Genomic DNA, 136,974 nt, shown 5'->3' with positions numbered 1-136,974 from the left:
GATGTTTCAGCCATGCTTTCACCTCGTGCATTTCCCTGCTTTGATGATCACATCTGCATGTATTAATATACATGTCCTCCTAGTTTATTTAACACACTGGAATAAAAACAGAGCATATAATATATGCTTTCAGCAGGTAGAGCAAAGGTGTCTATAGTCCGCTGGTGATGGCCCTTGGGCTTTCATGACGTCAATGGCCTGCACTGCTCCAGCGTTGCTATGACATGTCAAAGACAGAGAAAAACAGAGAAAGGCAGGCAGTGCTAATAGATGCTGCTGGAGAGGAAAAGATGTGGATTGCGTAAACAGATCAATAACTCAGCCACATCTCGTTTCTGACATATTTGTTTATAATTGGGCAAATAACAAAGTGTGCCAGACTGCTGTTGATGTGATGGGTCACCGTCTCTGGATTGCTGTATCTTTGTCAACATGGGGTTGATGGGAGGTGTTAATAGACTGAAACTGAGCAGTGGACACACAGGTAAGAGTTTAGCCAAATATTGCCCTGACTATTGTTGGGTATTGGGGAAAGTATTTTTCCCCCTCCACAATTAATAAATAAAATCCTCTTTCATAGAAAGGGGTGGAGCTAGATGTTGTCGTGGCTCAGCTCAAACCTAGGAGGGTCTGTGGGCATTTATTTCCCGTTTACGGCAGCTATTTGCACTATTTTTTCAAGCCATTTGAAAACAGAATGCCTAAAAATCTGTACATCCTTTGGGAAAATCATGATAACTGCAGAGTAAAAACTGCATGGGATTATCATACAGTGGGTATGTCTGTAAGGAGGAGACTCATAGGTAGCCATAGAACCCTTTTCTTTCAGATATCTGGAGGTGGGAGGTCAAGGGAACCCTTTGAAAATGACAATGCCAGTTTTTCCCTCAACATAATTTAGCCTAACTTTGGAGCGTTATTTAGCCCCCTTCCCAACAAGCTAGCATGACATGGTTGGTACTAATGGATACCTTAGATTGTCTAGTTTCATATGATACCAATATCTTCTTTGTCTTCTTTCTAGCTTTAAAACTGACCCGCTACAGCTTCTGAAAGACAGTATAGGTGTAAAAGATTCAGGGCTTTTTAAGTAAACATTCTGTGTTGGAGCCCGAGAAGCCTAACGCTCCGCCCTTGCTCATAGAGTCTGGTCACTGGCTAAATGTCATCCTTAATTGTTCAGCCAGAAGTGTTTATGATTGTCACTCATTCTCCATTTTGTTGGAAGCCCACATGCAGTAAGAAAATGCCTCATACAATGAACCAGATAAATACACACATAGCATGCAGATATGTTTAATAGACTCACAGCCTCTCACATAAATAAGCCGACGTGTGCAGATAAATAATGGTTAGCTGGCTAGTTCCTTCTGATTGGTTGAAACACAAGCATGTGAAATGATTCATGTAAAATGTAAGTTTATTTGGAAAGCTTGAGGAGGCTGGTGCTGCCTCCCAGTTACATTAATTAAGGCAGAGTTGTGTTTCCCAAGTTTCCTAAAGAGTATTGTGAGTTTATAGTTAACATGCATAGTCAGAATGGCCATATTTATAAGAATGAGACCCAAAAAATCCTGGAGTGTTGTCAATACTGTGAGGTTGCTGGGCAATTTGACTTCAGGGAGTAATAACTCCATGTAAAACCACAATGTGTCGTTTTAACATTTCTGTTTTTGTACAGATTAAACAAAGAAGATGTATCTTTCAAGTCAGTAAACTTAAGTGGAGCTGCTAGGTGGATATTGTTACTTTTGGACAGAGCCAGGCTAGCTGTTTCCCCCTGCATCCAGTCTTTGTGCTAAGCTAAGCTAACCAGCTGCTGGCTGTAGCTTCATGTTTAACATACAGACATGGAAGTGGTATCAATCTTTTCATTTTAGTCTGTGGAAGAAAGCAAATTAGCTTATTTCCCAAAATCTTGAACTTTTTCTTTAAACTGCAGCAGTGTCCAGTGACTTCATGAGCTTTTAGAAAAACTCAAACAAACAATAAACCTATGGCCTCTAGAGTGCAACAGTGCAGCTTTACCAAATCTCAACTACAAGTGCATCAACATTTTCTTCCCTATCTTACCCGCTGGATTGCATTTTATTTTCAAAAAAGACCGATTGATCCAGCGAGACATGAACCCTAATGCAAACTGTAAAAAGAAAGCTTTGAAAGAATATCTTTGTATTCAGCCAAAAGAAAAAAATTAAGAAATAACAGGCATTTCAAATAGCCTCTTAGGGTAAAAGTGGGGTATGTGACCTGGAGGTGTCCGCTCCCTTCCAGGACTGTCACTGCAAGTCTGCATGAACACAGTGCTTTAGGTGAGAAATCAGCCAGAATTAACAGGACACTGTCTTTGATGACAGAGCCTGTCTCAGTGGGTGAGCACACTGGCCGGAAGAGTACACTCAAAGGGCAATTTTCACACTTGAAACGAATAATTTGATGGCTTTTCTAAAATGTTATCTAACAATTAGTCTGTGATGAGTCATGTATTTGGCCCATTTTTGATTAGAAAAAGGCAGTGAAGAGAGGGCCATCAGCCTTTTGACAGAACCACAGCAGAGAAAAACCCTTTTTTACATATTTTTGTATTTGTGGTTGATTTCTATACATTTGTAGCCCACAGATCACTGGGTTATATATAAAAAAAAAGAAAAAAAAGAAAGAAAAAGAAAACCTCTCCATTGCTATTCAGTCTTTCACCTTGAACTCCAGACAACTTTCATCAAAGAGCATCAGATGTGTTTTATGTATGGAAGAGATACAGCACTAAGCGTAAAAGTCTTGCTATATGCACTTATAGCTCGAGCCATGGTGTACTCCAGGTGAATTTGCCTTTAATATGGGCTATATGAAGGGTCTTTTTGGTCCTTCTTTTAATATATACAGCTTGAACAATGTCTAAGAGAGCATAAGTGTGGTATAAATTGTGTTATTGCTCTTTATGAGAGCCTAAATCATGCATACTGCGAGATATATAAGAATTATCAGCATTAAGATAACTTAACACATGTAAAAGTGTGTTTTGCTACTCGTCCTGACTATGCATGTTAACTATAAACTCACAATACTCTTTAGGAAACTTGGGAAACACAACTCTGCCATAATAAATGTAACTGGGAGGCAGCACCAGCCTCCTCAAGCTTTCCAAATAAACTTACATTTTACATGAATCATTTCACATGCTTGTGTTTCAACCAATCAGAAGGAACTAGCCAGCTAACCATATAACTTCTGTTATATTGGCGTTTGGCTTAACAACTTTTTGCATGACTGCCACCAACGGTTGGCCGTAGCCTAGAGTATCAGGTGTGTGAAAACATGGAGGCCACATTAACAAAAGATTTTCTGCTGTTTTCTTATGCGAGCATCCAAACAGCACATTGCCAGGTGTTTGTTTGTGTTATCTGCAGGACAATGAACAGGAAAGGACACGGATAAGGTGTTTTTTTATTTTTTATAAATGTGCCTATTTATGAATAAATTTAAACATGTCTTTTGGCAGAGGCATTTGTCCACAATAAACAGTTTATTGTCATTGAAATATGTTCAGTGAACTAAAGTCGCCTCCATCAAATGTCAGTTGTCAACAATGCGTCACCAACTGGGAAACTCGGTTAGCAAAATCCAGCCCGAGTTTCCCACCTCTGATTCCCACAGGACGTTACGTGAATGGTGACGTTTTCACTCGGAAAAACGTTTTTCCGATGTCCATGAACGCACGGTCAATCAACTTCAGTATGGCTGACTTGGTACACAGTTGTACCATAAATTATCGGAAACCAATTTACAATAGTGGCTTTAAAGTGTCTATACTCAATGTATTTCTATTAACAATAGATCACATACTTGTATGTGAAAGGGTGGCTTGCAGTGACAAACCCACAGAGAATTATCATTCTGCAATTTCCCTCAGCTTTATAGCTTCTTTCTTTCATCGTTTTGGTGTTAAGGCCCGCAGCTCTACTGTTTTTGTTCACTCTCACCAATAACATGGTGCCATCTTCAAACGCAGTAAGCAGAAAAGTTCTGCTGTTAAGCAGCAAACAGCAGACAGTTAGAGACTAGCTGATAGTGGAGCATTTAGTCAAGAGATAATTCCTACAGAAGTTGGTGAAGACCAGAAGCTAAAAGAGAGAGAATATTGGTTTACATTTATCAGGTGGACACAAACACGACTCCAAAGGAATGATCACGTTGCTCTGTAACTGCTGGATGTGTTTGCTGTATCAACTTAAAAGGTGATAACGTCTCAGTGTCGTCTTCACAATGTTTCTGCTGGCCAAAACATCAGTTATTACAAGTTTAACCGAGCCTGTGTCATGTTTATTTTCTATTCTTGCATTGATGTAAAAAAGAACCCAACATACCCTGTAAATAGATGAGTCAAGGTCAAAAAGGGTGCACTTCTTTTCACTCAAGGCCTGATTATGTCTCTGTATTGGTACGTTTTCAATAAAAAAATGAACATCTGTTATTGAAAGAGCAATAAATTATGCCTTTTACTCTTCAATTCTTTTTTGGTATATGAATGAGATTTAGGTTTAGAATGAGGTAGAAGGTAGTTACCAAGATTTGTTTTAGCTGAATGGCTGACCAAGGCTCTGTTCAGACCTGGCACCTCAGGTAATCACACCTGGCAGTAGAATGCGTCTACACATGCCTCTTGAGCATTTGTGATCAGATCTCACTTCCCTGCTCTTTATGCAAAGAAACAGGTACATCATTTCCATTTGCAAAGACCAAATGAGTTGTTGTTTTTAACCAGTGGGACGCAGCAATGCACCTCCCCTGCCTGGTCTGCCAAAAAATGAAAAGAAGAAGAAATCAAAACAATATGGACTGCTTCTATTCCTTGAGGTGTTCCACGCAAACCAAATCACCCAAGATGTCTGACACACTCATAATATATCTCTATGGTCTTTTCGAAATGTTAAGGCGTTGTGGACAAAGCCAGCTTATGTGATTTGAGAATTCTACGACTTACACAGTCGGTCCCTCAATGTGGCCCAGGACACATTTGCATACACACGGCTAAAAGAATGTGACCATATGTGGCCCAGAACATCTCTGAATGTGGTCTGAGCCATCGGATCTCAATGCGTGCTAAATACGTACTGGGTGCATTCACACCTATACTTGCTATACTTACAAGCTGTCCACTTGTGATAAGATCACCCAAGACGCATGTTAATGCCAGGTCTGAACAGGGCCAAAGACAAAGTAGACGGAGCAGATACAGGAACAAGCGCCACCCACATCAAATCAAATTTCATCAAGAGAAAATTATGACAATTATGTCACAGGTATGGACAGTAATTGATTCAGAGGTGTCCTCTATGAACTGGAGGGAGCCACCTAAAGTCTATATAAAGAATTGGATGTTGTTGATGTTGTGTGTCAGAAATAAAAAAGGGAATGGCAGCTGACAGGTGAACCTGTGCTGTGAATATCAGATTTTCAAGATGTCATCTAAGATCATGTCAGTTTTTAAAGGTGTGAAAGTTCATTCTCTATCAGCTAGGAGGGATAATGTTATTCAGATGTTTTCCAGGTGACAGCCATCGCTCACTACAGAAGATTATTGATTAAACACAAGTAAAGAGAAAGAAAAGGAAAGAAACTCCAGTCCATGAACAAAGTTTCAGAAACACCTATGTGATTAACCAATGTTTGTTGTCTAAAAAACATCCAGCGGGCCATCTTCAGTTCTGTGATCCTCTTAGAAGCAATAAAACTCTAATGATGTCAGCTCTGAAACAAGAGCTTTTGGTCGAGGTTACAAACCAAGTGAAGCAATATACAGAGAGTTATGACTCTGCTTCACAAGAGAGACTGACATCTAATTTCAGATATCAAGAGGGGCCTGGCTTCCTGAACCATGGCAAATAAGAGCAATCTAGCCAGGGTCAAAGGGATAAAGGCATTTTAGCCGCACCACTATTCCTGCCTGTGTATATGACTCAGATTTCACAACCAGTACTCCATAATGCAGAGGTTTCCATGGCGACCAGGCTTTACAGCTGCAGTTTTTGGTACAGCCTGCCTTTGCTAAAGCACAGAACTCTCAGGTCAAGGCTTAGACATCACCTTTGATGGAGAAACCCTGCGGTCGATGTTATTTCACAGTTGTAGCTGAAGTTCCTTTTGAAATGCTAATTCCCCTCAGAGCAGTGGGGGCCAATCAATGATATTGATCCACATGGCCATCAGCAGAGAGAAGAAGATCCTGCAGTCATAAAACTAAGGATGTTACATCCTCGCAGACCTCCATATTTCGTGTGTATGAAAACTCAACACAACTCACGCTCAATGACGCTTTGATGGCCAGGGCTGTACAGATGTTCAAGCCTAATCAAGATAAATGGGAGCCCTTTGTTACATGTTGCACAAGTCAATATGGTGGTCCCACTGAGTTACCTGGAGAAACTCCCTGTGGAGCTCAGAGGCCAGGCAGACTTTAGATGACTCAGAGGAAACTGTTCAGGACTTTCACAATGAACAAGCAATTAGCAAGTTTCCCTCTCCTGTACTCTAAACTCTGCAGTTTCAGCTTAAAGGGGTGATAGAATGCAAAACCGATTTTACCCTGTCATAGTTGAATGAGGACAGTTCAGTGGGTAAATAGGACATACATAGAAGCTCAGAATCCCATTGACACCCCTTTACTATGAAAATCTCATATTTTGAAACTGCCGCTGAAAACGGGCGAATCCCAACAAAGCTGGAAGTTGACGTCAACCTCCCAAAAACCGGAACCTTTGTCAGCCCTTGGGTGTATTAAGAGAACGGTCACGCCCCAACATTTACATAGGCTACTCAACTGACCTGAGATCAGGTAGTCTTCTGAATCTAGCTAGGTCACGCAGATCTCTGCTATTCCATTACAAAATTCACTTCTGAAACTTTTTTACGCGAGAAATCAACCATATAAAGCTCAAATATGGGCCGCTTTACGAAAATGGATGGCTAATTGCAAATTTTCTCCGACTGTGTGTCGGAGTTTAGTGCCGGTGTTGGTGCTGCCTGGGTTGCTACATCGCTGCCCTGACCGCAGTGTCAGCGAGCTTGTTACGCCCGCAATCTTTTACCGCAGCCCGCAGGTTCCAGTTAATCTTATAATGGGTATGTGTGTTGAGTTATTTAAACAAACAATCGGGGAAATAAACGCCTCTTGTCCGCGAGTCTCATTGATAGAGCCGCGGTGAGATGGAGTCCATCAATGAGAGCCTCCTCCTAACTCCGACATTCACAAAAATACATTCAATTGAAATCCGAAATCGGACAAGTGTTAGCTAAGCTTTGTAAGACCTTGAGGAACCTGTAATATTAAATTACTGTAATATAAAACTGTAAATATACTTTAGTTATGCGAAAGTGAGCAAGCTGCGATATTTCCCCATTGTAATGAATGGGACATATAGCAAGCAGCTGCTCGTCCTACAAAGACGCCTCGCGTTCATAAAAATGCCTTAAAATCAAATCGGACACAACGGTTAGCTTTATAAGACATTGGGGAATGATGTTATATAAGTGGCGTGACGAAATTCAAACTGTAAATATAATTTAGTTATGGCGACAGTGTAGCTAGCTAGCTGCGGTATTTCCCCATTGTAATGAATGGGACATATAGCAAGCAGCTGCTCGTCCTACAAAGACGCCTCGCGTCCGTAAAAATGCCTTAAAATCAAATCGGACACAACGGTTAGCTTTATAAGACATTGGGGAATGATGTTATATAAGTGGCGTGACGAAATTCAAACCGTAAATATATTCGAGTTATGCCGGCAGCTGGCTGCGGAGCCCCGTAGTGCAGTATCCACAAAGGGTGACTTTGCGCTGGGTATGGAGCCCAGCAGGCTGCCGCTTTCTCGTCAGACTGTGTGGAGCTCCTAAAGTCCGACACGTCTTACCAAATTTGCAATTAGCCATCAATTTTTGTAAAACGGCCCATATTTCAGCTTTATATAGTTGATTTCTCGCTTAAAAAGTCTCAGAAGTGAATTTGGTAATGAAACATTGCAGTGTCTGGAATATGAGATTCTGTCGCTTCTCTAATGTATGTGTATTGGGATTTCGCTCAACCAATCAGCGGCGTCTCTAATGTCTCGCGCCATGGCAAGTCGCTCAACCAATCAGCGCGCAGCTCATCTAAATATTCATGACCATACCATATTTGGAAGAAAAGCTCTTGTTACAAATAGGGCCAAAACACAGGGATGCATAAGGGCCAGTAAAATGTCAACCAGGCCATTTTCAGCCCAACCAATGTTACATACCCCATTAGGAGACCATAAGGAACAGTGTGAAATACCCTATTTAATCATTCTATCACCCCTTTAAAGCCCAAGAATTTAGGACACAATTCAACATTTATAACAATTTATAAGTAATGTGAAGTAAATGTGCATTTGTTCATGTTTGCCCTTTGAGAACTGCATACAGTATTTCACACAAGATCAGTTCTCATGTAGTCTATATCCACGACGTTCCACTTCCGTTCCACCTTTGAACGTAATGTTCCACCAAAACAAGTTCCTTCCTGAGGCTATTTTGCAGCGGCACTGTGGCTCCAGTTGCTAAGATAATTGTGATTGGTTTAAAGAAATGACAATAAACCAGAGCAAGTTTTTCTCCCATTCTGGAGTGCTGCGTGGACTAGCCAGACCCTCCTCCGCAGCGCTGGGGAGGAAGGTCTGGCAATGCGAGACTAGTTCTCATGTAGCAGACCTGCAAACCAAGTGGGATGAAAAGGGTGACAGTTTCAAAACTGAACTCCTTAGTTTGGGCCTGGGGGCAGGGATACTTTTTTTTTTTCAACTTTCAAATTTGAATGAAGCATTTTGATTCACTCTAAGATGAAAATAGACAAAGAAATTCAAGTTCAGTGGCACCCGGTCTTCAACAGGGGTTTCGTAGGTGTTTGGTGTTTTAAGGCCCCAACGTTGTCTTCCAGGCAGCGCTGCCTGTCGACGGTCGCACCGCTGCCTTGAAGTCGACGTTGGGGGCTTAAAACACCATCGAGCGGTTCCGTAACCCCTAGAGCAATGGTTCCCAACCTTTTGTCCTTGGCGCCCCCCCCTACTCATGTCTAAGAAAAGCTGAGACCCCCCTCCCCGCAAAACCGAAGTTGAGGTAACTCTCGACATAGAGCCTTACTTTCTTTTTTGATACAGAGGAGTTATCAGCACTGTTACGTTTCTCCGCCATGTTTCATTCATAAAATAGTGATGCCATGGCGGCAGGAAAAATGAGGATACAACAAAATATATAGTTTTCATACAGACTTTTGTATACATTATATATTTGTCATAATTTGTTTAACATGTGCAAATATTTTTTTTTTTACCTCAACCTCAAACCAGATAAAGACTTGTGCCCCCCCTGTGATCTTTGCGGCCCCCCCTGGGGGTGCCCAGACCCCAGGTTGGAAACCACTGCCCTAGAGGGTCCTCAAAGTTAATGCAGGGTGGCCGCCAAATTATTGTTTGATATTTATTTGAAAGTTTGTTTTCAAAAATGTCTGAAAATATACATTAACGTGAATCCAACATACAAATTGCAAAGATAAATCGGCTTATTAGTGAAAAAAACACTTATCATACGCTTAGTAAGCAGTCCCTCCAGAAAAATGCGATTATGCGATCAAATAATTCAATGCATAATCAGCCAAAGTCCGCATATTCATGCGGGGGGCGCATTTTTTCAAATATGCCGCACTTTCGCTGCATAAATTGCCGATTTCCGCGCAAAATATGTGGTGCTTGCATGATTTCATAATCCCCGCATTTTCATTGCAAAAAAGTCACATATCTTAGCAGAAAGTTGAAAAAATGTTGCGTTTACTTCACACAAGAGCAGCTATTTTCCCCTGTTGCCATGGGAACGTTATGAAGTGACGTAATTACGCGACTTGAACATCATCGAAAAGCAGGTGTTGGAGGTTGAATTTGACATGTACTTTGAGTCTCTTAAGTTGGTATCCAATAAGAAAGCTATCTTAATATCTGATGTCTACTCAAATGTCTTTGTTTAAGTGCTCCTGCTGTCTATATTATTAACGATTTTTGAAAGTCTGTCTCTTTTGTATCTTTTATTTCCCTCTGTTTAGACTATTACTTTTATTTTTACTTTAATATTATATTATTTGTATATATTTTTGTATCTTATTTGTTTACTTATTGCAATGACTGAATATCTGTAAACTATTTTTGGAAATTAAGTTTAAAAAAAGCAGGGTGTTGGGGGAATCACTTTTTCTTCTCTTTTTCATCAAACATTTTTGCAAGTTCCCGCATTTTTTTGCAAGTTCATCGCATAAAATTGCATAAATATCCTGCATATTCCATCGGACTGACTAAGTAAGGTAAAGTAGCCACCTTACATCCACAGATACTGTTAAGCTTAGGGACTCACTTTGCCATCCACATGTATGTTTAACATTAAAACATGATGTATAATAATATATGAATATCCATCCATCTGTTTTCATCCATCTGGCCCAGTGCAACTACATTTTTACACAATATATTTAGTAGGGGGTCCCTACTCTGTCTCTCTTTCAGCTAAGGGGTCCTTGGCCTAAAAAAAACTGAAAACCATGTGCTATGTACAAAACATGTAGTTCATCTACATAATGTTTAAGGCTTAAAACAGGAAACCAGGGCTTTGAGTCCTTATTGTCTCTGCTGCACTTTAGAATAGCTGGCAAGGAAACTCCATCCATTTAGTGCAACCTCTCACCACCAAGAAATAGAAATAAAAACATTTTTTTTATGTTATTATTTATTCCAAACTGCACATTTTGCTGAAAGGGGATGGGTGTGCAGGTCAGATTTAGTTGCATGTGGTTTTCAGATATTTGACATGTGAAATGTAGCCTAAAACATCTCACATGTAAAAACATACTATTCACATGTGCCTTCTAGTAAGTTACAAATATAATTAATAGGAATTACACATGTAAGTGATAACTTCAAACAAAGCTGGGCATTATATGTGAATTCAGATTAGAAAAGTGTTGAAAACATTATGATGATTTCACATTTGAAATGTCTGTAAACAGAAAGAAAATTAAAGTTTGTATCATTTCCCCTTTGTTAAAAAAAGCCCATCACTATTCCACTATTTGAAAAGACTGTGGAATAAGCTTCTATTTTCAATTAGGATCAGCTGAGAAACCTAGACATGAACATTGCTTTATAAGTTTGATGCAAAACATTCCTGTGATTTACTACAGATTGCACCTCAAACAAACCTTTGACATGGACTATGCAGCCTACGACTACAACTACAGTGATATGCACAATGTACATAGTATGTAAAACTGTGTTCTTAAAAGGAATACAAAAGCCCGGTTTAGTTTTATAAACATCTTAGCGCCCAAGATGGACATTTCCTTGGTGAAAGATAATGTTCTGTTGTTGCTGTTTATCACTGAGGGTTTATCTTATACTGTACATATCAGGGATCACATTATCCTAATTTTTCAAAGCCATGACATAAAATCCCCATTTGTTGGTGCGACCACAGGGACGAGCTCTCACAAACACTCAGCATGACGAGCTGCTCCGGCCTCTTGTGCCTTTATGAGGCCATTTCATTACTTTCTCCCTCAGCGTGGAGATGGCACAGTGTTAGATGAAGTTAGACCTCCTGTTCAACTCGGTCCATTCATGTGTCAGTCTGAGGAATGCATGAATTGCTTTTATGCACGTTTGCTGATTGTGTTGTTATTTCTGTATTGCTTGTTATGCAGGGTAACATTTGGACGAAGCAAGGAGAAATGTTTGTGAGTTTGTGTAACCCTCTCTTTTCCAGAAAGATTGTAAAACAGAAAACCATCTCATTCACTATAAACTGTTAATCAGGCAGACTATCAGAATCTAATTATAATACCTGTCATGGACCATAAAGGGACGTGTTTATGAGATTTATGTGAGCAGAGGTTAGCATTTAATGTTAGTAAAGGACAAATGTATGGATATAACGTTATGATGGCTTCTGAATGTTCATTCTTGTCCTTAGACAGTTTGGCAAAAGAATTCTCAACTAAAGTCCCACTAACACTACAATGTTTTATCATTTTTTTTTATGTAAAAAAACAACCTTTTAAAAAAAATAAACACTCTTCAAAAATTCAGTTTCACTTTAGTTTCCAACAGAATAGTGAAACATAAAACTAATTAAAGAGTAAATTATAGACTATTTAGAAAGACATCTGCTGTTTTTATCCTGTGAAATCCAAAAGGCTTTTCAGCTTAATAGTTGTCTAATAATGTGAATGGCTTGTTACAAATGACACAGAGGAAGAAGATATACCAGGCTATTTGTTAGTCGGATCAACTCATTGTTGGTTTGGGATCTGTAGACAATAATAACAATAAGGAATAACAGTTGACTTTAACATTTGTGTCCTGACGTTTAAATGGCTTAATAAGAAAGCTTCATTTGATTTTTTTCTTAACCAACCAGAGCATGTGTTAAATCTTTGAACATGAAGTTGGAAAGTGACATCACTGTCAAGCTGTTTGGTTACCACTGTGACCATTTCATCAGTTTGGATGATGCAATTTGTTGATGGAATTCCCCTCTGATGATAGAAATCTCACTTCCTCTTCGATGTTTGAGCTTTAAAGATTTCGTTCAGGTTTTAAGATTTCATTCAGCTCTTCTCTGACAAGCCGAAGAACACTAACTCCCTCAGATTATGTCCAAACAATTGATTTCTCCCCTTTCATTTTCATCTCTATCGAGACAGCCATTGATTTCTTTTACTTCATTTCAAAAGAGGAAGAGGAAAAATAATTACAGCAGCTCCTCAGTGTCTGACGTTTGAAAACAAACCATTTTTTCCCCTGAAATGGTTGCTTGTCTGAAAACTTTTATCATGCCAAGTTACTCAAAGCGTATATGCGATTGTATTTGTCACCACGTTCACACTTGACATTGTCAGCATCAACACGTTCATGGCAGATTTATTTACTTATACTCATAATTCTTTATAAAGTGGTGTTTGCTGAGAGACTATATAACACTTTGAATTATTCATGAGTGTTTGTGAGTCTTTTTCTCCCGAATCTGTTTTTGTTTACTCCAAACTGTCATGCTGCATTTTAATTATTCCGCTGCCTCCCCAGACTTACAGTATAGAAGGAACACAATGAGGTTTGACCTTAACGGGGCAATCTTTTTACCATTTTAGATCAAAACATGTATGAGTTTCTTTATTTTGTCTTTAGCAGATTACTCGCAGTGGCAGGCAGGACAGTTTAAGGCCAGATAAATGGAATTCACAAAAATCGACTGCTCATTCTCTCACTGTTTCTTTCTCCCTGCAGTTAAGGTCAACAGTGTTTTTTATCAGGCTGGCCCATAAACCACTGAGAGACACACGTTTAAGAATTTCTTGATGTTATTCCTGCACTCTCGTACACTCAAATCAATACTTGTCACTGAAGGATTCTCCCAAAGCCAGAAACCAAAGACTCAAACTTGTGATAGCATCAGGTATAGTGAGCCTGGAGCCAGCCCACAGACATTGAAGACAGTGATTTAGAAAAGATAGTGGACTTGAGTGGTGGTGGAGCTTCCAGGGTTAGTTTCTGCTGATATAAGAGTACAGCTGACAATGCAACTTAAGAATGAAGCAGAAAAAGTAAAACCTGAACACACAAAACAATGGGGTCACAAAGTCTTACATTCATTTTCCATTTTATATGGATCTGATACTTTAAATGTAATTAAAGATGGGGCACATTAAATCACAATATATTGGGATAGTCTATGTTGTATCGTGTCGTTAAGCCTTCCTCTAATTGGAATTAAGGGGGATAACCCAAACCATGGAATGTGTCCACATACTTGACCTCAGACAGTCTCAATGTATGTAGATTAAGAATGTGTAGGATTGTTGTTCTGGCCTGGATTATATGCTACAGATGTTTCTGTTACTGTGTCTACCCCCTTGAAGCCAAATTATCTAAATTAAACCTCATACTACCAAAACTACTGCCTATGGGTCTCTGAAAGTCTTTGCACTCTGAACTGTATAAAGTTGAATGTCAAACAATCTTTTAAAGCCTCATGTGCTCATCAGATTTTTCCTGGATTTTAAAAAGCAAACTTTACACATAAAATGGACTCTTATCTCCAACTTGCTTCTTCTTAGAAAAAGCACTGGGCATCACTGGAGCATGTCAATAAACACAGCAGTTACTTGATATCAAGCTAAGACTTTTTCTATGCTTTAGGTAGCTTGTGCATTGCTGGGTGAAATTAGCACTCTCTGATTCGGCAAATCACAGGAGGGAAGCCACGTTAATTAGGTTAGCAGTTAGCCTGGTTTCCACATCCAAGGAATCGAATGTGGCACTTTTCATTTAGCAATTCATGGAGTGTGGTTGTGCCCCTCTCTGAATTGATTTAACACAGTTTTTATGGCACGTGACCTCATTTTTAGGTCCCAAAATTCTGATGACCCCAGCTGGAGAGATTTATAAAGGCGCCCAACGGCACAGCAGGGGAGTGTTGTGAAAAGCTCCACTTTATGCAAAAAACGCCATCGCAATTGGAGCAGATACAGCCTGGCCAGCTCGGGCACCATTATTGTTTTAAAACAGTTTCAATGACGTGTACCACGTTGCAGAAAAACTATTCTGTACATGAGAAACTAAAGCCTCTAAATAACTGGGATTACTTTGTTACTAGATCCCCTTTCTCACATGAACTGCAACCCTGAACTTATCTAGACATTACCCAGAGGAGCCGTATGTGAAAACGCAAATGTCCAAATCAGTTGGACCGGACATTAAACAGACTTTACCCTGCCGGCTCCTTAGTACAAAGTCAGTGTAATGTCCGATTGAGCCCATGGGTGAACAGAGCAGAGCAAAACCGGAAGACCCGGAAGAATACAAATATCCGAGGGTGTAGAAGAAGGGTGATGTACACAACGGCAACAAATAATTCAAATTTAAGAGACAATGAGATTCGAGAACTTCTGTTGGTAAGGGCCGGCGCCAAATCGTCAGATAAATTTGAAATGGCAAGAGACTCTGTTGTTTATGACTTAAAGCGCCCATATTATGCTCATTTTCAGGTTCATAACTGTATTTTAAGGTTGTACCAGAATAGGTTTACATGGTTTAATTTTCAAAAAACACCATATTTTTGTTGTACTGCACAGCTCTCTCTCACTGCTGTAGATCCTCTTTTCACCTGGTTTCTATTTTAGCTACAGAGTGAGACCTCTTTTCATCTTCTTCTTCTGTACTATCTTTGATTGCACTCGCACATGCGCAGTAGCTCAGATGTAGAGCATGTCAGCTAGCTAACTCTAGAGACAGTAAAAGAAAGCCTGTTTCTCCAACTTTGGTCAGTTACAAGGCAGGATTAGCTGGGAGACTTCTAAATGAGGGCGCACATGTAAGTAGTTCTTTTGTAGATTATGGTGAACTTGTGTGTGTTGTAGCAGTGCTTTGCTATTGAGAACGACGTAGCATGCTAGCGTTAGCGTTAGCCGGCTAACGCTAGCATTAGCCGGCTAACGCTAACGCTACGAGCTAACGGTTGTGGTTAGCCAGCTCATTTCGGACTGTGACCGATTTTGAACAGCTCACTAGGAGACTGAAAGCAGGACACATTCAGAAACCGTATCTCACTCAAAACAGCATGGATGGATTTTTTTCAAAGTTTGTATGTGTGTGGAAGCACCAGAGACACAAAAGAACACCCCAAATCCCAGAAAAAGTGTTTTTTTCATAATATGGGCACTTTAATTATGAACCAGCAATGTGACCGCGATGTAATTACTGTCAAGGTCTGCCTCTTGCACGCTAAATTTGGAATATTCCTGATTTGCCAGACATGGTCTGGCATTCAAAAAGAAAACGGTTTAGGTCTGGACTTGGAAAGATTGGTGGTAAAGAGTTCCCTGAATATCAATCCCAGCTCCCATTCACACATAACCCAATGCAGGAGATGTTAAGACTGCATGTGTGAAAGGGGCTTTACTGTACATTACAAGACATTTACTACGTCCGAACACAACTGTTCAGTCTGCAACGTAAGCGTTTTTACAGCTGAGATTCATTAGTATCCAGGCGGAACCCTTAGAGCCTTCATTTAATCTTACACATACCCACAGTGTTATTTCACTTTCAGAATCCAACATGTGTGCTGTCAAAATCACTCTTCCATCACCAGCCTCTTGAACTCGATCACACTGCTCAAACGCAAGGTGCAGCTTTTCCTTTAGGCTTAAGGAAATAAATCAGTGCTCTGTAGGTTTCTCTCCTGTAGAAATCAAGGTCATACATTGTCTTTTAAATCTAGGACAGTCCTCCTCATGAGACAAGTTGTTCATCTACCTCATATTACCGAGGTGGCACAGCAACCGGCTCTACGGAGGCACACACAACTGCACCACAAGAACAAATGTCAGTGAACAGCTGGGCCGGTTTATCGTAATTTAACTGTATAACTACCCCCAAAATAAGTCGATCTAATGATATATTTGAATCCTTTGTACTCATGCAAATGCACATGTATCTGCACTAACAGGACCTGGTGATCCATGGGCGTTCTGTTGTGCACTCTGCAGCATCAGTGCTGTTGATTGATGAATGTGTGATGTGAACAGCCAGCCTGCTAGAAGCCCCTCAGAGCTGTTTACTGCTGAGAAATGTATGGACCGTGGCAAGTATTTTCTTTTCTTCTGTGTGCTTACTCTTTGCCCCTCCAGTAAATTCCTCTGAGAGACTTCAGTCTAGTTGCCCAGATTAAATATCTCTGCCTTTAAATGGTCGGTTGGTTTGAGCCGGCATACAACTTTTAGCGAAGTAGAAAAGTGAGTTTGCCTCACTGCAACTAAAAATATTCAGGCAGTATAAACCCCTCACTTAAAGTCTGAAAACTTGAACAATAGGAAATTAATTGTGAAAAACACACCTTGACACACTCGTACAGACAAATGAGCACAGCAAACACATGCGCCCATACACACACAAATGTCTCTGTAAACCAGCGCTCGTCTCTGTTGGTGGCTCCCTCTGTCAGATAGTTCTCAGCAGGATGCAGTCTGATCAGCAGCATCTTGTTGACGGCTTGCGAACATCCTCGTTTCATCATGTTCGAACAGTAGGAAGCCTCACGCCTCACCTCAGCCTCCTCCTCACACAGAGGAAACAAGAGGTCCCACATCATATTCCTGTGTTGCCGCTAGAAACCAGACCTAGACCAGCATATGTAACATTAAGTCAGTGTAAAGATATACACCATGAAACGTGTGGTTTTACTTAAGTGTCATGAGGTTTCATTACATCCCTCATTATATATGCTGTTTAAACACAATGTCAATCCTGTCTCCTAAAAAATATCTTCATACCAAATATGTTTTTATAATGTAATTGCTGCCTGGATTTAGTTCACAGCTATGTTTTGTTTAGTCCTGGAAGTCTACATTCTTGCACCACACAGGTGGGTTTGGGGGAATGGTGGGTGAACCAAACCATAGGACTATTGAGGTTGTATATTTCTGCCCTTTAATACGACCCATAGGAGCGGTTAATAAATTAGCGCCCCCCCTAGTGGTAGCAAGAAATACGGCCTACAGTAACGTTTTCCATCCTCCTATCTAAACCAGAGAACGTAACAGTCGCGGTTTTGAATTATTCCAGTCCCAGTCCACCAGATGATTGGAAGTCCAATATTCACTCTCCTTTGTACCAGCTGGTGAGAAAATATTTGGCTCTTTAGCTGCTAGCTACCACTTTCTTCACCTGCTAGTTTCTAACTGCGTCTGTCTGCTGTTTACCTCCAGAGCTTGTCCTGCTGCGTCTGCAATTTGAGTGCTGAGACTGAACCAAACAGCAAAACTGTTGACTGTAAAAGTCAAAACAGTGCGCTAAAAGTGACTTAAAGGCCGCCGATTTGTGATAATAAGTTGTGAACATATTTTGTTCAGTTATGGCAGAGCAAAATTTCACGTTGCATTCCCTCATTGGAGAGGGTTGAGTGAAAACTCAACAAGTTGACAGTCTTGTGCGGTTATAACCTGAGAGGCAAGTTCAACTTTTAACCAACAAGTCTGCTTAACACAGAGCTCATGTTTTTACAGCATGTAAACTGTAAGAAGTTTGATAAACCCTGGAGCTTTTTCATATTGTGACGAGGTGCGAAAAGTGTTCTCTCAGATTTCTCTCTCACTCTCTCTCTCTCTCTCTCTCTCTCTCTATATATATATATATATATATATTCTGCTGGCATTTGATCAAATGAACATGAGGGTCTGATCTCTTGAACCTGTCCTGAACCTGTCTGAAGTCTGGAATCTCTGCTCGGCTTCATGACTTACAAGTCCAGACCTGGACTAAAAAAAACTGTGACATTGACCAGAAGATGGAAGAAAAAAGAAAACTCAAGATGATGAGAGTGAGGAAGGAGGCAGAGAATGACAGAGAGGAGAAAGAAACCAGTGTGTGGAGAATTTAGCTAACCGCTGCCATTGTTATCTTGGTAGCAGACGGAGACTGAATTGGGTGTATGTTCTGTGATTAATGAAGGTGCTTGTCAATAAGGCGATGCAGGCGGGATATTAATTCATCAGTCTGGCAGGAGGCTCGGACTATAATTGAAGAATGTTTTCTCTGGATGTCAAGCACAGAAATAGGACTTTTTTTTATAGCTGGATAATATCTGAGAGTTGTGTTCAATGTCATAATGTAACATAGAAAAATGTATTTGACATAGGAATCTCACCTCAAGGTCCATTTAGCAGCTTTCTGTCCTATATAGTGTTCAGCTGTAAGAGGTGTCCCAGTTGACATGGAAGTGTAGAGATTTTCATTTTCTGATCATCAACCTACAAACCCCAATTCCAATGAAGTTGGGACGTTGTGTAAAACGTGAATAAAAACAGAATACAATGATTTGCAAATCCTTTCAACATATATTCAATTGAATACACTACAAAGACAAGATATTTAATGTTCAAACTGATAAACTTTTGTTGTTTTTTGTTGTTGCAAATATTCACTCATTTTGAATTTGATGCCTGAAACATGTTCCATAAAAGCTGGGATGGTTAGGTCCCAGCTTCATTGGAATTGGGGTTTGTAATCAAAAGTCGGTCCTGGGCAGGTGTTTTTTTTTAAAGCCTTTTTTGTGTTAACAGCTGCTTGTGTTTAAATTGTGAAATGTGAAAAATATGAAATATAGGTCTTAGATAATTTAACGAGAATCTTGAAGTCGTTTATACATTGCATTCATTTGGAAAAATGCTTTTAGCATGGCAATGTCATGGCAAGTCGGACAATCCTAGGTGTCTATACAATATCTTCATTCATCTAACATTCATAGTTTCCACACAATGTATTCAACTGACGTTGGTGATACCTTGACTTTTACTCTAGCGTCAGCATGAGGTAGACATTTTTGGTTCGGAGTAAAATATTTAAGAAGTATTGGAATGATTGTCGTAAAATTTGGTATAAACATTCACATTACCCACAGCAGCCCTGTCTCCTAAGAATTAGGCTACGTTCCCATACAACAAAACTGCATTCTCAATTACGTTTTGAGGGAAACCTGATTACGTTTGTTTTAGACATCTTTTGTATCACAAATACTATTCTAATCAAAGTCCATGAAAGTCCGCATGGGAAAGTCAAACAAACGAAGGACTTTCTCCCAGGAGACCTTGGTTTGTGTCCCGTCAACGCTGACTTGTTTATGTACATCACGTATGTAAGGTACTAACATAACTGACGTCCATACATGAAACGCAGGCTACTTTGTTAACCCAAACCATGATCTTTTTCTAAACCTAACCAAGTAGTTTTGTTTCAATTCACAATGCTAACCACGTTTGCAGTCTCACAATCAATAAGAGAGTCCTCATCAAATCTCTAATGCAAAAAAATGGCTATTCACAACCCAAAGATGTCAACATTGATCCAACTGATATTTTTCATGTTAATTTTGTATGTCTGGTTTATAAAGGCTATAGATTTGTTTAATTATGTTGATGTTGTTTTTTAAACTACAATGAAATGTGATTTTAGGTGTTGTCAAGACAACAATGTAATGTGATTTTATCTAGTGTACATGTATTTATATATTTATTTTTAATGTTAGGGTTAGGGGTTCTCCTGTTAGGATGCCTATCATTGCTTTTTAGGGAGCCTATTGTAACATATGGCCAGGGACTGCAGATGAAAACTAGCCTTTTGGCTAATTCTGGCATATTTACATTTTTTTTTTATTAATATGCACTGTCCCATGTAAAATTAAAGATTAAAGTTAAAACAGCGACCGTTTCACAACGTGCGCCGGTCGCTGGAAAATACGTTGCCCTCGAAACTTAATTGAGAATGCAGTTTTGTTGTATGGGAATGTAATTTTGTAGGAGACAGGGTTGCCCACAGAATTAATTATTTTGGTGGAAATTCAAAACCAATAACATTCCCATCACCTTACATTGTACCTGCTAAAAATCAGCATGATAAATTGTCATTGTGAGCAAGTCTATATCCTTTGCGTTTCACTTCTGGGATTGCTCCGGTGCTGTAGGAAATTCCGCCAGATGCATGTATTTTCCGTTTCCTTCCGCTTTCTTTGTGTTGGAATTTTAAATTCGGTGGATTTATGACGACTATGGTTAACTGCTCCTCAGATCTCTGCATAGTAAATTGAGACAGCTAGCTAGACTATCTGTCCAATTTCTCTCGCACGACTATGGCTCTTTTTCACAGCACACATTTTGACTTGTAGGAAAAGCACAGCTGAAATTGATAACCTCAACGATGGCTCAGTTCCATCAAGTGTCCCAGTAAGCTATTTCAGTGAGTCAGCATGCACAACACCAGGGCCTCTCCTAAGTGGAATGCAGCCATCAGTAATGGTTTTGAATACACCTGTGCTTTTCCTACTATGACATGTCAACATGTCTGCCGTGAAAAAGGTCTGTTTTGCAGCGGCTCTGTGCAGAGTTTAGCACCGCCCATGACGATTCAGATTGGTTTAAAGAAATGCCATTAAACCATAGCACGTTTTCCTCCCATCCCTGACTGCTGTGTGGAGTAGCCAGACCCCTCATTCAGCGCACTTTGGAGGACGGTCTGGCAAAGCGAAACTATTGAGAGCATAATAGCATACTGAAAATAGCATTTAGCTCAAAGCACTGCTGTGTCTAAGTACAGTGTGACAGACCTGATGGTTTAGGGCGTACTCACACTTGGCCCAGCTGCCTTGAACCGTGCCCGAGCATGATTGTCCGATTCCAACCGAACCGTTTAGCATGCCGTGCCCGGGCACGTTACGGAGCAATCACACTAGTCAAACAAACCGGACTTTGGGGTCAAACCTGCTCGGCCATGGTTTATCTGGGCCAAGTGTGAGTACGCCCTTAGTCTTGTTCCTTTTTTTAACAAAATAAAACAGCTGAGGGAGTTTATTCCCAAAATTTTAATTTGCTTTTACTTTTTTACTTATTTGTTCACATCGCAAATACATTTTTCCAAGGAATTTTCTTCGCTTTCTTGGCTCCAGTGTAACAATTCACCTTATTCCGGACACTGAGACTTGCTCGACTGAATGTTCTTTCTTTCTTTCTTTCTTTCTTTCTTTCTTTCTTTCTTTCTTTCTTTCTTTCTTTCTATGCTCAACTTCTTTTGAACGCAGTGTCCATAATGGATATGGATATGTCCATGATATTTGAGGAGGGATTTAATAATGAATCCTATAATTGTTGTGATTGCAATTATGATGGTAATCATCATCATCATTTCCTGGACAGAGTCCTCGTCCCTGATGCTTTGCATGGCTCAGCGGGCAAGTAACTCCAATCGGTGGGTAAAACTGAGTTGATAGGACCAAGGTGATGAAGCCTGAGCCCATTCAGGGTATTCAGCCGATCATCTGTGCTCCGATGGTGCTTTGCCAAGCCTCATTAAGAAATTGCTCAAATCATATCCAAGTTATGGATTATTACCTACAGGTAGCCACTTCATCAATCATTAACATCCTAATTCGTAATGGATCTGGGTTATAAAAACAGTGTTAATGTGAGGACTCATGGCAATTAGCCATTTTAAAAGGAGTATACTGTGAATAATATACAGTATGTGAAGTTTTCCCCTCTATCAGTGATTGGTGTCCCCAAATATCCAGCATCTGGTGGGGTATTCACTGGTTTGGAAGTGGTGAGTTTAATGTTTCCAGTTTGAATAAAATACAGATCTGAATGGTAGCTCATCAAGACCGACAGCAAGAAAAGAAATAAAAGGCTTACTACAATTCCCACTTTATTTCTCAAAGTCAAGAGAACAACACCAAGTGCAATGTCTGATTAATTCCTTTGCCAGTGATGTAAAAAGATGTAGATGAATAGCATTTGGAGGTCACTGTTTTAAATTTTCCTTCAGAACACTAATAAAACTCCTAAAAGCTTGAGGCGCTCATAAAAAAAAAAAACTAAAACAAATCTCTTCCCAAAAAAAGCCAGTCAGTCATTAAGATTGTCAGTGTTTGCAGAATAGAAACAGCAATCAATGATTGTGGATTTTCCTCTTTAGGCTGTAGTTACACAATATTCCTCTTTAAAAATAAAAATCTTTCCTTCCACCCATTCAACAACTATCCATTCCACTGCAGACACCCAGGGCCATCTCAGAGACAGCTCTGCTATTGACTGCTCTCATTTAAGCAGTGGTGAAGCAGTAAGTTGGAAGGGTCGATACCAGCAGCCTATATATGTGTTTGTGTGTGTGTGTGTGTGTGTGTGTGTGTGTGTGTGTGTGTGTGAGAATTTTTTTTTTTTTATATATATATATATATATATATATATATATATATATATATATATATATATATATATATATGAGGGTGATTGGTTCAATGAGAACTGCCTCGGCCTGTTAGCTAAATTCATCATCACACTCCCATGGTGGTATGTATGGTCACCGGTGAATGCAGTGATGTTTACACACTCAGACTCCTTAAGCACCCCAGTCTATTAACTCTCTGCATTTACATGATGCCTGCATCCATTCAGTTCTCCCCAGAGGTGAGGAGCTCGAGCTGTGGACCATAAATACCATGAATTGTTCAATTTCTGCTCAGGTTGGACGCTGTTGGTATTATTTCAGCTCAGATAATGGTTTCTATTTCTATCCAGGTGGTTGGTCAGCAGTGGAAAGTACATTTACTATTTGACAATTTCCCTTTTTATGTGGAAATGTTATGCTATGTTCAGTCCACTGCATTTATCTGAAAACCATAGGTAATGTTATTACCCGGCTCTAGGTGACACACCATAGTAATTATGCTTCTGCCCAAAATCTACGCCGTGGCTACGTACGTAGGTATGTGGAGACATGGACCTATACCGAACCCTATGCCGTAGCCTGACCTCTTGAAAAATGTAACTAAATTTTGCTCGGCCGTGGCTTGATAGCGTTGCATTTCCCCCGACTCATTTCCTGGTTCTCCTTCTCCATAAACAACATGAAATCAAGGAGAGGGTTAACTTTCCCTGCTGCAGATTTCCCACCGTGGTCAGAAAGCACAGGGGAGACACTTTGTTTCTCTCACTATGCCTCTAGAGTCGGTACTAGCTCTGAAGCTAATCACCGTCACTCTCTCACTCGCACTACCACACACACCCTTCGCACACACACATGCCGGCCCTGCTATTCTCTTAAAGAGATCGACGCACACACCAACGCACAAGTAAAAACTTCAGGCACTTACATAGGCTATGGTGAAAGCTTTGCGTGGAGCCTGCGCACAACCACAAATCACGCTTTAGTGTGCATGTGTGAGTGTAATCTGGGAACACTCAGGTGTTCCAGGTTAACCTAACGAGCACCTGCAGAGTCAGCAGAGACACAGGTGAATCATATAAATACTGCAGGGGTTGTCGTTTAGGTTTTACATACAATATATGAGGTATGTTTAATATGATGCATTGTTGTAGATTCAACTTGCAGGGGTTTAGGAAATAATGAATGGGAATTAAATAAAAACATGAGAAGATGGATTTAAGTTTGAGAAAACTGCATGAAAGTTTGATAATATTGAATTAAAGAATCCCTTAAAAATTAAGCTATGTTGACAGAAATCTGGTATAGAGAATAAAAGTTTGGGAATATTGCATGAAAGTATGAGAATATGGGATGAAAATTATTTTAAATTAAACATATTATGAGTTTGTAGTAAAAATGTTGCAAAAAAATGGGAGAATGTACATACAGAGTCATTTTTTTCTATGTAAATGTGTGTATTTCAATGGTGTGTTAACCATAAAGTAACCAATAATGATAGATTATAAATAAGGATATTGATATTCGGCTGTATAATCAATGTATTTTATTTGCATAAAGTTGCATTAGGTGTTTGTTGGCCATATAGGGGAGAAGAACAAGTTGTAAACACAACATTGAACTATCGTCTCGTCGTAAATGGCTAACCTCTTATCTTGCTGGATAGCAGCAATTCTGTCTCCTAAAAAATATGTTCAACTAAACTGCATTCTCAATTACGTTTTGAGGGAAATCTATTTTCTCAATACCTCGGTACCAGCCGCAAGTGCACGTAGTCAAATGGTTGCAGTTTTCACGTGCTTAACGTTCATTGAATAAAAACTACTTGGTAAAGTTTACGAAAAGGTCATGGTTTGAGTTAAAATTAGTATGTTTGTTACGTAACAATAGTAAAGTATGTACATTATTTATGTGACACAAGTAAAATAAAGTATGTTGTACGGGACATAAATTAAGTACCTTTCGTAAATTGACCCATCCGTCCACCCCAACCTCCTTTCGACTTAGATTAGAAGCGTTTTTTTGATATGTCAAAAACAAACGCAATCCGTTTCCCATGGAACGTATTTGAGGAAGCGGTTTAGTTATATGGGAACATTTTTAGGAGACAGGACTGCTAGCAGACAGAGTACCATTAGAGTGCTCTGTTTTTGGTCTCTACCAACTCCTGAGGGAATTATCTGTCTCTTTAGCTGCTAAATGCTCCACTATGTTTACCAGCTAATCTCTAACTGTCTGTCTGTTGTTTTTCTGCTGAGCAGGTAGTGTACAGTGGGTTTCTTTTACCGAATAGCCTACTATGAGAGCGGTAAGAGTGAACCATAACTGCAAATGTGTTGGTTGTGATACCAAAATAATGAGCTGAAAGACACATAAATCTCCTGAGGGGAACTGCATAGTTGGGTGATATTTCTCTGTGTTCATTAAATGGGAAGTTAGGTTTAGGGTTTATACTTGAGACCATGCAGCGCATCCATACTTCCTGATGTTGGACGAATTGCGATGTTTCCTGACGTTTGCCTAGACGTCGTCACGCTTTAGGTTACACACTTGTGGACTTCGCGGGTCGTGGGGGTAACTCGCGCCGGGGAGGCTTGGACCCCCTCATTACTGCTTGCAGTTCTAGTTACAATTGACTCCTTTCACATTATCAACATAGTAATTTGAGCCTTTCTTAACATAACATTATTGGTTAGCGCAGCTTTAAATGATCTCAACAACCCCTGTTGGTCAGACATTTGTTTGTGTCGTATTGTGTACAGTTCTGTTCCCCCCGGCTTGCTTCTGTCCTGCTATCCTTTGTTAGGCACATCAATCACTCGGAGCAGAGCTTGTCCCTCATTGTGCTGATTGGATCAGGTCGGTGGTGATATATAAGGTCAACTGCAGCCTTTTGACAACCCTCACTCTTGCCAGTCAACTCGGCAAAACAATTTAAAAAATAATAAAATAAAGTGAAATAAAGGCAGTAAGTTCAGACTTCATCCTGGAAGCGGGCATTTGTTTTCTTCCATACAAAATGGAAAGGTCATCCCATCAGAGCAAGAGTTCAGTGATACACAATGACTGAGATTTATGGGCTAATGTGGATATTTTACATTGTTGGCAGTGGCATTTGGTTTGAATAGACAGTAGTTTTCCTATAGGCATAGACCAACTCATAATAATCTGAATACATGTTACAGTATAAACAACATCACCTTTTTGGATGGTGAATAGATGTCAATGGGCGTTTCTGATGATTCAGCGAACTGAATTAATTTACCTGATAAGGACACCAAGAGAACATAATTAAATTGTTTAATGGTCAAATTTTTGACCATTGCTCCTCCATTTGGGACAGTTGTCCAAATAACCTTGTTGCTTTTTCCATCTAAATGCTAATAGTAGGGTATTGAAGGAAGTGGGTAACCATTTCCATTAGCTATCTACCCGTTTTGTGTTGTAACCTTAAGGTTTTGTGTTCTGGTATTGTGAGAAATGCATTGCCCGCTCACTCCTCTATGAATTTCAAAAAGGTTTCAGACGGCCCAGGAAGTGATGGGAACAGTAGGTATTAATACATGTGTCAGAAACGTAATACGAGTCTCAATGCTTTTTGTTGATGGTGTCAGTGACCAGATGTACAACACACGTTTGAGTTTGTGTGGCAAAGGCAGGTTGGAACATGTTTTTGATGCAGTTTTTGTGCAGTTTAAAAAGTATTTTTGTATTTCTAGAAAACAAATGCATGTGGTGGTAGAAAAAAATAAATATTTTTTGTTATTTCCCACTAATTAAGGTCATCAAGAAATCAAGAAAATGTATCAAGCATCAAGAAAATTTATTGTATTTAAAATAAAAAATATCCTATAAAAGTGAGTGCAAATCTCCATCAGGTGTTTTTCCCTCTTCCCACCCAAAGAAGGGGAGGGGGTAACAAAAACTGGGATTTAATAATTTCGTATTGTGCCTACCTTTAGTGGATCATAATATATCGGGGAATTAATCTGCAGATGCTCTGGTTCAAAATGAGTCAGTTTCTGATCCACGAGAAAGGCCAAAATGTGGCCTTTAGGCTGATGGGTCCAGTAGTATGCAAAATTAACTGTGGACAGACAGAAACACACACACACACACACACACACACACACACACACACACACACACACACACAACACACACACACACACACACACACACACAGTCGGTCTAAAAACTGTTAGAAGCCGTTCTCTCCAAGGAAACTTGGGAAAGCTTTCTCCACAAAATCACAAGTATCGACTTGCATTTTTGGACATAATCACAGATGGAGGTGTGTGTGTGTGTGTGTGTGTGTGTGTGTGGGGGGAACAACAACATACCAAATGAAAATAGAAGTTGCCTTTTGACCACATATTTAACCTACTAGAAGATAAACTAGACTAGAGATAAAACCTTAGAAAGACTGCCATTAAGTAAATGGTTGTTCAATCACAGTCTGGGATTGCTTTGTCAGTCTTTTGATATTGTGAGAACTGAAAACACCACTTCTCAAGTGCCCCATTTGATTACATGTTTACGGATGCTTAAACCTGAGACAAACGCTAAAAACTATGCTATTCCATCTGTTGCTTTCTTTTTGTTCTGTGTTACTGGGCATGATTGTGAATAATTGACTGTGGTGCATCGTTACAGTAAAGTGCCTTTAAAAGGCAGATGGGTGGAACAACTGAAAAATAACTGCAAACATCTGTGCCTTCTTCAGTGGAAGGCAAAAGGGAATGTGGGATGGAAGAGGCAAAGCAACAGAGTTAAAAAAGACTTAGAATACAGGAAACTCAAGTCTCCTCTCCACAAGCCAAAGGAGTTAAAACCCTCATAAATTCATTTTAAAGGTTCAGTACCATGAACAAGTAGGAGAAGTGCAACTGGAACTTTAGGGTTCTGTTTCAGAGGTAAGAAAACCTCATTCAAGTTAAGTAGGGTAAATAGTAGAATATCATTGTGCAAGTGCTTGAGTACTTCTACCCAGTTTCATCTTTCAAATTCAGAAAGATATGTTGGGAGTAAGCAACATTTCTATCTTCCTTCAGCACATTGCAATTTTAACACATCAGTATTAAATGGAACAAAGATAATGAGTACATGCCAGCTGAGAAAATGAGGTCTTACCTCATGAAACTAGGTCTTTAGTCAGCTTGTTTAAAAAAAAAAAAAAAAAAACCTACAGGACCTCTTCTGGGTCATTAACTTTTCTATGTTTTAAGAACAATGTTAGTCTAATGTTACTATTAATTATGCTGTTAACATCAGTTTCTGATAGCTCTTAATCTAGTTTAATCTGATTTTACCTTTTCTTTCCTTGTTGCTCCAGAGGTGTGTGACCTCTGACATATATAGCAGTTGTAAGTCGCTTCCAAAGCGTCAGCTAAATAACATGTAATGTAATGTTGCCAGTTTGTAATTTCGTCATAAACAACAGAGTCTCTTCCTTGAATTTGTCTGACGATTCTGGCATCGTCCCTTAGCGACAGAAGTTTAAGTAATCTCATCGCCTCTCCAGTTAGACATTTTCTTTTGCCATCTTTGTGTTTAACTGACAATGAGCTGCTCTATTCACACATGGGCTCAATCGGACATTACACTGACTTTGTATGAGGGAGCTGGCAGTTTAAAGTCTGTTTACTGTCCAGTCTAACTGATTTGGACATTTGCGCTCTCACATAGAGCTGAAGTTAAAGGTGGCATTGCATGTGTGAAAGGGGCTTTAGCAAGCTAGTTATTTAGACTGACTTTTTAGGCAAACACACAAGTGTAAATGATTGTGAAAAGGTGTGTTGGCTGAGCCACAGGAATGGTAACAAATCTATATTCAAACCCGTAAAAACTGCCTCCTTAGCTTAGCTACGAATATCACCTGCTGTTAGCTTAACACATACCCCATAATGAGTTTCACAGTCACAATGATCACTATCATTAAAACATTTAAGTCATCGCATTCAAATTTGTGTGTCAATAGCTTAAAACAACCACTCATTTCATAGATATGAAAATGATTAAATCGATGTATACAACACACATGATGTGCTTTAATAGTTTGTAAACAAACAGAAAATGCACAAGAACAGTCATATTTTGTTGTTATGAAGCCTTTAAATTAGTCTCATGTTATTTGTGCAATTACAGACACCTGTTTCATTCATACCACATTTAGCTGTATGATAATAAAAAAAAAACTCAGCAACAGCCTGAGCTGAACAGCCCTAAATGAAATGGACAACAATGCATTCATGGCAGGAAATGAACCTCACAACATTTTAAAAGTGGCTATAGAGTTATGGTGCATGAATAGGAAATATTGCACATAGATAAAAGGCTCTTGGGATGACATCATTATTAATTAAGTGAAAAGAAGTTTGTGAAGATTAGTTGAGCATAGGGGAAGGTTACATATATCTGTCTGAAGCAGTCTACTGAACAATTAACAACCCCCCACCCATAGCTATCAAATTTTCTTCATTACCTGCAAGCACTCTCCAAGAAAAGGAAAAAAGAAAATCATATCATATGTACAAAGACAATTTTGCAAAAACAGTCTCTAATTGACATCCTTTAATACAGCACATACATTTTGAAATAAGTTAAATAAATTAATTTGTTGAATTAATTTGGCCATATTTCCACATCCCTACAAGGTAATCGATCATTAAAAAAACAAGACAGTCAACTTCAGAAAAAAATTTGTTTTTCAACATAATCATGGATTTACAATGAGACATTGCTTTCCTACCATTGAAAAAAGATATATATCACAAATAGCATCATATTCAAGCGTACATCTCAAATATCTGAACATAGAAACAACAATGTTCCTGATGTTTTACTTGTACAATAAGGTCAATTTGTAATCTGATTGTTACGTGTAAGAGATACCCACAAATATCATAATTCCATGCAGCATATACAAAGATTTTTATACTGCAGACACTCCAGCTGTTTGACAATAAACATACATATTGTCAAAGCCTCAGTAGAGGAGTCATCAGTAGACATCTTCATGGGTCAGTTTTGGACACAATTGGAAATGTGTCTATGTAAAATCTACCCAAACCAGAACACTATATATATATATATATATATATATATATATATATATATATATATATATATAAAATGGGTCTTCATTGTCTTAACTTGGGATATAATTGTCTGCACATGGGACTTTATTTCCATAATTTGGGACTTTGGGATATCGTCTTGATTTGGGACTTAAATCAGAACCTATAGCCAAGACTTGAGATTAACTTGTAACTTTCAAAACATTTGCACAATGTTTCACCAATTCACTCACAGTTGCGGTTAAGAAAGAGCAGTGATAGGCCTGTGTGTCATTTTTCCTGCACTTTATAATTCACACTATCCATCTGCCTTAAAAAATATGTTTTTCTCCTGCAATGATTATAAGCCACCGTTGGAGCAGAGCTGAGAGTGACCATTTGGATGCATTCCGGTGTTAGGCATTGTGACAAACAGGCCCGACGAGATCCAGCTGATTATACAGAATATAACTCCAGGACACACTCCAACTCTGGTCCTGGTTTGTGCCTTGATCTGTAGGAACCAAGTGAACCTTAGCCTGGCATTGCCAGACTGATTTGCAAATACGAATTAGTCTGGAACCTCTCAGTTCATTTTTCGATTTCCAAGGGGCATTCAACTGACTAAAATGCCTCTGGACTCAATTGAATAGACCTACATCCAATCCAAGCATCAAAATGTATTGATGTAGCACTGATTAACATCAAGCTAGGGTAGTGCGTGGTCCATTTTTAAGCAGGACAAAAATGGCAGCTGGGTTACAAACTTTCTCAAATGAGAGCTAAACAGTACACTAAAATGTACTATGTCATATTTGATCAGCACTCCCTAGTTTGACAGTTTGATCTGAGCTTCGTGAGCCTGGTGCATTCACTGTAAGGATGGTCACTTTCCTCTGTCATCTTCTTAAACCCGCCCCATATGAGATACACGTTTGTGATTGGTCTGCCCAGGGCCAGGCCAGCTGGAAATCTGTCTAAATAGGATGGAAGTCTGGCTCCCAGGCTAAGTGAACACATGAAGACCTCTATTCTCCAGTTCATCTAACTGAACAGCTGACAACAAAAGCCCAACTAATTCAGTTAATGGGATTAGTGTAACAAATTTTAGAAAAACCTTCCAGTATGTACTGATTTAGGTTTGAGACTCCTTTAATTGAATTTAGTCTTTTTGAGGTAACATACTGCATCATCTATTACTGTCCAAGTGTTTACTGCTGGTTCTGCTGGTAAACTATAATCAATAACATTGCACAAGAAAGCTAAGACAATGAGACGTGTGACAAAAGCATGATCATTCAATTAAGAGCACATGGGATTCCATACAATAAGGCATTGCTTTAATGAAAACATCTGGACAAACAGGTCACAGTTTTAATTAATGCTTGATTGACTAGCGACTATGACGTCCTCTTCGGTACTGATTGTTTCAGTCAAAACTATGACTCAACCTATGAGCTCCTCAGCTCCGCCACAACGAGTACCTGATATGTAGAGATGGAAGCAGCTGGCCAATCACAAACCCAGCAGAGTGGGCGGGGGAGGGTCAGCCTCATGGATGACAAAGCAAAGGAAATGATGTGTGAACAAAAATGAAGCCAATTCAAACAACCATCAGGCTCTGTTGTCACCTGTGGATTCACGTCTGCAGACTGAAGCTGCTTGTCGACCGTGGTAAAAGGTTGTTTCATACACAATCATTCTATCCTACAAGCACACCTACAAAAGAAATAAATACTCCCCATGTACATATTACATCCACATATTTTGCAGACATCTGTGGAAATAATATTCATTTGGGATCTTTGCCTTATCTAAAATTAAAATTATTAATTGGGAATATAGATTCCAGGTGGGAGAAAACCAAACCAAACAATAATGCCAAAGGGCCAGCTTTTCTTGTTTTAATGCTGCTAATATAGCCTATTTACAATCATCGTATGCAACAGAAATAGCCTCTGTTTTCACTAATAAGCTAATATGTCCTGGCCGTTTACCAAAGAAGAAGAGTAAAATAAACCAAACCAAAAAAAGGGAATTCATTAATTGTGCTTTTTAACCCACAAATCCACTTTGTTGAAGTGGGACAATTTTAAGAGGCACCACTTGAAGTGCTTCCATCAGTCAATGAGAATCTCTAAAGCTATAACAAGGACTGAAAATACAAATAGTAAATATCAGTATATTTATATATTTAGAAAGTTAATACAATTCCCTTTCCAGTCCCATGTCCAGTTTAAAAAATATTTTCTTCAGGCTGTCAAACATCCATCTGACATGAAGGATCCTTCTTTGTGTCAACGCGCAAAGCCCTTATGATGCTCTGAGAGAGAGAGATGTCTTTGCCGGGGTTGATTCTGGATGACACAGGAGGCTTGTGCTAAAAAGCAGGAAGAGTTTTTTTTTAATGGAGGAGGTTGTTTTAATAAGAAGACAGAACACCTCTGCTGAGGAGACTTGCTGATTTTCGAGATTTCTGTCGACGTCCGTGGCGTGTCTCAGGAATCCTTCAGCTGACCGCTCTGCGGCTAAACAGTTACCTCGTTCTTACTGGCAGTGCGGTATGTGTGGTGATGGCCCGGAATGTACTGTAGGTGGTCCACCGTGTGTGTTCGTCGGGAGGCAAACGCCTGCCTCTTAGATGTGCTCGCTTGGTTGTTGACCGTCAGCGTGTTGTAGGAGTCGTTAGAGGCAGTGGGTTGAGAGTGCATCTTGGTCATCTTGTGGCGGTCCATGACGGGCGTGATGGGCATTAGCATATCGGCGTGCGACATCGCCCGAGCCATCGCCTTCTCCCGGAACTTGTCACGCCTCATCGCCGGGGACAGCAAGGGATCCTGGGAGTGGAGGCGCTCTGCCGACAGCAGCTGCTCCTCTGAGAGGTGTCGGCTGCTGCTGTACGCGGCCGCCGCCATGACGCCGTACGAAGACAAGCCGTAGTCCCCGCGACGTGGTGTCCGGGGAGGAGACAGGACGTGGTCCTGGGACATGGCCCTCTGGACTCGGCGGGGACGCTGCCGCTGCTGGTGCTGCTGGTGCTGCTGGTGCTGGTGGTGCTGCTGGGGATCTGCGTTCAGCTTCACCATGTGGGTCGGGCCCCGGCCGCCGAAGTCAGGATGATGATGCTTTCTCGCATAGTAGTCATCTACGTCCTCACCTGAGAAGCAGAACACAAAGAGAAATAACAGTATCAAGACTACTGGCCTTTGCTTTGGAAAAAGACACCCTTGGATACCTGTACTTTTGTATTTAGCATATAAAATTTGTTATTTTGTAATGATGTTTTGTAATAATTAGCTGTAACAAATGTATTTTAGTGCATTTTACTCTACTGTAGTTAGTGATTCCCACATTTCCTAGAATGCCATCCAAGAACACTCACAGCCTCAGTGCATTCAAAACAAAACTATACTTACAGAATATATAAATTAGTATAGTACACACTTAGGGATTTTTTTTCTCACAGTGGGGCAGCAAGACCACAACATATTTGAACCGAACCACATTTACAACATGCAATTTGCAGTATAAGATAATTTCCTCTTGTTTATTTTGACACATTTCATTAAGCAAATAATAATAATTATTGCAACCCATGCATGAGCATGCAAGAGCCCTGTATGATTTGCCAAGTTATCTGCAATTTGCAAGCACCCATAATTTGTGATGCTGCCACTATTTGAAATCTGCATGCAAGGGGTGCTCACAAATCACTTTTGTGAAACGCGGCCCTAGGACTATAAGGGCCACGAGTGGTTGAAAAGCATTGACACATTAGTCTCCATTATATTTGTCATACACCAAATCTGTTCATGAATGAATATATGTTTGTGTCTCTACAGATTTAGAGAGTCTAAGCTGGTGTATGATAAGGGAATGTTGATTTTTTTCTTTTCTTTTGGAGGTCGATGGAAACAGGCTAAAGGACCTGACACACTTTAGCATACTTCCCAGAAAGAGATAGACTCAACTAGGTTTTAGGTGAGCATCTTTTGTTTTGGCGCCATCAATATCTTGGCATAACAAACTTGACAGCTGAGCGAGAGATATATGCATCTGGAGGAGACAGAGGGACCTCAGAGTGGTGGACGGCACTACGCGATAACACATCGTGGTTAAACTGTACGGTTTGCCTTCATTTCTCCTCAATCAAGTTCAGTAAATGATTCTGTATAAGTCATCAAAGTCTCTGGAACCTTCATGTATCCAGAAGTCAAGCTGCAAGTGTTTCTATACCAGAGGTGATAATGGTAACTGGTAACTGTAACTGTTTTGAATAGTTCTGTCCTTTTTCTTAATGAAAAACCGAACAGCGGACTCATTAGTGTAGTTGTCCTTCAGTGTGGAGAGGGCTCATCAGCATACCACAATACTCAACAGATCATAGGCTGGTCGTGCCTGAGCAGGCAGCCAGTTGTTCAATTCCACTACCAGAAAGCAGGTCGGTCTCTCCACTGAGGAGTCCTAATGGTAAAGTCATTTATGGCTGCATTAGGCTGCAATCAGCTCTCAGCAGACTTCTATCTACCTGTTTTTGGCAGTGATGGCACACAGGGGGACGCAACCACAGAAGCTCTCTGATTAACTGTAGCGGCTGAGGGGTCGTTACCTCTGCAGTAGGTAATTATCGCAGAACAGAGAGGTCGAATGGCCGTTTTAGGACCGTAGCACAGAGTCGTGGAGGAGAGGGATGATGGGAATTGTTTGTCTGGATGCTCGGCTGTCTGGGAGAGATGTCATGCCTGGATACAGAAGGTCACCTTATTGTCCCTCCATGAGGGGTTTCATGTCCACTGCTCTGTGCATTCCTAATGAAGGAGGCTCAACTTCGGCCTGTGGCGATGTGCTCCAGCATTTTTCCCTGAAGGCTTGGTTTAGATGTGACATTATGGCAGAAAATGTCAACCAAACTCAACCAGAGGCTACACGTATACAGACAATCGAAAAGCGGTGGCCCATAGCTCCATTAATAGGTCACACTCCAGTCACTGTGAGAGATCTGTAGCGATTATACACTCACTTGTTAATGTGGCAGGAATGTATTATGTCCTGCTATGACAAGAAAAAAGCATGAATTCTCAAATAAAAGGTGAGTCTCCGATAAAAGCCAGGGGCGTGGCTGACACCAAGCAATAAAGACCAAGTAAAAAACAACGGCCAGGTGGGTCATGTCATACTGATTGACACTTTGACTGTCTTTTTTTAAACTCAAATACTGTTTTCATTCACTAGGTATTTGCTTCGATTGTGATATTTTCCCCAAAGAATTTAAGTTAGCATCAATAAAAGTTGGGTAAAGTTGCAGGGCGAAAAGAATATTTATAAAAGAAAATGAGAGGCATGCTGCTTTTTGTTCACATGGGTTCTGTGCTGAAAAGTGTTAATGACCATTAAGACACAATAAAAAAAAAAAAAAATTCCACAGTCTTTATGGTGAACACTTAAAACCAGTCCGTAGTGTCAGGATCAATGCCTGTGCAATAACACTTACCAAGCATCCACCTTTTCAAGTAAATTCTATATTTTTGTACATTTACATAATGTAAATATCCGTGAAACATACACTGTAAACTGTCATATCCTCCTACCTTCTTATTTATCATTCTATATCTATTCCGGCACTCACCATTGCACTACTGTCTTACTGTTTACACAATATTCATAGGGCTGTTGTTGTTTACATTTACATGTATGTGCATACATATTTATATATCAAATGTGTAAGTTTACCTTTGTTCAGCTTGCTGCTCTTGTTTTAGCCGTATTCTGTGCAGGTACATTGAAGCCAACATAAAACCTGAGTCCAATTCCTTGTGTGTGTACACGTACACACATTAAAGCTGATTCTAATTCCCATCTGATTTTGATTAATAGCAACTTAACAGCGATTGAAAAGCAGAAGCAACTGTAATAATTAGTGAATGAAAAGGTATTTCTGTTAAAAAAGGAGCCAAAAAGGGGTGAGTAGGACATGATGTATCTTTGTACTGATAGAATTAGCTCTGTAGAAATATTCTGAATATACTATGACAACAAGTAAACATGGAGGCAGTGTTGATTTTGCAGTAATTAACAGCAAATGAAAACAGGGAGAATATAATAAAATAAACTTAAATCCGGAGGAATCCAACCTCTCTCTACCTTTTGAGGTAGATAAACAGTACACAAAACTATTTGAGAATTCACTGTAATATTAATTTCAGTAGAAGGTTTATTGGCTACCTCAAAATGGACAACTACAAATGCACGTCCTCTTCCTTTAAAGCTGCCTTTTCCGCCACTTAATTTAAGATTGATTGTACATGTTACACTGTTTACACTTTAAGTCAGTGAAATGATTTAAGTGGGTCGATGCCCATTGCGTCTTCTCATCTCTGCACTGTAGATAACATGCAGCACTTTACAATTAACATAATTGCGAGAGGCTAAAAGGGTGCCAAACGTGGGGCGGAGCTGCAAACACATGGAATAGCTAACAACGGCTAATTAAAGCCCAGCTCCCACTCTGCTAGATTAGATCCAATATAAGCAGTATATTTACGTTTCAGCTATTGATCACGAAGACTGTAATCGTATAATGCATCAACACTCGTGAAACTGGTGCAACATCAATTATAAAGTGATCTTTAGAGAGGTTTGGAGCAGGAACGGTAAAATCAAAGGAGGGAAATGCAGCAATTTCATTTCTTTTTCTCTTTTTGGGATAATTAAAGGCGGCTTTTTTTTGGTTTTGTTAAAATGTGTTTTAATCCATTTTAGGGTGATTAAGGTGATAAACAGAGCCAAACAAGATTTTGTTCCTCCTCTTTTCTGCAGCCCTCCTTGAAAGAGCTGATTGGGTTACTTTAGAGCAGCGTCCTCAATCTCTGCCTTGTTGACATCACTGAAGGACGGGCGAGATGGAAGAGTCACACACACACACACACACACACACACACACACACACACACACACACACACACACACACACACACACACACACACACACACACACACTGCACACACACACACACACTGCACACACCATTTAAAATAGCAAATAAACTGTACTAATTTAATTTAGTCATCATCATCTCTCCAGATGGTTTAATTAAAATTGCAACTAATTATATTATTTTTAAGCTTGTTTCCAAAGACCTCACTCATGCTTGAACCCACAAATAAATTTTTTCAGAGTGGAAGGGCTTTTCTTCAAGGGACGACTTTGTTTGCTCGTTTGACAAATTCCACAGGGTTCCTGTCTCAAATTTGAAAAGCCTGTTTGTAGTTCGACGTGATTCATCTCTGTGATTTTCTGTGTGTGTACAAGGCTCCGGCGAGATAAGAGCAAAGCCCACAGTTGATAAGGGGGAGAGAGAGAGAGAGAGAGAGAGAGAGAGAGAGAGAGAGAGAGAGAGAGAGAGAGAGAAGGCAAACGTATAAAAGACAAATGTTGAATGTGCTTAAAACGAGATTGTTCGGAAGCATGTTTTCATATCACACAACCAACGACACATTTAAATGGCTTTCTCTCCGTGTGTAATGTCTCTTAAGATTCAAGGTTGCTTGACGAGCTGCTTGCTTGGTCTCAAAGAGAGCAGCACTTTCTGTTACACACCAACCAGACGGCCAACCATCGGCAGAAAAGCCAGTCGGACTACAGTCTCCCGGAGTTGGTCCAAAAAGTGCCACAGAACACACCAAAGAGATGAGACGTAATACGTCTCCATAATCTGTATTTTTACCCCAAAAATGAAAACCGGAAGCTGATTGGACAAACACGTCACATGGGTTTGTTTTCTCCGGAAATTCAAAGCTAGACTGTCATGACGGCTTGTTCAGAATACGATCTCATATTGTACTAAAAAAGTTCACTGAAACATGTTTCTGCAAACATTTTAAGCGAGAAATAGGCCATGCAGTTGCTGATTCTGTCTTCATTTCAGATCAACAAAGGTCAGTTTAAAAGATTTTCGTCAGATTTTCGTCAGATTTTGAGAGACTAGTCACGCTCATTCCGCTCACCATTTCCGGGTCAGTCCTGACTGCCCTGCCTCCGACTGAACATGTCAGGTCGGCCAAAATAAAGGCCAACAGCCCCTCAGACGGATGACACTGAGAACACACTGAACAGACTACAGTCACTGACCTCGCCAGACTGTCCAACGGCCGATTATCACCCGATAGTGTGTGAGCGCCTTCAAACAACCTTTGAACGTACACATGTTCAATAAAAACAAGTTCCTTCCCGAGGCTTTTTTACAGAGGAACTGGGGCTCTGTCCGGCGTTTAGCGCCGCCCAAGTCGATTGTGATTGGTTTAGAGAAATGCCAATAAACCAGAGCACATTTTTCTCCCATCCCGGAATGCTATGTGGACTAGTCAGACCCTCCTCCGCAGCGCTGTATATATAAGAGTTTTAAGCCTGGAACCAAGCCAACCAGCTACAAGATGAATCGTGTCCATAAAACATTTGATTCATTTTGAAAACGGCAAAGGTACAACTGTGTACAGAAACAATCGTAGACTTCAATGGTAGCAGCTCGCTATAGCCGTTCATGGGTTCGCAGGTGCGGTAAACATTTCCTTGGTAACAGCAAGCTTTACAAAACAGAGACGCTGTGACGTTTAGGATTGTGGGTAGTGTAGTACTTCTCCATGATATCGCAAATTAAACAAGATTAATATCATATGGACTTATGGCTTCTACAGGAGTATAAATCTTCGTTTCACAATCTAATAATCAAAAGCCTTAAGCCGCCTACACATGATCCGTGGTATAACCGCTCTGTTCTGGTCGTTTCATTGTTTACCTATGGGGGAGCAGTGCCACCCAACTTGCCGCTACCCTTGGCGTCCTGCAGCGCTCGGAATTGCCGCCGATCACTGCGCTCAAAGTTCAAATTATTGTTGCCGCTGACCTTTCAAGGTGCAACCAATTCCAGAACGTTCCTGTGCTGCGCTTTGCCTCTCTGGCAGCCGGCTTCATGAAGAAAAAAAACATTCAAGTGTGTCTAGTACAACTGCATACGCAATTTGAATATCCGCTATGCATTGAATTCATTCCTGCAAATAATGCCTTAAAGAAAAAGTAAGACACGTAAGTAATGCTCTGCAGTGTTTTCACAGACAAATCACTGTGAACACAGAATAGCTCACTGAATCTAAAGGAAATGTTTGTAAGAAAAGATTTACTGACAACAAATTGGTTAAATGTGATAACTCACAACATAATACACTAGCTAGCATACAGTGTGTTTTCACAGTTGTGCTTGCATCAATGGACTGCCAAAAAGGAAACGTGATGACACACTTAGAGTAGAAGCACATATTCCATGTCTGTTTACTTGAGTGTATTAAAATAAGTCTGAAGGTAAAAGCTGTGAAAAGAAAATGTGCTGTTCCATGAGTTAAAAGGAGTTTTCACGCTCAGATGAGACCAGCTGCAACCGCATCATCCCCCTTCGATGACCTCATCGCTCTAATTCAAAATGTTTAGCTCATCTGAAAGCGGTTCATCCAAAAAAACTGACGCATGAAAAATAGATGGTCTCAAGTGGAGGATCTGATCAGTGTAAGTAGTCAACTCAAAATGGTAGACTTTATACAATATTTTTGTTCCTGGTGCTTTTCAAAGGTTCAGTTTGAACCACGTTTGCTAAATCCTCTAGAGCTCTGCATCAGTTTGAAACAGAAAAAAGATAAATGCATCCAGAATTCTGCTTTTTATGCACCTTGGTATTATCTAAACAGAACATACGGATTAAAGAAATGAGTTACGCTATCTGTATAACACATTTTCACTCCACTATATTGCAAACCAGGATACAACAGAACATCAGGCCCACTGCATTTGTTACCCATCTCCAAGCTGCCTTTTACAAACTTCAGTTAGCAATTAAATCTAACCTTGAATACCCCCAAAAACTAATTTACAACCAACTAAATCCCATTCCGTAGACCTGTCAAAAAATGGATACCTAATTTTTTAGTTTGATAGTTACTGTGTGGTCGCTACGCTCCACTCACTTTTTAATGAGGAACTTAACCTTAAGGCCATTATTGGTGAATGTACCATCTACTTCCGCAGAATGCTCAAACAGCTATCAGACCAAAAGTTAGACATTAATAATCTTTAATATCCCTGGAGTCTGTTCTGAAAACAGTTTTTTATTAAATACCACCCTGGGTTTGGAATCATTCACAAGATAAACTTATATTGGAAACTTCCTTCCAATCAGGCATTCAAAGGCCACATTCAAAACATGTTTCATGAAGAATGACAACAGTCAAGCCTTCTTTCATACCTTATGTCCTATCTTACTGTGTTCCCGTTGTGAAAAAGAAATGGGAAATTTGTTGTGCTATAATTGGTTAGGTTTGTTTTATAGAAGAGAAAATATATCTCAAGACACTCCCTGGTTTAATGAAAAGATAATAAGTAAAAGAAAATCTAGATCGACATAGGAAACATGCAACAAATGTAAGAATATTGGGCATGCACTGGTCATTAGGTTGCATCCACGTCATCATCCAGCTGAAGATAAATGAACTGTAGCATTGCTGGAACATTAAAGCGCCATCTTGTTGCCGTATAGATGCCATTCAGCTAAACAGCTAAAAAAAAAAAAAAACTTAATATGTCATCAAGAGACATTAGCAACATGACATGAGCTGCAGATGGAGCCAAATTACACACCAATTAGATGTCAGTGGATGGGCCGATAGATAGAGTCGATGGGAATGGTTATGGAGGCTGCAGAGCGATGCCATGCATTTTATTTCCCTAAAAGGTGAAAAAGTGAGCGGATTATCTGCATAATGAGCCACCAAACATCTGGAGATACTTATCATGATGCATGTCTCTGTAATGGACATTTTAGATGTTTCATCAGGCCAGACGCAGTGAATGTGGCAACCCTTTAATGCACAGGGCATAAGGGCGATGTCATTCCCTGTCTTTGCTTTAGTGCATCAGGTAATAAACACGGGGATGAAGGACGAATGAAGGACCACCTACTTAATCTGTGGAGAGAGGAGGAGTATTTACTTAAGTCAGACTTGAGGGCCACCTCGTAGGAGGGCGGCAGATGGCTGAGGTTCTGGAAGGATCTGGACAGGGACACGTCGTAGGGCTCCGTGGCTGAGGTCAGGATGTTGTTCATCCGCTGGGGTCTCTCTACAGGGGACAGGGGAGGAAGCGGTGCGGTGCAGTCAGAGAACAGTCAGTCAGAAAGACGGGTTATACACTGGGAGTCTTTACTGGAGAAGACAAAAGGGAGGCATGTAGATAGAGAGGGCAAGGTGTGATCTGGTAGGAAGTGTGGATTGAAGACTTGTGTTCGGAGGTCTTTAGCTTTTGCGAAAGAACGCGTGAAAAGGTCTGGTTGCATTTGAGATGTACAACAGTTTGATTTTGCTGGAGCTATTTCCTCCAGAATCAGTAATAGCTTGTTGGGTTATTAATTACGTTATATTATCAGGTGCATTCAGAAGAAATGTGTCACTTTATTTGAGCACTAGAATTTTCTTGCACTTTGTGTATATTATGTGCTATGACTAATTTAAATACTTGAAAGAAATCTTGTTTTTTTTCTGTTATTTTACTTCAAACACGGCCCTTTTACTATGGTTTGTACATTTATGAAATGGAGTCATTTGCGAAATGGAGTCATGCCATCAACAGCACTGGTATCCCAGCCTTACACTAGTCTATCCGTTCTATTGTCAAGGAAATTGTAAGCGAACTTTTGAAATGTGGCAAAAAAGAAATGCAAATTAGGTGTGTTTCCATAAACTAGTTTGGAGTGAATAAAATAGGCAACAGTGTAGTTTTATCAGAAGTTGGCGCTATAGTCTATGGATGGCTTTAATCCAACAGTAAACAGAGTAGAAGTAGAGGTTAGCAACTGGAAACAAAACGAGTGGCCCTCACCATCTAACCCATCTACGCTGTCCGGAGAAGAAGACACGTTACAGGAATATCTGGAAGGACATCAACAGCGGCAACAGTCTAATCACTCACTTCGCTATGTCAGAACCTATGCAGCAATGGTGTTTCCATATCCCATTTAGAGCATCGACTCTTTTTCCACAAAGGCAAAAACTATTATAATAGTTATTATAATAGCTATTATAATATAAATTATACCATTTCCATTCAGCTTTTCTAATGAAATACTTTAAAATGTGCATGAAAATATGTAAAAAGGAAACGGGGCTACTGATAGTTTTTTGGTGGGGGTACACTACTCTATGGACCTTTTACTAAAATGTAGAAAAACTGTTTAAAAAAAGAGGTAACATGCTTGTATGATGAACTGATGAAGTAGGTTGGAACAACCTAACAATTAAGAAGTGGTTATCAACAGCATTTTAGAAACTATAGTGTTTCCACTAGTAAGGCAAACTAAACTCCTTGATTTTTGAAGGGTGTCTGATGACTTTCCCTTTGAGCATTAAAAAGTTATTGTTTACTGAATGTTGATGAGTTGTAGCATCAATAAAGTGTACCAATCTGTGCTTCTTTGCCATCACACATTCTGAGCAAGCTGCAAATCTGTTTACTAAGCAGCTCAAGTGACGCTTGATTCATTGTGGAATGCCCTCAACAGTTCTGTTTTGGGTATCAGCGATATGTGCGGCAGCATGCAGGCTCCTTGCACTGCATGGAGCTCCTGTGGCTTCAGTATTTGGGACGCCAAGTCATGGGTCAGGAGGCGCAGCGCGTGGGGGTGGGGGATACGGGCAGGGACTCTGGTGCGGGATTTAAAAATAGGACTGAGTGACTACTGCAGCAAGGAGGACAGGGACGGACAATACCAAGGAACATATGGTGTAGAGGGGAGACATTCACTGAGTTGTGTGCAGGCTTTTTAGGGAAGATCGAGCCGGTTAGGTGAAGTGAAAGAGACGGTTAGGTGAAGTGAAAGAGTAAAGATAATGTGTGAAGAAGAGATTTTGAGATCCGATTAAAAGGTCATGGACTGTAATGCAGCGGGGTGACATTTTTGTGACTGCAAAAAATACACAAGCATTTAAAAAAAATGACCCCCAGTGTGCAGGTATACAAATTCTGATCTCTACATGATAAAGAAAAGGTGAAGAAAAAAATACACATAAACACCATGTGTATGTGTATTACTTACCGTATCTCATTTGTCTGTGGGCTAACAAGTGAGAAAGAAAGCATCAATAACATTGTAAAACAATATGTTTCAACCAAACCTCCCCAGAGGTTGCCCTTGGTCAAAGCCAATATTGTAAGAATGTTGCCAACACAAATAATTAGAATTATGCATAACAGCTCCCATGCCTCATCAGAAGCTAAATAGACTTCAAAAAGCGCTGTTTGAAGAGTTTTATTTGGTGCTGAAAGTACTTTTGCAACCCATTCTCCGAGCAAAAAAAAAAAAGGCTGCCCTGTTCAAGAGGCAGAAAAGCACCTGCAGAATGGGGACCACAGCGCTTCATTAATGGTGGAAAAGTTTGTATAATAACTCATCGACACTGACACAGAATGTCGGCCTCTGCAGTTTATAGAATATCATAGAGGGACATTTTTTTTAATAACTTGAAAGGCCGGATTCCCTCTTTAATTACACAGTGTTTCATTTTATTGCCGTTTAGATGCAGGATCATTCAGTAACTCCACACTAAAAGCTGCTCTCCTTTCACAGAAAATCACATTTAAAGAAATAGATAGGATGCAATAACAGTAATTGCGTTTTCAATAACTGCAGCAACTGCACAGATGATCCTTTGATTATCAAACACTTTATGCTTCTCATTTTCTTCAGAGGACTTCTTTATCACTTTCTCAGATTTTAATTTCCTTGTGAAAGATATACTTCTGTCCGTGAAATTGAAAAATAGTCCATCACAAGAATTGTTTGGCTTACTTTCCTTTAGAGACGGATAATAATGCATATCATTTGGGAAAGTCAAGTTGGGTCAATCACCACATTAAAAAGATACAGCATGATGAGATTTTGTGAGTGACATTTCTAGCATGCATTCCAAATGGACATTTTCATTATAGGTGCACACAGTGACGTTTTACACAACATGAAATAATGTCACATCATCCAGTTACAGTAAGGTCTTTTCTTACCCAGTTTAGGTGTTAGCGCAGTGAGATCCAGGTGGCTGTGCTGGTAGTCATGGTGGTGGTTTCCTATTGTGAGAAGAAGAGTTAACACTTAATTTCAACATTGTAGGTTCCAGTGACAAGAAGAAAATCAGGCATGTCATCAGACTTTGCCCTTAGTCCTTACTAGTGTTGTCATAAATATCATTTTTCGATACATATGGATTCTGAACATTTGAAACGGTTTCAATTCTCATTTTCCATAGCCCCTCATCTCTCCATCAGCGAGTTGAAACACACACACACACGCACACACACACACACACACACACACACACACACACACACACACACACACACACACACACACACACACACACACACTGCTGCAGTGCGCACATAGCAACTGGGTTTTGGTTGACAAAAAAAACAGCAGGAGTGCTGTTTTGAAATACTTTGCAAGGAAAGGTAAAGGATACAAGCCCATAAAGTATCCCCGTGGTATAGAAAATTATGAATGTATATCAATATTTTTCAAGGTAGTGTGTAGACGTTTTGAAATTCCAGTATCGTGACATCACAAGTCCTTACCCTTGATTCAACATCAGTTCAATCAAATTGAAAAAACCCCCCAAAAAAACACATATTTCCCCCTTGACCTTTGTGGTATGTAGCCATGTGTCTTTGAGATTTCTTTTGCAACCCCACTAATGGCGCTTTTCCATTACATGGTACCTACTCGCCTCACCTCGCCTCGCCTCTACTCGCCTTTTTTGGTTTTCCATTACGAAAAAAAGTACCTGGTACCTGCTAACAGGTAATTTGAAATACATGGCTGAGAGATTGACATTTGAAATGTCAGCTGTTGGAAGAAGAGGAGCTGTGTGATTTAGAGGAGAAGTGAGAGAGTGACGGCGATTAGCTCCGCAGCAAGTAGTGACTCTAGAGTCATATATATGTGAAAGAAACAAAGTGTCTGCCCTGTTCTTTCTGACCACGGTGGGAAATCTGGAGCAGTAAAAGTTGGAAAAACGCCATAAGAGTCTAGAGTCTACTTATTCAATACATTGGAATTGTTGGGTCTTTGTAAATTATAGTGTGGTCTAGACCTACTCTATCTGTAAAGTGTCTTGAGATAACTCTTGTTATGATTTGATATTATAAATAAAATTGAATTGAATTATGCAAACCCGTGGAATTGAACATGTGTAGATACTGTAGTGCGCTATATAAATAACATTGTCTCGCCTTAATAATCCTCACACCTTGTGGATGATCTAGATGCTGTGTAAGTGGGTGAAAATATGTTCTTGTGGTGGTGGCACTTAACGTGTTAAAAATGACAATGGAAAGTAAATAAGGATCTATTGTTGTGGTGTCACACATATGCCTGGTTCAAAGTAGCTCTGTGTCAAAGTCAGGTGAGGTATAAAGAGCAACAAAGTCCTGGTTGGGAGGATGTTGGGGTGGATCACCCAGGAGATGGCTGATCGCTGTTTGTGTAAAACGAAAAGTGACTGACCAAACCTCAACGTTGATTTTTTAAATACATAAGTTACATACATAAAATTAAAATAAATTTACCTAAATAAATACCTAACATACTTAACCCTAACCCTACTTACATCATATTGCCTGCGTAATGTACATTGTATGTAACTTACTTATTTTTTACTTTATTGTACCCACACCCAAACCCCAATCCTTTCCTAAACCTAACCTAACTAACTAGTCTTGTTGCCTAAACCTAAATTGTTTCTGTGCCACCGCCACGTAATGTGGTGTTAAGAGGTTGTGGTAATTTCACGTATTTCTGTGAGATCAGGTTGTTAAAGAATGTCTCTCCGTGAGTTCAGCACGACAGGCAGTCTGACAAATGTTATCCTCCTGGTCGAGAGAGTATCAGTGTGATCCAGTCTAGTCATATACTTTTCCCCCAGATACGAGAGCTTTGATTGGTTCAGTGTGTCTCAAAGGAAGTGGTAACTGTTACGGCTCGCTTATGGGAATGTGAGTGTTTCTTCCATTTGACGGAATCCATGCTCTTTGCCAAAATGATTGATTACAACCTCTTTATACAGGAACATGGAAGCAGCTGCACCTCATGGTGATCCATCTTCACTGTAAGTGAATCATTTGATGTTGCACTAATATTGTTATGTGTTGTTTGAGTGGTTAAAGAACAAAGCAACATCATCTGAGACCATCGTTGAGCGGCTATGGGAGTTTAAATAATTTCAGAAATATTGCCTTTATTCAATTATGCTTTGTGTTTCTGAACAGCAGAACAAACAAAACATGGATATGTAATAGTTGTACCCTATTTGCATTTAATTATGTTCATCTATCATTCTATAAGAGTGCTAAAGACAATAAAAACACCTCTGATAGCTTAAACCTACACATATGAGCTCTTTAGCAAGCTTGGAACTGATGACAGGGGGGTGGTGTTCGGCTTTTATTAAAGATCATTGCCTGTATTTCAATGATAATGCTTTTCCCAGCGGGTGCATGTGACATTGCTGACAAATGTTATTTGGCTTTTGCTAAGATCTAAGCCAGTGTTAAGATTCATCTTTCTTGTTTGAATGTGGTATTGGAATGTCTTGCTTATCTCAACTGAAATTGATATTCAGTTCAGGAAAAGAAGGAATATAAAGACTCCAGTTAAATGTTTATTAAGCTGTGTACCATAATCATAAAGAAAGTCTTTGGTCTGTTCTCCCTGCAGCTCGTACTCTGCTTTTCTAATCGCACAGGTTTGATCGAGGGACCAATTATAGCGGCCACAGAGAGCTCAGCTAAATTATCCTGCTATGAACTTAAAACGAAAGCAGTTTTGCACCAAATAAATAACAACCTCCTATTATCTGAGTAATTGCAGAAACAGTTTTTTTCTCACAGCAGAGAAAACCAAATGTCACATAAAATTCACACATTAAAATGTACAACGAGTGTTTAACTATGGTTCAAAAGTTTATCACCCAAAGGGGATGGTTTTTTTTGAGGTAATCTCCGGTTCCGCTTTATAGGGGGTATTTGACTTATTAATTTATTTATAGCTTTTGCTACTATTGTGCAGCAACTCTGCCGCAAAACTGAGCACACATTGTAAAAACTATTATATAATTTGTTTATGAAGAGGTTGGATTTCACGGAGAAGTCTGATTAGAGCACTCGATAGATGCAGCCGGGAATGAATCGGCCCTGGAGAAGTGAGCAATCACACGACACAGAACAGTCAGAGAAACACATTGACCCTAAATGCAGTCATTTCTGAGGCTAGAGTGTTTGATGCTTTAGTGCAGTTTGGTCAGTGGAGAACAATAGTTTAGGCACAGGTTCAGGGTCTTTTTAAGTCCCCAGAACTATTTCGAAGGAACTAGAAGGTTCTTTCAGTCCATTGCTGTGTATTTCCACGGCGGGCCAAAGACCCGTGAAGATTAGGAAAATTTGTCCGTTGACTATGACATGACGGGATGAGGGCTGCTGGTGGTCAGCAAGGTTGAACACACTCTGCAGCCTGAAGTTCAGTGTCCCCACTAGCTTGTGCAAATCTCTTTCTTTCTATGTCTTTTTTAAAATGAGTCGGGAGGCCGACAGCAAAGCCTAACTTTTACTGTGCTTTCAAACACAGAGAAATGTTCTCCCATCGTCCTACAATGGTCATAAATGGATACGAGAGTACTTCCTTGTTTCATTAATTAAGCGGTCAGCGAGTTAAGGCAACCATGCTGTGTGTGTTTGACCAATCAGTGACGGTCATCCCTGCAAACCCCACCACAAAGGTTCCTGAAAGTACTACCTTTCAATCAGGGTCTTTTTAAGGAGAGAAATAAATCCCCCCCCAAAAACCTAATTTTAAACCCTGGTCCCTACAGTTGAAACGCAATGAGTTGCTCAGAAGGTTCCCAGTGACCCAATGACCCCCAAATCTATCTGAAAACAGCAGCAAGATGCCTGAAAAGTGAGTCCGTGTCCTCAAGTAACCTGAACAACTAAACATCGTCTTCCCCCAAAAGTCAATGAAATTCAGTACACTGCTGTTGCAATAACCTACAGTCCGTTGCAACAGGCGCATTTGATGGTTTCTCTTTCCATTTGCACTTTCTACAAAGACTTGACACATGCAGATATTCTGATGTTTAGAGCACACAATATGTAACTTTACTGTTTACTTAATTGAAACAGTGAAGACATGAAAAATCCATGACATGAAAAGCTGGTATAGGAACATAATTGACTATAATATATGTAGAAAAGTATGTGACACTGGAAGATCATATGTGATTATTAAACATGTAGTTCCATAGGCAATAATGTGCTGCTTTAACAGCCTCCATTCTATTAGTTTCATTTTTTTTCACCAGATGTTTGAACCTGGCTGCAGGCATTTGCTCCCATTCAGCCACAAGAGAATGAGTGAAGTCCAACACTGATGGTGGGTGATATTGTCTGGCTCTCAGTCGGCGTTCCAGTTCATCTCAGAGGTGTTGGATGGGGTTGAGGTAAGGGCTCTGTACAGGCCAGTCATGTTCGAAGTTGGAAAACCATTTATTTTTCACTTCTTAAGAATATATTTTTGGACTTTCACCTTTTTGGGATAATTGACAGTAGAGAGGCAGACAGGAACAGGGGAGGGAGGACGGCATAACATGCAACAACCAGGGAAAAACACTTCTCTATGGACCTTTCTTTGCGCACAGGGGCATCACCAAAGGAAATGGTCTGCACCAAGTTTAAAGCACATTATTGTCAAAATAACATTGTATACTGTGACATTAAGATATGCCTTAAATGGAACCAAGGGGCCTATATAGTATAGTCCAAACCATTGAAAAGAGCTTCATCACTAACAATATTTCAAGACAATGTAAACATAGAATACATTACATGTTAACAGGAGGAAATGGAAGTACATTTCCAGGATAATTGCTTGAAACGTGCTGGATGGCAAGCTACACACTGAAATGGCAAGTTTTGAAGACAATTTGGACCATGCAATAAGACAGGCCTGCTTGGTTCTTTCGCGGAATTATTGTAAAGATTTACAAAGAATATGTTTACTGCATTTACTCTTTAACTGGGACGTTTAGGGACCGATTGGGGGGGGATTGCTGTGGACAAAGTACACACAGCGATACACATCTGAGAGGAAACTACATTAAACCATGTATCAAGCTAATTTACATAGCTCACGTTACTGTGTTGTGTGAACAGTTAACTTTATTTAATATTTTATGTGGCGTTTTCTTTGCGGGGTGCAAATGTTCCACAAAAACAAGTTCCTTCCAGAGACTATTTTGCAGAGCCACCGTTGCTGCGTCCGCAACCAAGACAATTGTGATTATTTTAAAGAAATACAAACAACTGAGAGTTTCTCCTGTCCCAGAATGTATGTGTGGTGTAGCCAGACCTTACTCCACAGCGCTGCGGAGATAGGTCTGACAATAAGAGAGTAGTTCTCCAGTGAGTATTTGGGGCAGCAGGACGTTGTACGTGGGCTGGAGTTGACAAATCTTCAAATGATCTCAATAGAAAACTGTGATTGCAATAATGAGCAGAATACTCTTACCATTGTGCAGCCCTGAATATGAATGTTATGTGTTGACACATCTGGAGCCAAAGCCCCTCATTTTCTTTACAGATTATGTTTAAACTGTTGCTGCAGCACTAACACCACAACTGACTGAGAAAGTGGAGCAAATGTAAGGGGATTTCTTTTAAATATATCGATTTTGTCATTCAAACTGAAACCAGCTGACAGAGCTCAGGACTATGTGAAGTGTATAGAAGAGAACATACCTGCTCAGTGTTAATACATAATGCAGCAGCTCTCGCTGCCAGTTAAGTGTGTCACATGGATTGGCTGTAGTAATTCAGGTGGCTCTGTCACAAATAAATTGAATGCTTCCAGGTTTCAGAGGGTGGACAGAGGGGATCCCACTGTGACCCAGATCCATTTTAAACGGCTCGCTCTGGGGAAGCTGATGGACAGACGCTGGCTGCAGAGAGAGCCCATGCTATGTCATTATGCTGGCAGAGTGTGGAGGACCATGTGGACCTGGTGGGACAGATCACCTCGTTTTGCCCTTGTGCATATGAATGTGTGTGTGTGTGATGGAGAGTCAGAGTGACACGAGAGAGAGAGCAAGATGGGAGCTTTCATCTCTAATGGGCCTATGATGGGCAACAAACCACAATGGAGAAATTTACGGAAATACCAAAATCTGAAGCTACAGTAGAATAATGAAAGAATATGCAGTTCATTCTGTCCAAATTCTGTCCTGTTGGCAACAGCTACAATTTATCATCATCACTTTCAAGTGAACCTTCAGCCAAAACCCCTTTTAGAAAGCCTACTTGAACAAATAGTCCCTGAAACCACCCCAGGGACTAACCAGTCAGGGCCTATTAGGGAAATTTAAGTTCCTTCGATGTATTTGTTTTTGAACTCCCACTGCTTCTGCACAACGGCGAATTTTAGACTGATCTGAACTGATTAAAATGTATTGTTTGAGGTCTCATTATCGCACATGACAAGACAAAACAGGCATTGTGTTGTTGTCTGATGTTGGAAAGAAGGAGGTTATAGTAGCTTGGTCCCACATTTTTATATTATTATGTATCATATTATGTATGTCTTCTAATAATTCTATGACTATTACAGTGAATTACACATCTGACAAATCAAAGTACTTCACCACATTGATATGGAAATTCTGTAAATCGAAGACTGCCATGTTTGTTTCATGTATTAATTTGGAGCGAAGAGAAATTGTTCCCTTCCTCACAGATCTGATGTTTCCGTCTCTTCGGTGGACGTTTACGTCATGTGTATTGTGTATGTCATCATTCGTCAAGTCTGTTTTGTCGCATTCTGTTTTTATCAATACAGAAACGTTTCCACGTTGGCCAATGGTGAAACCTTTTTTTGTGATATTTAATTTTGGCATTTCCAATCAGGTGTTTTTCTGCACAAATTGTAAAATTGCAAAATGTGCATTAAGCTGGACTGCGGAACTTTAGTCTTTGCCCTCTGGCAGTGAGAGAAACACTGTAAAAAAGTGACGTATGCCTGCAGGAGAGCCAGGAGCTTTTAAACTAAATAAACTCCAAGTTTATTTTTTATCAGGAGCATCCACTACAGAAACTTTGCTCCTGCCATACTCCTAGCTGCTGCTCAGTCGCTATGGTCTCTACCTCCTTCCTGCCTTTTTTAGTTTTGGCTGGGTGACGTTGAACGCATCACTTCTGGTGCGCAATAATATATATATTATTTTTAGATAAAATATTTGAAAGTTTGAAATGATAAACCTTCCGCAGTTTTCCTTTCCCTTTTTTTAAAAAAAAAAAAAAAAAAAAAAAAAAAAAAAAAAAAAAAAAAAAAAAAAAAAAAATTTAATTTTTTTTTTTTAAAAAAAAAAAATTGCATTTATTCATTGGGTCCACTATTTAAATTTTTTATCAGATATGTATGTGTTGATTGAACTTGGGTATGTAAGTTATCAGTTGAAAAAAAAGTATGTGTGTTGCCGCAAAAAAATGGTTGCCTTTCGATTTTAAAATAACCTGTCTTCACAGCATAGTTAAAGCATGGACAGAATAAATTGATTATACAACGTCGAATAAGTGATGTAGCCTATGCAAATTTCTACTAAAATATAACAAGTGTTGTGGCAAACAACAAAGCACTAGTGGGAGGAGGGAGTACCTGTCAAAGGCTTGTGAATTGTGAATTTGGCATTTCACTCTTCTCATATTGAAATGTACTTGAAAAGTACTTTTCAAAAGTCAAACAGCTCCGCCCACATTTAGCCCAACCCCAATCTACATACTGCAGTCAGGTGCAATTGGTTCATTGGCTGGTCAATTCCCATGATGCAAGGCGGTAAATAGAGTTGTGTTAAAATTTGCTGAAAAGTTTGCAATTTGTTCGGAATTGTTTGTTTGAATTCCGTTTATTAAACGTGTGCTTGAATGTAGTGTTTTGTTGCCTGGTAATTGTCATTGTTGTGCTGGTTTACATTTGTAACCATGAGTTAAGTGACTGTTATGTTTGATAAGAAGAGCTGGAGTATTGCAGCATTAGACTTTGAGCAGTAATAGGCTTCCTTCAGCTATTAATCTGCAGTGTGTCACTTCATTAGCCCAAGTGACGCAAGATCAGAGGCTTTAGAGGGACCCCTATTTTGCATGGGTCCCTGGGGCGGCTGCACCCAAGCACCCACACTATCTCCACTATAAATGTGGTATTGTTATTGTAACTTTAAACTGTGAGTTGTAATAAAGCAGAAAAGTATGTCTGTTATACTAGGCAAGGAAGGTTTCTTGCATTATTAAAGAAAGTAATTTATTTGTTTTAACTTAAAGTATGAAGTTAAACTAAGTAATTAAAAGTTAAATCAACTAAAATAACAACTTTAACAAAACTAGAACACTGTAGGCTGAAGGTGAACTTTCATTTCCAAGTTAAACTACCATGAAATGTATTACAGTGTGTGATCTTTTAGTAAAAACATTAGTCTGCTTAAGTTGAAAGTATAAGTTCAATTGCTGCCTTAAAAACATGAGTACACCTAACTTGAAAAGACAATTGGTATGAATACAGTTAGTTGAAATTAAATGTAAAATTGTATGTTTGTTTAACAAAAGGAAGCAAGTTTCCTTGAATATACAATGTAAGATAGATGGTTGTTTTAACTCACAGTATCAAGTTCTAACAATAAATTATTATTAATTAAACATCTTCTCTAACTTACCTTCGTGAGTTGAAATAGCATACAATTGTATTTTTGCTTGACAAGAGGGAAGCAAGTTTCCTTGAGTGGACAATGTAGTATTGATAGTTGTTTTAAATCACAGTATCAAGTTCAAACAATAAATGATCATTAATTAAACATATTCTATAATCTAACTTTGTGGGTTGAAACAACACTATTCTTAATGTTGGCTTTACTCACATTTTTAAGGCAGCAATTGAACTTAAATTTTTAAGTAGAACCACCCTGATAATTTTTACAGTGTAGGAACGCTCTCGCTCTCTGAAATGACCAAATAACTCCCGTCATGTCTAGATTTTCTAAAGCCTCGAAACAGAGCCAAGAGGAGGTGCACACGTCTAGTTTTCTGTCAGACCACTTGAATTACAATTTGCTCAAAGATTTCATGGAACTTTTGCCCAACAATGCCAAAACTAAAGTGCCTACCACAGCTTTAATCAGCATTGTGTGCGTTTGGCAAGGGCTTGAATGCAACAGACATTCATTTATATGTAAAAGCACTCCAGCTTCAAACAATATGTGTGTGGAATGGAAATGCACTTACTGATTAAAATAAAGTTTTCATCCAAATGGCTAATATTAAATACAAGCAACAAAAAGGCATAAGTGGCATTTGTTGTGGATTTCTTTTCTTTTAGAAATCAAGTGTCTTACTGCTGAAGCAAAGTGAAGCGAAATGAATGCATGTCGTGCATGCAGCTCATGCCTTAATTTATTGGCTGTAACTCATCTATGATGACATGTTGGCATCTTGTTTACACCACATCTGCCACCTTTTAATCAACGAAACACCCCACAGCCTTTTAATTGCACATCTGAGTATACTGGGTATATAAAATGTCAACTTTCCCACTAGCATTTTTTCTTTGTGCACTTAACTCAATTATGGTATTTTTTCTCTGCGCATGAATGAATCTTAATTCTGTCTTCAAGTGAACTTCTCAATATCATGACATCTTGTAAAGACTGGGCTTTTTTTTTTACAAGCAACACACTTTTGCTGACGACAAATCAATTCATTTTCCATCTCACAAGCAGCAGCTGTGAAAGAGACAGTGACTCTATCCTGCTTATTTCACTGCTGCCAAAGCATTTTCTTTCATTAACATAAACACAAAAGTCTCTCAGCCTTACCCACACAGCGTCACGAGCTGGACCGACGGCGTCTCAGGGAGTCTGTGAATTACTAACAAGGATAAGCACAGATTTATCTGATGTCTTCTCCGATATGTCAGAAGTAACATCATACAAAGCTGCCATTATTCTTGCCGTTGAATATAGGACTCCATGAAGTAAGAGGACGGGGACAAAAAGAGGCAACTGCAGGATCCACGTTGACAGCTGATGCTGGAATGATGTCTGGGTCTTGAGAGAAAAACCTGCAGATTCTAAAAAACATAACACTATATGGCAAAAGTATAGGGACACTGCATTAAGGGAAATGTTATGCTACAACATGCAATGCTAAATGTACTTGTAACTTTTGTCATGTTGAAATGGGAAAGGGACAAACACAAAGTCCCCCGTGCACAAAGCCAGTTACAGAAATAGTTTTCCTGGTGAGAAGTGGACTGGCCTACACAGGGTCCAACAGCTTTGGGATGAACTGGAACAGCGACTGTGAGCCACGCTTTTCTGGGCGCTCAGTCCAAAAGCAGCACTGCATTAAAGTCGAGGTGCTGTTGCCGGCATGTTGCTTCAGGAACCGGAAATTTATTGAAATGAAGGAGTGCTCATGTCAATCTGAACCAGCCCAGTATCCCTAAATCCAACAATATTTCTCCAACCTTAACCAAGTTTTTCTTCTTTAGTTGCCTAACCCTAACAATAGTTTCCTGTCTATAATAGTAATATTTCTTGAACTTCAACTGTCTAGTAATTGCCATGTGAAGATACTGTAAAAATAAATACAGTTTTGATCTGGTCTGGTGAACCAGTCGGTTGTTTCTAACTCTCCCAACACTGAATAACAAAATGTTCCACCTCATTTAAACTATAGGACATAAAAAGAAATCCACAGTTTCATTGAAGTTATTAAAGAGAACTTCTAGTTCCTTTTCTCTTTGTTGAACTCATTTGGCAAAGAGTGAAATTAGTTTTTAGCTTGCATCTGTACATAGAGAACATCTACGGAATGGAGCTCTTGTTGGAAAAAGTTTCATGTTGAAACTTTGATGACTCACAGCTAAATAAGCTGAATTAAATAAGACTCATGGCACAAAACACAAGACAATGTATTTCAGAAGTAATTAAGTGAAGACACACCGAGCATTTTCAGACTTTCTTATCAGGTTCGGTGGGAAGGAAAGGAAGCACAGTATTCAAAAAATGAATTATCCACTAAGTTATTTTCCATAATTACGCTCCATGTTTTCCTGTAATTAGGTTGGTAGTTTGGCACAAAGCAACTGTTGATAAGCAGGCTGATGAAATGATTAAATGAAGGAGGAAAGGCAGGCTTTGTGAAGACACCACAAACTGGAAAATTACAACAGAGATCTTTTAATGACTTTGCAATTATGAGCCGAGGATGGCTGCTCGCTGGCAGAAGAGTGCGCGGAATCCTAAATCTAAATGTTTACATCAATTTAGGAACGCGTTTCAGTTGAGACGCGGGTAATTTGGGTTGACGCGAGTTTACACTTTGATCAGACACGATTGTGCAGTCATGCACCATGTGAGTGAACTAGAAAGTCACCCTGAACAAATTACTGTTGTTTAGCTTTCGATGTGTACTTCAACTTTTCGATGTGTACTTCAACACCTCAGACCTGCAGGAGAGAGGAGGCGGTTTCCATTCCATGAGTTCCTACTTGAGTCTGTCACCATGTCTATTCAGTTCCATCTATAATTCTGACAGGTGTGTGTGTGTGCGTGTGTGCGTGCGTGCGTGCGTGTGTGTGTTTCAGCCCTCCCTCCTCTCCAAAAAGAACAGAGACAGGAGAACCGATTGCATTACGCAAGATGGCTTCCCACCATGGGCCACTGGGACCGAGGATCTTCGTTTCTCCGTTATTGATTAGGGATTGTGTGTCGCAGCTCCTGGGTGCATCATGCGCTCCTGACATGCTTTTTCCAGTCAAGAGAAGGCACATCCTGTTGTTTCCCTTCCCTCAGGCTGACCTTGTGTGACTCCTTAAAGGTCCCATGACACGGTGCTCTTTGGATGCTTTTATATAGGCCTTAGTGGTCTCCTAATACTGTATCTGAAGTCTCTTTCCCAAAATTCAGCCTTGATGCAGAATTACAGCCACTAGAGCCAGTCCCACAATCAGCTTTCCTTATTTTGTGCCATTTCTGTGTCTCTAGCTATTGAGGAGGAGAGGGGGGGGGGCAAGGTGGAGGGTGGGGGTGTGACCTTGACCAACTGCCACTTTGCTCGTTTTGAAAGCCGTGATGTCTCTCTCTTTCTCATGGGTGGGCCAAATTCTCTGGGTGGGCAAAGCAGAGAAAGGGGAGGTAACCTTGCTCCTTATGACCTCATAAGGAGCAAGATTCCAGATCGGCCCATCTGAGCTTTCATTTTCTCAAAGGCAGAGCAGGATACCCAAGGTTCGCCATTTCTAGCCACTGGGGGACCATTAGGCAGGCTGGGGGAACGCATAATAATGTTAAAAAAAAACTCATAAAGTGAATTCATGCCATGGGACCTTTAACAGAAGTACGAAATGCCTGCAGACAAACTCTTGAGCTCTACAGAGCCTGAAGGCCACAGGATGAGCAAGGAAAGAAAGCCAGGATGTGTTTTTCAAATACACACTGTGAAAAATCTCCATCTTATCCCAGCGTGAATCAATTTATTTTTACGTGAATTACAAAATAATTGGCCGGCCACCCAGCACTCTCTCGCGAGGCTGTAAATTGAGGAACACTGTTTTAGCACAACAAAATAATAGTAAAAAGGTTTCAGTATCTCTCTCCCAGCATTTTATTCCTGGCAGTTTGGAGAAGGTCTTACATATTGTGGTCAAGTTTTCTGAGAGGTGTCAGACACTGTGTTTAGAATTGAATCCTATAACTATTAATTGGGCAACAGAAAAAAAACATCTGCCAGAGTAGTAAGAATATGTTAAACTGTTTCCAATAGAAATCAACTTAATCCAATGTTGAAGCAGGATTGAATAACGAACCACAAAAAAACTAAACTTAAGACAAGTCGAAAAAAAACAGGACTGCAGAAATGCTCACGATTATTTTCTCTGTATATTTCATTTGTCTCACATTGGTTTACATGTTGTTTTTTTGACAAATGGAAATTCACACAAAATATTAAAGATACTTTCAAGCAATAACAAAATAAGTCTTAATAACACCAAATGTAATGTGTCTGCCAACTGGGTTTAAGAAAATTGATTCTAAAGGCCTCAAATTACAGACAAAAAGACTTGGTAGGGTGGTGTCTTTGCAGTGCATGAAGATCAGTGACATGGGTGGATGAGAAAAGAATGGAAACACGATATTAGAAGCTGCAGCCAAGTCTGTGAGTATTATGAAATCCTAGCAGGAGATTTTCTCTGCAGATGTGTTGGCTTTCTTTTTTCCAAAGCAGGCTTACCTAACCTTGATGATGCTGGAGGAAAACAGAAAAGAACTAGCATCTGTGGCTTGCTGTTTAGTGACTTCTCAGAGAATGCTTTACTGGGAGGCTTTTGAGTAAGTGGGTGTTTATTTTTTAGCCCTTTCCATCATTGGAGCATTTCTTTGCTCGGTGCTGAATGCCTTTGAGTGGCTTTGTCTCCTTCACACTTCTGCCATTTTCACAAAATCTAAGCAACAAGCGCCCTTCTCTACCCTGCCTCATGAGTAATGTGTGATGATTAGAACAGATAATTACATCTATTTACATATAAATGTGATTGATACTTGTCCTACAGAGTTAAGCTTCCTTAAGCCGCTGCAGGAGTTTGCCACTGATCTTGTGATAATACATCCATAATATTTGGATCCTCCATCTGAACTTCCCTAATTAAATGATCAGTCGCCACAAGTAAACATTCGGGGATAATGATGCTAATTAACGATGGCTGAACACTGTGAGGCGGTACGTGTTGAGAGACGCCACTAGTGCATTCTAATGGTGTTCATTATTCGTAGACTTAAGATTAACACAATTTCATAAAGAGACGGAGCAAGGCCATTTTTTTTACAGGAACAGAGATAGAGCGACAGCAGCGTCGCACAGTACTTGAAGGGCCGCGGGTGTAATTGATTAGCTGCTGTCATCCACAATACCCACAGCCTTCATAAGAATCTCAAATGAACACTCCAATGATAATGCCAGCACTTAAAATGGGAGCGCAGTGGGACTTTTTTGGAAATGTCAAGACAAACCCAAATGGTTTCCAAGACAGGAGGACCTTTTTAAATAGATGCCACAAATTCCATTTTCATAACAGCTAGCAACAAGATCTTGATTGTGTATTCATAAATTTAAGATACAGTAAGATAAGTGTCTGTTCCTTCTCCCTGCTGTGCTTTTTAATTTTTGTATTGGCCCTGCCTGCCTGAAGCCCCTTGGTGAAGGTTTTAAGAACATTTGCTCACCCTGTGTAGCCCGTTTCAAACATACCCTCTAGTCAGGTTGCGCCTCAACAAGTACACAGTCAGGCTGCTTATTAAAACGTTGGCTTCAAGCCCAAATAGCCTCAGGGTTCTTTTGAACTGGTAACAGGCCTGCAGCTTGCTGGTGGACTGCAGGTGCAAAGTGTTCACCAAAAGGTGTCTGGCTGGAGGTTTGACCCCCCCCAGGTCACACTGAGCCTCTATCTCCTCTGACATGCTGTAATAATCCTGACACACTTGGGGACTTTCACTCGTACTCCTTGTCTCAAGTGGCACTGTGACGTTTCAAGTAGTGCCACATGTAACGGTACGAAGGCTGAGTTCCAAATTGCATACTTTTTCTTTTCTTTTTACTTTTAGTATGCACTGCAGCTGCCCTTAAAAAGTACACAATGCAGCATGCATACAATTGCAATATGCAAAGGATTGTGGGTCAGCATAGCCGGAAAAGCATGCTGGCTTGCGTACTGCAAAATCAGACCAGATGCAGTAGGACATCCTAGTATTTCTACATTTGACATACTATTTATTGGGACATACTAAATATTTCTCTGGCATACTAAATAGTATGGTAGTATGGGTGTTGGAACACAGGGACCATCTCCTAGACATTATGGGTATATATTAAAATGTTTTCCCAAATATGATGTGTAAAGAAATGTAATCATCACCTGGATTTTGTTCAGAGACAATGTGATGCTGCTCGCCAATAAAATACATGTTTTAAGGTTTTAAACCAATGCTGTCATTTTTCTGAGGGCAAGCTAAACTTATTGGGACTAAACATCTGAAAAAAAGAGCAGACGCTGTCCTAGTTTAAGCAGTAATGACCTTCTCCTCACTTGTGATGAACTGGCTTGGATGTCATCCTCCATTGGTTCCAGTAACACTGCTCTAACAGGACGTGGACACCTGCTGTCCCCCAGAGGTCAGTCCTTCGCCCCATGCTGTTCTCAGTGTTCATATGCTTTCCCCTAGTCTAATTACCTTCCACAGTAGCGTCACTGCTGCACTGGTGACACCTTTTGTGTGCTTGTTTAGTCTATTTGTACTTGTTGAGGAGTGTCTGTTTGCTCACAGAGCCGATTATGTGTCCATCTTTTGTATTCCTGTCTGTTTTGATGGACAGAGACGTTCTGTCAGGCCAAAATATTTGGAACTGACATAAGATTCACTGTTGTCCTCACATGGTTAGGGTTAGGGCCAATGGAATCAAGACTTTGATGCTATCCCTGGAAACGTATAAAATTAATTCAAATGGGCACCGACAGCAACAAGAATCATTTTTTTCTTTCAGCAAAGAAAATCCATGTCAAATCAGTCTTATAAGCAAACTGCAAGTCAAGACGCATTCCCAGTACTAGACCATACAAAACTGTGTTGTTCTGTTCATTTATTTTCCTTTTGAAGCAGAAAAAGGACTACAACTTGCATTTTGTTGTGCACCTGTGTTGTAGAATGACAATACATGAACCTTGAGGTCTTTCAGGTCTGTGAATTTAGATCTTTGAAATTAAATGAGCAGTTTTCCTCCAAAGTGTGTTTACATTCCTTTCAAAGGCCAACTTATTAAATCCTCAAGGTAGCAAAGCAATGCAAGGCCTTTTTGTCACCGTGTTTAGTTGTTATTCATCTGGGATTGTAAGAGTCAAAACTTGACAAGACTTGTAAGTACATCCAGTTTCACCAATTCACATCTCAGGTCCACATTTTCGTGAGTTGAACCCAAACAAAACTTTCCACAAATTAAATGTTTTGTGGATCAATATAACAGCAGCCTTACAGCAACACACACCGGCAGCGTATGAATGGCGTAAACTCTCATTACGATGCCATTACCTACATGCCTTTTTTCCACCAGTGTTTGTACACCAGCACCTTGTTGTCTTCCCACTACTAAAGGTGACACATATACAGTATACAATTAACAACAACCAAACATTCGCAGTGAAAAGAAACAACACAGCAGTTCTTTTCAGAAGCATTGACTTGCTTCTCAGCGAGGTCTTTCTGCACTCGCTGTGTGGCCACAGTTTGGTTGTCTCCCCGGAGCTCCCATTGTCCTGACTGCGGACAGACCACTAATTATACAACAGCCGGGAAGAGTATTGTTAAAAGGCAACTTACCTGCTGCGACATGGAGAATTTACTGTTAAAAATGTTTTTTCTCCTGCACAATCTTCTGCTTGAAAACATTATGTTGACTTAAGGCAGGTGTGTGTTGAAGATATGAAAGAAATGAAGCCTGATCTGATGCTGTGTTGTTTAATGTAGTCTGGCGGTAAAGAAGTGAGGGGAGATCAGATTATCACGACAGGAGAGAAGGATTTATTTCGATAAAAAACAAGTGAGACAATATTTTGGGGACATTATGTATGTGAATGTATCTATGTGTATATGTATCTATGTGTGTATATATCTATGTATGAATGAATGCATGTATGTATGTATGTATGGATGGATGGATGGATGGATGTATGTATGTGTGTGTGTATGTATGTATCTATGTATGTATGTATGTATCTGTGTGTATGTATCTATGTATGTGTGTGTGTATGTTACTGTGTGTATGTATGTACAGTATGTATGCATGTATACATGTTTCTATGTATGTATATGAATTTGTCTGTTGTATTGCTTGTTTCATGTTGGACCCCCTTGAAAACGAGATGGTTCATCTCAAGGGGCCATCAATAAACTTTCAAACTTACAGAAGGAATACAAAAAAAAAATATCTGAATAGTTGCTTCCTAACTGATGGCAACCTTTCTGATTCAAAGGAAACAATGGGGAGATAAGGTGAGAGGCTGGACATGAAAGAGAGGACTGAAAGAGAATGAATGTGTATGAAACAGTGAAGGGATTGTGGGGCTTTTGTATGGCAGCTTTTGAAGAGGTGTCTGGTTTGTACAAAAAGAAGAGGTCAGTGAACAGATAAGGGTAGAATAGGTGGTGTGTCACACGCACAGGTGAATAAATCCCCCACTGCCAAACAAAGAGGAGAAACACAGGTGATAGTAGAGGATGGATGCAACCCTCCCAAGGGATGCAAGGCATTTTCTGACCTAAGCAACATCAAAGAGGGGATGATGATGAACGACAAGAAAGAGTGAAAACGCAAACCTGTTCCATGATAGAGAGGTTTTGAAAAGCCACATCTTATATCCTAAACCTACATGTTGACACTTAAACAATGGGCGCAGTGGGATAGGAGTTAAAGCCACTACATGTAGTTGTTATCTAAATATAGTATCTTTCTGGTTATTCGGATAGAATATGTTTGTTTTTGTAGAGACATTAGTGTTGCAGTCATGTTGCAGAAATTGTAAAAGTGGGCTTTGCTGTCTACCACAGTGTCTTTTTATGTATACTACCATTGTGGACACACAGAAACCTAAAAGTTATTCTAATTAAAGAAAAAGCAATATCATATTTTTTGTCAATAAATCCCATGAAAACCAACAATGTGTTTGTCTCTACTGTGTCTTTAACATTCAGGCCAAAGCCCATTGGTTCCTACTGAAGATGTAAATCACATGTTAAAAAAACAACACAAAAATCAAGTATTTTCCTAAAACAGCTGTTCACCGAAACATTACTCAAAAAGAAGAAAATTATGCATTTGTTGGGGACTATTTTCCATGGTGGAATAGTCCAAGTTTGGTGCTCTGGTGAGTAATTCTGGCAGCAGGATGGTGTATGTGGGATTGAGAAAAAATAAATTACATTGTGTTGCAGTGTTCTTTCATCATTAGGTAGCCTTTTCTTTTTCCTGATACACATGCTTTTTCAGAAATGCTGTACATTTCTTTAAATGTGTGAAGTCTCGTTTTAAGTATTTCCCCTCTTCCACCTCACAAACATACTACCTGGTGAATGGGAGCAGACTTAAAACAGGCTTGCACAGACCTCTAGTCACTGTGTCAGATAGCCAATTATATCAGTTCCACGTTGACATAGCTCAGAACCATTCAACCTCAGTCTTGGAGTTTGCAAAGTTGTCATGCAGATTGATGGAGAAGTTGAAAGCTAGTGAGTGGACGTTGAGATGAGACTGAGTCAAACTACTATTCACAAGATAAAAAATGAACTTTCATGCCTAATGATGTCAACAAATTATCATTGACAAATGTGTTAAGTATTATTTTTTTGGGATAATAGATTAGTCCAAAAAGTTGAGTCTTAGTGAAACAATGTGTCCCAGAGCACAATGAGACATTTTCAAATTGAATATCTGTCCTACCAACCGTCCAAAACTGAAAGATATTCAAAGAACATGAAAAAAAGAAAAGCAGCAAATACTCAAAGCTGAGAAGCTAGAGGCAATAAATGTTAAGCATTGTTTCGCGATGAATGAGATTAATTGATTATCAAACGTCCACTTTTTCACCTCAGAAGGAAGCATTACCTTAAGACCTGTAGACTGCTTTGGATTTTCTGGCCTTAGACAAAATTGCTAAAACATGAAAACAAAACTATGATTCCCATTTCCATTTTTAGCTCCAACATTTACACCTCCTGCTGTGCTGACATTTGTAAACACCATTACTAACCCCTATTTTCCACCGGGTGCGTCTGCGCAAGGTTCCGGAGGGTGCCGCGAACCCCCGCAAGCAATCGCTGCCATTTAAGTCAATGCTTGATATGGTTGATATTCCACCAGCCGCGCCACAGCTCGTCCCAGAAGCCCCTCAGCCGGGCAGGAAGTGAAACAGCGAGAGCATCCAGTCAGTTTACACCCCCAATATTGTTTATGTGTCCTCTACATCACCACGGACAATGGGAGATTCATCTCTGAGGTTGAAAAACCTAATACGACGATATAAGGACAACACCAGAAAAGAGAAGGAATGTAGGATTGTAGGAATAGATACTAGCTTAATAAATAATAATAATAATAGTAATAATAATAATAATAATAATAATAATAATAATGATTCTTCTGTAAAGTACTAGAGACTAGAGATTGTTCAGTAAAGTACTAGAGACAATCAAATCTGCGAGTCTGCAGGCAAGCCACTTCTGTGACGCTCCTGGTGTGGTATGGCGCGTGGCGGAGGACAGAACAAAACCGGAACGCAGCACAGAAGCGCCCAGTGGAGAATCAGAGGAAGTCATGCTACCTTTACTCCTCTAGCCTTAGAAATGCTGCTTTCTTTCTCTCATTGAAGCAAAGTTTCAGCCTTAAAAAGCCAGAGGAACACTCTTGATAGATCCTGCTATTAATGCCCGGGATCAGGCATCCTGCTGGTATCGAAAGAAACCTCACATCTTAACAAAAGCTTGCACAATAAAAGAGAGAAAAAAGTTAAAATAAAGAAAACAGCTACTTGTGATTTGCATTCCTCTGTATGTAGAGAATGTACACTGGGAGACCTTAGGGTGTTAATTTACAGTTGGAGATGAAGAGGAGAAATCAAACAACAACTTGTGAGATTGATTTGTTCAGAGACGCGTTGTGCCTTCAAGTGTCTCGCACGGTGGAGCAAATGAACTTCCTGCTACCTCGTGTCTTCCATCTAAAGACTCCTGCTGTCAGTGAGCCTCCACCAGTCCCATTTTGATTTTAGCTTTCATGTCTCTCACTCTTTTCTGCCCCTCTAACCAAACATCTCGCGTTTTAATTAGACCCAGGAAGAGGCTGCGTCACCTTTCATGTGCATCTTCTTTTTTAACCTATTATTCAGTGTGAAAGGAGATTGCATTAACTGAGGCACGGATGCACAGTGCTTACTGCAAATACGGGCCTGTGGCTAATACACCGTGACGATCACACAGACAGCACTTTATATATGTTGAAGTGACAAAAAAACAGGAAATTGCACTTCTAAGACCTGATAGATGAAAACTAAATAAATACTGAACCTAGCCAAAAGTGAGAGATGAAAATGCTGGAGGAACCGGGGTACAAGGGAGTTAAAAAACAAACACCTCTGCGACTACTGAAACAAAAAACATCCAGGCATTTCTCACAAGACAGAGTGATGCACTAACAAGCCCTCAGAGTGGCTCGTTTTTTCCACCTCTTGCTGTGTCTGTTCATTTTGGGTGCCAGACACATCTGTCTTTGGGTTTGCAGGGGTTATGACTGCTTGGAGATGAAATCCTAGGGGGCGTTGCATGACTGGAATACATGGAGTGATTCGGGGCTGCTGTCTGTGTCGGCTGTTGCTCCTGACCAGTGTTGGGCAAGTTACTTCCAAAATGTAATACATTATAGATTACTAGTTACTGTCATTTGAGAGTAATTCGTTATATTCCAATATTACTGTCTCTGAATTGTAGTGCTTTACACTACTTTTGTATTACTTTTGAGTTACTTTCACCAAAATAACAGCGGAAGTTTGACTTGGCAGGAAGCTTGTGAATTTCACCACGGGATCAACAAAGTCTCATCTTTATCCACTTCGATACATCATTAATTATTTATAATATTTTTTATAATTAATATGAATATGCAAATTAACTAAAGCTATACAAATAAAGAAGTAAAATGTATAATAGGCAAGTAGGAGAAAATTAAAATATTCAATAAAAGTACCTTACAGTATTGAAGTATGGCATAGGTACTTTCCACTGCTGATAAAATGCAATGATATTACGTGTAGCCAGCCTAAACATTAATTCCCGACATGTTTCTGTCAGCAGCTCGGACACACTGCTGTCCACGTTGACGTACCGTCACCTGTTGGGACACAGATGTTGTCCGTACCATCTCTTGGTTCTGGCTCTGACCACGGGAACAGTGACGGGACAGCTCGCTTCAACGCAGAGCAATAACTATAACTAAAAATAATGTCCATCTCGCAAATGTATCTGGCTCTGCAGTCATCTCAACCATCGAATACAGCAACCGGAAATTATACTCACACTTTTTTTTTTTTTCCTGTGAAGAAATGTTTCGCGGTGTTTGTGAATTCTTAAAAAACAAACCACCACTAAATGTTGCGTTAAAATGCGTTGTAACTCGCGTTACTGAGATTGTAACAGGTATAATATTACCGAAATTGAATTAGTAATACGTTATATTACTGTGTTACAGCAAAAAGGAATACATCACTGTAATTGCGTTACTCCCAACACTGCTCCTGACAAGGAAACATGATGTCAAAACAGGAGCTTTGGAGGATAGCAAAGAGCAGCTGAAGATAGTGTTTTGAAATTGGACAAGAGGTACCGATGTGCTGCACCACAAAACAAAATATATAGGCCGTAAATAAGTATCAAAACTAGTAATGAATCCCTGCCAAAGTCTTGCATTTTCAACTGCTCAGCAATGATGTGCAGTGCTATGAGTGAGAAGTACGGTGCTCTATTTCAGCCATAAAGATAAACTATACAACCAAAAGTATTAATAAAAAACCCTGTCCATATACTTTTGTATACTTTTGCCCTGGAGCTGTGTTTCGCTGTTTGTAGGCAGATTGCAAATGGTGGAAGTGTCACATTTCATACATGATTGTCCCTCACAAATTGCAGATACACTGGTAAATCCTACAGATCTTTTGCCCACCATGTCGCCTAAAAAAATATCATACAAAAATATTTGTTACAAAACATCCTCGTACCAGCGACACGTTGTGAAATGGTCGCAGTGTGGTTAACATTGTGAATTGAAACAAAATTACTTGGTTATGTTTAGCAAAAGATCATGGTTTTTGGATAAAATAAGTACGTTTGATATGTAACTATTACGTACGTAATTCAAGACATGAGTCAATGTCGAATTTTGGTTTGGAAAAGTAATTTTAAGGAGACAGGACTGCTCTTGCATGCTCATGCATGGTGTAAAAATGAGGGAATGATCTCATGTTGCAAGTCTTCTTCTTTGTAAAATTATTTATTTTCTTCGCTTGAAATTGTTGTTGGATCTGTTGCTGTGCAATAAACGGTTAATTAACTCTTCCACCCTGGTAAAATATTCATGTCAGTGGGCTCTGTCAGAGAAGTTGTAATTAGTATTGCAGAGGTTGATAGTGGTCATAGATTAACTTTAAAACGATCTGGTTGACAAATCATCAAGATCGAAGCTCTTCAAATAATTGAAGGAGGAGGACATTTAATTACAAAAGGTCTCCACCAACGTCCCAGAAATGCTGATCAGGAGTATGTGAAGTAATGAGCCTCCGTTATGAACTGCCGGGCGCCTCCTTTACTGCTGACACAGCTAGAAACCTATAATCACCTTGGCAGATTAAAACAATTGAGTGCAAACATTTCATATCAAATCCATGATTCATCTCCAGCGTGATGGATGAAGTCAGACTAGAGATCATCGTTTGAAAGAAGAAGCCTGTCTAAGAAAAGGAGCGTAAGTTAACACATCAGGTCATGGAGTGGAGCACAAATAACTCAGCGCAGCGGGAAAGACCATTTCAAATCAGATCCTGCTAATTAAGTTTCTGCAAAAAGTCACGCAAAAGCCATTTAAAAGACCCCAGTGCTGTTTGAGTGGAGCGTTATTGAAATTGCATTCATCTGAAGCACATCAAAAGATAAAAATGGTGATATGAGGAAAAACATTAACTGAGATGCTGCTGGGCCACATCATTAAATCAATGTTTCGCTGAAAGTATTAAATGTTAGTGTGAATAGGTGCCTATTCATAGTCTTCAAACATAACTTTACATAATCACAAACATATAGATAACAGAGTAAACCACATATATAAGGCCATGAACCACAATGTCTCCCTGTACCCTTCCAGTCTACAGGTTGTTATCTCTGTCTACTCTCATTCCCTGTCAATGGTCTACTCTCGCATTGCCAGAACTTCCTCCGCAGCGCTGCTGAGGAGGGTCTGGCTAGTCCACACAGCATTCCGGGATGGGAGAAAAACATGCTCTGATTTATTGTCATTTCTTTAAACCAAGACACAATCGTCTTGGGCGGCGTTAAGCACCAGATGGAGCCACGGTGCTGCTGCAAAATAGCCTGAGGAAGGAACTTGTTTTGGTGGAATGTGCTCGTTTAAAAGTTGTTTTAGTCGACTTTAGAGTTGTCACTTCTCGTGTGATGTGGTACAGAAGACACCATTTTGTAAACATAGCCGTACTGTGCAAAACAGAGACATTTGTTTGGAGCTGATAGGCTTAATTAGCTTTGTATCAACTCATTTGGCAATGGCTTTAATGTAACGAACGTTTATTAATATAAAATAGTTGCGCACTAGCTTTAACAAGAGTTCGTAAACTAAAATTATTCTCCTCCTAACTTTTGATGACAATAATTGAGTTACAGCATCACTCAGGTAAATGTAATTAATAAATAAAAAAAAAAACATACGTAATGGCAGTGTTCACAATTGGTTGTTCTGGCGCTGTTGGACAGCCTCACCAATGCGATCAGCCCATAGGGGCTCTAAGACATATGCTTTAAATTACTTTTTGGATGAGAGTTATCGCAGTATACCAAGAAACACATGTCATTAAATATTTGCCATGCACAGCTTTATTCACTGCAACAAGACAAAGGTGTAACAATAGTCTTGGGCTCCTCTCTCCGGTCTGATATTAAAGGATGCTTCAGGAGGAAAACAGGGTGAACTTGAGAAGGAGACGAGGGCAAATGAACCCGTGTGGGAACTCTTAAAATACCCCTTTAAGTAGGGCAGAACTCGAGGCTCGGGGTGTAGCACGCTGCACGGCGAACCTGTCCACGCAGACGGGACAGGAGTTACATAAAGCAGCATGAGACAGCGCAGGATCCCGCTAACTGGAGGTTCTGATTATAAAAAGGCGTGGTGAGGGCCTGCGTGTGATCAGGATTGGAATGGCATCATCTCACCTGCTGCATGGTGACTCAGATGACTGAGCAGACATGGGGGATTAACTCCCAGGCTTCTACTTTGAATTTTAGCACTGCCAGCAAAGCAACTTCTACAACTGGGGTGTTTTAAAACAACCGAATGGAGCGGGCGGTGGTTAAAGATTCATGGGTTGCATATTCCCAGCCATCCGTTTCACTGATGAGGTCTATAGCGAGGGATTAAGGGGAGCCATGCATATTGTTAAAAGTAAATTGGGGCATTTCAATTCTCGCAGCATTACCCTCTGTCTGTCCTGCACATATAATGAATTCCAGTAATGAACTGGCCTTATACAGGAGAGCACAATATAAACTATAAAGTGTTGCACAATGCAGACCACATTTGTCACCATTAAAGTCAATATTTGGTGACTGCCACAAGATGAATGCAGCCCTGGGGAAAAATGAAAGAAGCCTGTTGTAATCTAATGTGAGTCATGATAGTCTCTGTGGCTCCTGTAGGCCCAGGTAATGGTCTGCATTATACAATGCAACATCAGCTACTCTCTAGCACTTTACCTTGATGCTCTACTGTATGCATCACACTGTCAATATTACTTTGAGAAGAATAAAAATACAAGAATGAATGCAATAATACAACAAAAAGATTATTGGGCTCAAAGTGAGTTCTTGCCAATAGTTTAAGTTGTTAGTTTCATATTTAGTTTTATTTTCAGAGTCGAGGCATGACTGACCCAAATATTCAGGACAAAATTACCTCCTTTTCTATTTGTGACGGTTGCCTCTGGTTACTGAGCTTTACATGGAATCAATTTAACTAATTGGAGACTTTAAATGGAATTGTTTTTGCACAGCAACTGAATCGTTGCCAAAACTGCAGCCTTGTTCAACCAATGGAAAACAAATGATAGTGAACTGTCTATTAGCTCTGTCTTCGATTAACTTCTAAGTCTTGATTTTCTCTATAAATTTCTCCATAAATACTTTCTTTAAATTTCGGGGGAGGTGTGTGTGTGTGTGTGGGGGGGGGTGTTTACATTGTAACCTTAGTTCTCTGAGTAAAGACACCATCCTGCCAGCTTTTTAGCACACTCAGACATGCTTCTTCCTGCAAATCTGCCTGAGAATCATGCCGTTTTTAAGTTTACTTCAGTGTCAAAGTAATAAAGTAATAGTTGTCTGTAAATCCATGGGTACACCACAAACAGGAAATGCTAATAGCTAAATAGCATACTTTTAATAGTGCCAGAAGAAATGGAGCCACCAACGACTTTCAAAAGTTAACAAGGTCCATAAGTGTCACTTTTTGGAAGTTGTTGGTTATTATTTGGGCAAGTGTTGGGATCTCTGTCTTCTAAAATTGAACTTCTAGTCTGTAATTTGTTTTGCAGCAAACACTCCCAAACACTTAATGTTGACAATGCATAAATCCCAGATTACAGACACGTCAAAAGAGGGGGGTCAATGCCACATTTGGATGTGTCATTGAGGGTGCAGACTTGGGCCAGTTTGGGCTGAAAAGCAGATCCAACAAGCAACACTCGGGCCAGGTTTGGGCCAGTATCTGAACCCAGATTTAGATTAGATGGTCATATATCAATAGTCTTAATACCAAGTGCCAGATTCAGAGTTGTATTGAATCAAATTTAGTCAGGTCTTAAAAGTCAAGATCATTTAATGCCCCTTCATCCCAGATGTTATGAGAATGTTTTTCACATACTAAACCCTTTCAGCCAGCCCGACTCCTCTCGGAGAACAAGCTCTTGCTCAGCAATTCTTACTGTAAGCTTTGATCCCCCCCCCCTCCCCCCGACCAGGTAAATCCAGTCACAAACAACCTAAAACTATCCGACCATAAAGCATTTATTTTCTCCAGCAGTGTTCAGGGAACCGTCCTCACCTCCCCACCTTTTTATTTTACACTCTTGAGTCCTTGGCTTTACAAGAATCTGACAGCCACTCCTGACAGGAAGCTTGTCAACAGACGGAGGGAGAAAGTCTCAGGGTGGCTCAGCGTCTCCAGCCGAGGACAGACATTAGCATGCACAGGACATACAAGGCTTATGTCCACATCACTCCATGTGTGTGCATCATATCTAACCTCCCTCCAGCCCTACACACTACAGGCAACTTCATTAACAAAAGCTATGTTGCCATGGGTACCACATACAGGTCAGCATGCTTACCCTTCTCAAGACAGTAAAGATGCGTTTGATTTCCTACGAGCAAATATAGCCTACACACAAATGTGATAGATGATTTCAACCTGCACTAATCAATATTTGTATATCAACAAATAGATCTGAAGACTGTAATGTTGAAAGAATCGCTCATGGTGAGAAACTCAGAGAATTACCACCCGACTCTGCAGTTTCCCTCCGGTGTATGGAGCGACTTGGTTTTCCATTAGCAAAAGTTCTGGGTAGTACCTGGTACTTTTTTGGGTACCACCTCATTGTGGTTCCAAGTGAGCCAAGCCGATACTAGAAGGTGGAGATAAAACACTGCAGACCACTGATTGGTCAGAGAGAACCAACACTAGGGCAACATGGGACTTCCTGCACAAACCCGCCATTTTCCAGCGAGTGTCGCAATGTCTCATGATAAGCTGAGAATCTTGCCTACACTGAGGGGGTAGCCTACTATCTGTAGTGGATAAAAATAACATCAAGAAGAGCACCTGGTACCAAAAGTGAGTTGAGTCAAACCATGCCGTGGAAATGAGGCCTTATAGAGAATAGCTGGTGAACATAACAGAGCATTTAGCCACTTAAAAGCCAGATATTTCTTTCAGGAGTTAGTGAAGACCAAAACAGAGCTAAAAAGGAGAATTTAATGGAAGATTTCTAACATCACTGCATAACAATATAAAATATAATGTTTAATATAAAGTTTCAGATCGAAAACTTGTAAAACATAGTCCTAGTTTTTAAACCTTATTTTCTTAGCTTAGTTTCAGTTTTAACAATTGTGACTGATTATTTTTCATAAGCAAGGGAACAAATTTAACTAATGTTCATAGAATCAGTGAAGGGATGAAACTAGTTAAAATAAGTTTATAGTTTTGAATAAGAGTTGAGGCAACATTTAAGAAATAATCTTGGAAAAGAAAACCCGTAATATAGGAGAAAGCAGAGAGTAGAGATTTAATAAGTATGTGAGTTATTAATTCAGTGTCTGATCTTGACAGTGTGGATATCACAGCAGAAAGTAGGCCGTGAATACAAACTAAGGATCATGTAATTTTCTGAAATGAACATCGTCGGATCAAAGGCCAGCAAAGCAGAGACACACCTCTGTGCTCGCTCTCCATAATGGGGTCAAGTGTTAAATATGCCGCCTCTCGGAGTGAATTTCATTTCCTTTCTGCTCTCCATCGTACTGCCTGTCTGTGTTCTAAAGCCTTTTTTTCTCTCTTCCTGTGACATTTTAATTGCCACAATAACTGCAGAGTAAAAAATATTTCAAGTGCAACATCAGTTAGCAGATCATCACAATTCATGTTTATCATGACGCAAGAACATCAAAGTCATCTGCAAAGTAAAAAATGAATGAATAGTGACATTACAGCAGCAGAGGTTGTCATCTTCAAACAGTAAAAGGAGTGAGAGCCAATCAAAAGCTGCACTTAGAAGACATCTTTCTTTCTGTCAACTGCACACATGTGAGTCTCTAACGCACAGTGAAGTGTTTGGCTGATCTCGTAAAACCCAGCAGAGCATGTGTTAACCTCCTCTAATCCCTCTTCAAATATATATTTCATCACTCGGTGCCAGTGTTGTTTTGTTAAGCTGCATGTACGCCAGTTGTTTGCCGAAGGGTTCCTCAGTCATCGCACCACGTTCCCCTGAAATCTAATGAACTCATCAAAACTGGGATTTTTCATTCGAGATCCCCACTGACTGCTCGGCTAATTGCAATTCCCTCCATGAAAACATGTCTCCTACAAAAGGACTACTGTAAATCTCTTGGAGTGACGCGTCTGTGTGGGTTATGGAATCCCCTGAAAAAGATGTATTTCTTTAATGACTTAAATGTTCACAAAGAGTGAAATCACTTTGCATTTCATTGGAATGTTCAAAATGCACATCTCGCAGCAGGAAGGAGATTCAGAGAGGCTGGTGTACAGCAGAGAGCCTTAATGATAAAAGATCTGATTTAATTGTAAAACATGCACCATACTGTTTAATGAAATGCTCATGAACACTTTACTTATTCCTAATTATATGTAAAGAATGAATGCTCTTTGTTAGAGTGTCTATTTATGGAGCTGTGTGTCTGGATTGTCCTGATGGGTTTACAGTATATGGAGAACACTATTCAGGAGCTTTGCTCAGTGCATCATTTTACCTCATTTTAGTAGCTAAAATTTTCGTTAAGCCGAGGAGGAGTCTACACGAGAAATCTGAAAAACATTTAGGGTATTAATTACGTGGATGACACTTGGTGGAAAGTAACTAAAGTACATTTTATGCAAATACTGCACATACATTCAGTTTTGAAGTTTTGAGGTACTTGTACTCATATACCCACATTTCCATTTTATTTTACACAAAGTGACATGTATGACGAGTAGTGTTCCCTCAATAAATTATGAGAAAAAGAAAGCGTAAAACTAAGAATCAAGCAAAAATAAATGCTAAACTACAACTGAAGAAAAACAAATCCAATGGATTACCCAGTGCAATGTTTACAAATGCATACATTTAAATAACATATGCGATGATGGAGTACAGCAGCGAGTGTTCCTGTTCACATGGCTTCTGGGCACACAAAACCTTTATCACCTACATTGAGCCTTTTCTAAAAAAGTAATCACACTCTGAAAAGGTTGTGAGACCTTTAATAAAAAACTTAATTATTGTGCTGGCTTTTTCAACAATCTCACCTATTGCATTACTAGAAAGCATAATTTAACATAATAAGGGATAGAGAGACTCGGTCATTAGCTCATAAGGTGTAGACGTCTCACATTTAAAAGGTCCTATGTTATAAAACCTGAGATGTTCATGTCTATTGATTATAAAGCAGGTCAAGGTGCCATATAAACACAATCCACAGAGAAATGCACATAGCCCGTTTTCAGAAATTGTCTTTAAACGAGCCGCCAGCACTTCTTTTTGGTTGTGATGTCACAACTAATACATGTAGGTAGAATGTACTGCTACAGTGGCGTTACAATAATTCCCCGGCTGCAATGACGGTTCAGAGATGGCGAGAACGCAGATGTGGAAAACCCGTAAACCCTGACCAGTCAGAGTAAACTGGGCTTTTTCGGGAGTGGGGGTTTAAAGAGACAGGCGCTAAAACAGAGCGTTTCAGACAGAGAGTGAATACAGATATATTCAGAAAGACAGTATGAGCAATAATGTGTTTTTGAACATTAAAGCATATAAATGTGTTCTAATAGAAACCCAAATACAAGTATGAATCTGAAAAGTAGTACAATATGTCCATTTTAAAAGCTTTGGGCTTAAAAACTTTGGGAACAAAAATGTATAGTTCGTTCCAAACACTTCCAATCTATCACTGAGCAACATCTATTTTCTTAATCCAAAAATCCCCACTTTTAAATACAAATTGTCCATAATTTTCCAGAATCAAGTGTGATTTCCTCGATTCTAATGGAACCTGCCTGAACCGGACCCAAACAAATCTCGCTGTCTTTTAGAAAATACCTAAAGAAAGGAAATGTCCATAAGATTCGCTAGAATGATTGATTTCATTTTATTATTAATTATTATTATTATTGCAATTGTTTAGTTTTTTTTAAACTTGTTTTAAGACGATATTCTTTCACAAAATCGACTTGCTAAAATGGTTAATTTTTTTTCAGTGGACTGTGCTAGAAGCAACAGCAGCGTTCATACTCCAGTAGTTTCAACTTGTCACCTTGTAATGGCCGAGGTTAATAAAGGAGCCCGCGTGTTCATCTGCATTCAATGCGTCAGGTTGCAGCTGAAAGAGCAGGTGGAACTTGAATTTTCTACCATCACAAAGAACAAACACGTTTTTCAAGCCAACAAGGATCCCTGAAGTGTCACAGAGAGGAAACACCATCTGTGCACAGCAGTCAAGCCCGCCAGGACTGTTGCAGTGTTCAGGGAGATCGTGAGATCAGGACATTTAGATTCTTTAACCACAACAACAACAACGGATGTAACAGTGAAGGAAGAATCTGATTAACACAACGCCGTGGGGTAAACACTGTAAGATAAGCCTTTACTGGAGAAAAGTTGAAACACTCCTCTCTATATCTGCAGGTTGCACTTTTATTTATTTTAATTTGACATGAAAGAGACATTATCGTGCTCGTGCTTTGAATCTGCTGCGTTTTGATGGTGGCATCGAAAGTTCCCACGGCATTTCTAGTTTTAGCAAGTATTGAATAAATACATTTCCAAAACTAAAGTACTGCAGAAAACCAAAGCCGTTTAGGACCATACATTGTTTCAACTATTCGTTAAAACTTCTGAGTGTGTACATACTCACAAATACACAGAAAATAGAAAAGTATTTTTCAAAACAAATCAGATTTCATCTCACAGTTGAGATATTGAAAGATGTGATTTATGTTACGGAATAATATGAAAGATTTGAGCTTTCTGCATGAATTAAAGATTTTATAGGAAAAGCATCCGAAATCTGTCAGAAATGGTTCACCTCTTGGTTTAGGATTGATTATGTTGTCCCCCACTAATGATGCCATTTCTTTCTCGAAGCATAGAAATACACCGATATGAGGCATAATGACAAATTAAGCGTCATCAATGTTTGAGCAGCTGCCTCGAGTTTTGCGGCGAAAATATTTTTTTGCACTAAACAGAAATGCCAGCAAACAGCAATGACATATCACATCACTGTCTAAGATTTTTTTCTTGGGGGAATGAAAACATAGCAATGTGCTGCTTTTTCAAGAAAATTGTGAAGAATTTGATTGAAGTCAAAAGGACATTACAGGACTTAACAACTACAAGTAAGCCTCTTTGCTCTTTTGCTCACCATGTGACAAAAAGCCCCCAAATCACCTCCATGGATCCTGACCATGCTGGTGGCAAACAACCATTCTGAATGCAAACACGCTGTCACATTTTGGGCCACACTTATCCTGGGTCAATCTCTTGGTTGATTAAAAGGACTCTTATTTCTGCTGTGTGGAGCGAGCGGCAGCTCACTAATGATCTCAGTGGGAAACCTTGATGAGCTTTGAACGCGGTTGTCGACTCTGATGCTGCACCAGGTGCCACTGAGGTTATACCTCAAACTTCACTCCACATCCTGAATGTGCTAACAGGACTGGAATGTGCCAAAAACCTGTCCAAGGTGTCACGTTTCCCGCTGGTTGTCAATAAAGGCTGACATTGAAAACAGTATTCCTCCTTTAAACGTATGTTCAGTTTGAAACAAATAGCAGCATTTGTAGAGGAATTAAAATATCAGCTAATGGTTTAAGTGTTATTAAGATGAATGATTTTTCTCCAAATATTTTTCTGAAACATCTTAGTTTGGACTATTTGATTTTTGACTTTTCTCTGCATTTAGCTTATATGAAGAAGCATTACAACATACTCCGTGGCATGTTAGTTCTTAGTTGCATTAATTCATTTCGTGTGTGTATTCTTAGTACCCTGTAATTCTACATTGAGCTTCATGTCTGTTTCTCAGCATTGTATTTCTTTTACTGGTACTTTTCTTTCTACTCCACATTGCAAAAATCTTTGCACATTTTGTCCTGATTAACATTTGTATCAAGAATCAAAAGGCTAGAAGGTGTCACGATAAACTTGTCTTGACAAAAGGAGTCCTGGATCAAGTTAAACGAGCTTAGTCCTCGTTAGTGAGAGCGCCTGCACACGGCATTGTCCTGAGGCTGCTCCTCCAAGCTGGGCTGGATCACACGTTTCCCCTACGTCAGTTGTCTAAACTGAGTTGTCACAAGTGTCGATAACGTGGGAATGAAAAACGAAAACATGTTGACGATGAATAATTTTTGCACAAGTGTTTAATATGAGTTATTTGCAGATGTGTTCAGTATGAACATTTTGTCTGTAAATTGATATTAAACCATAATCGAGCAGGTGCCATTGAATTTCCCCCGAATATACATTATGTGGCTAATTTAACACGTGCATCTAAATGCCAAATGTCAAAAGAAAATATGGGATCATCATCTGATCAGAAAAACAGCTGCAAATCTCCAGCAGTGAAATGTCTTAATTGTTTTTTTTTTGTTTGACATGTGAAAGCGAGAAAACAACTCAATGACGGCGCGTTACGTCCTCATTTTAGTAGTTTTACGTGACTCATTATAAGCCAATCCCTGATGGATTTTCTAACCCTAACTATGTTATTTTTGTAGCCTAAACATAGCTAGTTCCACTTCACAATGTTAACTATGTGTTTAAAACAGTGCCTGTTACATTAAATAGAATGGTCACATGATTAAAGTTTGCACGTGTGGCTCGTGCATGTTACGGTCACATGTTTATAAAGGCCACCGTGTTGGCAGTAAATAACGTCGTTTTGGGAGTCATTGACAATCAACCTCTTCTGTCGTTTGTGTATGAGGACGTGTCGGTGAAAGCGGTCTGGATCATCAGCATTACAATGTGTGTTGCACTTTAATTAAACTCAAATTGAAAATCAGGACTTTTCCATGTCTGTGAAAATGTTTTTGAAGGGCACTGGCAACTGGGTCTTTATGATTACAGAAGACTAGATTGAATAAAGAGATGTGTCCTTTTTCTTTTTATCCACTCTGTTCTCAGTGCCTTTCACACGTCTGTTCGACACTCGGTCTGTTGGCTGGAGAAAGATTTCAAAAAACATGAATTGCTTATCTGAAAAATGCCTCCAAAGGCATTACATTTTGAAATATTGTGCTGAAAAAGGTATGCATTTCTGAAAAAAAACCAGCCTCTATTCAAGGCTCTGCTCGGGCCAGAGAGCGATCCAATTATCAAATAAAAACAGGGATATTGTCCTTTAACAGATAAACCACACACTGAAACCTTGACAGCAGAGAGAGATCCTGAAAGTCTAAGGAAACAGTGCAGGTTGAAAGAAAGCACGTCCCAGGCCTGATCTCTATTGCACAAAGGTCATCTTTTCAGTTTCCTTTTGGCAGCTGGCTTTTGTCAAGATGGCGGATAACATGTTTTATACCTAGAGGGAGAACATGTCTTTGAAAAAGGGGACTTTTCCTACACCTTGCAGTCTACCATGGGCAGATTGTACAGATGCCACATATGGTTGGATGTGTGTTCATGCCTGGAATGACTCAGACTGGTTTCAGATTCGCAGTTTTCTGGTTTCTCTGGCGCCGCCGTCTCCCAGTCTGCTCTCCCCATTTGTTTTTTTTTTTTTTTTCACCTCAGCCCCTCTGAAGGATAAATTACAAATGATAAAAGTGTGTTTTGCATCCAATCTCTCCAAACACAATGCTGACGCCTCCAGTAATGAGGTCATTACTATGCATATCACAGATATCAAGAGGAATGAGCTTAAAAGCTTACGCGTTTAATTGATTAAGGCAAGCAGGCAGCCATGGCGCTTTGTAACAAAGGAGATTGTTTTCTCAAAGGTTGTGATATTTGAAAGGCATATTCAAAGAGTTTTAATTAAATATTACTATACTTTGCCTTCTATAAACAAATGAATGTCATGCTGAGGTTCAACCCAGCTACATGTTGTTCTATCACAGCTTCAAAATGGACAAGATCAATGTTTTTGAAATTATTCAAGATGCTATCAAACAGTCCCTGTTTGATTAAATGCAGCAGTTTCAATGCAGCAGTTATATTGGGATTTTAAAACAGCTTTTGATAACAAACTGGTGGCTTTTTAACATGAATCTCAAAACCTTTGTGAGACACATTAGATTCCTCACTCTTTATGCCACAAACATGTTTCGTTCCTGTAACAATAAAAAATATGTTACGATATTTGGATGTTTTAGTTTTGATGCAATACTTGAATTCTAGTTCTATCTTTTAAATGTCTTCCTGTTTTTTTATACTAAAGACTCAAGACATGAAATTTCAGTCAGGCTTAAGTAACAAAAGTGAGGGCTTGGGACTTGATTGTTATGAGCTTCGATATGAAATATACCAAAAGAATAAATAAGACAGCATAAGGTCCTCAGAGCCTCACAGCTTGTATATTTAAATACGGAGTGTCTATTTGCACCCCCGGTACGAATAGCCTCGGCCACACAGCTGAGCTATTTACACCCTGTGACGTAACAACAAAAAAACGTTGCTCGCGTGCACCGAAATCATGGCGGACGTTCATCTTCCATGACCGCAGAAACTATTAGGGAAGTTTTGTCTCTAAAGTTTATAACAATTGAATTTCTAGCGGAAAATGGATACTACAGTTGTGCTTTCTGTCTTCAGTGAAAGCATACAACCGTTAGTTTGTTAGTTAGTACCTATTTTTTTGTATACAGTATGGTTACCTAGCAACCGAGGCTTGAAGTAACCAAGTGGTAAAAAGTAGTTCGAGTTCCTGAAAGAACTGCTAGGTGAGTGGTTAGTGCGCTTGCCTCTGGTATGGGAGTTTGGAGTTCGATTCCCCTGTGTGGTGATCTTAATTTGGATTGGATAATTTGCATGCAATTGCAGGGTGGTAGGGGAAGACTCATGAATATGCCTGCTCTGGTTGGGTTGGTTAGGTTTAGGCAAGAGGAGTGGGATGGTTATGGTTAGGGTAAGAATGTCAGGGTGATAATATTCCAAAAAGGTGTAATACATGAGTAGTATGGATAACTATGTGTAAATATATGCCAAGGTACTGTAAATGCACAGGGGTGCAAATAGCATACATTGATATTTGTGCCAGGGGTGCAAATAGCATACACTTTTAATTGTACCAGGGGTGCAAATAGCATACACTTCTAATTGCACCAGGGTACAAATAGCATACTGCTAATTGTACCAGGGGTGCAAATAGCATACACTTCTAATTGCACCAGGGTACAAATAGCATACACTGCTAATTGTACCAGGGGTGCAAATAGCCTCACCCATTTAAATATTTAGCATCTGCTTTGAGTGGACAATATAAGCACAGCTATACAAGCAAAATGTTCAAATGCTGAAATCAGATTTTCTTATTTCTTGACTTGGACATGAAATGTGACTTGTCATCAAGGACTTGGGACTTGATTTGGACTTTGCTGGACAGGACTTGAAACGTGACTGGACATGATTTGGGATTTGTCTTCAAGATAGTTGAGACTTGATTTGGACTTTTCTGGACGGGACTTGATTGGAAATTGTTTGTGACTTGTTCTCAAGGACTTGAGACTTAACTAGACATGATTCAGGATTTGTCTTGAGACTTGATTTGGACCTGGTTGCAAGTGACTTGAGACGTGACTAGGACTCACCTCAAAAAACTTAACACAGCTCTGCTTTTTTGTAATAATATTACAGAATCTTAAAATATGTTTCATTTCATGCGCAGGATATTAATCCTCTGCCATGACAAAGCCTCAGTGTTCAGACGGCTATCAGCGATGTGAAAGTGAAGAAAAAGATCCATTTTATTGCAAATTTTACAGATGCAGACAATATTTTTTGAGCAGTAATCAGGGGGAAACATTCCTCCAGTCGGAGCTGGACATCATGCCAGACGTGTATATCATTTTTAATTAAAGATACATTTTTGATGGATTAAGATCCACGTGGAACCATTGTGTAATACAGCTGACCTGAAACACTTTGACCAACAGGCTCTTTGTCACGTACGCAGTGTTTCCTCCACCTGAGCAGCAGAGTCTTGGAAGCCCTGCTGCACTCTGCGGTGCAATGTGACCTGGATGAGAGCTGGAGGATACTTATCTAATGTGGGGCAGCGCAGATTGCATTGTATCCACGGGGCCGAGGAGCACAGAGCTGGGAAACTTCAGGGACACAATCTGCTTAAAGCAGATAGAGATGGCCTACTCTCTTCACTCTGAGAGCCTCCAGTCCGTTCGGCTCTGCCTCTGGTCGGAGGCCAAAAGGAAAATGAGAGAAAAGTAAATGATTCATTTACTCCCTGCTGATTAAATTTCATCAGACAGAGACTAGATGAGACATAGATGACAACAGTGTGGAGCATGCAGGCAGATGTTGCTTAACCTGATTATTTTTTTTAATGTTTCCATTAATTTACTTTACTCTTTTTGGCAATGATCAGGAGCTAATTTAATTAGGTTTTCAATAGTTAATCCTGACTTAAAGTGACTTTAATTGTTAATCTTAGATTTAAAAGTGTCCTTCGTATTTGTAACTGCGTAGGTGTGTTCGAAACCATTCCCTATCATGCATATAGTGCACTATATAATTTGTTTACCATTTTGTAGTGGTGTTTGAATACTCAGCAGTTAATTTCATTCACTATATAGTCCACTATATAATACCCACAATGCACAACTAATGTGAGTGTACATCAAATGTACCCTACATTTTACTCCCATATACCACAATGCAACGCGGTCGGGTTTACCGGAGGAGAAGAAGACTCAGAATGACCTGCGAAAGACTAAAAAACGGACAAGGCTTTCGTTTATAAATGTAAGCCGTTTAAGTATGAGCATTTCCAATGTTTGACACGTTAGTGACTTAGCTTTACAACATTTTTTAAACTGTTGTAGGACGTATTATAAGTATTTTTGTTTGGGTTTGTTTACATGATGCTTGGTGCGGCCGCTTCTGTCACACAAATATCTGGCGCATCTCCTGACGCAACGATGTAGAGAAATGTTCGGTGTAGTGTCTGAAATCTTGTTTGTTCATTCCCAAAATAGTTCACTATTTAATAAACACTTTATAACAGAGATCTTCAAAAGGGGGTCTTCAGAGTCACTGCAGGGGGGGCCTCCAAATTATTGTTAATTTTTGAAAGTTTTTTCAAAAATTAAAATGTCTTAAGATGAATCCAACATATTATTAGCAAATATAAATCCCCTCTGCTTACCGGCCTATAGGTAGTCACCGAGGCAGCCATCCACAGATACAGTTAATAAGGATTAACTGTGCCACATGTATGTATGTAAAAGATGATTTATAAAATCATGCCAACAATTATTATTTTAATAGCTTTGTATTCTAAGCAAAAAAAGATACGTATAAAGGCTGTAGGCCGCCCTACATGTAGGCCCAGTATAAAGGTGCTGTAGGTAGGATTGCAAAGATCCAGGACTTAGCCAAAAAATTTCAACATTGACAACTTCTCAGTCCCTCACCCCCTTTCTGCTAAAGCCCAAACGGTCTCCTAAGCCCCTCCCCCCACAAGGGAGAATGAATGCGTGTGAATTGACAAGCAGTTAGACACCTCCCCCAGCCCTGATTGGAGCATGTGAACAGGGAGTGGAGAGCCGGATTATTATTTATTTTTTATTACCTGCTTCATGTAGTTCTACTCGAATATAGGGTCAGTTTCAAAAAGTTAGTTTTATAAGTCTTACCTACTGCACATTTTTAATATGCAACTTAATGGTATACAATATATGTAGTAGGGGGTCCCTGGTACATCTCTCTTTCAGTTAAGGGGTCCTTGGTTTAAAAAAACGTTGAAGACCCCTGCTCTACAGGGCATATTGAGTGAGTGAATGAATGAGGAAACGGTTTCTTGATTATGGAGAGCTGACTGGAGTTTAACGAGATTCATTCCCTCCACCTGTGTTGGTCCTCGTTAGGTAAAGTACATGCACCTGTGTTGTCCTCATTAGTGAGACTAGATGCACACGGCACTGGCCGTCAGGCTGCTAGGAGCTGGGAAAGGAAATCACATAAAGCTTCATCACTTGGTGGAATTAGAGGAGTAAAAACAATATTTTCAAAAAGCTTAACATAATTAGGAAGCATCTATGAAAGTGTGTGCTCCAGGAGTAGAAATTATTATCGCCACTACATCTTTAAATGTGTGGAAACTGGTTACAGCTTTTCTGCCAGTGTACCTGGTGTTGTTTTAAGTCTTCATTAAAGTAATCTAAACAATCCACAAGAACTTCACTGACATACATTAAGCATTCATCTTAGGTTAAACCTGACTGCTGGGAGGATATTTTTTTTTAACCTTGATTTAGACCTTGAATAACTCTTGATTAAGAAAAGCAAATGACATGATTTAACATGAGGATGAAACCTAACCCCTTTGGTATGCTCCAGTGTAAAGGCAAATATGTTTATTGCAGTTGTGACAGTCTGCTCTTTAAGGCGATCATTGTGTAGTACTCAAATAAAGTGACACAAGTATAGTTGTGTGAAGAATTACAAAAGAGAGCTTTTGAGGGAAGTTAAAACCGTCCCAATATACACACCTCAGCATACTTTGCCAGTTGCAGTCGGTGTGATGATGGCATTGTCTGTTTCATACATAAGTTAATAATAATAATAATAATAATCAGCCTCTCTAAATCCAAAGTTCTAGCTGCTGTAAGAAGATCCAACAATCAATTTGTTTTGAAGCATTCTGCTGTTAAAAGACTACACCAAACCTCTTGTGAGGAAGTGGATTTAAGTTTCTGTTTTAAAGGACAAATCTTCTTTTAATTAAAGCATTTTGTAGTTTATAAAAACGGCAGACAGTTCAGTATCCAGAATATCTAAACTGTGTTTTGGAGGAAAAACAGAAAGTAAGCACACCTGAATGTTGGTAATACTCACTGATTGTACGAATGAAAATTGCACACAACTATGCCACATATGGTAGGTTAAAGCAGGACACAACAGATAGTTTGGGTGATAAATTTGCCTTTTTGTTTTCTCTTCCAAATAAGCTTGGTTAACCTGGAGGTTGGTGTACAACTTGTCCGATTGATCCCGTTTCTTGCCATCTTTGACTTCTGTTTGGCAATGTCATTGCATTGCAATTTTATCATTACAGATAGAAATGGTGGCCACAACTACTTTCAAAAATCATTACCAAATTGTAGTTAACTGGATAATCCCTTAAAACCCACTCTGGATCTTGGCTAGCAAGGCTTAATCCCTGGCCAGAAAACCTGTCCTGAACACTGAATCGTTATCACTAGAACAATCATCAGCTTGACACGATGGATCTGTGAAGAAAATGCAATTTCTCTGCAAAATAATGCCTCTAACAAGAGCCAACAGCATGACAGCATGTCTCACACACTCTGCTGCAATGTCACGTAAGTCAAGTGAAGCTCAGCCACGTCCGGAGACATCTTGTCGAGGAAACTGACCACGGATCCAGTCAGTGCCTCTGGGCTTGGCTGTTCCTTTTGTCATGAGCTAATGTAAGCACGGATGCACGCTCGCTTCCCCAGGCCGGATGCTGGTCTCTACCCCTCGGATCACAAGTTCAATTAATTTCACAGTTGGCGGCACCCACAGTCATTTCGCCAGGGCCTGTTGTCTGGAACTGGAGAGAAATGAGGAAAAAAATGATGCACTCCGAGCCGCAGCCGCTCCTTTTCCTCCTCGTCTCCATCCTCTTCACCCATGAAGGCTCCCCCTCGCCCGGAGCCACATCTGATCTGATAGGGCCACAGCTCTGCAGCATATTAAAGCTCACATCATGATGATAAGGGAGAGATGAGTCGGCAGCATGCATCATTACTGATCCATAAAGACATCTCTCTTCCATCCCGTTCAACAGAACATTTCAGAATTGATTTGAATTCATGAAAGAGTTGAATTAATTGACAGTCTGCAGATCAATCACATCACTTAAATGTTGTCTCAAATGCAAATGCAAATGACGGTTTTTCAGACGTGACCTAAAGTTCATCTCCACATGACTGAGTAAAATGTATAAAATCTTCCCTGGACATTGGCTGAGTCTAATACCAAAATTATAAATTTGTGGTATGAACATTTCAAACCTTTTCAAACATATAAATTGGAATGGCAGCACTCCAAAAGCTCGGAACAACTCAATATTCTGCCTCCGTTTACCATTTTATTTTTATAGGCTGATGTATTTTCTCAGAGAAGACACCACAGGAGTGGTATCGCCCTCTGATTAAGCAATCTTTCGCAGTTGTGTAGGTGAGGTCCTGACTTCCAATGAAGGAAATTCACTCGACTCTCAGTAAAAGTGCATTTTTGGTGGAACTAAAAATTGCAACATAAAAACCTATGTATGCAAACTTCAAATATATGCAATTAAAACACAATTTAAAGCACCACTTTACTACAATCTTGAATGAATGAATCATGAATTCAAGCATTTCTGGATGTGATGTGAATATACTGTATACGCATATTTCAGAAGTGAAGCTTCATTGTATTGAGTATCTGTCAGATTATTTTACCTGATGGGAATTTTAGCAAGTTTTCCACTGCAAAAATGTTATGGTTAAATTAGCCTATTTTTACAGAAAGAAACTTTTGGTATTAAACTTCTTAAAATTGAGGCTGTTTTCACTCCTTCTCAGACAGGTCAGACTACTTAGACAGACTGGGCACGTGAGGAGGGCTGTACGTGTTCTCGGATATGTTTCATAACTTAATTGCATCCAGTTAGTTAAAGGGGTTTGATAAGGTGTGTTTTGTATTTTGATGGCTTTGATAGCAGCAGCTAATGGCTAGTATTCTATCTATAATAGGTCTTTTGTATGGCACTAACACCTCAACTCAATATCTATCAACCCATCATTCCTTGTTTCAATGTCGAGTGTCATCAAATCTAACAAGCCACAACACCAGAATTGTCTTAGGCTGTACGTCGTTTTAGGAGGTATTAGAATGTGTTGGCTCTGGCAGGATGTATTACAAAACTATTATTAAAAGTGCAACAAATTACATCTTTGAACAAGAAGATTAGAGTCGTCTAAATACTCTTTAGAAATGCATTTGGACATCACTGTCTACAGTGTATCAGCACATACAGAGGATATTAAAATATAAAATGAGACCACCAAAGTGAGTTGGCATGCCCAGATTTTGTAGAAATAACTAATGAAAAAATATTTGCATGAGATAAATGTTCAGTCATTGACCTTCTTCTTTGACCTTCTTCTTCTTGACACAGACTTAAGCCCTATTTGCATGGGATAAGTCTCATCTGGGGACCTCGTGTGATTCTGAGTTTCGTGTGGTGCATTTGCACGGGATAGGCAAAGCCCGCTTTTACTCGATTTAACTGACATATCTGTACCCTGAGAGTTGGCTTACCAACGGAGGACGGCCAGGGCGGAGGCTGCCGCACCCCACTTGGGTCGGGGTTCTGTATCTTTTTGGGCCAAGCCCGGTAGAGGCTACCAGAGACTCACACCCTATCATCCCCACCACGGCGGCACCTGCACAGCATCACTGTCAGCCCACGGACAAAGCCGCAAAGGGCGTGTCAACTCAGGGACTTAGGTCTCCGGTCGGGCAGTGGTCCAGACTAGGATGTTCATGAAAAATCCCATATCAGTCTTTGCGAGAGGGACAAAAAAGTGCACAGGAAACAAAAACCTTGAAAAAATGATATACAACCCTGCCAAATCACAGACTTTCGCACAGGACTAATATTATCACAGGACCTCGGTGATCAGCGAAATATGGTAGGTCATTTGCGTGGGAATTTTTACTTGACAAATTACAGACATGGCCGATTCGCACAGGATTAAGACCACAGACAACCTCCATAGTTAATTATTACAAATGACCAGAGGTCACAAGGTAATACTAATCCCGTGCGAATAGGGCTTTAGTTTCAAGATTCCACTTCTGATCTGCATTCCTTTTTATTGCTGGCTAGGAAAGAAATACAGACACTGCCTCTAAACGTCTGCTGTCTGCAGTCATCCACCTATTCATTTTCTATACTGATTATCCTATTTGATGTCTTTGGAGCCTACCTTACCTGCTTTTGGGCTATCAGGAAACTACAGCACCCAGAGGAAGCCCAGAAAGAACCCAGCTCTCGATCCAAAACCTTTATACTGTGAGGCAAAAGAGCTGCCGTGGGCTGCACACCCAGCTCCTTGGTACATACTTACAATAATACCTAATGCTGATGGCGCGCTGCAAACCACATTATACCCAGTGATGAATGAGAGCAAAATTGGTAAATATTATAATGAACCATCGTGCATTCCTGCAGGCACTCAGCTGGTGTTGACTGTTAATGAGCGCTAAAGAAAAGTGGCCACACTGCTTGTTGAAACATCTCTGATAGATGTTTCACATTACGTGCGAAAAAGGCCCCCATTAGATTATCCAAACCTCACAACTCAACCAGCTCCCCTTTGCTATGCTTTGCTTTCCTCTCCTTTTCCCTGACAACACACAAGGGAAGGTTCTAATCAGTGCCGCCCACTCTTACACAGCTCTAACACCTATATCTTACTTCACAGATGTGCACAGTGGTGAGCCTGCAATCCCTGATCTTACAGCCGCAGCGTGCTGCTGTACGGATGCTGAATATTTCATATTGGTACAAGCGAGGCCTCCTTCATTTTTTTTTTAAGAGCTAGATTTATGAATGAAGCCTGGTGTGTGTGTAGGATGCATCACTCGAACGATTGCAGGTTTGCCCGAAGGGTCAGCGGAAACTGGTGGGTGGAGGAGCACTCGGCTTCTCCCATTCACAGAAAAAACATTCGGAGGCAGTGACTAACGAAGCATTTAGAGGAGAAGACTCCACCGGTGTCGTCAACCTGCAGATGAGTTGCAAACGTAATTTCTGATGCCATTTTACATACAATTACCAGCCACTTGTGCCTGGAGCGAGAGCTCGCTGCAGCTCGCAATTTGACACTCGAGCAGCAGAAGCAGCAGCAGCCGCGCTGTGTGGAGAGGAGTGGGAGGTTTGATGTGGAACAAAAATCACATCCCTACCCAACTGGGCGCTGATTTGTTTGTATGGCAGTTTCCTGTCTCTGTGATGAGCTTATTGTGCCTTTACCAAGTCCTTTGTTTGTTTGTGTGTGTGTGTGTGTGTGTGTGTGTGTGTTCTGATTGTAGATGGGTGAGCACTCCACTTCACCCCGAAACTATGAGGCAATGCAACATATACTGTAAATGGAACTGAAGCTGTTCTATGCTCTCTTCAAAGCCACCAGACTCCTTTGACAAAAACTGTACTTTTACCTCACAGAACACAGAAAATGCTGATCTACTGCTGCCTCGATCGGTTAGGTGTTTTGAAGAGTTAGGAACTAACAAAATTACCAAACAAACTAACCGAATGAGGCAGCAGTAGACCAGAAATTACTGCTTTTGTCGACGTTGTCTGGTGGCTTTACCGAGAGCATAATGGCTTCAGTTCCCCTCACGTAAACTTAAACGGGGCTTTCTGATGGCAAGGTAAAGTGGGGAAATATTCTAAATATAGCATAAACTTAAACTGACATTGATTTTTTTTTTAGGTGGGTCTTTTTAAAGGTTTCTAAGATATGTTTATCTGCTGCCCCTCATCCACAGCAGCACATTGCTTAGCTTCTGTGTCGGCACTCCTGTCTGGTTCTCCAACCTGGGGCGTACCAACCGCCATATATTGTAGGTAATACACTGACTATGGATAAGTACCTCATACAAACCCCCTTCAAAATATCCGAACTATCCCTTTAAGCTAAAAGGGAAATGTTAGAATTTGAATGCATTTTTTAATTTGTGAAGGGGGCGTGTTTAAGCTAAAACAGGGTGTTAAGTTGCTCTTTTAAAATGTTCTGTTTTCTTTTCTCAGGTAGTAACCTTGCACATATTTAAAGATGAAAAACTATCAGTGTGTATGTGTGAGTGTTCTGCGTTTAAGCGTGTTCTGAAAAAAGAGCCCTCTTTGTTTTCCAAATGAGGACATTGTCCTTCACAACACAGCCATTAACACTCAGCCTCTTCTCGCCACTCAAAGGCTTTTTCTCGTCCTTGGTTGTCAGCTTTTTTCTTGAATTATTCTGTCCTTCTGGCAGCTTTCTGGTTTGAATGCACTCCCTCGTTATTGTAAACGGAGAATACATCCCCTATGAAAAAACAACGCTGCCTTGGGCAGGACTGCCTACTGTATCACAGCTAATTCCTTGCATACCAAGCTGTCCTCTTTTAGGTATTGGTATTTGGTTGTGGCCACTGTGCTGACAGAAGCATTTCCATGTCCAGATCTGCCCTGTCATTGCCCTCCACTCATAATAGATATTGACAGGTGCAGTGCAGATAACGCTAATCTGCATCCTAACAGGATTTCACGTGTCATTTAATGCTTTCTCATCGCTGCCGCATTCAATTCACAACTTTGTTATGCTGCTAATAGCATTTCAGCATGGCACAGCCCACGGCCTTCAGAGGGAAGGATGTCAAAGTGGAGCCTGACTCGTTCACAGGTTTGCTGTCTGGGCTGAGCATGTGAAATGATGCTTATTGGACTCTTGGCATGATGAAAAATATATATCACTAAACTGCAACAGTTATAGATTCAGTCAACAATTGGGTTAAAAAATTCTATTGGACTTTAATTTAGATTTTACACATTAAGATCAATTTACAGTTTGGAGACTACAGATTTGTTACAATAAGTCTCTCTTACAAACTGGACGTGGAGTTTAAAAAAAACATGGGCATTTACCAGGCAGCAAGGCTCTAACAATAATGGTGCGTTCTTTTTGTCTTGTAATCGCAACTAGTAGCTCGAGTGTGACGTCACATCCATGTCGGAAAACGAGTTACTGTGGGTTGTTGCGTTCTTTTTGTCACACAATACTACGAGTTGGAGAAAAGATGGATTTTTGTAACATTTTTAGTAACATTTAGGATTCTATTCACCCAGTTATTGACATATTACACAACTATATTTCACAGTTTGATGCATGAAAATTACGTTTTGATTAACGTTAACGTTAGGCTACTGCTCTGCTTTCTGCTCAAGGCTCGGCGTCAGCCGTTGTTGTCATATAGCAACCGAAAGCGCCTCAGCTGCACAAGCTACAAAATAACTAATCAGGCGGTATTTAACTCCTAATAAGACTGTAGCGACATGCCTATAGGTAGCAGTATACAGTGCTATGTGTACGACTTCTTCATTTGGTTACAACAAAGACAAAAGTGCTTAAAACTGTAGAAAACCACAATGTTTACTACGTGTGATGCACGACGTAGCCATCTTTGAAAGTGAGCTCGGGGTCCTCTGAGTTCAGACGACTTGACGAGTTGTAAATACGACCTCGGGGGCGTTCTTTTTGCAACTTCCGGGTCGTAACTCCGGAAAACAACTCGTAAAACGACTTCGGTGGACAAAAAGAACGCACCATTAGTCCCAGATTAATGGGTGCATTATGGGAAATGTAGGTTCCAGGAGATTGACGCATACAAGGGACTAAAAGTCAGGATATCTTCGATCATTTCTTCTCTAATCTGTCTTTTGTGAGTACCCCAAATTTATGGAATTTACATCGACAGAATGCCTTTTTTGCACTATTGTCAGTTCCTAATATCTCCTGCCATTTCAGAATTAGTTATCCTCAGTGTTTCCTGACCTGACCTCCACACCTACCTGCACACCAGAGGCCTGTACTTACGAAGCAAGATCAACATGCCCTGGATCTCTTTCAGTTATCCGGGTTCACCTAACCTAACAAGCACGCTCCCACAAACTGTATCACGACGCTGGTTATCAACTAGTTCAGTCAACTCAGGGTTTCCCAATCCTGCGGCGCGCGCGTTCACATGAAAGAGGCGGTGTTTGCGCACCACGACCAATCGCAAACATCTACCAGAGCCGCTTATGTTATATATATAAGAAGAGCAAATTATAACTCTACATAAATATGAAGAACACAGACTCTGTTTTACAGGGAAAACGCAATACAGTCGCTGCTTTCTAAAACAGGAAGGAAAGCTGGCAAAAATAAAATAGCCGACGCTGTAGATGTTTAAATCACAATTCTTATCAATATCCCTTCCCCATCAGTCAGGACCAAGATCTGACCATAATTACACTTGTGCTTTCCATAAACTGCTGTTGCTTTAGCCTATTATTTCAGTTGCAACTCTGGCAGTGGGAAGCGATCGTGAGAGCAAATAAAATATATAAAAACATAATTCAAACCGATATGCGCATTGGCAACACACGGCTCAAGAAGCCGATATATAATTCCCTCCCATTAAAATCTATATATTTCATAAAAATACCCATCAGGGAATGTTAACGGGGTTGTCGGTCTCTTAAGTGTTTTAACTTTTATGAGCGCACCCCTTCCTCCCCCGATTGAACCCAATAACAAGTGATCCACCTTCGTGATACAGAAAATCCTGGGTTGAACCTGAAGTTAGCTCGCTAACGCCAAATCTTGCTTCGTAGGACAGGCCAGGACAGGTTTTTTTTTACACTGCGTAAGAGAGATGTTAGTTCACTGAAGAATAAATTGCAATTGCAATGCAAAAATAACAACTTCAAAAACTGAAGATGAAGATGCTGTCCAGACAGAAATGATCTCCTGAGTAAAAATACACACAAGGATCCTGCAGATCAACGCCTATGTTGAACAAATACATCATACTCACCACCACAACCTGATATATGAATTCACAGGAATATTCAGGAATATATTCTGAAATGACTGCCACAAATATGCATATATATATACAGATACTATATGTGGTAGCCTCGGTATTAAAATGGAAGGACGATATATATATATTTCCAATTTGAGATAAAGAATGTTCCGAAATATGTGGTGCCTTAACAGATGAGATAGCGCACGTTGACATTCCATCCGGTCAGCTCTTTAGATGTGACTTCAGTGTACAGACATGCACTACATAATGCATGAGAGGCTGGATCCAGTGTTAAGAGGCTATCTGTTTGTTTGTGTATGTATGTATGTGTGTGTGTGTGTGTGTGTGTGTGTTTGTGTGTCAGGACATGATGTATGAATCTCAGTATTCACTCTTTGCCATGCGGTAGTACGGCTTATGGGATTCTCAGAGTGTGAGTTTCATCTAACCGACCCAATCAGGTTCATTAGCCTCCTATTTAATGGACAGGCAAGATAAGGAGAGGAATTAATTCATATGGTGCATTTGGCAGTTTGCAGATCTGTGCGCCGTGACAGGTTGGTCTCCTCGCTGCTTCGAATCACGCTCATTGAGAAAGAAGCGGAAATGACCACTCCGGGTTAACGCTGCGCTGACTTAAAATGACCTGATAAAGACCAATCAGAGTCTTAGTTCTGCCTGAAAACTGCCCGGCAACAGAATGAAGGTTTTGGGTTTTCATGGAGTTTCACACAGCGAAAGGTTAAACTTCTTACTCACCCGCGACTCATAACAAATACTGTAACCTCGATGTACACAATGATTGACGGTGAGTAGCAAAGTCTGTGACTCCAACAGAGGAGCTAATAGAGAACACCAGCTTAAAAATAAAGATTACGATTTGTGCCTCTGAATGGAATCAAGACTTAATCCATAGTGAATATGTGTTGAACCTATTTGCATCCTGTTTGTCTCAGTTCTTGTATCACTCTCCTCCAAACACAACTTCCAGTGGAATTCTAACGCAACTACCAGTGTATGTTAATATAGTGTTTTTCTTCTACAAACCTTTGTTTAAATTAATATTTTAATGGATTTTGTTGTACCACATGTGTCCTACACACTCAAAGTTCACACACAGAGCTGTTTTTACCATTTGTGCATGATCAGACAATCTTCTCTGGACTTTGGTCATTTAAGTTCAGCATCGACACTTAACACACCAAGTTTCACTCTGAGCAGGCATCTAATTAGCCACAACAACTAAAAACATCTGTACAGGTGTGCATGGCCTTGAAGAGTGGAACACATTTCATGAGACGGAATATAATTTTCAATTTTTCTAAATGTGCATACATTTGCCATTTTTTCATATATTTATATAGTCAGTGGTTAAATTGGGATGTGTTATGTGGGGGAGATATACTGTAGCTACCAAAGTTACAGGGAACCTGCCGCAAACTATCTTGCGTTCAAGTTATAGCACAATATCAGAGCAATTTACATTCTGTTATTAAACCTATTTTTCTCCCCACCTGCCATCAACCTACTGTCTATCTGTGCTGTCTGACTGACTGACAAGTGCACGGAGTTTGCTTCTTCTATTTTCCATTTCATTGCGGGTGGCAACCAGCGTTAAGTTGCATTATCGCCACCTAGACTGAGGTCGCTAATCTACTCGGTAGCTTTTAAAGGTCCAGTGTGTAACTTGTTTAGTTGTTCATTATCAAAATCTGTGCTGCCCGTTCACAAACTTGTCCTTTTTCATGAATATTTCATTGCATTCGCATGAACTGGGGTAGACGCTCCATATTCATGCGCCATCTTGAAATATGTTAGCCGGTAAGGGACATACAGGACTACTGCTCCGCCTTGCATGTTTTTGCTGTCACATGATAAACTCACAGGTGCTGCTAATGCTGCTATTGGGTATCATAGCTTCCCGGCCCTGGCAATTTTGAAGAAGGAAACATGGAGGACCGCATGCAATTAAAATGCAAATTTCAGAAACAGGAGTCTTCTTCTTCGCCAAGAAAAAGGATATTGAAAAGAGCAAGAGACCAGCTTTTTGAAGCGTGAAGGCTACCATAGCTGTAATACGTACTTTGAACTGAATTCCTACACATTGGACCTTTAAGGAAGCCCATTGACGGAGCAAAAGGAAACCCATGAAGGTTCTGATGTGCGCACGTTTTGACATCACCTCATTTAGGACTATGTTCTCCACAGTTACAAAGAAAATGTGTTTTAGTCATTGTTTGAATTGCGAGAAAAGTGTAAAACTATATACATTGGTAAAGATGTGCTAAGTCTCTCCTGATTACATAGAAGAGAGTAGGCCTCAAAGCTGGATGAAGAAAATTGGGTTATATGAACTTCTACATTTGCCCAACAACTACATGAAAATACACCAATTAATGTTTGAAATAAACATACATTGATGATTGTGCCAGTGGCACAAAATGTAAAAAGTGCCCCTGTTACCCTTGTTGCCACCTGTTCCTTCAATCTTAGTGAACAAATGCCTCCTCTGCTATATTCTGATACATATTTCAGTCTCCCCTACTTGTTTTTCAACCTTTTTGGAGAAAAGAACTTCTACTGTATTTACTTCTGAGAGTTATGTCGTTTGGTCAAAATGCCCAGCTTTACACAATTTGTGTGCGTCTGGGTTCATATCTGGCCCAGCGTGGGCCGCGACAAGCTTCCACCTGTCACACATATCACCAGGATGAAAAGTTCACAGCTCGGTGACAGAAAGCTGAGGGGGTAAAGCTTTCACTGCTGTTTCACTCTGTGTGATGCCTTGTCTTTAAGTCTCAGCTCTGTGAATGCTTTGATCGTTTCAAGACGTAAAGCTGCTCTTTGGTATTTTATGTAGTGCTGTACGGATGTGGCCAGCTCTGAGAAGAGCTGTGTTCGTCAGCAGTAAAGGTTCAGCACAGCTTATAGTGTGGAAGATGAGACCTGTTCAAATCAAAATAACACCAGCATCGTTGTTCTTCTACTTTCTGATCAACACAGGGATCACCGCTGTACTACCTTCATGGACAGTGGACAGAAAGCTTGTGTTTTGCAAAATGGACTTAGATTCTGGGCTGTTATACAGGACACAGCCCTTTACTACAATCTTAACTTCATTAGCAGTCAGTTTTGTCTTGGCTTTACTTTGAATCCATCTACATTAATGTTTCAGCCAACCAATCAACATTACCCACAAGAAATACGTAATAAGTGTGTAATAATGCACAGATGGAATTAATGTAATGTGAAGGCCTTAGTTTAGAGGATAAAGGTGGGTCGGTTTTGTCTATTATTTGCTACAGTTAGAGTCCAGCTCAGCCCTCTGTGCTCAACAGCTTTCAATCATGCAAAAAAGCAAAAATGTCACAGCTGTAAACAGACAAAGCGGGAGGAGCCTGGGATTGAACCTCCAGCCCGCTCTACCTCCCGAGTCACAGCTGTCCCTTTTTATTCATAACACAATGACTAAAACACCAACTGAAATTTGAGCAAGACAAAGAAGGCAGCATGAAGCTGTACAAAAACGGATATTAAAAATAACTACAGTACACCTTGTCAACTCAAATTGTAAAGAGGCGCTGCAAAAGGAAAGAGCCGGGTCCACCCAAAACTGAGACTATTTGCAACAAATAAAATCTTGTTGCTTCTGGTCCACACACAGTGAGGCACTGACACTTTAGAGTGGATTTTAAAAAGCAGGAGTTGGCGAGCACTAGATCCAGAAAAAGCTGGACTCACCACTGTTCGATCTTTTTGAATCAATATAAAGCATCATAGTAAGAATCAAAATAAAGCATCAACGTCAGGTTGGAAAACATGAGTGTGCAGTGTGCTGATGATGTCACATTACGTGATTTATTGATCTACGTTTCTCAAGTTTTCAGTTACCGCCTGCTCGAGTTCAGAGCCACTAACAGCAGCTTTGAGACGTCTGAGGATTCGGTAATGGAGGCAAACCGGGCAAGTGATACCTACTTGGCACACTCTAATCCCCGCCATTTGCACTCAGCTACGCAGCCATGCACAGACATGCTGTAGGCCTGGAGGGACTATAGCGCAGGGAGGTGGGAGGACTGCAGCAGTGTGTCCCAATAAGACAAGGTCACCTTAAGTGGATTGGGATGAGGGGGGAAAAGCAATTCCCTCAGGACAAAAACAGGGAGCAACTCATGAAAAAGTAATTAAGCAGGATGCACATCAGTGGATGCCACAGGCGGAGAAGGCAAGGAGAGAGATGAACAAGCCTAGAGGACGACGGGGAATGTTTGTACACAACATATCTGGGAGATGTTCGCTAAATGCACACAATGGGATCGTTTAACCTCGCACTTTTTTGGGGTATACGGTGTGCTTGTTTCAAAAATATTTCAAGCTAAAATTAAAACATTAAACATCATCTGCTCACATGTGAGGATTTGCTTTTCTCTGCTGTATTTGTTATTGTTATTCTTTTTTTATTTAACCTTTATTTAACCAGGAAATAATCCCACTGAGATACAAACCCAGTTTCTCATACAACTTGCAATGATGTGTGCGGAAACCTGAGTCAGAGACAAAACGTAGCACAGCATGGTACACGGAATCTAACATTTTCAGCGATGCCGAATTTGCATGCATATATAAAATATCAAGTGCTGATAAAAACGTTCTTTTAATTAATTTCTTCCTTGCAGTTTATGTGATTATAAACTAAATATCTTTTCTTTTTTTTTAGACTGTTAGACTGTTGGTCAGGAATCAAATTCTCATTAAGAATACATACACACTCTGAGATAGACTTGTGATTTGGCATTAACCCTAACCCCCTAACCATAACCCTTGACCTAAATTTACCTGGGGGTTAGGGTAAGGGTTAGGATTGTTCGGATCCCGGTGACTTCCCCATGTGTCCAGCGACTACGCAGTCGAAATGGAAGCCAAAGGCAATGCATGTTCATGCAATGCATGAACATGTACTGTGAGACAGCCACTTGCCTTCCATCAGAATAAAATTGCTGTTGTCCAGAGCTGTTAAATGGTCACATCGCGACAGACAATCCATCACATGGAATAGAGATGGACCATGTGAAGGGGCCAGTGAACACACCCCCAACACTCAGACATAAATCCATCCTTCACAGCCTTGGCAGCGGCCCTCACACACGCCAACAGGTAGACCAGCGCTGTGTCTGTCTGGATCCACACAAAGCTCAGAGTGCCGTGTTACAACACGGATGCATGAATATTAATGACAGCATTACTTGGAGCTTTGTTAAGCAGTTTGTTAGCTCTGATGTACTGTACATTCAAATCTGCACTGTTTGTACTCTTTCAACACGACGCTCCCACGCAAACAATGAAAACACACAGTTGAGTTTGAGGTCACAGCCATTCATGCTCCAACGTGCTTTGTCTTGGAAAACAGTGGATTTTGAAGAAATAATTGTAATTGTTTTGTTTGAAATGCAAATACGAGAACAGGCTGCTGTTCAAAGCCTTTAATGTAAGTACGTATGAACCACAATATGAAAATACCCTTTTACAAATTCATGTCATGTGTTCAAATATTTATTCAACAAATATCAGCAGTAAAAGGCACTGGTTTACTGTTGGGTGGAAAAAAAACAACTCATTTGTTGTTTTGTTTCTGAGCAGTTAAAAAAAAAAAAGAAAGGGAAAGAATGACAAAGAGGGCAGGAGGACAGGAGCAACAGAAGGGATAAAGGATGAAAAGAAGGGAAGATAGAAGAGAGCAAGGAAGAATGCAAAGGGGTAAGAATGCATAGACAAAATAAGGAACGTGTATAAGGAAGGGAAAAGAAGGGAGGGTAAAAAGAAGTAGAGAAGGGTAAATGCAGAGCAGTGAAGGAGGGGGGGAGGGAAGAAGGGATGAAGCCAAGAAAGGGAGGAAATGAAGGAAGGGAGGAAAGAAAGGAGGGGAAGAAGCAAAGAAAGGAAGGATTGAAGCAAAAAAGGTAAGATGAAGGTCAGCCATTAGATAAATGTAGTGGAGAGAAAAGTACAAAGATTTAAAAGGAATGAAGGATAAAAGAACAGAAGAAAAAAAAGAAATACTCCAGCAAAGAACAGGTACCTCAACACGGTGCTGAAATGCATTTAGTCGAGTATTGTACTGCAGTTAACCATTTTCCACCTCTTCATATAAAAGCCGAGTGATGAACCCTGGGGGCAGGTGAGTCAGATGACCTGCGCAGATATGTTAGCTGCAGAAGTTATCTGCCGGAGAAATGAGATATGAGCAGTGTGTACAGCAGCGTTGGAGCGGGGGCAGGATGCGGTGACACTGTTCACATCTGCCAGTGGGGGGAGGGGCAGCTGTTAAACTAAGACATGTATGACGGAGGCTGACAGGACGTCCGCTTTTAATCAATCAATCCATTTTTATTCACATGAAATCGTAATGTATTCCTATCAGTTCCTTCAGCATCTGCATGATGCATCATGAAGCAGAATGTGGCCATGAGATCAGCACACAGAAAAAGAGTCAGCTGGTTGAATGGCACCGGCACTCCAGAATCGAGCAAAGGTCTCGGTGAAAGGACACCACAGCTGCCACCATCCCACTGGATAAACCGACACCGGCACATAGGAACGGTTGGCCTGCCAGCTCATCATCTGGCGCCTGCACACTGGCTAGCAGGTGGTCTTTGTTCAATTCGTTGACACTTTGCTCGGTGGCCCCTCTGATGTAGGGATGGAGATGGACGCAGAGATGGTCTTGCTTGTGGTGATCGTTGCCATAGGTCGTAGCTGATAGCCATCTTCACCTTTTCCTCTGTGTTTACTCTGATGTTAACATTTGAAAACCTCGACCGGCCAGGCCAGCAGGGCCTATCGCAGCCGTCCCTATCCTGTTGAGCGACTTGGTGCCACATGCGATCCCCGTCCAAAGTCAACCACATGAGCTGGTGTAGCTACTGCTAGATTGAGCTCACCTATTCCATCTTTGTTTACTTTGATATTTACATTTAAAAACTTGACCGACCAGCTGGCCATCTAGCCCAGGCTAGCAGAGTTAGCAGAAGGCTAGCAGACTCAGCAGGAGTCTGGCAAGGTGATTTCCCAATCCTGATGAGCGACTCATAGCCACATGCCATCGTTGTCCAACATCAACCACATAAAGCACAGCTAATAATTCCGAAATAGATAATTCGGCATAAATTTAGCGAAGTTGACGGAGAGGCAACTGGAGAGGTCAACGCCTTCTAGAAGATCAATCTACATTAAACACTGCTACCGCTATCAGGCCGCTAAAGCGTATCAGCTAATACATGCAGCAAGAGGGTGACGGTTACAGTTAGAAATAATTTCTAAAATATTAGTATTTCAACACCCATTTAGTTAAATCATACGAGAGGGATTTATGTGCTGTTTTCAAAACTGCCATAATAACATTTCAATTTTAATTGACTGGTTTCCCTGCTGCCTTTTTCAAATGTTGTCTGTTTAATTCTTGGTGTTAGTCCGGCAAGTACAAGAAGAGTTTATATTTTTTAATATATTTATATATGTTCTGCAAAGGAGAATAAAACACACAGCAGTTCAGATCTGCCTTCTGCAGTGTGTGATAGTCATTTGGCTTCAGGGTTGAGTCATTTTAACATGTCACCCACAATGAATGTCAGTCAATTCATCACCAGCAGCAGAACAGGTATTTTTAGGAAGATGTCGTCAGATTTGCCTCACTTGACAACAACTTAAATTTTTGACAATGATATAGGATATACAGTATTCTACATTTGTTAATGTTACTTCTGCATTCTACATTTCTTTCATCCAAATTGAACCTGTTATTTCTTCTCACCTGCAAATAATCAATGGAGATTACACCTATTTGCTGTCCTGAGACAGTATTTGTGCATCAGTGGGTTACAGCGTAGTAGTCTATATCCTTGATGTTCCACTTCCGGGATTGCGCCGGTGCCGCAGGAAATTCCGCCGGATGAATGTATTTTCCGTTTTCTTCCACTTTCTTTGTGTTGGAATTTTAAATTTGTAGCTATAGGTTGGGGTGCAGAGCCTTCAGAGATACTACACAGAGGCTGCACAAACTGGTCACTTTGAGCTGCTTGTGTTAACTACAAGTTATGTGTGCTGGTAGACATTGTTGATAGTTAAAGAAACATGGAGCAAGTTTATGAAAGGCAAAACTTCTACTCGCAGAAATCGTCGCTGTACAGTATATCACAAAAACTCTAAAGTAAAGCTGTCAGGTTGCAATGATCGGTTCAATAAAATACACCTTAAGGAGAAACACCTGTTGACAAAGCATTCTCTGGGCATTTGTGTCACTTACAGCAGCAACCGTACATTAACTTGTGTGCTGAAAACTAGAGGTCTAAAATAATGGACCTGATTTGAAACCGACCCATAAAAAAAGCTACACAAAACTGACAAGCCTTTTATACATTGTTTTAAAGAGACCTGAGGGAAGTCAGGCACAGTCAGAAATATTTACAGCTTTTTCTCTTCAATTGCAAGTGGATTGTATTTGTAAAAGAACCACAGTGACGAATCTTCTTGAGAGAAATGTGTCCTGATAATTGCATTGAAAACATTAATTCATATTATGTCAATAATTTAAGATGACCATTATATTAGTTGTTAATCATGGACTTCCAGTATTTGGATCAAGCGGCTCGTGGACTCAGATTCAATTAAAATGCTTTCTAACTCATATACCTCTAAAACAGACCGAACAACTTAGTGGAAAGCATAAGTCGCACATGGCTGAGCAGAAACTATTTAAGCTCAAATTTCATTAAGGAAAAAGATATCAAACTCATACTGTGATTGATGATTTCTGCAAAACACAGAGCAAAACCACCAAATAAATAAATATAGGGGTGGTCACTCTCAATCAGAGAAAAATGTGTCAAGTTTAGTGTTTTAAAATCAAACTTTCACTTACCTTGCAGACACCTAAGAAGTGTTTATCAGCTGTCGAGACTCACGCGGTTAATGACAGCAGCCGTGTACAAGTCTGACACCCTCACCTGTCCATAAACGCCATATCCATAAACTCTGTGACTGTATGGCCATCGCTTTCATTCAAACCTGCTGTTAAACAACCACCGGTGGAAATATTGTGGCTCACAAAACCACCAACAGGAAAAAAAGTAATAAAATCTTACGACTCTGGCACTCTGCACCCAATGACTGTGCTGTGATTATCCGCCAAGGGCACTTGAATGGTCCGTGTGTGTGTGTGTGTGTGTGTGTGTGTGTGTGTGTGTGTGTGTTTGTGTGTGAAGTGTGAGGAACTTTTCTTATCAGGTGCGAGCAGAAAGCAGGTTATGTGGCTTTCTCTCCGGAAGAAAACAGAACATTTGGAGAACGTACCGTAGGAGAGGGGGATGTCCAGATCGCCCTGCCAGGACATCTGCCCCGATTCGTCTATGGAGTGCTGCGCTGTAAAACCCACAACAACAGGCCTCTTGTTTACAACTTATTTCTCACTCAAACACTGCTTCAGACTCATTAAAACTCCAAAGGAAGACAATAGTCAGGAAATCTACTACTGTGCCATGCTGCATTCACACTCAAAATGTTACTTTGTCATTGGAAGTGTTGATTTAATCACAGATATGTGTGTGTGTGTGTGTGTGTGTGTGTGGACTTTGCAATTTGTCACTTCAAGCCATTATGTGTTATAATGTCCAACTTCCGCCGAGCAGAAACAAAAGTCACAGTCAGACTTCTACCACATTCATTTGGCAGAAAGAGAACGACAGCATGACACAGTAGCTTTGCGAGTGAGATGATTATTATTCTGCTTTTCAGGATACTGTGAAATGAAAAACAGATAATGAGGATGGACTTTACCTTTCAAGTGGCCACGTCCGAGTGTCACAAACCCAGAGGAGATGAAGTTGTGCATGTCTTGGCCCCCGCCGCGCAGGTTTTCTTTCCCATAGTGTCCTAGTGAGACAAAAAAGTGTGTAAAATTATTATTTCAGCAAAAATATCTGAGACCAGTAGGGCTTTGTTGTTCTCTGGTATCAACAGAAAGTGGTGCAGTCAAATTCATATGTCCTTGCTAAAGTGGCGCTAGATGCCTGGGCGACATAGACTACAGCAGGTCTAGATAGTGAACTACTATTAATAGCAGGGGCGCTAATTTATGAAACACTACTATGGGTTGTATTAGAGAGTAAGAATAAACAACACATATCAACACATGATTTGGAGGACTTGTTGTGCTAGTCAGTCATAATAGCCTTAAAATTCCTTTTAATTTCACTGTACTGGGCCATTACAGAAATGAACTACGACTCCCAAGGCGTATCTCACCACATCAAACAGATCCAGTTACTTAGTTAAATGTGACGGTGGCTGGGTATTGTAGTATTTAGACTAATTTGTCATCGAAATGAAGGAAAAAACATTAGTTCTCAGGAACAATGTTGAGATAATTAAAACGGATGGCCATAACATAAGCCAATGTGATCGAAACCTACATCATCAGGCAGTGTCTTGTGCTTCTATGTGACTTAACATTGAGAATATGGTTTAAAGAAAAATCTGAAATGGTGTCACAGAATGGGAAAAACACTTTAAGCCAACAACTCAGACAGTTTGCTAATGGTCAATAGTACAAAGTTAACTCAATGCAAAATGGTCAATAGTACAAAGTTAACTCAATGCAAAGATGGATTCAGCGCATCCACTGATCGATGGAATTGCATTTACAGAAATATTTTCAAATTCTGGTGTGACTGTGCCTTAATACTGAGGAGTATCTGTACTCAAATCCCCAGTCATATCTGCCATTTTATAAAGCAGTAGCCATAGATGACAAGAATACTAAACAGGTCTAAAATGGCACAACTGACAAAACCGACTCTCATGTGGGATCATCAGCTCGTCAATATGTATCGCCTAAGCATGGCAGAGATGCAATCTGCAGGTTTCAGGGCTTTCATATCACCCATGTATTAAACACTCCTCTTTCTCTACAGTATGTGAACTAGTACATTTAATTGAAAAATATAAATGCAGCTTTTGGTTCCTCAGAGGCAAGATGATTGGGGTTGGATACACTTGACTTTAGAAGGGATTTAAGCCCCCTTCTTTGAGGATGCCAGCACACTTTAGGTATACACTCTTGGATTTCCCCCGTGTTAAAAGAACACTCCGTAATGCAATTTGTACCACATTGCTGTTAACTCCGCTCTGAACCAGTGCTGTAATTGAGATTGCAGGGCCTGAACACAAAGGAGCAAGGCAAGGTGCCTGCTAGCACCCTGGCAACTTTCAATGGTCCTGTCAATCACACACAAGTCTTAGAAGAATATAAAAGAATGTAGTGTCGACGAAAACAGCAAAAAGAACAAATAAAAACAAAAGTAAGTTGGTTTATCAAACCTCTCTTCTCTTTCTCTCTGTTACTCCCTGTCTACATTAACCAGCGAACAGTTAAATGCCTCTTTCTCCAAGGGAACCACTTCAAAGTCAATAACATCACTCAGACCTTTGGGCCTCAGGAAGCGGATATCGAACAGCATTTCAAATTATCATAATGAAAAGAAACACCTGGGACCATTCGGCCTGGTCTTCATCAGACTGAGTACCACAGCTCGTTTGTTTATTTTTATCAAACCCAGAGGATGACTATAAACTGATTACTGACGCACTCTGACCAGCTCTGTTATTGTGGGACTTTCGGAAAAATCCATAAATATCCCAAAACAAAATATATATATATATATATACAGTGTTGGGGAGTAACGGAATACATGTAACGGCGTTACGTATTCAGAATACAAATTATGAGTAACTGTATTCCGTTACAGTTACAATTTAAATCGTTGGTATTTAGAATACAGTTACATTGTTGAAATCAATGGATTACATGACGATACTTCTCTGTTTCACGAGTTTATTCACTCTGACTAAATTAAGGCAACTCTATGCATTTTCCAGAAGCCCCGATATGAAATCGAAAAAAATAGCTATTTATTCGTGATCAGTCACAATGGATTCGGAACCGCACGACAGAGCCAGGGCAGGAATAAGTTTTAATCTTGGAAATTCAAACAGCATTTCACATTAAAGAACGAACAGGAGAATGAAATATAACTGTGCAGTGCAACCTCTGCTTGCCAGCAACCAACCTCCTTTCAGCGTCCAAATTACTCCACCTCCAACCTGAAGAAGCATCTTAAAGTAAGCTATTTTTTAATTAGCCGAAGGGGTACCTGCTGTAGTTTTACTGGTCACCTTGCTATTTTAACATTGACGTGCAACTTTACATTCTCCTACGTGCTGATTTACTAGCGCCAGACGCCGTTTAAAGACTGACTAGCCCTGTTTGACATGCTAGCTAACGTTAGCTAAAATTAGCTCGTGGTAGCAAGACTGCGGTTAGATTTTTGTATTGCAGTTCGGGACTACCAATACAATAATCTATCTGCTTGTTTAGGTACACATTCAGCTAGTTGGAATAAAAAGAACACACCATTATAGGCCTGTTTAGTAAGCTGGATGTGATAGCTGCATTCCTACACTTATAAAACGCAATTCAATGTGGAAGTAATCCTGAAGTAATCCAAGTATTCAGAATACGTTACTCAGATTGAGTAACGTAACGGAATACGTTACAAATTACATTTGTGGGCATGTATTCTGTATTCTGTAACGAAATACGTTTTGAAAGTATTCTTCCCAACACTGTATATATATATATCATATATGTATGTATATATATATATATATATATATATATATATATATATATATATATATATATATATATATATATATATATATATTTCCCTGCATCTAGTGATTTTAAACAGCACTGTGTTGTGTCTATGTAGATGATACAGTAGAGTATATGTGTACGTATAATGTCTCCCAGGGTGAAATGCTGGTGATTCATAACCTCGGCATGATCCAAGGACAGCACCGTGGAGCTGAAAGCAGGTAGCTGGAGACACTGACTGTGATATAAATTGCTCCCATGTGGCAGTATAAACCTATAGTCCCTTATTATCTCTGGAAATGTTCCTTAAAATTGCCTGCATAATGAAAAAGATATAACCTTTTCTTTTAGAGAATAACCAGACTATTAAAGTTTTTCATCATACATTCATGAATGAGCCGCAAAGTGTTTTATTTCAGAGATAAAAACTCAAATCTCCCAATGAAAGCGACATTTGCAAAGTTATATTTGAATTGGTCGTTAGGGAAAAGTAAACATTATTAAATTAGTGACGACAGTCATCACATTTTTGCAACATCTTATATGATTGTTGCTGTTAAATATTAACTCAATGTCTACTAAATATGCTATTTCAAGGCTGTTTTTCATGGCTGGGGCCCGTTAGTTCCAATAAAAGAATATTTTGACAGTTTTGGAAAATAAATGCTCATTCACTTTCTTGCTGAGTTAGATGAGATGATCCATACCACTCTCATGTCCATTAAATAAATATAAAGCTATAGCCAGCAACTGACTTAGCTTAGCTTAGCATAAATACTTAAAAACAGGGAAAATAATTAGCCTGGCTCTGACCAGCTGTAACAAAATCCACCTAGCAGCACCTCTTAAGATGTGTCCAGACATTGAGCAAAGCAAATTTGCATTGCATCATTTGAACTGTTCCTTTTTATTACTGCATGTAATAATTATTTTAGACAATAGTGTTCTTCTAGCTTTGTGGCAACTTTGAATGCATATAAATGCATCCATGTACAAAGTCAAGGCCATAAAGAAATGGATTTCCCAGTTCTTTCAAAATTACTTGACTGGCCTGTAAAAAACCCTGACCTCATCCCCGTCCGAGACCTTTGGGATGAACTGGAACTCCGACTGTGAGCCAGATCTGATTACCCAACATCAGGGGGAAAATTTCTGCAGCCAATTACCAAATCTAATGGAAGTTTTTTTTGTTTTACAAAACTCAGATATGGCTAAAATGGTCAAATATCCACATTCTTTGTGTGGGTGTCCAAATACTTTTGGCCATGAAGTGTGAATTATCACGGTCAAGAAAAAAAAGTTGGAAGCAATTTACAGAGTGTAAATGGTTTCAGGTTTCCGTTGAATAAAAGCAGACACAGTCTAATTGTGACTCTACAGGCATCCAGACCCACTATCGTCAGCAACGTGACATCATTCTTTGAAAATAGCATTCCAAAGTTGGTCTCATGTCAATTTATGTCAAACTATCTGCAGGGCTTTAAAACTGAAAATGAACCCAGTTGCTGTGAGTGTCCTTCGGAGATGATTCCATTCTCTGTCTGCACAGTGTGGAAGACAGCCTATTTTTCACAGCCACATAGAAACTTTAGAGCACAAAAACGAGAGAACAGAACGGAACTCTGGGAAATTGAAGCGATAATGCGCACTCAAGGACGGTTCAGGAGAAGTACTATCCACATCCCAAAGACACATTTTATCAGCATCTCACCGAGGTATAATATCCTTTCCGGAACATCAAATGGGATGACTTCACATCTCATACTGCTGATGTTTTCAGTTCAACGCTCAAAATCCACCATTGCTGAATGTCATAAGCCTCTTTTTAATGTTTTCCTCCTTGGATTAATACTTTACCTTTTGTTAGAAATGCTATAAAATTGCTTTCTTTTGCTTAATTGCAATTATTTTAATTTAATTTATTTAACTTTTTATCACTTATAGCTTATATGTGAGCAGTAATAAAAATGGAAGAAGGTGCTATTCAATAGTACACCATCAATGGAGTGTGGCTTCTGACAGCACCAATATATAATATACTCCTTTACGCTGCTACATCAAAAAATCTATTCAAATCTTTATTCTCTAACCCATTAAATATGATCTTTCTGTGAACCAGGGGATGTTTTTTAGACCAAATAATCACTGTACTCCTGGCTTCCCTTATAAAGGCCATCTTATAAACCAGATGTTGATCATTTTTATCCACCTCCAACATCATGAAGAGAATTTGTAAAGAAAACATAACCACTGCTCCCAGTGAGGTGAACTGCACCTTTCACAAAGCGAAGTAAACGTGTAATATTAATTGGTAACACTTTCTTTATAAATATTAACCCTTTTATTAACTAACCTCAAAGGTAAAAGTAACTACTGAAAGCATGAAACCTTGTATTAACCTTGATGTCTTCAATAACGTACAAAGAATTTTCTAGGTGCCAAATTGCCAGCTATATATCATTTATGTAGCTGAAACCAAATAAAATATATATAAATAAACTCTGCAAACATACAAAGTAGAAAATGTAAGCACTTAAACGAAAAAGTCAAAAGTGTACTATTAATCTATTTTGCTTTTACAATAACTTTTTATAAAAACAGTAGTCTCGCATTGCCAGACCTATCTCCAGTATGGTCTGGCTACACCGCTTATCTATTCTGGAACAGGGTGGAAAAAAAATGCTCTGGCTTTTTCATCTATTTTGCTTTTACAATATAACTTTTTATAAAAACAGTAGTCTCGCATTGCCAGACCTACAGTATCTCCAGTATGGTCTGGCTACACCGCTTATCTATTCTGGCATAGGGTGGAAAGAAAATGTTCTGGCTTGTTTGTATTTGTTTAAACCAGTCACAACTGTCTTTGGTGGCTCCAAGCCTCAATAGTGGAGAAAGCGGATGTCAGGCTTTATCACAGCAATGTATATCGAGCCAGACAATAAAAACAGAGACATCATCTGCATATTGTAACTTCCTGTAATCATTTTAAAAGTGTGAGGTTAACTCTTTAGCTTTGAGTATTTAAAATTTCTCCAAAATAACTACATCCTAATAAAAACTATTTTTTCTTTTGTCACCAGTCCTTGGTTTAACCTCAATCTCAGAACCCATCGGCTATCAGTCTGATGATGATTTAGCCTTTGGGGACAACGGTCAATATTTCTGACATTTCGGTGTAGCCCGTGGATATCCGGATAATTGATAAAAAACATCCGGGCCAAAACATCTTCTTCCTCCTCTGTGTGCCTGGTCCGATTAGCAATTTGAGACACAACAATATAGTTGGACTTCAGAGACGACATCTTTATTAACAGAAATCTGCATATGAATGCAGATAAGTAAACCAAACTAAAACCAGAACGCGTACAATACCAAAATATTGCCCCATTGCCTACAGATTCTGCATTTAGTAGTACGTTCCAGTGCGAAGAGTTTCTACTGGAAAATGTACTAAGAGAAGCCCAACAATGGCTTGAGCTAAATGTATATAATATGCAGAAGTTTCATTATAAATACAATGAGCTTTGACCACACTGAAAAAAAGAACAAAGACATATTTTTCCTTAAAGTCACATCACCGTCATGAATTTGTCATAAAATCAGTCATGTCTTGCCTGAAACGCCTCCATCTCAGTTTGGACACCCTTCTCCAGCATGTCTGACGCACTGCTACTGTTCAAGCACCAAACAATAGCAAGCGGATATGACACAGGTTGGACAACTAAGACATCTTTTCTGTGGGCACTACATATTATGAAAAAAATAACAATGTGTGGCTTTGTGAATCACACTGAAGATAATTACTACATCCATGAGTGGTTGTTGCTTAACAAGAAACTTAATTGTCGGCCGTTATGAGCTGCTTGCATAATTGACTTATACGGTCGTTTTCTGGGTGAGGATGGGTTGGATTGACACACTAAGTGGGAGTGATGTGGGTTACCATTAGAATGAAAAAAAAATGTAATTACAATATATACTTTACACATATGTATGTATGTATGTATGTATGTATGTATGTATGTATGTATGTATATATATATATATATATATATATATATATATATATACCTTTAAATTGAGTTCTTCAGACTCTAACTTAGGGTCTCTCTAGCCTACAAGATTGGGTCTTAACAACAAGTAATAATATACTGTAATGCAGATGTGACAAAAAGAAGATTATTTAAGACCGGACTGGTGACCAAGCGTTAAATAAACTCCACTTATTTGGTAGAACAAGAAAATAGGCAAAAGCAACTTCTCCTTATGGCTGGGCAGCATGTTTACACAAGTTTAAAAAGTAATTCTGCTGCAGAAAAGTTGCTCACATCCTGCAGTACAGTCTGTTCAGCTCTCCTCACATTCACTCCATGTTGGGTGGTGGTAGCAGAGAGAAGGGTGGGGGCAGGGTGACTCAAGAGTGAAACACAACACTGTTGAATCTGGGACGAAATACTAGGGCACTTAGCAAACGAGCTGATCCCTGGAGCAGGGATCTGGAGACCGACTGGATAAAAGTAGGAGGAACAGCATTGCAAGACAGAATTATCTCTGGACAAAAAGCTTGCGTCTCCCGCAGAAAATGATAATTTGCATCTCAATTTTGAGCCAATGCTGAGTAGGCTTATGGGACGTGAGCGTCAGGGAGACAAGAATTCAGCCAAGGCCTTGCATTTAATTCCCTATATATTTCCTTATGTGGTTCCTCTTAAGAAAGATTGAGGGGGAAAGCTTTAGATCTCACAGTCCGTCCATCTATTTCAGTGGATGTCAATCAAAGAATTTTTTGGCAGATTAAGGACAGCGAAGGGTGTCTTTTTTTTAAACGTTTAAGCTTTACCATCGTAATAACATAAAGTTGGATTTTTTCAAATAAACATGCAGAGACAGCTACACACGTTTCTCCTTCAAACATACTCAATTTTACACTCAAAGCTATGGATCTGTATATGAGCAGTGTCACCTACCGTGGTTCGATGCCTTGGTGTGAACAGGTGTGTAGTGACTCTTCGAGGATCTGACCGGCGTCTCGTCTTTGGGTGACCCATCAATCGCTGCAAGGTTTTCATGTTCATACTGAGATATTGGAACTGGTCCTTGTTGCTTCAGAATGTCTGCCAGGGCTCTGGAATGAAATCACACAACCGAAATGTTTCCCTTTCCCAATTACCAAAACCTTTTTTCTCTTGTTGCAATCCCCCTAAAGGTCTTCCTAATTTATTTAGATACAGCTCCAATTTAAATCATAGAGGTATGGTGCAAGCAGAGAGGAAATCCTAATTACACACGGAGTCACAAAGGAGTTTGATTTTTAATAGCGTGGTACACAAGGTACAGACAAGTCCTATTATGTGTGCCGGACCGGAGTTCAAGGCACATTTATTAAAAGTTAAGTCAGTGCCTCTTCTTTGAAGCCACAAATTAAAAGCAATACTTTACCAACACTATTTCCAACTTTTGGAGGCACAGTGTCAGCCTGTGAGATGGAGTGCAGGCTCTGAGTTTTCTTAAAGAAAATGAAAGGGCAATTTAACTGTGTCAATGTCAACCTAAAGCAACCACACATTCCACTCTCCCATAACTCTGTGACTTTGGAAGACATACCATATATTAATAGAATTTCCCTTCCAGGAGAAGCACACTTTAGCAGGTTTCTTTTTCACAGACAGAGGCGACCTGATTTTGCATTGTCCCAGTTGGCTGCTATGTCATGTGCAGCAGGAGCTACAGTAGTTTGTAGGAACAGGGCCGAATTTTAACATATCTTTTAATAGGAAAGAATGACATTTGGCCTTGGAAACAAAACCACAGAAGTAAAAAAGACTTTTGATTGTTATATCAATTCACATGGAAACTGCAGGAGCATTTGTCAGAAATGCTGCGACTGTTTAACCTGACTCCGCCAGATGGATTGCTTCGCATTTGCTTGGCATATCCATCTGGGAACTTTCCGTTGGAGAACTTTTGGGAAGGGGCGAAATTACTGGTTAGCTGATTGGATAAACCATCTGTCTATCACCACCTATGTTGGTGAGAGACGGGCCAAATCAACCAATCAGATCAAACTCTTGCTGAAACCAGTCAGGAGAAGAGCATAAACATCTTTTCCTCTGAGAAAAGCCTCCAGTGTCGTTTTTGCTCTTCTTTCAATGAAGGAATACTTTCTAATTTGGATAAAACTTGCACGATAGCTACGCTCATCTCATCCGTGGAAGCTGCCATGTTGTTTAGACTAACAGTCGCTTCTCGTTGCGTCACACCTAAACCCACCTTAAAACCAACGCTGATTGGTCGGTCGTTTGGCATCTCAAGATGCCAGACTGAGCTGCGAGTAGAAAACTGGAGCTCGCGAGATCAGGACGGTCTCACGAGGCTAGCGACTGTTTAACATCCAATAGAGCGCAATCAGTACTGCATTTCTGGGATTGATACTAATATTTGACAGTTTAAAACATCTGTTAACAATATATTGGCCAATTCAAATTCTATTTTTACACACTTTATATTCTAAAACCCTTTTGATAAAAAGTGTGTAAACTAAAACCAACAGTGGGCCAAGAATGGACCCTTGGAGGATGCCAAAATTAAACTGATTTACAGAGTCTGCTATTGCAACTTAAGGTTGCGTAAGATTTTACATCTTCAGTTAGAACCAATGGGTTTGGGCCTGAGGGCTGCAGACAGGGTGGGGAAATTGGACAGAAACGGATTAATACATTGTTGGTTTTACTCTTTTTTTGGGGATATATTGACAGTACCAAAAATATAGAATACAACCAGCCTTATCCTTTTAACATAAGGCCAACAGAGTTATCAATCTAATCCAAAGCAGAACAAAACTAAAGCTCTCATCGTTTGTCATTGTTCTCTCGTAAAAAAACTATGTTTTGACGTTGATGACGTAGAACATATCTTTGGGGTCTATGCAATCTGTTGTGTTTTATTGTCCAACATATATATATATATATATATATATATATATATATATATATATATATATATATATATATATATATATACACATATTTGCTGATACCAGTATTTCCGTGATAATCTTAAATCAACTGACAATAAATCCTAATAGCAGACTTTTTATACAAACTTTGGGCTTTTTCTTTTCCTTTTGCATCAAACCTAAAGTTATTCTGCTGCAATTTATGCTCATTCATTCGTCTTACCTTTTAACTCAGATTCTCAGTCCTGCAATCGAAGAACAGAGCATTATTCTCACCACCTAAACTGCAAAAATTGCATCTCGGTTTGCCCTGAAGAATGTGATCAATACAGTCTGTTTAAACCACTGGCTTTAGCTCTCCCTCTGCATTTCTTGTGTTTTGGTGAAGGTCACAGACCAAACAGCAAAGGTCTGCCAACAGCTCAGTATTCTGCTCACAGTCCACCCTCAGTCGCAGAAGTAAGAGTCTAAATTACATCAGAGAAGCACCCACATTTTAGGAGCAGACCCTTGCCAAATATAAAGCTAATCCCATGTTCAACTACTTCTTTTTGGTCACGGCTGTCAGCACGAATGTCTGCTGCCAGCCTTTGAGGTCTATTCCAGCAGAAATCATTATGACAGTTCTATGTGCCAAATGGTCGGCGAAAAAAAACAAATCATAAAAAGATAAAAGAAAACACTATTGAGCACCCAGCAAGCCATGCCTCCTTATTTAATCGACCTCTCTCTAAACCCTCATGGCTCCTGCTCATATTAAAGTGGTGGCATTTTAAGCAGATCCACTTGAAAGTACGCCCCATGGCTGGGATACAAGTGCAGTTAGAAGACATAAACTTCATCATCTCTTCATTTCTCAGAGCAGAGATGGAAAAAAGTGCGGCGTCATGAGCTTTGTTGTTCTTTTTATTGTTTCAAATGAAATATTCTCATGAGTCCATACGGATATTAAAAGCTGACTGTGCCAGCTTTTGAAAAGACACTTACAGTGATCACTGGAGCTTAAATTAAATCTACTGATCTACTGAAAGAGCTCCTTTGTGTTGTTGTCATTGCTAGAATTTGGACATTTTTAATCACCCAAGAAACTGTCATTGCATTTCTAAGAAAGCCGAGTAATCCTCTTTGACATTTTCAAAGCAGCAGGTGCTAAAGTTACGTGACCGAGGCATAACAATGATCAATTATCTTCATGTCGTTAAATCATCACAATTACGTCCTCCTCTGCTCTGTCCAGAATGGACTCTGGCAAAAGGCAGATGACTCCAGTGACTTTTGGATAAGGGCAATGACTAAGTGACTACAAGTGTGTGGAAAACATGAAGCTTTAGTCAGACCTAACCCCAATTATAACCCCATTTATACTTTTTATACTAATACTTGTTTCAGTGGGGATGGAGAGTACCCCAGCATGCACCACCACAAGACAACCTGGACAGTTAAAAACCAGTCTTGTATACCATAGAGAGACAGCTGCAGGTCTTTGAACTGTGGGTGGAAACCCAAGTGAACAGGACGAAAATGTGCATACTGACCACTGAGCCAGTTAAGACCACCAAATGTTTGGCAAAAAAAATTCCTGTGGATAAATTAATCGAATCATTTCAGCACGTACATGATTCATCTATCTTTTAGGCCCTAATGACATATTTAAATTCATTTTTGTGTTTTTCACTGGTTTGAAGGGCGGGGCTCAGTTGGAAAAGTGTGATGTCACATCATTCTGTGTACCAATCAGAATTTATCAAAATCAAATTCTATTGACAGCTATGGGGTTGTTTGCTTATGTTGTAGTCATGAATACAACAATTTGAAACCAAGTTTTAGGAAAGCTGTCTGAATGTAAATGGTCTGCATTTAAATGTAAAATTAAAAGTGCGTTTCTCATCTATTGACCTTTCAAAGTGTTTTACAACACCTGCCATCATTCACCCATTCACACACACATTCATACACTCATGGCAGAGGCTGCCATTCAAGGTGCCAAGCTGCTTATCAGGAGCAGTGAGGGGTTCAGTGTTTTGCTCAGCGACACTTCAACACTCTCTCTGGAGGAGCTGGGAATCAAACCAGGAAACGTCTGATCGCTCTACCTCCATTTTGCACCATTTGTAGCGTATAACATACTCAACCTGACCATGTAGCTTATCAAAACAGCAGGAGTCTTTCAAATGGCAAATTCTGCCTATAATTTGGTCATTTTAGTTATTTTTGGACCAACAATCAAAGATTCAATGTAGATCTGACAACTGACAAGGATCCCTGGTAGGTGTGTTTCAGGACACAGATGTAAATAACAGCAGTTCCTTGTGTGAAACAATACTGTATATATTGAATTGCCAACATAAGAAAGCGTTTGGTGCTCTGATGATAGTTGTAAAAATGTTGACTTGCATCTACTCCCGAAAAAATCATACATTGATTTGTTCATCTGGTGACCGAAATGGCCACAGGGTGAGTTTTTATGTTGCTTTAACACTCATCGAGCAATTCAGTGACCACTACTGGTGCCTTGAGGATTTAAAAATATAGTCACTGTAGAAGAGACTACTCCCATCAGGATGAACATGATCACTCATGATGGCTTTCAGTGGCATTTACCTCATCCCTCTGGGGTTGAACAGATAGAGAATATCACATGCTCCCCCTCCTGGGATTGGCACAGAATGGGATGTGTACAATGAAAAGGTATACAATCTTGAAATTTTTTGATGGGAAAGCATGGGGAGGAGAGTAATGGCACATGCTGAAGGTCATGAGCTTAGTTTGAACCCATGATATTGAGGCTATAAGTTATGTAGGCTGCTGTAAGTCAGTTGAGTCACCAGAATAGATTTTCCCTTTAAGGCTATTGGAGGGAAATGACGGTCATGCTTTTACACTTTACTGAGAAAAATCAACTCAATGTTCAAATGAATGCCAGACAATAGATATGTAGTGTTATGTGATGGTATTTTTCTACAGTTTATGCCAGTGTGACTATAGGCAAACTGAAGATAATTTTGACTTGTTTTTTTTACAAAAATGATACATGCACTTGACACACAGCTGCAGGAATATATGGGTAGGTTTATCCGCAAAGCCTGTTTGCCCACTTAAGGCTGACATCATGTTAATGTTTAAGGGGTGAAATTACATGCTCTTTACACATTTTATAATGTTTTTTCAGCTTTTTCATCATTTATGAAACAAGGAAAGTCTTACCTGTGCACATTCATTTCCTGAGGGGGCTTGGTGGCTTTATCATAGGCAACTTTAACACATATCCCAATGGCAATGACGAGCGCTATGACCCCGCAGGTGATATACACCGTGGTGTTGGTCTGGTCCAGCTCCGGGTCATAGGTATCACCTGTGGGCCCCGGTGAAGGGGGCTGGGTTTTGATCCAGTCCGGTGTGTTGTAGTTGGTGCAGCTCTTCTGCTCCAGGCGCTTCCCCCGGTCCGCGCAGCAGAAGCGCAAGAAGCAGCTGCCGCAACAGAAGCGGTGATCGGTGTTGTTGCAGCTGAACTCTTTGTCGTACGTCCCGCTCACGTCGTAGTAGCCCAGACAGGTGTCGTGCTGCACCCTGGGAGCCTGGACCTGCGTGATCTTCCCCGGGACGGCCACGGACAGCGGGACCGCGGTGGTGCTGCCGTTGACCTCCTTCACCTTTGGGTTCCTCCTCAGCGGGATTTTGTTCTTTTTGTTGGTGGTGGCGGCGCACAGGACATTCAGCGGGTCTAAGTAAATCAAAAGAAGCAGAAGGTGCTTAATCCCCATCATTTGAGGACGCGCTGGTGTTTGTTCTTTGGCCTCCTCACTCTTCTGTCTGGTCTTTCTCTGTGAATATCACTCTTCCACTTCTTACCGCGTGGAGCTTCTTGCTGGTATCTTCATCGCAGGTACTCCTTTATGTGCCAAGCTTTGATTCGCGGACTTTGACTGGCAGATTTTGCGCTCACCAGACACACAAAGCATCTTCTTACTTTGCTGTCGTCCAGTATAAATGTCTATTTTCTTATCAAAGTTCGCTTTTGCCAAATGTCCTGTTATGATTTCGGCTGCAGACACGCGATAAAGACGCGATGTTCTCCGGGGAAATCTTTAGCTGTTGGTCTGGAGTATGATCGAAGCTCGTAGTTACACTGTGGAGAAGAGAGGCATGTACAGAGGGATTTAGTCGGTAAAATAGGACTTTATGTTAGGCCAAATATCCACGGGAAACTTTATTAATAAGCAGGCATCATAGAAAGAAGAATTTGGATCGATAATTGGCAAGAACTGGACTGATTGTAAACCTGCGATCACTTTCAGCACCGCGGACAGCGCCCAAGTTTCCATCTGGGTGTTTGAAGCGCTTCAGTATCATTTTTGACCTTTTATTCTTTCAATTTTATTTCAAACCTGGTTATTTAACAAGATAATAGATACAATCCGTGTTCCTGTATTGCGCATGGATTATAAATATGCCGCCGGGGAACGTTTTATTTTGCCCCATTCGCCTTTATTTTACGCATAAACTTTCTTTTATTTGACTTCCTAAGTGGAGACGGAGCATTGCCTTCTATTTTTTTTCTAATGAGAGATACAGAATTGAAGATACAGTTTTCAAAAAGAAAGAGCGAGGGAGAAGATGAGGAGGACTTACCGGGTTTACGGTGGCCGGTAACGGGGTTGTCTCAGTCACTGCCACTGAATCAAAGAGCCTCAGCAAGACAAGAGGCAAGACCTCTCTCTCCTCTCCGGCCCGCGCCCCTCCACTCTCTCTCTCTCTCTCTCTCTCTCTCTCTCGTCACCCCCTACTCTCCACCTACGTCACCGATTCAGGTACCTCAGTTAATTATCAATCGACATCTCCCTCCTGTGCTTTGGTCATATGCCTCCAGACTTCACTCGATAACTCGCAGAGGTGGAAAAAGAGAAACAGAAAGATAACAGTGTATTAAAAGTTGTCTGTAAGAGGCGAGGCGCTGCTGTTGGTGTTCAGGCATCAGTGCACATGCAAGCTGCGTCCACTCACAAGTCACCAATCATGTCCTCTGTGTGTGTGTGTGTGTGTGTGTGTGTGTGTGTGTGTGTGTGTGTGTGTGTGTGTGTGTGTGTGTGTGTGTGTGTGTGTGTGTGTGTGTGTGTGTGTGCAAATGCGAATACATGCCTGAGCTGGTTTACTTTAGAATTATAAATCAAATGCCATGCAGATGGGGAGGTGGAGAGGATTTGGATGCTTAAAAAATGTCTGGTGCCAATTTAGATTTGTTTTTTATTTTGACTTTCAAAGTAAAAGTAGTTAGTACTGGATGTTTTTAAAGGGCTATATGGGTGGAAAGGGATATTAACTGATATTAAGTACGAACACAACCTTCTGACTTTTACTATCTGAAATTTGACTTTAATATTGAATTTCTTTCTCTGAGTTTATGTTCTTAGAAAAATGTATTTAGAAATTTATTTCAAGCATCCACTTCACTCTCAGAATTACTATTCTTAAAAGTCTTACTTAAATGTCAGACCTTTGAGTCTTTTAGGGAAATTTGGCATATATAGAAATGACTTTATTCTGACATTTTCTAATATCACGTTTTCCTAAAAAAATTCAACTTTTTTCTCAGAATTCGCTTAACCCTCAGATTCGTGACTTTATTTTGACTTTGATCTGAGATTTATAACTTTTAGTCTGAAATTTGAATTTAATATTATGAATTAGTTGTCATTGTCTTGGATCCACTTACCTTTAACAGAATTCGGAATTCGGGGGGCTGGTGCGCGGTCATGGAAGGCTTGTATCATGTGGACACGCCGACAGGTTTGTTTTCATTATTTAGAATTCCTCATGGGGGAGACAGAAACTACGCACTATAGCGTTAACATCCTGAGTTTGATTCCGACTATCTGACAGAAAAATTCCAAATTCTATTTCCATTTTCCCTACACAGACTGAAAGGCACATTAAACATGTCTTCTTATTTCATTCAACTTGAAGATTCAGCTCAAATAGATCAATTCATTTATTATTTCCTTCCATAATGCAACAGTCTATCTCCAAAAAGGCATTGCAACCAGAAAATAGGGATTGGAAGACAGTTATTAATAAGGTACAGTCTTTTTCATTTGGATGGAAGTTTAATTGTATTCACAAATGTGTTTGAATCTGGTAAATCAGGTTGTACCAGATGGTGTAAATGAGCACATTAAAACCTCCCAGACAGGTAATTTGACAGCGAAAGGAAACCATATCATATTGACTTTCAAATACTGTGCTGTCATTACATCAACTCTACTGTCCTCATTTACTTGGTTATTATCCAAAGTGTCAAAGCTGATCCATCTGGTGTGCAGACTAAAACCACTGCCAAATTTGTTGGTCTTAGTCGACTTGAGTACTATTTGATCAAGGTGAATGCTGTTTGACCAAGGTTATCACTTTTAGAACAGAGAGGTGTCATGCAGCCCCCAGTGGGGCAAGGTAAAATATGTTTTATTCTCCGCGACATTTAACTACATTGAATTTATAACACTGATAGTCTAACTAGCCAATTTATTGGAATATTGCTTAACTTGTCATGAGTGGAAAACTACCCAAATGCTACAAAGAGTAGCCCAAATTATCAAACTAGACCAAAACAATTTTTACTTACCTCATTCTAGCCCTCATGTTTCTGTTCTACACTTTTTTTGTTGAACATTCTATAAAAATAAAAGTTATACACTTTTTTAAAATTAATTTACTTGCCCAGTTTGATTAAAAAGTAGCCCAACGTGGCAACGATTAGATCTGGTATCAGCTGTTGAGCTTGCTTGCTTAAGAGGAAGGGGGCATGTGATTGGCTGAATGATGAGAACTTTTATCACTATATTTGACATCTTGACATATGCTGTACATACAGTTTCCCCTTTAGTACCTTGACAGTTGATAAAACCATCTTATTCTCAATTCCACACTATCTCAAACTGTCGTATACACTCACTTTTATCTTTTTTCAGCTCCTGGTCGAAGTTACATGATGTTTTCACTGAAATATTCAACCCAAGACCTCATGATTTTTATGACTGCACCATTTCAACGTAAGACATTTTCTAGATGTCTTGTGCATCATTTTAGACACATTTTTCCAAATATCGAGCCTGCCATTTTTCGTATCTTTGGAAGCTTTTGCATCTGCACCAATGTTAGGATGAACAACACAAGATTATCCTAGTTTGTCCTCGAGCCAGTTCCATTTGCAGAAGAAATGTGGTTAAAAGCTCAGAAAAAAGGAAGCGGGACATTGACTTAAGATTAATTTGTCACAAGCCTATAATTCTGCATGTTACTATTGATGATGACTATGACATCGATGATGACGTCAATGGGTGACAATAAGGACGATTATGATGATAATGACAATATGACGATAGCAATGGCAACAATTATACATTATGTAAAGATGATAACAGTAAGAGAGAAGAACAGCAGGATGGGACAGGGGGAACGCACACCAGTGTTGGCTGCCTGATTAATATTTCATTCATTCCATTTAAAAAAACACATTGGAAAAGCAGTTTGATCGACATACCAAAGTACATTTTAATGCAAATATCTAAATATAGCTAAACATTGGAAAGGCACAATACATTTCATGAAAGGTTAGGTTATACAATGTTGGAAAATAAAATAGAAGGAAAGGAGAAGAATGAAAGAAATCTGCTCCATAGGCAGTGATGTTTCCTGTTTACTGTATGGGACTGTCAAACGGACTGACAAGTCTGATCGTTACGTTACGTTATTGGTAGTCTCGCATTGCTAGGCCTATCTCCATAGCGCTGTGAAGTAAATTCAGGTCACACAAGCGACAGTGGCTCTGCAAAATGTTCTTGAAAGGAACTTGTTTTAGTAGAACATTTGCACCCTGCAAAAGAAAACGCCAAATACAATATTAAATGAAGTTAACTGTTCACACAATACAGTAACGTGAGCTATATAAATTAGCTGTATACATGGTTAAACATAGTTTGCTCTTACCAGTGTATCGCCGGGTGTACTTTGTCCATAGCAATCTCCACCAATCATTTCCCAAAGAACCAAGCAGGACTGCCTTGTTGCATGATCCAAATGTTCTTCAAAACTTACCATTTTCAGTGTGTAGCTTGCTAGCTCGATGTTTGTTGTTGTTTCCGAAAGTGCAGAACGGCAACACAAGAGAGGGGAAGAAACATCCAACGAAACGCTATCCTGGATATGATTTGGCGTTGAACCGGACTACATGATTGGCCAACGCAGGGTGATGTTGGGTTGTGTTTTGCTACAGACCACTGCATATTTGTCTTGCCATCCCTGTGGCCCCCACTGCCGCAGCCTAAATGTACTACACCCTTTCAAAAAGAATGGAAAGACTTGCATTTTTGCCGTGCCGCCTGAGGACTGCTGCAGTCTATGCAAACTTGGCCTAAGAAATAAAGTGTGATCAACTTCCCGGCGCCCCTGACAGCACAGCAGATAATATGACACGGATACATGAAAAAAGGACATGGAGCTTTTGATGAATGTCTTTCTACACTGGATGCTCTGGAAGTCAGCGTTAGCAAATTGGGCCTCTATTCCTGTCAGTCAAAATGGCACATCAGATGGCATGTTGAGCACAAAGGGAAGAGCGATTGTCCATTAGTGTTTAACAGCTCTGAGTGCGCAAAGCTGGCCTCAGCAAAAAGCTCTGACAGGTAACGACGGGGTCGACATTGGCTGAAGATTAATGAGACCGTATTTCCACAGAAGAATGAAATAATGAATGACACAGAGAGACCTCAAGCTTCCGAGGCGGCTTTTCGAGGCAAGAGCACAAAACAATCACGCAGGGAAATTAATACAGCTCTTTACGCCACCGTTGGAAGGCTCTTGAAAACACTCGCCTTGGTAATTATCACGTTGATTAGTATCACGGATATTCGCCCCACATTCTCTCTCTAGTATCTAGTTGGTCTATATTTTGTCTTTCAATCAGGGGTTTTATGTGGGTCTTGATTTGGCTTAGCTCAGAGCACCAACCAAAATGTCTGCCCCAGTTCTGGTGCAGAGGGGAATAGCTCTCCTCTGACACTGGCCCTGTTCAAGGGTCTGTTCCGTCGCCTTTGTTAATGAGCCAGGCAGTCTCGACATTCAACACTCGATGCAAAGTGAATCTTAACACCATTTTGGTATGGCTATGCATCATTAAAGGGGCCACGCTGCTCATATCCTTTCAACCTTGCAGGTGTCTGATACTCCATACAGTGCCTCTTGACCTAAAGTGGTTCCATGATAATAATCTATACTACATCAAGCACATATAGGCTTGCAGAAATAGCCCTCCATTTTGAAGTTATTTGCATACAAAGCATACCATGCTGTTAAAGCTATGAGCAACAGACAAAGTGGATGATAAGTGAAGAGGTACATTTGGGGACATAAAAGTTGAGCCCAAAGTGAATAAAATCAAAAAAAAAAAAAAAATATGAAAATTAAACAATAACTTGTCAAATTATTTAAGAACTTATTGAAAGTCAACTCATTTATATCCAATGTAATTCTATTATTTTCACTTTTAAAGGACTTAAAAAGGAATCCTAAAAACATGTTATGTCAGTGATGGCTTCTTCCATGAAATATGCACACATATTACAGAGTTACTAAAGATTTTTTCTCAGTGGTGAAAAAAAAGAGGTTTTGATTGACAAATTTACTTATTTATTAATTACAAGACTCTCTTGAGGCAGAACCAAACATTGCAGTTAATAGATAATAATATTCAAAGTGATGACAGGGTGTCTGTGCACTCTGACTGAGCTTGTTCAACTCTACCAGCTCACCTGTCACAGAGACTTTTATTCCCATGTGGAAGAGATCCTGATGATCTGATGAATTATGTACCAAATATTATGTAAATGAGAAAAAGAAATCTCATGTTTATTGCCCTTATTTTCATAGAGACTGCTCCTCTCATCCTCGAGGGTATACTTTAAGTCAATTTGAGAAAACTAATGTGGAAGTTTTCTTACTGTAGTTGATGCAGCTGCTAGATGACCATGTAAATTAACCATTTATCTTTGTTTCCAAAGATGATTATTTGATTTAGCATACTATGTGACATCTTAACAACAAACATTGAACAAACATTGCTGTATTTAAACAGTTTCAACAACATTCAAGGCAGCAAGCAAAGATATTCTGTAATTGGAAATAGAAAATGAATTAGTTTGTCGTACGTAATACTAAATCAGAAAAGAACAGTCCAATCAGAGTGCAGTTCTGTATGTAAATTACATACTCCATTCAAAATACCCACAGAGCTACAGATTCATGGGAGGCCAGAGACTGTCTACTACTTCTGTATGTGTGAACCTAGTCTCGCATTGCCAGACCTTCCTCCACAGCGCTGCGGAGGAGAGTCTGGCTAGTCCACATAGCATTCCGGGGTGGAAGAAAAACCTCCTCTTGTTTATTGCCATTTCTTTAATCCAATCACAATCGTCTTGGGCGTCTCTAGCGGTGCTAGGCTTCACACGGAGCAACGGCGCCTCTGCAAAACAGCCTCGGGAAGGAACTTGTTTTGGTGGAAAATGGGGACGTTCAAAAGTAGTTTTAGTCGTGCAACAGAAAACTCAGATTGGACAGATAGTCTAGCTAGCTGTCTGGATTTACCCTGAGAGATCTGAGGAGCAGTTAACCATAGTCCTCATAAATCCACCAGAGTTTACAACGTGTGTTTCCAACACAAAGAAAGCGGAAGGAAACGGAAACCCGGCCGAAATGTAAGACATCCGGCGGAATTTCCGGCGTCACCTGAACAATCCCGGAAGTGGAACTTCGTGGATATAGACTAGTGTGAACCCAACAGAGATAAGGGGACTGTGAAGGAGAGCGAGAGCAAAAAAAAGACAGGAACTATGACAGAATAAGACATTCAGACAGTCATCTTATTATTTGTAAGTATATGATCCTGTCCTTTCTTAGGTTAAAGAGATGCAAGTAAAGGCAATGAAAGTCTGAAGGAACCATTGGTAACGGAGTCAGGCTGCCAGTAAATTCCGTCAGAGCTACTCATCAGATGGTCATATAGTTTCAGAAAACCGACAATTACCGACAAGCCTAGTCGCTACACTTTGCATCAGCCTACATCCTGGACTAAACACCTGCCGATTGCACATACTATATATTTTTTGCACATTCTGCACTCAATCCATTCAGTCTCTTTTTTCTTTTTTCTTATGTTAAACAGCTATTTTGTAAATATTTGTTTCTGTATTTATTTGTTACTTCATATTAGTGTTCAGTATTTGTGTTTGTTTATGTATGCACCAACCACCAAGGCAAATTCCTTGTAAGTGTTACTTACTTGGCAATGAAACCATTTCTGAATCTGATTCAATGTCTGTAACTTTTAGAAACCCACAATATGTTATTCACACCCACCCCAGAATGTATCTACACACAATGATAGTCTCACACATTGAGTACTGTTTTACAAGTTGGTCACTAACTAACATGACAACGCTTAAGCCTATTGAAGTACTCTTCAAGAGAGCCATTCAAATCTTGGATAAAAAAGCGTTATCATTTCATCACTGTAGCATGCTGGAAAAACACAAACTATTGAGTTTTGAGAATTTAAAAAATGTTAATTATGCCTGTTATGTATATAAGGCTCATCATCGTGCCCCTCCCCCACTGAATTCATTCTTTCAAAGAATTGAGAGTGATGGTAGTACAAGGGCCTCCATCAAAAGGGACTGTGTAATACCTTTTAGGCGTGCCACATTTGGACAAACTGTTTTGTCAGTAAAGGGAAATAAATATTGGAATAGACTGCCCCCCACAATAAGGGACCGTCCCACATACATCAATTTTAAAACTCATTTAAAAATGTGGCTTTTAGAAAACCAAAGCTGCACTCACTTTTAATTGCCTCACACATTTCACTGTGTGACAATCACATGTTCTGTTGTATTTTGTCTGGACTGTTTTTGTTAGTGTTTGTCTTGCCTCTCAAACTATGAGGGTGTTGCATGCTTGTTACTGTTTTTATGTTTTTCTTTCTTTTTATGTATCTGCCTAGGGACAATAGATGAAAATTAGCTATGGTGCTAACTCTAGCATATTTACATTGTGTACTTGTACTGATGTCCAATAATATGCACTGTCCCTATCTAAATAAACAATTAAATAAATAAAAAAAACTTCACACTGTGATTGATCAGCTGTGTGGAGGTGAGAAAGGAGCCAAGGTTTGATCTCCTCTCCCAAGCTCTCTCTTCTTCCATTAGTTAGACTACTATTTCTGTCACTTTGTGTGAACAACTGAGTGCAACGCCATGATTATTACTGTAGAGCTTTCTGTGCCAAACTTAAAAAAAAAAAAACACCACTTTTCCAAAAGCTTTAACATTATGATACAGAATCAATAAAGGAGAAAACACATATCAAAAGCGATAAAATCAAAGGTTAGATAATAATAAAAAATAAAGATAATAATTTAATAAATAAAATGAAAAAATAATCATCAACTCCTAAAATATGCTGTAAATTACAGTAATGTAGTAAAGTAGTTTACCCTGGTGAGATGCAGCTGAGATGCAATCCCGCACAGAGCCGGTGTAGACAGCTGTAGAGATTAAAATGAGAGCGTATCTGTTGCGTGTGATGTGTAAGGAAAACCCCCGTCTGACACGCTTGCAATCTAGACTAGGGGTTAATCAAAACAAATACACTGCTGTTTTCTTTAAAGAGGCAGACAAGAAGCATTTCATTAGCATACATTTTCACCTATCCCAGTTTTGGAGGTACGACGGAGCATTAGGGCCACATCAAAGGAAAATAAAATAAAGAGGAAGATTTTTTATTTGTTTTGCATTTCGAGAATAAAGTCGAAATGTAGAGAATAAAGTCAACATGACAAGAATAAAGTTGACATGTTGAGATAAAACTTGATATTTCAAGAATCAAGTCGGACTTTTGAGAAAAAACCAAACTACAAGCTTTACCTAATAGTCTTCTACAAAATGCATTGCAGGACTTTGAAGAGATTGTGCCGAAAATTGCGTCTGTTCAGAAGCAGAAACTAACAAACTTGGAAGAGGTGGCCGCATTCCTGCAAACTGAAATAGCTTGTAATGGACAGATGCAAAGGTATCGATGGTTACACCTATGCATATGTTGTATCACAAGACACAATAAGACAATTGATCAAATTGGTTGATCCTAAAGGAGTGGGGCTCAGGCGAGCGCGGCACTCCAAGGACGTTACCCATATCTATGATGTTGCCTACAAGGCAGCTGGCATGGCAGACAGTCGCTCTAATGTGATTAAGTGATAAAGGAGTTGCATTTATTCTCGTCATTTCAATTTTAATCTCGACATTTCGACATTATTCTCGAAAAAGTATTTAAACTTTTTTCATGTCATGTGGACTTTATTCTCGACATTTCGACTTTATTCTCGAAATGCAAAGTAAATAAAAAATCTTCCTTATATTTAGATCCTTAGATCACTGCAATCAATTTGGAAGTTAAAGTTGTTACGGACTTATTACAATGTTGGATGTACACATTGTTTTGAAGATACAGAGACACCATATTGTTAAGGTCTTAGTTGTATACCTTGCAGTGCATTGTATCTGTTTTCTTTTGAGAAGGCATTCTTTTTAAAAATGACCACATTGACCATAATGACGAAGGACTAATCTTTTAACACATGAATTACCTGTTGATTATCAAAGTACTTGTCATACTACTGGCATACTTACCACTGCAGTGTGTGGTTAAATGGTTGTGTTATGATGTGGACAAACTGAATTAAAGAAATAAAAGCTCTACGTTTTGAATATTTGTCTGTAAAGATGTTCAGTCAGCATCAGATCAGGAGCATAAATAAAACAAAAGTTCCAGAAGCCCATCTCTGTCTTTTATCAAACTCGGTAAAGCTGAGCAGCCAGAGAGACCCGGTTGGTGCATTGATTTCTGTAATCTGTCTTTATTTGACATGCCTCACTGCTCTGTGATGCAGAGAAGGGGATTATAAAATACACTTAAACTTCTAATTTGGACCTGAGTGACCAGATGAGCTGCACCTTAAATAATACATAATGCATTCTTAAAGAATGTAAAAGAGGGTCAAGGGAAATTAAAACTTTTAGCATGTTTGTTTCAATATCTGTTTTTGAGATTGTCTGCATAAACTGTGCAGGAGGGAAGGAGTAAAACAATGCAGATATGTTCTCAAAGGAGCTCAATGATTGCAAAGTAAATATGAAAACAGAAGTCGAAAAGCAGATTGTGTGTGTGTGTGTGTGTGTGTGTGTGCGTGCGTGTGCGTGCGTGCGTGCGTGCGTGCGTGTGTGTGTGTATGTTCGAGTGTTTGAGTGCATCACACCATCGCAGGTGTTTGTGACGAACAACTTATGAGAAGACATCTGGCTGTCAGAGTTGATGGGCAAATAAAGTGCAGTTTAAAGAGCGAACACTCCAGTGTTTAAGAGGGACTTTGCAGCAAACTGATATATTTTGTCTCCACATGTCAAATCAAATAACATGAAAAAAAGTTATTATTGCAGTAAAGGAGAAACTGCATTCTTATCATGCTGGTTTGCATGATTTGGAGAGAAGAGTGTAATAAAAGTTGCCAGAGGAAACAGAGGCCGCAGAACTTAAAAGATATGATGATTTCCTCCTTTTCATCACTTGTGCAACACTAATGATCCGGCGGGGGGTGGGGGGGTGTAATCTTTAGAGAACAGTGCATTTGTCTTGTTTAGCTAAGATTGTGCTGCTAAACTCATTTCACCTTTGCTCCAGCCCAACTTCACATTGAATGCCGGGGCGATAGTTTGTTTTCAAGGGAAGCCTTGGATCGCTGTAATGAACTGAATAATCCGTGGGGCACAGCAATTGCTCTTTTTCTGCCTGGGTTTTTGGTGTGTTTTCTTAATAGCGCCTTTCATCGTGAGCGATTACCTTTATCCATGTTAGCAGCTGTTGACGGAAAACGTACTGTAAGGACGCACAATGAACCCTGATGAGCTTGAGGTCACATTATATGGCCAATCATCGCTTCGTTTGTTCTCCTTAAGTGTGTCATAATTTTAACGGTCCGTGGCCGGTGCTCACCAGCACTTATCATGAGTGACAACTCTGGCAATTTTTGTGGCGCCTGCATGCAGTCAGAACGCTAGATGTGATGCTATTATTTCTGTTCAGCAGGCCTGACAGTATCTGGGGAGGATTACTGCTGCTTGTCTGTCTCTCCCTCATGTTGTTGTTGTTGTTCGTTGTGGTGTTGGTGCCTCGACTTCGCAGGTACTGTAAGACGCACCAGTAAACACAGCCTGCAGCCTGAGTGGAGAGTGCTGCCTGTGACAAAGTCCATTCTGTCAGTGGCACCCAATCAATAATGGCCTCAGCAGTATCCTACTGCACGAGCTGAGTGTGTGTGTGTGTGTGTGTGTGTGTGTGTGTGTGTGTGTGTGTGTGTGTGTGTGTGTGTGTGTGTGTGTGTGTGTCTCGAGCTGGGAAGCAAAATGTGGAAAACAAGCCACCTCTTTTTTTTCTAATCTTTTCTCCCATCTCAAAGGGAGGGGGCTACCTACAATACAGAAAACAACAACAACACACACACAAAAAAAAGGTGTCTCTCCTTTCCAGAGCTTGATCCTTCCCCCTCCCCCAAGGGGAGAGTTGTTAAATTGTAGCTGCATACTAACAGCTTCCTCTGAATCAATTACCATTTGGAAAGAAATGTCACAGCTTTGGAAACTGTCATTGGGCACAGAGACTGAGAGGAACCAATGGTTTATTAAGCATGGAATAGATGCTGAGGGCTTTGTTAACACACACATTCTTGCTGCTATTTAAAAAAAAAAAAGAAGAAAAAAAAAAGAAGAGATTTCCAATTAAACTATCTTCACTTGGATATGCATTGCAGAGGTGGAAAAATAAGTAGGAAATGGAAAATCCACTGCTCACATTGTTAAGGTTTCCACACGGTATGTGTCCCCAGAGACTCTAAAGTGTGAGTTCTATAAGTTATCATGATACCTAATTAAGCCGAGTAAAGCTACTAAAACACTCCGAGACTATAGATACCTTTGCTCTGGCAACATAAGCTTTGCATGTAAATGCAACAGAAGTCCAAAGAAATTGTCCTCAGATACAAGCGTTCGCTGTGAGTGAGAAAGCAATAAGGCCGAGTGATTGAAATGTCAATATAACATTTACTTTTAATAACCGAGAGGCAAGACGGACTTGACATGTAATATGAGAAGAAGAATCTCTTAAGCCTTCTTCCTCCTCACATGGTTAGTGGACAGTGTTTGTTAAAAAGAGAAGAAGGGCTGATGCTCAGTCTAAACACGATTGGAGTCATTGCTATGGTTTCATTCAGAGATATTGTATCCAGGCTGCAAAACAGTGAAAACCTGTTTTTAGATTAGATTAGATTAGATTAGATTAGATTCAACTGTATTGTCATTGTGCAGGGCACAAGTACAAATACAGCGAAATGCAGTCTTTGTGATATAGTCTCACTAGATTCAGGCAAGTGTAGACGGCAGGCCTGACGGTTAAATAGTGAAGATTTTGTGAGAAAACGTCCTCACGTTACCTCAGATCACAAGGTGTTTTTTTTAAATACAGAACGTTTAAAGACTAAATGTGCAGGGAGTTACTTTCTTTTTATATATGCTCAGTTTACTTGGCCAAAAAGGCATTAAGACTTTAAATAAAACTGTTTCTCAGTCTTCTTCCAGGATTGGATGGTAATGCTATTTACTAAAATGCCAATACATGTATTTTATTTAACTGTATTACTGATGCTGATAACAGCCAGTGTTGCTTATTAGAACAGGATATTTCAAAAAGATATAATATATATATATATATATTTACTCAAATACTGTACTTAAGTACAAATTCGAAGGAACTTTACTTGAGTATTTTCTTTTTATGCAACTTTATACTTCTACTCCACTACATCTCAGAGGTAAATATTGTTCTTTATACTCCACTACATTTGTCCGACAGCTTTAGTTCCTTTCAGATGACAATATTTCATTCCCTTCCTGTCCAGTGAAAACCACGTATCTCCAGATGTGTTGATGTTGAATGTTTGTGATAAACTGAAGGATGAAGTGTTCCTTTATGTGTTGACACAATTCTCCTACTTTTTAAGCTTAACAAACATATGATGATCTTATAGAATATGATGCATTGCTGTAGATTAAACCAGTGGTTCTCAACCTTTTTGAGTTGTGACCCCTAGAATAATGAGGTTGGTGTTTGCGAACCCCCAAACCCATCTGCAACGAGAAAGGGAGCTGCAAACCGGCGTAAACAGCTATTTCTACATGCCTCCCCCTGCGGATTTCGAGTGAGTTTTGTAAATGCTCTGATTAATAAATGTAAACAAATAATGCTTTGCTTTAAAGGTCCCATGACATGGTGCTCTTTGGATGCTTTTATATAGGCCTTAGTGGTCCCCTAATACTGTATCTGAAGTCTGTTTCCCAGTCTTGACCAACTGCCACTTTGCTCGTTTGAAAGCCATGATGTCTCTCTCTCATGGGTGGGGCAAATTCTCTGGGCGGGCAAAGCAGAGAAAGGGGAGGTAACCTTGCTCCTTATGACCTCATAAGGAGCAGATTCCAGATCGGCCCATCTGAGCTTTCATTTTCTCAAAGGCAGAGCAGGATACCCAGGGCTCGGTTTACACCTATCGCCATTTCTAGCCACTGGGGACCATAGACAGGCTGGGGGAACGCATATTAATGTTAAAAAACCTCATAAAGTGAAATTTTCATGCCATGGGACCTTTAATGACAGTTTAGTTTAGTTTTAGCAGTTAGTCTTGTCCAATGTATTCCAGGCTTTGTGGATTTTTGATGCGTTTGGGACTTTTTCTCTCCCCCTGACCCGCCTTCAGACCCATTTCTGTGTTCCAGGACCTCTAGATTTACACATGAAGCTCTGAATATAACACATTAAAAGTACCAAACTCTCACAGTAATGTAAAAACCATTCTGAAATCTAGCTCATTTTTATTCTCCCCAAAAATCTGGCCACCCCCAGAAATTATCTCCCAGACCCCCAGGTTGAGAACCACTGAATTAAACTACCCAACCTTAAACAGCTACAGCAGTAAAATGTAACATACACATTAATGCAGCAGTAATATTTATACACAAACATCAGATATAATAGGAAAACACTGACAGGGAACATTTTTCCTGCACAATAACTACTTTTCATACTTTGAGTACATTTTGTTGCGAATACTTCCATCATTTTACAGTACTAAATGGTTTGAATTCAGGACAGGACACTTTTACTTCAGTAAAGAATCTGAATGCTTCTTCCAGCAGTGAGTCTTTGTGACCAACCCGCTGTCACTCCCAACTCGTTAAATACTGACGCTTGTTCAGTGGCTCTCAGCGTCAGATACCGAAGCAAAAATCACCCTTTAGTGTTTGTATGGGACGCACCGGGCAGAGCAGCAGCTTGACCGCGGTGCTGTAAGATGACGTAGTATTAAGAGCCACAACGGTAGCGAGTAGTGTGAAAGATGGAAAATCCGCAAAAGGAGGTTGGTTGGGGGTGTGGATGGGTCAAACAACACAGGACTTTCACCCAGGAGACCGGGGGTTCGTGTCCCGTTCTTGTCCCACGTGTCACTAAAATGTACATTTTGTAACCCCACCCACAATCTTTATCTAAACTTAACTCTCCTGTTCTTTTGCCTCATGTCAGTTAAACGTACGTCCCGACACAGGGCGCCAAAAGTGACGCCAATAGTCCCGACCAAGCAAAGGAGACTTTTTACGTCAATAACAAACGCCAAAGGCACCTGACCAGGCGTCGCTTTTTGACACGATGGGAGTGAGAATGTGTTCTGTGACGGTCAACGCTCTGCTCAGTGATTTGCCTTCTTGTGCTGCTGTTCCACTTCTTATTCGCTCGCTCTGCCGTAACACTACTGCAAACATTTGCTGCTCACACTGCCCCTGCTCATGTGGTATTTCTTAAGCCCCACCCCCACACCCACGTGTTTCCATCAGGAGGATTAGTTGTCGCCCCCCTTGTCCAGCCTCTGCTCTGCTGAGCTTGGTGCATGCTTGCTGGGAGTGACGAGATCAGAGCCCAGACATCTACAAAGTAATATCAAATGTTTGTTGTCACATAATAAACATGAGTTTGCTGACTAAACTTAATTCAGTGATTAATTCAATCAATAATTCAATGAGTTAAAAATCATGAACAAAAAATGCAAAAGAGACGGTTTTGATGAGATCACATCCTTTATCTTTGTGAAATTTTATAGGATGTTCACTTTTGAATTCAGGCAAGTGTCTTTTCCACGTGTCCATACCGATGAATCCAGTTTTATGCAGTTAGGCGTACGAATTTGCATTACGTTATGTCTGCGCTTATAATATTCTCTTTTCCACGTGCAGGATGTCGCCTCCTTACCCAGAGCAAACGACCTAATTACTTATCGAGCCCTGTGTCCCAAAATGACACTGCAAGGCTGACAGTGCTCAGGCAAAATTGTATGTCCCTGTGTTTTACAATGTGCATATCTTCTTTTTATTTTTCACACTAGTGTTGAGACTTGCAAAGTGTGTTCTTTAAAGACGCCAGAGTGAACTTTGAACACGCTTCTGTCAAAGCTAAAGAACACAAAACAGCCATACGTCACGAGAATTGGAAGAAAAGAGCTGCTTCTTTCTTTCTTCTTCTTTTCTGTAGTTTGTAAACTCAGTTATAGCACATGCCCTGCAGAGCTACAAGGGAGTCTTTGCTTTCTCCTTTCCCCAGATATTGTTTTTAAACCAAATTTTAACTTGTTGGTGTGTCTCCAAAGGAAAATTAAATCTAATCTCTTATATATATATATATACTGTATATGGCCTACAGTAAGTACAAATATTGAATTGTGCATATTGCAGAAGGTGCGAGGAAAGCATTTTGGGTCCAGCAGCATAAACACAAGAGAATGAAAAAGAATGAGGCAATTAAACGTCGGCTGAGGAGAAAAATGTGAAACTCTTGAGGTAGAAATGTTCCTGCCTCTGCCCTTGCTTTTGTTCACACTTTGAGCATGTGTCAGTCTATGAATGGCTGGCGCAGGAAGATGCATGGAGCCGGCGCTGGCATGAGATGATGACTGATATGGTCCCATCTCACTGCTCACGGAGGATGAAATATAAGATAGGCTGTCCATACAGCCTGGAGTGAACTTTGCTTCATTTTGCCCACTTAATGGTCCAGCGCCACATGCCAGTCGGCCTTTATCACCTCCATCACTCCACTTAATCAGAAGTGCTGGCTTAGGACTCCCTCTAATCAGACCAATTAGACTTTAAGGCCTTGTCTTTCTGGCAGATGGACTCTTAAGTCAGGAAACTCTTTGGCTTCCCCCTGCCTGCTGGCACAGGCCCAGCCAAGCTTTTAGAGAACAACCTTGAGCATTTTTTTCTTATTATTTTTATTTTCAACATAACCTTAATTTAACAAGGGAGGTCGATTTAGAACAAATTGTTACTCACGATGACAGTGAAGATTAATGTCTCTCGAGGGTTTAAAAGGGACTTCTGTATATGGTATATGCCAACAAGACAATTATAACTAACAGAAAAGGGCTTTCAGCAATACTTTCTCCATTTTGTGTCCTCCGCAGACACTGACAGAAGACTTGCTGGCTTTGTCACCATTCTATAAAGCATCCATCGCCGTTCTGGCAGGCTTCAGTCACTCAGTCAGTCAGAGCTGTGAAACCTGTCCGACTAAACATCAAATGAATGTTTTTTTCACACTCTGCGGTGCGACAGCCATGCTGAGAGATTTAATCATCATAAACAAGGTCCACATGGCATATAAGGTACAAACTGCCAGATTGCATGGCACGTGGAGCTGTTCACAAACATCAGATCAATATTCTAAATAGTTTTGAACGTAAAAGAGAAATTCATATACTCCATGGTTAGCACTGCAGTCATATCTTTTCAAATAAATTATAATCTAAAGAACTGGGGAACCAACTCCTGTGACCTTATAATTGTTTTTGACATTTGGGATTTCTGAAACATGTTTAATCTCAGGATAATCATGGTAAATCAGACAGCACTATCCATCATAGCCATTTGTAATTACCTGCATATAGATCACTGTCACATGAAAAGGGCCATTAAAAGGAGCTCTGTGTGTGAATAGAAAACATTCAATCAAAATGCCACTGGCAATACGAGCAGCAGCCAAGAGCAGTGATTGAACAAGTATCCTACCCGGGACATCCCACGCTGATGGCATGGCTCCCAGGTGGGCTGGCTACATGTGACAATCACATAAACCGGTCCATTACCATAGGGGGGGCTTTTCTCTCTGTGTTTGACCAGCTTGGTTTAGCTGAGCTAACAATCCTGGTGGAATATCACCAGGCCAAAAATAACTCACACAGGGTTAGCAGTTTTCAGGGTTAGTTAAAGGAAAATTCTTTTGTTTTTGTTAAACCTGGACCTTATTTTCTTTATGATGACATTATAGTTTTGCACTGATATCTAATCAGATTTATGACAGAGTTTAGCAGTGATAATCAGAAAGGGTTTAAAACAAACCCCTATTGTATTGACCACTTATCTTGAGAAGCCAACATTTTGGTTTAATGGTCTGTTGAATTGTAGTCTATATCAATGACGGTTCATTTCCAGGATTGTTCAGGTGCCGCCGGAAATTCTTCAATTTCTTTATTTCAGCGGGATGTCCGTCATCTTCCGCTTTCTTTGTGTTGGAATTCTAAACTCTGGTCGGTGTTAACTGTATGGTTAACTGCTCCTCAGATCTCTGCAGGGTAAATCCAGACAGCTAGCTTGACTATCTGTCCAATCTGAGTTTTCTGTTGCACGACTAAAACAACCTTTGAACATACACATGTTCCACCAAAATAAGTTCCTTCCCGAGGCTATTTTGCAGCATCTCCGTTGATCCGTCCGGCGCTTACCGTCGCCCAAGACGATTGTGATCGGTTTAAAGAAATGCCAATAAACCAGATCACGTTTTTTCCCATCTTGGAATGCTGTGTGACTACTGTCAGTTCAAAGTTGAACCAGACAGTAGCTCTGTGGAATCTAATGAACACTTCAACAATGGAGACATTTTCATTTTTTTATCCCCATAAAGGGCTTTCGATTAGTGGTTTCCACCCACAGGATAAATCTGACGGGGCCTTCACACCAAACCTGATTAAATTTGGTTCAAATGAACTACAGTGTGTTTGCCTGTTTAGTGCTGTTCTTCGAGGCTGGTGTGAAAGATGTGAAGCGTATTCTGCCATGGACTAAACCACTGGACAGAAACTGCATAAAAGAATAGACTCTGGTGCAGTTTGATAGTGGTCTGAAAGCATAAGGGCCGACCACAGCATTTAATGATAGTAGATATGTGATTTTAGCATGAATTCAAAGTCTAAATTAGTATTAAATCCATCTACTGATCATGGACTATCCAGGAAGCAAACCATATTAGCAATGTATTTACATATTAATGCAAAGAATTTTGGTAACCATGGTAATGTATGCACTTCGGGGATTTGTTCTGATGTATCAGAATGTGACAAAGAATTAAAACAGAGGTCTGTTAAGTGTGTGTCCTACTATGTACCTACCTATATATTTGAGAGAAAAAGTGAGCACACAGGAAATTCTGATATTAGAATATTAAGGTATAAATTGTCTCTTTTTTGTACTTTGTCTACCTATTTGTCACTATTCAAGTACCGTATATGCAACCCAGTCTCATGGCAGTACGTGAAATGGTCACGTTATTTTAATCTATTGATACGTGTTCACGGGGCCGTTTTTGTCGTTTGTTTCATGGTGGCCAGGAGGAAAATGTAAACTAATGTATTTAAATGGGAAGCATATGTCGTGGTCACAGCACATCTACGGTAGTGAGTAGTATTAAATGTTTTTTTTTCCTAAACCCAACCTCCGGCATCCCGTTATTGTCGTGCGTCCCCTGCGGCCGTCTCCCGGCGTGTGAGGCTCCTCCCCCGGGATGTGGCGTTTGCTTTCCCCGTTAATCTCCGTATAGACCATTTTGTGCTGGCCACCACAAAACAAACGACAAAAACGTCCCAGTGAACACGTATCAATAGATAAAAAAATTAAGTGACCATTACACTGCCGTGAGACCGTGGTATATGAGTCCAGCACTGATGATGATGATGCAGAAACACACCAAAACTGTCCAATAAATAAGTTACCTGTCAGCCCATATAGCGACTTAATACTTACACTTCTTGGGTCATGTGTTAAAAGGCAAGTTTTTTGTCCGGACCAAATGACCCAAACTACACTCTTGGGGCCCCATCTTGCACCCGGCGCAATGTAAAGCCTGACGCAAGCGTCTTAGCTAGTTTAAGACCAATAAAGTTATCAATTTCCTGTCCAGCACCCACGTCATTTAAATAGGAAATCTGTTCGCCAATGGGCGTGCTGTCTTACAGGGAGGTGTGTTCAGGTGCATTATTAGGGTATTGCTATTTTGAGGGAGCGGAAAGTGATTGCGCCATTGACCAAGAAAAACCTGGTCTAAAGTCAATAACGCAGCATTTCATTGTTATTTTAACAACTCATTAGCAAAATGCGCCTAGACTCGTGCAGCGTGCACACACAATGTTTGTTACACACACACACAGGGACGTGCAGCAGCACAAAAACATGCAAAAGATTAAAAATATTACAATGTGAAATAGTATTATGATACGCACGAGTAGATCAGTTTATTCTCCTGAATTATCTCTCCTTCCCACTTAGCATATCCTCCATCATAATAGCAATGCGCCAAGGTACAAACGCGCCTGGCTTTTAAAGGGAATGGGAGATGACACTCACTCACTGATTGGTTTATTGCATGTTACGCCCAAAATACACCTATGATTAATTAAGACACTAAGTACAACCCTTTTGAACCATGCGTCTGGCGCACGGACCATATTTTCTGCCTTTAAACTAGCAAAAGTGGATTCGTACACGCCCTAAAAGCACGCTTCACACCGTGGGTTTAGATTGTTAAAATAGGGCCCTAGGTGTCAAAACATGCCGAGAGGTCGCCAGATTTATTAATGGAAACGAAGAGCAGAAAACTGCTCAAATTTAGACTATATTTTCCTTTTCTTTTCTCGGATTTTAGTTTTTTGTCTTGTAAAAGGATCGTGAGGATACACCTCTTCATGGATCTAACAATAGAAAAATTACACAATCTGAGAGGTTAGAAGAGAAAATCTCTCTTTGGATGAAGTGCTCACAATTCATTTTCAACCTGTGATGATGGATTGCAAGCAAACATTGCTCAATTTTGGTTGGAAACCACTGCTGTAGACAGTTAAAATAGAGACTTGATAACTGATAAAAACTTGTCTCACTGCATGTGTTGCTTACTGGATCCAGGTGATGGCACTCAGTAAAGATAGAAGGATATTTTGCAGGTTGAATAGATATAATAAAAAAAATTTCACCGCCATTTTCCGAGACTCTAATCCTGCAGACCATAGCCATCCGTATGCCTAAAGAGAAGAAAGTGAGGGAGTGAAATAGTAAAAAGACCCACTGCTTTGCAAAGGAATAGAGGTTGGTTAAATCAAACTAATGGATTCAGATCATATGCTAGTAAAGGATTATGCCACTGTCAAACCTGAAGTATTTAAAAATGTTTGGTAAAGTTAAAAATGGGTAGAAAAAGAACATAATTTTCTCTTTTTCCAAAGTACATCAATGTAATAACCATGAAAACAGAAATGGATATTGTTTCATACATGTGTGTGTTTATTTCAGGCTTATTAGGTTTCTTTGAAGAGACAGCTGTCACTCTGCAGATGATTGCTGCCTCTTTAATACATTTACATGTAATTTAAGTGATATTGTGCCAGACAGGAATATAAATGCATACACAGATTATATCATGCATAAATTTGGCAAGTTTGACGGTAGAGGCGAGACAGAGATATATTTACAATATCTGAAAGCAGATGCACACACCTTTTCCTTCTTTAAGTGCCTGACAGGCAAATACGTGGTGTAAACTCAAACTGTATTGATTATGAGTTTGTTATTGCCTCTAGCTAAAATAGCCAGGAGGATGTTCTTCCCCAGCGTGGGATTATGGCTATGAAGCTGGAGCAGCACCAAAGCACCCATAAACATCGAGAACATCCTGAAGGTTATTGCAGCTTTCTATTACAATGGCTGCTAAAAAAAATCTGGGTGCACTCTGAAAAGTTTTCTCCAGAAACATAAAAAATAAAAATGTAGAGTAAATGTTGTATAAATATCGGTAAACTAAGGAGCCAGAGAGCACATCCAAAAGTAAACCCAATCCTCTGAATGTGTTGATTTTGAAATAGGGAATGTTTAGAAGTTTTAAATTTAAATCTGATGTAAAATATGCATTGTAAGACTCATGCAGCTTTTTGGACAATACATATAAGGATGAACAGCACAACATTTCAAGTTTCTTTTTAAATTTCAAGTTCATATTTAAATCTATTATATCGGCCTATGTATACGTATTTTTTGAGGCATCCAAACAACAAATTTGATGAAGAGTGGATGAAGTGCAAAACGATTCCTACTGTATATGGAGAGATAAGTGTCTTTGAGTAAGGAATCCAGCAAAGAAAAGACATTTGCTTTTACGCCCACTAGTTTAGGAGATCTGATCAAAAAACAGTGCTTTCTAAATCACCACACGGTGGCGCTACCTGCCGTCACGTTACATTACGTGTTGTTAAGTTACATTGAGTTATGTCCCGCCACACCCCGTCTCGTCACGTAACGTTACGTCGTCATTTTAGTATTTTTACGTGACTCATTTTAGGTCAGGAGAGGGAGAACACTGCAAGACTGAAGTGTGGTTGTTCCAACTTAACATCAGAACTCTGGTACAAAGGTGAAGTACATCAGGATGAATGCCAATCAGTAGCATTTTCCAACTTTAGGAGGTCTGGAAACATTGAGTTTTAAAACAACAGAAGATGACCAACTGAGCTCGATGCAAGTTAAAGCTGTGCCCGAACTGGAAACAATGGAGTATATTTAGTAGTATGGCAATGGGAAAATACAGACACGCTGAATGGACAAACAGGAACAGTGGTCACAAGTTGAAACTTGTCAAAATCCCTCCAGGCTAGGTTGCTTGCTGGGGCACTGAATGGTGCAGTCTATGGAAATGTTGGATATCAACGTTGGTTTTTGCCCTGGGCAAACATTTTACCATTCTGGGCAGACAGACAGATCAGTCGGATCTTGGGAGGTGTTTTGAAGATGCAACCTGCTGCTTGATAACAGGGAAAATAATTATTGATTCTGAAGTTTGTGTAGGAAACATAATGTCTCAAAATCATGGAGCAACATGTGGGTCACAAAGGGGGCTAGTAATTGCCATGCAACCTTAAATGACCCAACTTGCACATCATTACAGTGTATTTGCTTTTCATGAAGTGCTTACATTATTTTGTCTAACCATTGTGAGCATCTGCATGCTGTGGCATACAGTATATACGTGGCAGACAGATATAGAGAGGAGCAGGACTGAGGTTTTGGAGCAGCGTGCAGTGCAAGCTGTGCCCGTCAGGTTAGGTTTTCTTGCTGGATCTCTCTGCTCCCCGCTGAGGCTGTTCTGGTGAAAAAGTCTCTGAACTGGGTCACAGCTGTGCTGCACACAGTGGCATCATGGCACATTTCTCTGTGAGTGAGGACTATCGAAAGGCCGGGGGAGAAAATGAGCATGCTTGTTAAACTGCCCCCCCTCCAAGTAAGATGAGAAGAGCGAGAAGCCAAAGCAATAA

The 136,974-nt window shown here is 39.9% G+C and overlaps 1 protein-coding gene across 3 annotated transcripts; it reads right to left on the bottom strand.

The window, feature by feature from the left end:
- Positions 1–29,958: 29,958 nt before the first annotated feature.
- On the bottom strand, positions 29,959–115,111 carry LOC120575367 (protein shisa-6). 3 transcript variants are annotated; one of them, XM_039826100.1, is made up of 9 exons: positions 114,786–115,111; positions 113,361–114,282; positions 108,169–108,326; positions 100,321–100,416; positions 99,838–99,906; positions 43,968–44,030; positions 43,003–43,023; positions 40,875–41,033; positions 29,959–33,032 (listed from the first exon to the last, which is right to left on the bottom strand). In XM_039826100.1, exons 2-9 carry the CDS (start codon positions 113,918–113,920, stop codon positions 32,404–32,406), a joined length of 1,755 nt encoding a protein of 584 aa, XP_039682034.1. In that variant the 5' UTR covers positions 113,921–114,282; positions 114,786–115,111; the 3' UTR covers positions 29,959–32,403. The 3 variants fall into 3 exon arrangements, with proteins under 3 accessions (XP_039682034.1, XP_039682036.1, XP_039682035.1); XM_039826102.1 differs by having other exon boundaries at positions 40,905–41,033; XM_039826101.1 differs by lacking the exon at positions 43,003–43,023.
- Between the last annotated feature and the right edge of the window lie 21,863 nt (positions 115,112–136,974).

The sequence above is a fragment of the Perca fluviatilis genome, chromosome 15 (assembly GCF_010015445.1).
Source record: "Perca fluviatilis chromosome 15, GENO_Pfluv_1.0, whole genome shotgun sequence".
Lineage (NCBI taxonomy): Eukaryota > Metazoa > Chordata > Actinopteri > Perciformes > Percidae > Perca > Perca fluviatilis.
Note: the sequence above shows the minus strand (reverse complement) of the source record. Positions and strands in the feature narration are given on the sequence as shown.

Coding starts and splice junctions, on each gene's coding strand:
- LOC120575367 (XM_039826100.1), bottom strand. CDS start 113,920: ATGATGGGGATTAAGCACCTTCTGCTTCTTTTGATTTACTTAGACCCG. Junction 99,907..100,320: donor CGGACGTGGCCACTTGAAAG/GTAAAGTCCATC, acceptor TGGGTTTTACAG/CGCAGCACTCCATAGACGAA. Junction 44,031..99,837: donor GGACATCCCCCTCTCCTACG/GTACGTTCTCCA, acceptor TTCTCACAATAG/GAAACCACCACCATGACTAC.